Source organism: Myxine glutinosa, chromosome 8 (genome assembly GCF_964187855.1).
Source record: "Myxine glutinosa chromosome 8, kmMyxGlut1.1, whole genome shotgun sequence".
Lineage (NCBI taxonomy): Eukaryota > Metazoa > Chordata > Myxini > Myxiniformes > Myxinidae > Myxine > Myxine glutinosa.
In genome coordinates, this window is record NC_136268.1 from 39,793,125 (window position 1) to 39,937,303 (window position 144,179).

Here is a 144,179-nt window from a genome sequence, read left to right on the forward strand (position 1 = left end):
CCCCCCCCCCCAACTCATCAGTTCCCCCCGGGCACAGTCATCACTTAAAAATAAAGCAACAAAATTTCACACGATCCCCTAGATTAATTCCCTCTGGACCAAGCGTCAGCCACTTCTAGTTTCTCTTGAATGACGGTTAAAAGGTGGTGACCAAAGCCCCCAAATTTAAACCTCTCTATAGCACTTTTTCGGGAGGCCCAGCGGAATATTCCCTACATGGACGCCTTAAGGAATGTGGAGTTCACGGTTAGTCCGTGCAGGAAAGTTCACTACCTGGATGCCTTTAAGAACGTGGCGTTCATGGTTAGTCCGTGTAGGAGCCCCGGCTCGGCGGCTCCCCCGTATATAGTGCTTCAACTTCTCCAGACTCCTCACCGTTACGGTGGGACCCCTTGTCCCAGCCGTTACCTGACTGGCGGTCTCTTTCTCGGTCAGTGCTCTGACATTCATTCTTTCGGGAGGTGCCGTAACTCTGGGAGCCTCCATAGTAATATCGGCTGCTGCCAACCCCAAAACTACTGCCAAGTTGTCCTCTTCTGTAGACCTCTCGACGCCTATGAAAGGCCTTCCCTACTGTTATGGTCCGACCCTCCAAATCCTTACCATTCCAATTCTTCTCTGCCTCCCTGGCGTCTCTTGTGCTTGCAAACGTGACAAAGCCGAACGCTCTTGACCGTTGCGTTTCCCTGTCTTTTACCACCCGCACTTCCACCAGCGGCCCATATCTGTTGAAGACAGAGGTCAGAACTTCTTCCTCTGTGTTGAAGTTCAGTCCCCCTACAAATAACTTGGAACTTTTGTCGCCATCCCGAGCTGGTGGGGTGTTATTTCCCCTGCTGTGCTCTTTACCAACCCTCGGGTTACCATAAATTTGCCCCCCGGCCAAATCATTCCCGATAATCACAGATACTCCCTCTACAGGAAGCGTGGCTTGTAAACCGACGGTGACCGGTCCTGACACCAAATCGGATTCCAAATGGATGACATGAAGTGGGGCACTAACACAGCCACCGATCCCTTGTAACCGAACACTATCACCAGTTGCGGTACTCTTTGACAATGGCAAAATGCCTTCAAGCATTAAGGATTGATGGGCTCCTGTGTCCCTCAAAACCCTAACCGGTCTTGGGTTAGTCAAGTCTCCCTTGAGTGAGACCAACCCCTCATAAATAAATGGTTGGTAACTCTTCTGTGGGCGATTTCTTACGTTTGCCATCGCATTCGGAGTTGTACTAGTCGGACTCCGCTCTGGGTCTTCCCTTTTCATGAGGTAACAACTGGACATCAAGTGTCCAGGTTTCTTGCAAAAAGCACAAGTAGGCCCGGAGGAAAAACTCGTGGTCTGCCTCGGGCCCCCTGAAAAATAAGTTTGTCTTGGGCCCGCTGCCCTCTGAATTCGAACAGGTGGGGTATCCGCATTGTCCCCATAATCCTCTCGAGGCCGCCGCCATGTGTTGTCGTTCTCCGCACCTGCTGTTCCCCACCTCCCCTGCGGAGATCTAGGCAAGGAGTTAGGTTCGTGGACCCCTATCCGGTGTGTTAAGGCATAATCATCTGCCATGGTGGCTGCGTCCCACAACTTCGGTACTTTCTTTTCCTGCAGGTACACTTTGATGTCCTCGTGGACACACTGTTGAAATTCCTCCACCAGGATCAAGTCACGCAATGTTTCGAAGTCTTTCCCGACTCCTTTTGACTCACACCACCGATCAAACATGTTTTCTTTCACTCTGGCAAACTCCACATGGGTCTCACTCTCCCTCTTCCTGGCATTCCTGAATTTTTGCCGGTAAGCTTCCGGAACCAACTCATAGGCTTTGAGGATGTGCTTCTTCAATACCTCATAATCTGCACATTGGTCCATTGGTAGCGCCGAATAAATCTCTTGAGCTTTTCCCACAAGCACACTTTGCACTAGTATGGTCCAGGCCTCCTCCGGCCAGTTTAACTGTCGAGCCACTTTCTCAAAGTGTGGAAAAAATTTAGCGACTTCCTTTTCACTGAAGGGTGGAACCAGCCTCACATGTCTGCCCACATCCCAGGTGTTCTGGCGAGGTGTCGACCCCGTCAGCAAGGGTGGTACCTCTCCCCGTTCTCTCATTAACTCCAGCTCCTTGAATTTAATTTCTTGCTGAAGCTCCATGTCACGTTCCTTTAATTCCCTTTCCGCTTTTCTCTCCTCTGCTTCGAGGTCCCTTGCAGCTCTCCTCTCCTCTGCTTTTCTCCCTTCTAACCTTTCCTGGAGTTCTCGTTCCACTCTCCTTTCCTCTGCTTGTTTCTCTTCTCTCCTTTCCTCTGCTTGTTTCTCTTCTCTCCTCTCTTCTGCTTTCCTTTCTTCTTCTGCTCTTTCCTTTTCTGCTTTCCTTTCTTCTTCTGCTAACCTTTCCTGGAGTTCTCGTTCCACTCTCCTTTCCTCTGCTTGTTTCTCTTCTCTCCTCTCTTCTGCTTTCCTTTCTTCTTCTGCTCTTTCCTTTCTGCTTTCCTTTCTTCTTCTGCTCTTTCCTTTTCTGCTTTCCTTTCTTCTTCTGCTCTTTCCTTTTCTGCTTTCCTTTCTTCTTCTGCTCTTTCCTTTTCTGCTTTCCTTTCTTCTTCTGCTCTTTCCTTTTCTGCTTTCCTTTCTTCTTCTTCTTTGATCCGTTCCTGGCTCCGTAATTGCAACTCCAGTTTCCGGAGCTCAACGTCTTCTGGTTCTTCGGGTAGCCACTGCCAGGCTAACTCGTCCCATGTTCCTAATCCCACCATAGATTGTATCACCGTGGTCTGCAACTCTGCCTTCCTCACATTAGTTCGGACCTCCAAGTTAAAATGTTTGGCCAATTTCAAGAGGTCCGACTTTAGTAACGCTCGGAACTGTGCCTCACTCGGTGTTACCGCAAAGTTCTGTGCCACAAACGCCATGGTGACTATCGTTAACACCTGTTAACCTTCACCCCAGACTTTACCCCAATTTCCCCAAAAATTTACCAATTAATACTTAATTAATAAATTTTAATGAATAAAAATATTATTTTATTATTTTATACAATTTTAGATCCCGGACGTAGACCCAATTGCGAATCCGCAAATCGTAATTTGGACGAGCCCCCAATTCTGTTATGTGGTCCTCCCGGTGACTACCTGGTCTCGGTGACCCCCGGACCGTGAGAGGAACTCCGCCAGAAAGATTTATTATGTATGCGCTTTCGTAACGCAATCAATATGAATTCCAACCAAGAAAAAACCCCACACCAAGGATCCGGAATAATCAATGATATATTCCCCGAGCAATCAACCATCAACAATCAGCAATCAATAGTGCAAAGATGTAAACTCATCTACATTAACTCTAAGATGGCCATCTTATACATTCCTCACGTGAGCCCCACTCCCGACTCCCTCCGTGGTCAATGTCTCTCACAATGTCTCCGTACTCCTGTAGTTCGATCTCCGCACGTGGGCGGTTGAACGGACCCTTCCTGACGTGCTTTCACCGGGCACGTCCCGTACCGGGAACAACGGCTGCAACGCGCACCTCCTGGCCAAGCAAAGCGGGTAATGTAAAGCAGGCAAAGCAACACGCGGCTTGCCCAGCGCGCGCGGCCCCAGGTGCGACCCGTACGCGGCCTTGTAGACGGCGAGGCGAACTGTGCCAGCTGCTTGGTTCCGTGCACGAACCCACAGTGACTTGATGTGTCAAAGGGTAGTTACACGTCCCGGTAACTCCTCTCGCCAGACGGGCTTTGAAACGCCGATTCTCTTACGTTGCTCAATCGATCCCGCTCGCGTCCGAGCTTGGCGAGGAAGAAGAAGAATCGTCGCGTCTCCAGGACCTCGTGTCTTTTCTTCTTCCGTTTCCGGTCTCCTTTTTCTCAGAAGGGCTCCTGACCCTTTAATCACAACAACCTTTAATCGACTACACATTGATAAGCAAAGCCCGGAATAGTAATTCACATAAATATGTAACACCTTCATCTCCTCCCTTATCTCAAACGTCTACACAGCTGACACCGCACGTGACAAAGCCGAATGCCTCAACTCGGTGTTTCCCTGAAAATCTTTTGTCCCAAACCCATCGCTCTCTGTACCCACCTTACCTTGTCATACCCAGCTGTTCCTGGACTCTTGTATCCTTCTCTCCTGACAAGGTGGAGAAGTTTCTGTCAATCCTCGACTCTGATTCTGCAACTGAACCAGACGGCTTGAGTCCACGGGTCCTAAAATCCTTCTCCGCTGCTCTATCTCACCCTCTCTCTGTTCTCTTCACCCTCTCTTTTGCTCAAGGTCATCTGCCATCTGCTTGGAAATCAGCCAACATTACCGCTTTACACAAAAAGGTGCAAAAACAGATCCTTGCAACTATAGACCAATCATCGTGCTCCCAATATTCAGCAAAGTCATGGAATCCATCATTGCTTCAGATATGAAATCTTTCCTCTTCTCCAATGGCTTGATCTCTGATCATCAATTTGGTTTCAGACCTGGTCACTCTACTCTGAACATGCTGCTTCTGCTTTCTCAACAATGGATGGAGGTCCTCAATGCCAAACAGGAAATTAGAGCTGCCTCCCTTGACATATCACGTGCCTTCGATACGGTCTGGCACCCCGCTCTGCTCACCAAACTCTCTTCTTTTGGTATCCATGGAAATCTCCACGCATGGCTGGCGGACTTCCTCTCTAGTCGTAGTCAACGTGTGGCCCTGAATGGGTTTCTCTCATCTCCTCATCCTGTTCAGGCTGGAGTTCCCCAAGGCAGTGTTCTAGGCCCTGTGCTTTTTCTGGTCTTCATCAATGATCTCTCTGACTCTCTTGAAAATCCTCTCTATCTCTTTGCTGATGACTCTACTCTCTATCGCTCCATTCTTCATCCCTCAGATCGGCAGTCTGCAGCCTCCTCACTCTCTGCAGATCTGGACAAAATCACAGACTGGGCAAACAAGTGGAACATGTCTTTCAATCCTGACAAATCTCACACTCTTACGATGTCTCTCCGAAAAGACCGACTGGACAACCCTCCCATCCACTTTCTGAATAATCCTCTCCAAGAAGTTCTGTCACTCAAGCTTTTGGGTCTCACTATCTGCCATGATCTTTCCTGGGAAAACCACATTTCAAATCTGGCCTCCAAAGCCAGTCGCCGACTGGGCATCATCCCTCGTGCAAAGTCCTTCCTTGGCACATCTGAGCTCCTCACCACATACAAGGCTTTCATCTGCAGCTCAATGGAATACTGCCCTCCCCTCTGGGCTGGTGCTCCTGCCTCACACCTAGCTCGTCTTCACGCTGTTGAAACCAAAGCATTCAGAATCATTGGAATCTCCCATAATGAAGCTAACTCCAAGGGCCTCTCACACACTCACCGCAGGCAGGTTGGTGGTCTTTCCGTCTTTTATGGACTCCTCTTTGGCCTAGCCCCCCCACCCCCCCCCCAGCTCTCTCTGGGCTCTGTCCCACAAATATTCCTACAGGTCGCACAAGATCTGCCTGCAACCCTCTTATGGTTAAACTGCCAAAATCAAGACTCTCTGCTCACCTTCACTCCTTTATTCCTCTTTTCTCCTGCCTCTGGAACAAACTCCCTGACTCTCTTCAATCCCACTCCACCCTCCAGGTCTTTAAAACAGCTGTTCACCACCATCTCTTATCTTCCCCCATCCAAAACCTTGATCTTTTCTATCCCCGCTAATTTCACCCCAATTCCCCTTTTTTGAAATACCAACTTCTGTCCTGGAAGTCCTTGGTGTCCTTGTGTTTTATACTTCTCCCACCCCCCCCCCCCTTCCCACGCCTCCTCCCCCCAAGCTCTCTCCCTCCCACACATCTCCCTGCTCTTAAATGTTGTGTGCTCTCAAGTGTTTGTGTGCTTCCCCTTCTCTTGTCTTCCGCTCCCTCTTTTTATATATTTTGTTTGTCTGGTTGATTTGTTTGTGAAGTAAATGTCAGCTCTTTCACGAGCCTCGATTCCGTATACAAAAAAAAAGGGGAAAAAAGTTAATACCCGGTAAATAATTAAACACATGGCAAGTATGAAAGTTTTGGTCCGAAACCCGGCCCAGCTAGATTTGAAGGCAGCACACAAGTGTAAATCCTATTGAAAGTGTGTTGGTGTGGGTGATTCATCCCACATTTCCTAATGTCGGTATTACTCTTCTGAATGTACATTGATGTTCTTAATGATCAGTGTACTGTGTGCAAGCTTCCTTACAAGTCTCTATGGACTCAGAATTAATTGTGTTTGATTTTAGCACGCTTTTGGGAACCCCACGACTCGATTCCCATTCCACTTGCAAGCAATGAGCAATGCCACGCAGACATTCGACGTTTTTTATGGTAGGGCAGAATTAAAACAGAAAAGGAAACCCACTCAGGCATTTGGTCCACAAATTAAATTCTCATTCTGGTTTCCCATAAAAAACGTAGCCATCATATATAATAATACGAGCAAGGTACATAGATAGCATTGCCCGGAGTTCTCATCCTGTCGGCATTTTGAAGAAATCAAATTTTGTTTTTTTTGCTGTTGTACAGCTCCTTTCCTATTCCATCTCCGGTGCATGGGGGCCCGGCGATGATGCGCGCTGAAAGGGAGTACTCAGTTTTCACTCCCTTTGTTTGGCCGGGCGATATCTCAGCCATCCTTTGAGCGAGGAAGCTGAAATTTGGGCACAGTGGTAGGCACGTGCTTTGGCAAAAAGGTATTTTTTATATTTTTCTATTAATTACTTAATTATTATCGACTTATTAAGTACTTATTAATTTTATTTCTCCTCTGGGCAATATATCAGACACCTTTTGAGCTAGGAAGATATTTGGACACGACACGACCAAGTGATTTGGATATAAAGGATGTTTTTGAATTATTGATTAATCAAGTAATCAATTAGTTATTTAATTTTTTATTAATAATTATTTATTTACTTAATTTTTTTTAAGTTACACCTTCAGATTAAACACTGGTGGATGAGGTATTCTATTAGCCAATTTATTAAGAAATTAATTATTTTATGATTGTTATTTATTCATTTTAATTATGCAATTAATCAATCAATTATTGTGCACCTTTCCCTCCCAATACCGTCTCTATGTGCCACGCGCTGGAGGATATGTTATTTATATAATGCAACTTTGTACCAAGTTTGGTAATAATCCTTTTCGTGGTTCACACGTTATCGCTGCAACAAAATCACCCACCAACAGATGGACAACCTGAAAGCATAATGCCGCTGCATGACCGTTGACCTTTAACCCCAAAATCCAATTGGTTAATCTTATCCTCATAATACGCTCTTGTGCAAAGTTTGGTAAAATCCCTTCAGTGGTTCACAAGTTCTCTCGGTAACAAAATCATCACGCATGGACAGAGATGGACTACCCAAAAACATAATTCCTTCGGCAGCGTACGCATAAAAATGGTACATGCTGCTTTCTTGCTCAACATTTAAAAAGGATCGAGCACGGAGAACCATAGGTTAGCAACCGTTGCGCAGACTTGATGGGCTAAAAGCCCCTCCTCTTGCATTGAAGTTCTTTGTACAGGAACTCATCTCTACAATACTATAAGGGAGCTGTTTATGTCTGTTTGTTTGTCTGTCTGTGTGTCACAATTTTTCACAGAGATGGCCAAACGGATCTTCATCAAACTTTTAGCGTTTCATCAGTAACTGCCAGGGAATGTTCTAGCTTTTTATTACTCCCGCCAGGGAGTAATGCATTCGATCGTGTCCGTCCGTGTGTGTGTTCGTGTGTTTGTGAACAAGATATCTGGAAAAGTTCTGAACGGATTTGGATGAAAGTTGGTGGGATGATTGCCCTTGGGATAAGGAAGAATTGATTCGTTTTTGGTGAAGCTCAGGATATTATTCCGGATCCAGGAATTTTTTGGGGAATTTTTTTTTCTGTTTTACTGCATTAAAGCTTTTATTCTTATTCTTAAATGATGTTTTTCTCCTCTAAATCCGAGATATATCAAAATACATTCTCTGACAGTTCGGGCCTACTTTCTTTTTCATTTATTGTTTTTGGAGAGGGCATGTTAAACAAAACGTATTATTCCAACTTGACCCACGGCGGGAGTATGCGCTCTACTGAGTGGCGTACTAGTTTTAATTTTGAAAAAAAATTGGATTGTTTGGATTTTTTAAATTAAATAATCACTCTATATTTCCTAATCCTTTGTATCTCTATGTGAAAGGTAATATTAAATGATCCCTGATCCCATTTCTTCGTGGGTGTAGGGAAGTGTTTTAGGCCACCACAAAAAATATAAAACAAGTACAGATACATCCAAAGTACACCGCCCCCATGCCAAATAAATGATACCGACAATCAGAGGATCCACTCATGATCCACAAAAGGTATGATGTGTTACCATTGTGTCACGTGTCACGGTATACAGTGTTCATTGGTGGAGTTCAAACGTTGCAATTAAAAGGCAAGTGGAGAGGATAGATGTTCTTTCAAATGTGTATAGTTTATGGACAACATCCGAGCAATCTGTAGCTGAGCGACATGACCCAGAGTTACTGCACTTTATCGATTGCCAAACTTCCAATGAATAACATTTGTTTCCAAGACAAGCTTAGACTTATAATCTGAGTTCCCTTCCAAGAAACTTTAACATAGGAGGATTAGGGCCATAAACTGGCACAATGGCTGCCAACAAACAGAGATTTGTTTGTCCGTGCTCTATCTTTTCAAATACTGAGTGACAACCAAGGGAAGCAGCAGTACAATTTCTTAAGTCTTTGGTATCGTATGACTCTGTTGGGGTTTGAACCGTCGACCTCCCAGACTCAGAGTGTACGCTCTTAACGACTACTCCACCGAATCTGGAAAACCAAGGTGAGAGTTGGAATTTGGAATTTGCCCAGGGTATGTACCTCGCCTACTTTTCACGGACATCGTGGGATCTTTAATTTTCACCAACTAATGCTAGGAGATGCAACGCCCAGTTCGACGTCGATCCATGGGACGGCGCACACATTGATGCCTCACCCTCGGTCGAGATTCAAATCCAGGAGCTAGACAGCTATGTTGCGAGTGTGCTTACCTCTGACTGGTAGTGTAGTATGAGTTACTATCAAATATGTCTCCGCTATCCTACCAGCCCTTTGAATGACTGGTAGGTAGTGTGAGTTACTATCAAAATACAGCGCCAGATTTATGGTGGTGGAGGCCCCGGGGCACACGTGGGTGGTGGTGGTGTCCCTTTTTGCCACCAATGATGAAGTAAACCAGTGGTTTTCAACTTTTTTCACTGATGGCACCCTAAACTCTTATATCTTATCCTGTGGCACCCATATTCAATTTGTATATTTTGTAGTTGCCTTAAGAACATTGCAGGCTCCATGAATTAAATTATCGGATAAAATACACAATTTCAGGAGTGTTTTTGCGGCCTTCTATTACCACCAATGGATTCCAGACACAACTGAAGTTTGGCAAAGCGTGCAATTAGCCTGTTAAACAGATATTGTATTACTGTTACAACATCCAAGCTACATTTGATTTAATTTGAGTAATGAAACTGCAAGTAACGGAACGAGAAGCATTTCTCCATATGTTATTGGTATCGGATTCTGCCAAAACAGAAAGTACTAACAGGACCATGAACCTGTAGCTTATCTGGGCCCTGGCCTGATGTTGTAACCCAAATTTGTTAGCATTCTGACTGGTGGGTCTGGAGAAGAAGATTTTTGAAGGAATTTACTAAGTCCGCCATTTTGACACACTTCCGCTCAAGTGACTGGAACGAGCTTTGCAAGTCCTGTTACCAGTCAGGAGCGGAACCTTGCTTCCAAATTTCAGCCGGATCGGCCCAGAGGTTTGGCTGGAAAAGTCGAAATAGGCAACGGATGGACAGACGGACGGTGCACAATGACAATACCTTATCTGGAATTCAAATTCCAGATAAGCTACAAATTCCTCGAACAAATGAATGCAGACAATATTAGAGAAAGAATTTCACACTGGACTTGCCAAATACCCATTGAATGCCAAATATTTGTCGCAAATCTGCTGGATTAGTTAATATCGGTTCAAAATACTGTACATTTAAAACAGGAGTGTCCATATGTCCATCCTGAAACTACTCCCTCGGTTTTGGGGTTAGCCCCGCCAAACCTTCTGTGGAACGTTTTGGGTTCTAGCGGATGTTGTACTATAGGTAGGAGGTTTTCGAAATTCCTCAATAAAATTATGATTTTGAAATGAAGAAACCACAATTGACATGGTCCTTGCTCCCGAATCCCAAAGTAAACTGATGAGGATGGTTCTCTGGTTTGATAATATCTCAATACTGTTGCGGATCTCGGTTTATGGCGCTCCCCTTACCGAGCGGGGTTTAATCCCCTCGTCTATTAAGCTGGCCGTCCGAGTCCTAGAAGATACCGCGCTCCTTCCGGTCGGAAGCAGGGCGATACTTCTGCCCGAGCCACGGACAAGATGGAATGTTGCCGAGCGGTTTAGCAATCCGAAGCTCGAGCCGTTAGCGGCAGTTTAAACTCGATTATAGCGGTTCCTATATCGTGCTACCGATATTCAATTGGGGACAGGACGCAAGCGATCGGATGAGACGAACCAAAGTAAAGCTAGAACAAATATAATTTATTAATTATGTACAAGAAACCCGAAGAGGAAATGAAAGAAGGGAATATACAAGAAGAAGAAGAAGCAGTGACACAGGGCAGCCTTAAACAGTCTTATATTATCACATGCCCAGGACAGTACAAACACACTTACACGAATGGGGTGGTGGTGGTGGGAAGAGAAGGGTCCAAGCAGATGGTTCCAGGCTCCGGGGTCCGCCGCGAAGAATGGCAGGCAGCTTCGCATGTCATTGGCACGCGACCGGACCTTATAATTATGCGGGGGACTGGGATGCCACGTACGTAGTGTTCGTGCCAACTCTCTCTCTCGTCTGAGGGTACCCTCACGCAGGTCGCTCCAACAACGTGACAATCAATCGAGCGCTCCCAGCGCAGTTCGTTCACAGTCAGCATCCCCCGGCGCAGTCCTTAATCAATGGCCTCCCCTCGCGCATCTCCCTAGGTTTGACTCCTTCTCTCTCCCTGGCGCATCTCTTGAGAGGGCTTGGCGCTTGCGCTTTTATAACCCGCTTAGAAATCAAGCCGCGCTTCATCGAGCCACGCCTATTAACGATCTCACCTCAGCCCTGGTTGGCTGGTGGGGGCTTACCGGCCACGCCCTGGTGGTGAGTTGATGTGGCCACACATCGTTCTTGCCGCCACGCCCCCTTCTTCTCCAAGCCTGACCTCGTATTCAATGGCGGCTGAGCCAGGCAGTGAACGCTACTGACAAGCCCAGGAACACAATTTGGAGGAAGGCTATGCCACAATATGAATTGACAAGGGGGCCTACTCTTATTTAATTAATACAACGCAGATTCAACTATTGGGAACAGATCCTTACCTGAAACACATACTAATGAAATAACTAAAGGAGAAGCCGATGGTGTGCTACGTGTTGCTCGTGGCCTAACTAGGGTGCGACCTTTGACATTTTACCCCCAAAAATGGGAGTATTTACAGGGGATTATTTATAAGGGAATATTACAGATATTTACAAAGTGGAGGGTTCTAAAAACCGCAACAATACAATCGTGAATTAACATTATATTTTAATATATTGTTATGGTTTTGAGGTTTGTACAGTGAGTTCAATAAATGTTAAAGGTTTGCCCCCCATAGATAGTCACACAAGCAACATGTAGCCTCATTTGTAGTATAGTTATTTCTTTGTATGTGTGAGAATAGGCCCTTTCCAGTGTTAATTCTGCGTTGTGTAAAGCCAGGAAAATAGGCCCTACTGCCACCGATCATCCTTCGTCCGTAACCTCAATACAGTTTGTTAACGTTGGTTCATTTTGGGCGAGTTAACACGAGGAAGGCGGAGGAGGATCGGGGCGGAGTCGAGGCGGAGCGGCAGGAGCGATGACAGTAAGCATGACCTGCCAATCAGGGCTCGGAGGTGGTGGCGTCAGAGGGCGTGGTGAGAAGAGTCTCGTGAGTTCCAGAAGGTTTGCGGGGCGTGCCTATAAAACCCAATGCACAAAGCCCTCGAGAGGACTAGCGTTGGAGAACCCAAAGGACTTTCCGGGAGAGAGGAAGACATTAAAGAGAACTTGATCATTACAGCCAGAACGCGCGGTGCTTGATGAGCTTGATGCGCCTTGCCGCACTTGCATGAGAACGGCTGAGTAACCGCACTTTGCCGTAAAAGTCCGCCCTTTGCCGGAAAAGTCCGCCCCTTGCTGTTCCGCCCGATATATCGCCTTCGTTCGAGAGACGCGCTACGGGTCCCTGCCTTCGCCTGCCGCCATCTTCGCGGGACGCACGTGGATCACAGAGAGCCGGACGGGGCCGAGCCTGGACGACCACATCGGCGCGTTGGTGAACATCGACATCTGCAATCCCCTGTGCAAGTATGAGTGAGACGGGCCCGTTGTCCCAGAGATAAGTAAGACTGTATAAGGATTTATCTGTGTCTCTTCGTCCTGAACTGTAAATACATGTGGGAATCATTAAACCCATCTGTTCTTCCTTTCTTCTTGATTCGATCGTTCCCGTGATTTCTCCATTTGACGAAGCGTGGCACGAATAGAACCGCTTAAATTGGGGTCCATTAATTGAGATTGCGCGGATCACGTGTATGCAAACCGCTCGGCGTACTCCAGCCTCATGTGGTTTGTGCGAGGCTTGCTACCTCGTTTCCGTGGCGGCGCGAGTACTTAGGTACGAGCGAGAATTTGGTCCCGAAACCCTATTTTGCGCTCGCCCGGAAAGGAGGTAATAAATCTCGGTTCCGCCAGGCCAGTAAAGACAAGGGGATTAATCCCCCCTTGATAAGGGGAAGAAGGCCGGCGAGAGGACCGTAACAATATTAATACTACAGTAATCATTTGTGATTGGAATGATGAATGATGCTGTTTGGAACGAAAATATAGAGATGTGGAATTTAAAGCAGAATGAAGAAATGACGTGAGTTTCCATCCTTGACATTCGCAGATTCGTCATTTGCAGTTTTGACATTGACTGGGTATATAACCATTCAGACTGGGTACGTTTTTTTTGCCCAAACCCTTCACGAACCTGCTGTCCATGCCTGACGTTCGACTGAAGGTGGCACAGGAATGTGGAATTTATTGGTTCATTGTTTGGCATTCACAGTTTCCACATGTTTGGTTGCTTTCGGCCTCCCACCCATGCAATGAAGGTACCTCACTAGTTGGGTATAATTCACAACAACAATCAGATACTTGCATGTAACATTTCATGATATGATAGTGACACATGTAGGTAGACGGAGACTGATTAAACATGGATATGTAATGGGTGTAAGTGTTACGGATTTGTCACTTCCGTTGTTGTGGTTTTCATTCACTGTAAGCATTTTTGATTCCATGTACTATTATTGTTGTCGTTTGAGGGAAATAGAGATTACTATTTTCAAAAGGTAAAAAAGTTAATGTTTTAAATGAAACCGGAACCGGACGACGACGAAGAGGAAGAGGAGAAAAGAAGGCGGAGCGAGTGAGTCGGACAAGAAGCCGAGCTACTTCGAGGTCTGGAGCCAATGATTGGCGATCGAGGGTCACGTGTCAACTTTGGGTTTCCCAGGAAAGGGATTCCTGCGACAGAGTTGTTATCGCTGTGACAGATCAACCTGCGTGTCAGGTTTTGTGGTTGATTCCGAGGAGAATCATCGTAGTGCCGTTACGCCTCGAGAACGGGCCGTCGGCCATTTTCACTCGCATGCTTTGTGCATCGCTCAAGGTTTTTCACTTCGCTTCAACCATTTTCACCGCATTCAGACGTTAATCTGGTGTGCGTGTGTAACGTGGCTTTTGAGTGGGAAATCTGCAGTTTGCCGATTTGGAGCCGTGGAACGTCCATACCCGAGGGTGTGATTTTCCAGTCGGCTTGAGGGCATCTTTGCGCAGCTTTGGCAGCGGGACTGTGACTGTCATCCGAACGGGATTCTGGTCTCGATTGGACATCGTTCTGACGATCACTGGAGCGAATCGACTTTGGCTTGATGCCGGAATAGAGACATTGGGGAATTTCTTCTTTTCGCTCACTTGGAGCGCAGTGAGTTATATTGTACAAACCTGATGGTACCATCATAGGAAATATATATTGGTTGTACAATTGATTACTATTGTTGTTGTACTGTTATTCTTGTGTGATCTTAATACAATACTTGTTTGTTGGTAACAATTGGTGTGGTTTCACCATTGATCTTTGACATACAGAATAACACATCTTTCTGCCGTGACTCCTCTCGGGGCTCGGAGGTACACCGTGACCGGGGTTTGGGGAGGAGCACGTAACAGTAAGGCAGTCCTTCGATGGTCAGCCCACCGATTTACTAATACAAAGTCCGTCCGTCCATCCATCCAAACATCCAATCCAAAGCCACAGTTTGTTTATTGTCCCCCGTCGCACCGCGGAGCGAAAGGGGGACTATGGTTTTCCCCCGTCCGTGTGTGCATCCGTGCGGACGTGCGTGTGTGCGCGCGTAAGCGAAGGACCACATTCTAATTTGGTGTGTGGGTGCAACTAGGCATATGGAAGAACCCTATTGAAAATTAGGTCGCCACGTCGAAATCCAAGATGGCCACCGCCATGTATGTCTGAACCTTGTGAGCGGAATATCTTCAAAAATAAATGAACTACTAACTTCTAATCTGGTGTGTCGGAGTATCTAGGCATAAGGAAGGACGCTATTGAAAACTGGGTCGCCACATCAAAATCAAAGATGGCCGCCACCACATATATGTCCGTGCATGCGTGCATCCATGCATGCATGTGTGCGGACGTGCGTGCATAAGCGAAGGACCGAATTCTAATTTGGTGTGTGGGTGCAACTAGGCATATGGAAGAACCCTATTAAAAATTGTCGCCACGTCAAAATTCAAGATGGCCGCCACCATATACGCTATTGAAAATTGGGTCACCACGTCAAAATCCAAGATGGCCACCACCATATATATGTCTGAACCTTGTGAGCGAAATATCTTGAAAAATAAACGAACTACTAACTTCTAATCTGGTGTGTGCGTGTATCTACACATAAGGAAGAACGTTATTGAAAATTGGGTCGCCACGTCAAAATCCAAGATGGCCGCCTTGCGTCCTCCACTTTGTCAACTCACATCACTTCACCGACGGGGGACCTATGCATAACGATTGTTTCGTGTATAGACATCATGACAATAATCCTGTATGAGCCCTTGGGTGGTGGAGGCCCTTGGGGACGTGTTTGGTGGTGGAAGCCCTGAGGCGCTTGCCCCAGTTTCCCTTGCATAAATCTGGCCCTAAATGGTGATATACAGTGCCTTCAGAAAGTATTCACACTCCTTGACTTTTCACATTTTGTTGTGTTAAAGCCTGAATTAAAAATATATTAAATTGAGATATTTTTTGTCACCAATCTACACAAAATACCCCGTAGCATCAAAGTGCAATAATCTTTTGGAAATTTTCACAAAATAAATCAAAATGAAAAGCTGAAATGTCTTGAGTCAATAAGTATTCAACCCCTTTGCTATGACAATCCAAATTGAGCTCAGGTGCCTCCAATTTCCTTTGATCATCCTTGAGATGTCTCTACAACTTCATTGGAGTCCACCTGTGACCAATTCAATTGAATGAACATGATGTGGAAAGAAACATCTTCATATATAAGTTCCCACAGTTGACAGTGCATGTCAGAGCAGAAACACTACCAGGAAGTCCAAGGAACTGTCTGTAGAACTCCGAGAGAGAATTGTGAGGAGGCTTAGATCTTGGGAAGGGTAAAAAACCAGGCTCAGTTTGGTAAAAAACCAAACTGAGCGACTGGGTAAAAAGGTCCTTGGTCAGGGAGATAACCAAGAATCCAATGACCACTCTGACCAAACTACAGTGTTTCTTGGCTGAGATGGGAGATTCTGTAGTCAGATGAGACAAAAATTGAACGTTTTGGCCTGCATGCTAAGCGCTCTGTTTGGTGGAAACCAAGCACTACTCATCACCCATCTAACGTCATCCCTACCATGAAGCATGGTGGTGGCAACATCATGCTATGAGGATGCTTTTCAGTGGCAGGGACTGGGAGACTTGTATGGATAGAGGAAACAATGAAAGGAGTCAAATACAGTCAAATCCTTGAGGAGAACCTGCCACAGAGTGCAAAAGACCTCAGACTGCAGCAAATATTTATGTTCCAACAGGACCGAAGATTGTTGTTCACCGATTCTCCCCATCCAACATGATGGAGCTTAAGCAAATCTGCAAGGAAGAATGGGAGAAACCCCCCAAATCCAAATGTGAAAAGCTGATACAAACATAACCAAGAAGATTCAAAGCTGTAATCGCCGACAAAGGCACTGCTACGAAGTAGTGACTCAGGGGGTTGAATAATTCTTCATAACTTCTTCTGTGAATACTTCTGTGAATAATACTTGTGAATACTTCTGTGAAACTGTGAATACTTCTTCTTCATAACTAGAACAGCACTCAGCCAGAAAGCATACAGTGCATTCAGAAAGTATTCAGACCCCTTCACTTTTTTCACATTTTGTTATGTTGCAGCCTGATGCTGAAATCGTTTAAATTCATTTTTTCCCTCATCAATCTACACTCAATACCCCATAATGACAAAGAGAAAACAGGATTTTAGAAAGTTTTGCAAATTTATTAAAAAGAAAAAACTGAAATATCACATTGACATAAGTATTCAAACCCTTTGCTATGACACTTGAAATTTAGCTCAGGTGCCTCCCATTTCTCTCGATCATTTTTGAGATGTTTTTACCCCTTGATTGGAGTCCACCAGTGGTAAATTCAATTGATTGGACATGATTTGGAAAGGAACACACCTGTCTGTATAAGGTCTCACAGCTGACAATGCATATCAGAGCAAAAACCAAGCCACGAGGTCAAAGGAACTGCCTGCAGAGCTCAGAGACAGGATTGTGTCGAGGCACAGATCTGGGGAAGCCTACAAAAAAATCTCTGCTGCATTGAAGGTTCCCAAGAGCACAGTGGCCTCAATAATACTTAAATGGAAGAAGTTTGGAACAACCAGGACTCTTCCTAGAGCTGGCCGCCCGGCCAAACTGAGCAATTGGGGGAGAAGGGCCTTGGTAAGAGAGGTGACCAAGAACCCGATGGTCACTCTGGCTGACCTCCAGAGATCCTGTGTGGAGATGGGAGAAACTTCCAGAAGGACAACCATCACAACACTCAACCGATCTGGGCTTTATGGCAGAGTGGCCAGACGGAAGCCTCTCCTCAGTGATAGAATCATGAAAGCCCGCTGGGAGTTTGTAAAAAAAGCACCGAAAGGACTCTCAGACTGTGAGAAACAAGATTCTGTGAACAGCAGTTGATCGAGGTGATTCCACCATTTGAACATTTGAACCACAGCAGCTCCACCATTTGAACAATCCTTCGCTGCAATCTTCGATCAAGTCTTCTTTTTGGCCATGTCCAAGGAGGTTGGCTATGGTGCCATTGGCGTTAAACTTCTTGATAACATTGCGTACGGTGGACACAGCAACATCAATATCTCTGGAGATGGACCTGTAGCCTTGAGATTGTCCATGCTTGGCTACAATCCTGTATCTGACCTCCTCAGACAATTCTCTGGTTTTCCTTCTTTTCTCCATGCTCATTGCGGTACACACAGTGACACAAAACAGCAGAATGAAGCCTTTTCTCTATTCAAACTGGTTGAATGACTGATTTTTATATTGCAGCCACCTCCAACTCACCATAGGTGAGTTCAATTCCAAAGTAAATGAGAATCACCTGCTTGAAATCTAATGATTTCTAACAACTTCTAAAAGGTGCCAATAATATTATCCGGGCCATTTTACGATTTATTTGTGGAATCAGCTAAGACTTAATAATTTTTCAGCTTTTTAAAATTTTGTTTCACTGTAAACCAAAGAAATACATATGTGGACACCAAAATATTTTTTTATTTCAACAATCTCCTGGAATAAATGGTGCATTATTTGAAAAAAGTGCAAGGGTGCCAATATTTTTGGCCACGACTGTACCTGAGGGAAGTAGTGCAGGTTCTGGCCTATCTGAGAGCGGGCTCCGCCCTAACATATCCATTGCCTCTCCTTTAATCTCATGGGCCTATCCTCATCATTGCCCATGCCCCCCAGTTCCTATCTGTGCCTGCTCTAACCCTGGCTCCCTCTTTAAATTGCCCCTATGTCTCTTTACTATAATTTCCATCTCTTTGATTCCCCTCAATCAGTGCCAAATTCCTGATAAAACCCCATTGTGAGAAGTGGCTAATGTGATTTAAAAAATATCATTCATCAATTGTTGGGTGTAGTGTTGCCAGCAACCTGTGACACAACCTGTGGTCACTACCTGTAACAAATTCTGGTAACAGGCCGATTGGGAAACGTGCAGTTAGAGCACTCTTAAAAGATGAACATCGCAATTGGGAAACAGACATTTAATGTGCTATCAAAAGATTAACTTGACACTTCTCATCCATTTAATGTGCTATCAAAAGATTAACTTGACACTTCTCATCCATTTAATGTGCTATCAAAAGATTAACTTGACACTTCTCATCCATTTAATGTGCTATCAAAAGATTAACTTGACACTTCTCATCCATGTCACCCTCAGCCATAGTTATATCAGAGCGAGCTGATTCATCACATGGTCACGGATTGTTTAACTCCAATATGGGGCCATTCATAAATTGCATCACGCAATATTTTTAGGGAGGCGCGTCGGCCTACCGTGCATGCTGACGGACTTTAATAAACCTTACTAATAATTTTTATTCGACATTGACTAGATTTTTCGGGGTTCCTCATCGTAGGTCTCAGGCCTTAAGGCTTCGGCCCACCAGAAAACCAAGATGGCGGCCATATTATTTAGTCTGGGTGCCATGGTGGATGGAGTCAAGCGACAAATGTAGGTGGGGTCCAGCAGCTGTCCCACCAATGGGTGCACATTTCAAAAATGGATCCCCAACAAGAATCACAACAGCAGCAACAACAACCATGCTGAGCTCTTGTAGACCTGCGACACGTTGCAGGTAAAAAGGCAAGAGTGTCGTTAATTAGGCTCCACAACTACAAAAATATCACAAGGGAGCAGGCATAACTTCTACAATCATGTTCATTTTAATTGTGCCAAAACTCAGTTCTAAAACTTCCTTTCTGCCATCCCGATCATCCAGTTTGATCACAGTTCATTAGTGATGAACCAACGGGTCTTCGTGGAGAAAAATGTTTGGCAGCTGATATAGATGATATCGCTGTGAGGTCAAATACAGTCTTGGACTAAGAGAACTCCACACCAGACATATCGACTGTATGCAGAAGAGATGTCAAGGGTATTGTTGGCGATGACTTCCTCCTACATCCAAGAAGATATAATCCATATGACTCCTGTGCTTTGTTAATGTACAACTGAATTTGCAGTAAATAAACGTCCACATCTATTTGTATGCACGATTCATTCATCAAAATAATATCTTCCACATTGATATCAATATAACTGGCCAACAAAACTTAAAAAGTAAAAGTAATGGCACCACAAAGCATCATTTTGATCTGAACTCAGGCCAAAATATAAAGGTGTCCCTGAGTTTTTTTTACCTTGCTGCACACCAGAGGAAATGTTAGTTGACTTTCGGAATGTCGATGCATTGTCGATCTATTCCCATCGCAAGCTGTGTGGAGATTGGCTTTTTTGTGCCTCCAGTGGCTTGTTTTTATTCCACTTCTTCACGTGTACCTTATGTTCGCACAAAGGTCATATTGGAGCTGATAATGCCACAAATTGGGAGAGCGTGAAGATAATAGAAATCTTACATGTCTCCATGACACCGAGACCACTGGAGATTTCCACCATTGGCGCTGTGGAGCCACATCAATGTTTGCTATTTCTGCTGCAGTGGCCAATAGGGTGACAATAGGGAAATAACTATATGATAACTTCTAGAAGCCACTGTGGAAACAAAGTATATATTTTAATCAATCTTTGGGATGGCAGGTCAGCTCAGTTGGCACCCTTGGGATGTCTTGTCGTGCTCACCTTTTTGAGATGTCTCGTCTGGTTTCAATCCCAACCTTGGATTTATATTTTGCAGTAAAAGCTCAATCTCTCCCCCTCTCTCTCGCTCTCTTCCTAATGGCGTCACTAACCTTTATGAACTATGTGGAACTGGTGGAAAATTGCACAGAAAATGGCTATGCTGCGTTTTGCTGGAGCAGGACCATTCCTTTGTCGTTGGGCAATTTTTTTGACCTCCCCTTGTCGGTTGTTGCAACAACGATCCCAAAGTAGACCATTATGTTCCAGTACTCTGACCACATCGCCTGCCAGATATTGGCCATGTAATTAGCATTATGTGCAATGTGGGTACAGCACAGGCCTCCTCTAAGATTTTATTAATTGATTATTTTTTTTCCTCCCAATCACCTTCCCACTTTCATCCTTGTTATTTGGAGTAATGATTGCTGTCAGGACAATGTATAGTTTCTCTGATGAGGATATTAAAGGACATATTCGAGAAAGCACTAATGATCAGTTTCTCTCTTGCTATGTTGAGGCAGCAGTGATCAGACATATTGAGCTGGAGTGATTGGGTACATCCATTATGTAACCCCGAACTGGCAATAATGTCATTCCCATGCTTGACTTCCTCTTTTGATCCTGAACCTTTTCATTCCCTACTCATCTCTACTGATTATTATGAAGTTGAGAAAAATCCATGTGACCATTTCACATTCAACCTGATTTTGGTTGTTGGCCCACGGTAATACCTTGTGGCGATGTATTTTGCTTATAGTTGGCCTCTGCGTGATGACTGTATGCACGTCTTGAGAAACTCCATCTTAGCATTTACTGTTCAAGAGTTCTGCCTGTAAATCCTTTCAGTAAATGGGCAGCGCAGGAATATCTGTCCAGCAATGTCCTTACATTCTCCATGTCACGACCACTAAGTGTGAAATAACAGGCCATGGTGAGTTGCAGCCGCACCTTTTTGTCATCGTTGCTGCATTCTCACTAAGCGAGTTTGTTATGTGATAGGGAAGCCTCTCCTCAGTGAAAGACACATGAAAGCTCGCTTGGAGTTTGCAAAAAAGCACCTAAAGGACTCTCAGACTGTGAGAAACAAGATTCTGTGGTCTGATGAAACCAAGATTGAACTGTTTGGCTTCCTTTTGGCCACTCTGCCATAAATCCCAGATCGGTGGAGTGTTGCAGTGATGGTTGTCCTTCTGGAAGTTTCTCCCATCTCCACACAGGATCTCTGGAGCTCAGCCTGAGTGACCATCGGGTTGTTGGTCACCTCTCTTACCAAGGCCCTTCTCCCCCAATTGCTCAGTTTGGCCGGGCGGCCAGCTCTAGGAAGAGCCCTGGTTGTTCCAAACTTCTTCCTTTTAAGAATTATGGAGGTCACTGTGCTCTTGGGACCTTCAATGCAGCAGAATTTTTTTTGTCGGCTTCCCCAGATCTGTGCCTCGACACAATCCTGTCTCTGAGATCTGCAGGCAGTTCCTTCGACCTCATGGCTTGGTTTTTGCTCTGATATGCATTGTCAGCTGTGAGACCTTATATAGACAGGTGTGTGCCTTTCCAAATCATGTCCAATCAATTGAATTTACCACAGGTGGACTACAATCAAGGTGCAGAAACATCTCAAAGATTATCACGAGAAATGGGAGGCACCTGAGTTAAATTTCAAGTGTCATAGCAAAGGGTATAAATACTTATGTCAATGTGATATTTCAGTTTTTTTATTTTTAATAAATTTGCAAAACTTTCTAAAATCCTGTTTTCTCTTTGTCATTATGGGGTATTGAGTGTAGATTGATGAGGGAAAAAATGAATTTAAACGATTTCAGCATAAGGCTGCAACATAACAAAATGTGAAAAAAGTGAAGGGGTCTGAATACTTTCTGAATGCACTGTACACCTCAACAACACATTGCTTCCACATTTAAAACAAATGTAGACTATTTTTGCAATACTGGTGGTCTACCATTGATAATGTTTTAATGAACACACTGTACAACCGTTTCCATTATTTAAAACATTTAATTTTGTCAACTTCCTTCAGGAAAAAACTACGTTGTTGTAATTTTTGCATTCCTGGCGAACTGGCGTCAGTCTACTTGAAAACTACATAAACAAGTACAGATACATTAAAAGTACACCGCCCCCATGCTAAATAAATAAATAAATAACATATCTTCCAATGCAGGTCACTGCGATTGGTAATGCCACCGTGCAGCACATCGTGATGGTATTGGGAGGGAGAGGTGTACAATTAATTGCGTAATGAAAATAAATAAATAATAATCGTAAAATAATTAATTTCTTAAGCAATTGGCTGATAGCATATCAAAACCACCAGTGTTTCATCCGAAGCTGTAATTTTTTGAAAAATAATTAAATAATTAATTAATGGGGAAAAATAAATAATTAATCAATTAATTTTTCAATCAATAAATCATTAATCAATTAATTGATTAATCAAAAGAATTTAAAACATCCTTTATAGCCAAATCAATTGGTCAATGTCGTGTCCGAATATCCAGCTTCCTAGCTCAAAAGATGCCTGAAATATTGCCCATATTAGAAAGAAAATAAATAAGTTATTAATAATGAAAATAAATAAATAATCGTAAAATAATTAAATTAGGAATCAATTGGCTAATGGCATACCTAAACCACCACAGTTTAAACTGAATCTGTAACTATTAAAAAGTCAAGTAATTAATTGAATAATTAAATAATTAATTGATTAATCAATAATTCAGAAATACCCTTTACAGGCAAATCACTTGGTCATTGTCATATCCAAATATCAGCTTCCTAACTCAAAATGTGCCTAAGGTAATGCCCAAATGAGAAAGGAAATAAATAAGTACTTAATTTTAAATTTAAAAAAACCACCTTTAGAGGCCATTTTTCCCCGCAAAGCAGGGGTTGGCCTTTTTCGGGCACCGTGGTTGTTGTTGTTTTTGTTGGTCCCCTTTTTGAAGCAATGTTTTACGGCCGGATGCCCTTCCTGCCGCCAACCCTGTTTGTCGCCTTTTACGACACACAGGGAATTACCAGTGAACTTTTACTCAATTAGCCTACCTCGGAAGGATGCCAGGCTGAGTCAACCCCCCTGGTGTTAATTCAGCGATCGACCGGGATTCAAACCCAGGATCCTAGGATCCTAAGCTGGCACCCTAGCCGCTAAGCCAACACCAGGCTAAATAAGTAATATACTAAATAAGTACTTAATTAATCGATAATAATTAAGTAACTAATCAATTAATTGATTAATCAAAAAACAAAAAATACCGTTTTTGCCAAAACACATGCTCACTATCGTGCCCAAATTTCAGCTCAAAGGATGGCCTGGGATATCACCTGGACAAACAAACAAGGAAACAAACGAAACTCCCTTTCGGCGTGCGTCATCGCAGGGCCCCTTCAGTGCCCGGCGATGATGTCTTGCAGCGCCTGGAGGTGGAATAGAAAAGGAGCGGTGTACAATATTTTGATTTCAATATCACAAGGTTTTCATTGCGACTGTGGTGTATGGCATTAAGAAATGTGATGCGTCAGGAAACGTGCAATATACAGTGTATCACACAAGCAATGCTTCTACTAACACAAGCTAGCCTCTTTCAGCATTGTGTTTGGTGAAATCAAATTTCAAGGTCAACAGGATAATCAAATCTGCGATGCAGTTTCTCATGATTGCGTGTTATTTCATTTGGAACTACAATGGCACTCGGTGACTCGGTAGAGCGCTTACCTCTGCCTGGCTGAACAGTTTACGTTTTGTATCCCACCGATAGGCCCGATCTGGTTTCGGACCTGAACCAAAATCCAATCGGATTGTTCTTGTCGCCTAACTTACTAACTCATCCACCAAGTTTGCTTATAATTTGAAATATCGTGCTATATATCGTATTCGGCCCTATCACTTGATGGTGAAGAATCGCTTAAAAATTCTTGTATCTGGATTCGGATTCGGATCTTCACCAAAATTGAATCGATTCGTCCTTGTCACGTATCCAACGTGTCCGTCAAATTTCGCCCAAGTCCGTCCACAACTTTTTGAGATATCCTGTTCACAAACAACCAAACAGACAGACTGACAGACAGGGGTGAAAACATAACCTTCATTCACCTTCGGTGGCGGAAGTAAACATAGGTAATAGATGTAGCCATTTGGACACATGTAAAATCCAAGAAGCATAATCACTCCGAAAGTGATGTTTCTGGATTCACACTGGCCATGATCACTTCTTGCTACCCTCGCCCGAGGAGAGGGTATTGCATTTGAGTCCGTTTGTTTGTCTGCACAGAATAAATATGATTTTCTCTGCAACCGTTGGTGCGATTGACAGAAAATTTCCACCATCGGTGCAACTGCACCTGTATAATTTTTTTGGTGATAATTATGACCAGACATGACATGACAGAGATGGCCAGACAGAGGCACCCGGAGTACCGTCGGAAAGTGGATGCGGCGGCACGCTGCTCCGGTGCATGATCCCATACCTGACCTGAACTGATCAGTAGTATTAAGATTATTAGCAAGGATAAAAAAAGTACTCCTCAAAAAAGCATACTAAATATATGTGAAAAGATAACTGATACCCTGGCAGTAAATGCCAAAGCAAGGATAATGCTTGCAGGAGATATTCGTGCTGTTGAGGCCAAATATCATCAAGTGTGCATGCAGGCATTTATGTCTGATAGACGCATTTCATATTTTACATACTAGTGGGGTCATCCGTGGGAATCCCACGGGCATGGAGGTTTATCGTTGCGATCGGTGCAGCCGTTTTTGCGGTACCTGGGAACAGACGGACAGACAGACGGATGGACATTTGGTGAATTATAGTAAGATGATCCAAGAAGAAATATCCGAAACCTCAACACAGTCAATAATGAGGCATTCAGTAGTCTGTGTGTGGTTAAGTAAGCCAGAACAACAATATTTCACGCTACATAGGTCACATGGTTTGGCCGCCATCTTTGGAAAACCGAAAAACTTTGCACCTCCATATCTACAAAAGCGCTGAATAGAGAAAATTGAGGCAAGACTCATTGTAAAGAACTCTCTATGGGGAATAAAATATGTTAATGATGATGTTATAGGTGCCTCCATTATGACGTCATAATTCGACAAGTACAAAACTTCATCCGAACAAGATGAAATTTCTTGGGCATCATGTTGGCATAAATTGGTGGAGAAAATTAATAATGATGACATCATTGGTCATGTGGTTCGGCCGCCATATTGAAAAACCGAAAACATTTGCACCTCTATATCTCTGAAAGCGCTGCATAGAAAATATTGAGACATGGCTCATTGGAAAGAGCTCTCCATGGGGAATAAAATGTTAATGATGATGTCATAGGTGCCTCCATTATGACGTCATCATTCGACAAGTACAAAACTTCATCTGATCAAGATGAAATTTCTTGAGCATAATCTAGGAATAAATTAGTGAAAAAAATAATGATGCCATCGGTCACGTGGTTCGGTCGCCATATTTGTTTTAGCACAAAAGCCTTAAAAACCACTGAAAAGACATCCTGGTGAGGGTTTGAAATCTCTGATTGCTCTTTCTTGTTTGCAAGATGTCACTTGTTTTTGTGGACATTTTTTTTTTTTTTTTGTATACAAGATCGAGGCTCGTGAAAGAGCGAACATTAATCACACAGAAAGACAAACAGACACATAAAACAAATAACATCGGGAGCGTTAGAGAGAGGGGGAAGGACACAAACACAACATTTGAGAGCAGGGACCGAGAGACATGGAGACATCAAGAGAACTGTGGGAGGGAGAGGGCTTTGGGGGGAGGCATGGGAAGGGGGGGGGGGGGTGGGAGAGGTATAAAACATATGGACACTGCCAGGACTTCCAGGAAAGAAGTTGGAATTTCAAACAAGGTGGATCTGTGGTGAATTAGTGGGGGTAGAAAAGATCAAGGTTTTGGATGGGGGAAGATAAGAGATGGTGGTGAACAGCTGTTTTAAAGACCTGGAGGGAGGAGTGTGATTGAAGTGAGTGTGGGAGTTTGTTCCAGAGGCGGGAGAAAAGAGGAATGAAAGAGTGAAGGTGAGCAGAGAGCCGAGATTTCGGCAGTTTAACCATCAGAGGGTGGCTGGCAGATCTTGTGCGACCTGTAGGAATATTTGGGGGACAGAGCACAGAGAGAGCTGGGGGAGCAAGGCCGGAGAGGAGTCGGTAGAAGACAGAAAGACCACCGACCTGCCTGCGGTGAGTGAGTGAAAGGCCCTCAGAGATAGCTTCATCGCGGGAGATTCCAATGATTCTGAAAGCTTTGGATTCAACAGCGTGAAGCCGAGCCAGGTGTGAGGCAGGAGCACCAGCCCATAGGGGAGAACAGTATTCCATTGAGCTGCGGATGAAAGCCTTGTATGTGGTGAGGAGCTCAGGTGTGCCTAGGAAGGACTTCGCACGACGGAGGATGCCCAGTCGGCGACTGGCTTTGGAGGCCAGCTTGATGTGGTTTTCCCAAGAAAGATCATGGCAGATAGTGAGACCCAAAAGCTTGAGCGACAGAACTTCTTGGAGAGGATTGTTGAGAAAGTAGATGGGAGGGTTGTCCAGTCGATCTTTTCGGAGAGACATAGTAAGAGTGTGAGATTTGTCAGGATTGAAAGACATGTTCCACTTGTTTGACCAGTCTGTGATTTTGTCCAGGTCTTTAGAGAGTGAGGAGGCTGCAGACTGCCGATCTGCGGGAAGAGGAATGGAGCGGCAGAGAGTGGAGTCATCAGCAAAGAGATAGAGAGGATTTTCCAGAGAGTCGGAGAGATCATTGATAAAGACCAGAAAAAGCACAGGGCCCAGCACACTGCCTTGGGGAACTCCAGCCTGAACAGGAAGGGGAGATGAGAGAAATCCATTCAGGGCCACACGTTGACGACGACCAGAGGAAGTCCGCAAGCCATGCATGGAGATTTCCATGGATACCATAGGAGGAGAGTTTGGTGAGCAGAGCTGGGTGCCAGACCGTATCGAAGGCACGTGATATGTCAAGGGAGACAGCTCTGATTTCCTGTTTGGCATTGAGGACCTCCATCCATTGTTGAGACAGCAGAAGCAGCATGTCCAGAGTAGAGTGACCTGGTCTGAAACCAAATTGATGATCAGAGATCAAGCCATTGGAGAAGAGGAAAGATTTCATATCCGAAGCAATGATTGATTCCATGACTTTGCTGATAATTGGGAGCAGGCTGATTGGTCTGTAGTTGCAAGGATCTGTTTTTGCACCTTTTTTGTGTAAAGCGGTAATGTTTGCTGATTTCCAGGATGCTGGAAGATGACCTTGAGCAAAAGATAGGGTGAAAAGAACAGAGAGAGGGTGAGATAGAGCGACAGAGCAGGATTTTAGCACCCGTGGGCTGATGCCGTCTGGTCCAGTTGCAGAATCAGAGTCGAGGTTTGACGAAAACTCCTCCACCTTGTCAGGAGAGAAGGACACAGAGTCCAGGAGCAGTTGGGTTCGACTGGGAAAGGTGGGAACAGAGAGAGATGGGTTTGGGACTAAGGATTTTGAGGCAAACACAGAGTTGAGGCATTCGGCTTTGTCACGTGCGATGTCAACTGTGTGGCCATTTGAGGTAAGGGAGGGGATGGAGGGGGAACAAACACCAGAAACGGATTTGACCAGACGCCACCAGGATTTGGAGGAAGGAGAGAGGTTTGAGAGTTCGTTCTTGAGTGAGGAGAGATAGTGCTTCCTGGCACTCCTGAGGGTAGACACACACTTGTTCCGAGCTTGGTGGAAGGAACTGAGATTGCCTTCAGTTGGATTAGCCTTCCAAGAGGCAAAGGCAAGTTGTTTCAGGCCAACTGCCTCACCACAAGATTCAGTGTACCATGGGTGGGAGGAAGGGTAAGACAACTGAAGGCGAGATGGGATAAATCTGTGCATGAGAGAGATCAGTTTGCTTTGGAAGAATTCCCAGGAAGAATTGATGTCAGAGGCAGTGGAGATGGGAGACCAATCCAGACGATTGATGGCTGCTTGAAAACCGTCCCAGTCGGCCTGAGTGAAATGCCAGACTCGTCGACGCTGAGGAGGCTCTCTGAGAATGGCCAGAGAGATGTCCACTTTGACAAGCACATGATCAGAAGAACCGATTGGAGCAGAAGAAGAGCAGCAGACATTAGCAGGGAAGTTTGTCATAACCAAGTCTAGAAGAGAAGATACTCCATTGGCTGAGATCCGGGTCGGGAAATTGACAGATTGTGTCAATCCCAGTGAGTCACAGAAGTCCTTTGCTGAGGTGCCATGACTGGTGAGAGAGGAACCCACACCCAACCAGGTGGCATGATGACAGTTGAAGTCACCACATATGAGGAAGAGAGAGTTGGGATGAGTGGATAGAAGTTGGTCCATGTTGTCAGACAGTGAAATGTAGATGGAGTCATCACTGTTTGGGGGACTGTACAGAACACATATGAACAAAAGGTGGGAGCGGAGAGGAAGCCGCAGCCAGAGGTACTCCTGGGGGTGAGGAGGAGAGAGGGCAGTGCAAGGAGAGTGAGGAAGAGAGTTTTTGATAAAGATAGCCACCCCACCACCAGGTCGAGGCTCAGGTCTATCATACCGGAGGAGGGAGTAACCAGGAAGAGATATTAAGGAATCAGAGACATCTTGAAGGAGGAAAGTCTCTGTTAAGCAGATCAAGTCTGGATTGTCAGAAGCAACCTGTATGGAGAGATCAGTCAGGTTTGAGCGAAGGCCCCGGATGTTTGAGGTCCATACCGTTAATGAAGAGAGAGGGGGAGCATCGGGTACAGGACAGGGGAGGGGAGGAGTAGGGTAAGATGAAGGATGAGAGGGGGAGGTAGGGAGAGCAGTTGATAGTGTGTCAGAGATTGCAGAAGAGTTCCAAGAAAGGGAAGGATGAGGAGGATGAAAGGTTTGATGGTGAAGGGATGAGGCACAGTGAGATGTTGTTTGAGGGGGGGCAGAGGAAAGTAAAAGGTTGTGGGGGGTGGAGGTATGAGATAGAAGGGAGACGAAGTGGGGAGGAGGCAGCTTTGAGGAGGAGGGGGGAGGAGGCAGCTTTGAGGAGGAGGGGGGAGGAGGGAGAATTGGAAAGGAATGGTATGGGGGGAGATTTGAATGGGAGGGGTTGGGGGGGAGTTTTGAAGGGGAAGAGTGAGGGGGGAGTTTAGGAGGGGAGGGGCAAGGGGGGAGTTTAGGAGGGAAGGGGCAAGGGGGAAGTTTAGAAGGGGAGAGGCAAGGGGGGAGTTTAGGAGTGTAGGGGCGAGGGGGGGGATTTGGAGGGGAGGGGAAAGGGGGGAGTTTAGGAGGGGAAGGGCAAGGGGGGAGTTCAGGAGTGGAGGGGCAAGGGGGGGGATTTGGAGGGGAGGGGCAAGGGGGGAGTTTCGGAGGGGAAGGGCAAGGGGGGAGTTCAGGAGTGGAGGGGCAAGGGGGGAGTTTAGGAGTGTAGGTGCAAGGGGGGGGATTTGGATGGGAGGGGCAAGAGGGGAGTTTAGAAAGTGGATGATTAATGAAAGACGAACATTGAAAACAAATTGGGTTTGTTGTGATTTTCAAGTTAGCAATCCGATTCAGAACGATGGAGGAGGGATGGAATGAATGTGAATTTAGACCATGTAGTGAGGGAGACGTATAAGATATTGAATTTCTTTTTTTTGAAGTGGAATGAGTTGGAGAGGAAATTGAGAAAAGCCTTTTAAATAGGAAGAAAAACAGCGTGTTGTAAAATACCACTGAGTAAAACACTGAAGGGGAAAGGTTAAACATATTTAAATAATATTTAAACAGAACCGTGAACAATCTTATATGCACAAAATACCAACGGGGGGAGAGCCGAGAGAGACCACCACGAGTCACGTGAACAGGGCAAACTGTGGATGGCAAGGAGATAATGGGGGCGGGGCGAACAGCACACCTGGACAGAAAATACAGGATGAGACAACAGTACACGTGGAGAAAGGAAAAAAAAAAATTTTTTTTTTTTTTTTTTGGAGGGGGTGGGGGGTGGGGATTTAGAACGTGAGACAGAGTATTATGTTCGGGGTAGAAGGGAAAAAACTAAGAGCCAAGCAGAACACGCTTAAGTTAACAAACACCGACGCCCGACGGGGGTACAACTACAAGGCCGCACACGAGGAGCAGAACACGATTAATTAATTACGAGTTACAGGAAATTCAAACCAAAACTAAATATAATCAAACAATAACGCATGGACTATAAAATAACGAGTTGAAATTTGACAATCTATCTGGGGAAATGGGGGAGAAACACGTGGTCGAAGAACGAACGAACGAATAAGAATGAATAAATGAATGAGAACAGAGAAGGAAATGTTTTTTTTTTGTTTTTTTTTAGTTGAGATTTACATAAGGAAGTACGCTATGGGGTGAAAAGACTGGGAAAACAGAGAACGAAAGTTATTGGATCACAAACGACGGACTGCTGAGAGAAAAAACAAGGCCTCAAGGTTGTACAGTGTACACTGTACAAGGCCTCAAGACACGACACGAATTAACACGATTTTCAATACAGGTATGAAAGATTTGCACCGAAAATCTTCGTCGGGAGACAATATATACACCATAAAATAAATACAGTTATAACGAAAATACAAATAGGAACAATTACTTAACTTCGATTTCGATGGATAGCGTGGAGAGCTGAGAATAAACGAACCCTCGCCAGCAAGACCGGAAACGGAAGTCCTAATTTGTATAATATTCTTGCGTTTTCATTGCTCTCATGCTCTGATAGGGGTCGAAGAGTTAATACAATTCATTCATTCATTCTTCTGGGCAATCTTTCACCAGGCAGTGCCACCATTGACTTTGCCTGTGTCAATATTTCCCTCATATATTGCTTGCGTAAGGAGCCACATGATGGCAGCAAGGTGCGTTTATGTGTTCATCGAAAGTAGAGAGAATTAAACGAGACGGGATCATTTGGTTTCAGGAGGTGGAACCAAGTGCAACATTGCAGACCATTTGGAATGGGAATGAAATTCATGACTGAGTAATGGCGGTAGGTGTTTTATTTCGTTAGTCATTCACAAAATGGCACCTTTGATTGGTATCTAAATTTAAGGAAAATCTTTGGGGAAAAAATCCAAAAATCATTTAAGGAAAATAAAACAACAGCAAAATAATTGTAGGCCTCATGCATAAACATTCCTGATAATTCCTGATCTTTAATAGCAAATGTTCAGATTTTTCAGATTGTCTAATCTCTCCCCGATCTCATGCGATGACAAGTTCGCAGAAGTTGATGAAAATAATTACATTAATGATAGGAATTGAACAAAGGAATCCTCTAGGTTTTTCGATCGATCCGAATGATTTTTAGCTCACTTGGAACATATATCCGTGGAGTTTATTCAATAGCGCGTCGTCCGTCCTAAGTCCGTCAGTCCGTAAACACTTGCAACTTCTTCTCCGAAACCGCTAATGGGATTGTGACTAAACTTGGCACAAATGATATTTGGTAGTTGTGACTAAAGTTTGTTCACTACATGAAAAAAATCAGGGTCTACCGGGGGTCTACCATGGGTCAAATTGCAACATTGCACACACGATGCAATGTCCCCCGGTAGACCCTGATTTTTAAAATGTGGTTTATGGGGGAAGGGGGGGGGGAGGGATTATAAATACCCCTCCCCCCAAATAGGTATTTCTTTTGGTTGTTTGGCTGTTTAAAGTCTTATGATTGCGTTAGTATGATTCTAAATTGACCACAACCTTCTTCACCCGTGGTGTACCAAAGTTTGTTCACGACAATAAAAAATCTGGCTTTAAGGGGGTTTGTCAGGGGGTTAACCACGCCAAATATGTATTTGCTCTCTTCTCCGAAACTACACGCAGAATTTTGATGAAACTTGACCACAACCTTCATCACCCATGATGTACCAATGTTTGTTCATGGCATTAGGAAAATCGTGGTTAATGGGGTCTATGGGGGGGGGGGGGGGAGGGGGAGGGATTATAAACACACACACCCCCCCCAATAGTTTTTTTTTTGTTGTTTGGTTGTTTAAAGTCTTATGATTGCGTTAGTACGATTCTAAATACTGCCCTGTCTTTTAGCAACCATTGAAATTGGTTTAAAATACAGTGATACTGTTTAAAGTACCTTTAGTCAGTGTAGTATACTGATTTATTCCACCAGGTTAGCACCCAGGGGCATTGCCCTTGTTTTTGGATATTATTGTTTAAATATGCACAGAGACATGATTCAGGTATTCACCTCTTCCTATTTTAATCTACCTTGCTCATCCTTGTGTTATATGAAGGTTTTTTTTTTTTTTTTGTATACATAATCGAGGCTCGTGAAAGAGCTAACATTTATCACACAAACAAATCAAACAGACAAACAAACAAAGTATATAAAAAGGGGAGCAGCCCAAGTATAAAAGGTTATACAGTACATCCATCTTTTTATCTTCTATAACCCTATTTGTGAACGTCTGTTTGTTCGGTTGTGCCACATGGACAGCCGAAGGTAGTGACTTGGAGACGTAACTTTTCACGACAAAAAACATGGGCGCATCAGATTTAGACGAGGGGCGTGCCCAAGGGGCGTGGCAGCGGGCATGCCCAAGGGGCGTGGCTTCCACTGACTATAAAAAGCCCACTACACACATGTGACAGACTTTATTTTCCAGGCAACGCCGGGTAACTCTGCTCGTGTTTCAAAAAAGAAAAGGTTCACTGCTGATTATATTGAACATTGATTATATTGATTGAGCACATTGATTTGCATTGAGCGCATTGAGCACATTGATTATATTGAACACCTTGTTTAAAGCTCTTCCATGCATTTTGAAAGGAGAACATTTAAACTAACAACAGAGGAGAGGACAAGAACATACTTTATTTTTATTATGCTGGAGGCTCCAGGCTATATAGCCCTCATTGAGGCCAGGCCTTAAATAAAAGAGAAGGAAAGTGCATGATGTTTATTTACGAGAAAGAGAGATTGAAGCTAGGCCGGTAGCTCTAGTTTGAGTGAGACAGAGAGTAAGACCAGAAATCCTGACACGGAGAGTGGAAGATGGTTCCGGGCACCACTTTAACTCTCCTAAGTCAGGATGGTAGTACCACCTTGGGCGGTTGCTGTCTACAACTACAACCTACTACCTACATACTGCCATAGGTTCGGTGCGACAAAGAAAGCAGGACAGGGAAAACGAACATCTATCTGTACATATGCAGCATATATCTATTGTACGGATAGCACGTCAGCTTATCGAAACAAATACGAGGAAATAACTATTGTTGTACGAAACGTTTTTACTCCACTAAGTCATTTATATATATATATATATAAAGATTCATTATTTATATTTTATATATGTATATGTATATCCAAAGCATGAAATGACTGACTAAAAGAGGATCCTCAACGACTTGACTTGGATGTGTTGCAGAAACCTTTCTGTGGGTTTGGAAACCGGCTTTAGTTTCTTTGATTTTGTCAGAATTCGAGTGAACTGAAAAAAAAACAATTGCGGTAGTATCACATTTCTGCTGCCCCACAACCTGTCCAACTGGAGTGCAAGAGTATCCACTCAGCTATTTTTTGGTCCAACACATTTCCATATTCAGCTTTGAAGGAGTCAGCTTCCGACAAACTGCCTGGAAACATGATTTCATAAAAACAATGGAAATGCAAGACCATCATACATCATATCCTTGATTCTTTCTTGGACAATTATATGTTGGTTTCTCCAGAATTGGCTCATGAAATAATTTTTGCATTTACACACCAAATTGGAAGACATGTGTTGTGTACCCAGACATTTTACACTAAACCTTTTGTCAATAAACTTGTTCAAAATTAGACATTACTAATAGGGCACTCTCAACATTAGTCTGTATAATATTTTGATATGGAGGAGAGCATGCCTATTTGAGTAGAGTCCTGTACAGTTATTTGTGTGCATTACCTTTGTCTTACTGGTGTATGTGTTGTGGATTCCCTAATCCCTTCGCCCCCGGAAGAAGCATCTGCTCAACTCGGACCAAGTGTACAAGAGATTTATTGAACTAGATAACATTAACATGCATGGGATTGGGCATTGGGATTTGGCTCACACAATCAAGCCCCAATGTCCCCATCGTTCCAACTTGTATTCGGTAATATACTTCAGGGATCAAAGAAAAACTCAAAATATACATCTTCCCAGTTTCACAGACTGGGCCTTGAGAGAAAGGCAAGCAAGGAGCTCATATGAAGCAATGTTGACGCAAGGTCAACCAAGGATGTTTTTCCCCAGATTCTCAAAACCAGACAGTCAGATGCTAGTTAGCCAAAATGGGTCATATTGCCCCCCATTAGACTGAGATTCGAATGAAATCCCTTACATATGTTCCAATAAACTGTTTTCTTATTTGTTGCAGATTAGAAATTGACAATCATGGTTGCCCCAAGCAAAGATATTTGTGCAATCTGTTTGTGCAATTTGTGTGACGGTCCCAGTGGCAGCGGTGGAGTTATGGGTCAAAAGGGACTTTCAACGCTGATAAGGACTTCCCAAGACCGTGAAGGTGAGTTCCTTCTCAAGCTGTAATCTTCAGGCAAACATTATGTTCATGATAATTGTTACAAGAAATGCACCTTACCATGAGGTATTGCACAAGCTCTTAATACTAACATTTATCCTGTTTCTGTAGTGAGATCTATCAAACAAACTGCCTCATATATGTAAAGGAACTTAACTGTGTTGCTGTTCAGCGTCACCAAGAATGCTGCTCTCAGATCAGTAGACTTAACTCCTTTGGAACCATGTCTCTTCAGAGAATCCTTGGCTATTGCTGGTCGGACTTTGTGTTCAACGAGCGGTTGCTGAGAGAGACTCAGATGAGATTTGTTACCTGTATGGTCCGTTAGCATCAGCTGCGGCTGTATGGACATGTGGCTCGTTTTCCGGATGCTGATCCAGCTCACCAGATAATCTCAGCAAGGGAGCCTCATGAGTGGAGAAGTCAAACGGGCCGACCACATGCCTCGTGGTTACAGCAGGTTGATCGGCATCTCAAGGAGATAGGGATGGGCCAGGCATCAGCCTGGTGGATAGCCAGACGGAGGCCCCTGGAGTACCGTCGGAAAGTCGATGCGGCGATGCGCTGCTCTGGCGCATGCTCCCATACCTGACCTGACCTGATCAGATCAGTAGTATTAAGATTATTAGCAAGGATAAAAAGTACTCCTCAAGACAGCCTACTAAATATATGTGAAAAGAGAACCGATACCCTGGCAGTAAATGTCAAAGCAAGGATAATGTTTGCAGGAGATATTCGTGCTGTTGAGGCCAAATATCATCAAGTGTGCATGCAGGCATTTATGTCTGATAGACGCATTTCATATTTTACATACCAGTGGGGTCAACCGTGGGAATCCCACGGGCATGGAGGTTTATCGTTGCGATCGATGCAGCCGTTTTTCCGGTACCTGGGACAATAACGTTAGGCGGGAGTCCAAACCTGAAAATGCTGGAGACCAAACCTGAAATTGGAAAAACAATATAGGCTATTTTACTCCAGGGGGTCCCAGGATTACCCACCCAAAATTTCGTTGCGATCGGTTCAGCCGTTTTTGCGGTACCTGGGCACGGACGGTCAGACAGACGGATTTTTTTTTTTTTTTTTTTTTTTTTTTTTTTGTATACAAGGTCGAGGCTCGTGAAAGAGCGAACATTAATCACACAGAAAGACAAACCGACACATAAAACATTTAACATAGGGAGCGGTAGACGGTAGACAAGATGGGGAGAGAGGGGGAAGGACACAAACACAACATTTGAGAGCAGGGACCGAGAGACATGGAGACATCGAGAGATCTGAGAGAGGGCGAGGGCTTTGGGGGGGGGGGGGGGCGTGGGAAGGGGGCGGTGGGAGAGGTATAAAACATATGGACACTGCCAGGACTTCCAGGAAAGAAGTTGGAATTTCAAACAAGGTGGATCTGGGGTGAATTAGCGGGGGTAGAAAAGATCAAGGTTTTGGATGGGGGAAGATAAGAGATGGTGGTGAACAGCTGTTTTAAAGACCTGGAGGGAGGAGTGGGATTGAAGGGAGTGAGGGAGTTTGTTCCAGAGGCGGGAGAAAAGAGGAATGAAAGAGTGAAGGTGAGCAGAGAGCCGAGATTTCGGCAGTTTAACCATCAGAGGGTTGCTGGCAGATCTTGTGCGACCTGTAGGAATATTTGGGGGACAGAGCACAGAGAGAGCTGGGGGTGCAAGGCCGGAGAGGAGTCGGTAGAAGACAGAAAGACCACCTACCTGCCTGCGGTGAGTGAGTGAAAGGCCCTCAGAGATAGCTTCATCGCGGGAGATTCCAATAATTCTGAAAGCTTTGGTTTCAACAGCGTGAAGCCGAGCTAGGTGTGAGGCAGGAGCACCGGCCCATAGGGGAGAACAGTATTCCATTGAGCTGCGGATGAAAGCCTTGTATGTGGTGAGGAGCTCAGGTGTGCCGAGGAAGGACTTCGCACGACGGAGGATGCCCAGTCGGCGACTGGCTTTGGAGGCCAGCTTGGAAATGTGGTTTTCCCAAGAAAGATCATGGCAGATAGTGAGACCCAAAATCTTGAGCGACAGAACTTCTTGGAGAGGATTGTTGAGAAAGTAGATGGGAGGGTTGTCCAGTCGATCTTTTCGGAGAGACATAGTAAGAGTGTGAGATTTGTCAGGATTGAAAGACATGTTCCACTTGTTTGACCAGTCTGTGATTTTGTCCAGGTCTTCAGAGAGTGAGGAGGCAGCAGACTGCCGATCTGAGGGAAGAGGAATGGAGCGGCAGAGAGTGGAGTCATCAGCAAAGAGATAGAGAGGATTTTCGAGAGAGTCAGAGAGATCATTGATGAAGACCAGAAAAAGCACGGGGCCCAGAACACTGCCTTGGGGAACTCCAGCCTGAACAGGAAGAGGAGATGAGAGAAACCCATTCAGGGCCACACGTTGACGACGACTAGAGAGGAAGTCCGCCAGCCATGCGTGGAGATTTCCATGGATACCAAAGGAGGAGAGTTTGGTGAGCAGAGCGGGGTGCCAGACCGTGTCGAAGGCACGTGATATGTCGAGGGAGACAGCTCTAATTTCCTGTTTGGCATTGAGGACCTCCATCCATTGTTGAGACAGCAGAAGCAGCATGTCCAGAGTAGAGTAACCTGGTCTGAAACCAAATTGATGATCAGAGATCAAGCCATTGGAGAAGAGGAAAGATTTCATATCCGAAGCAATGATGGATTCCATGACTTTGCTGATAATTGGGAGAAGGCTGATTGGTCTGTAGTTGCTAGGATCTGTTTTTGCACCTTTTTTGTGCAAAGCGGTGATGTTGGCTGATTTCCAAGCAGATGGCAGTTGACCTTGAGCAAAAGAGAGGGTGAAGAGAACAGAGAGAGGGTGAGATAGAGCAGCAGAGCAGGATTTTAGGACCCGTGGGCTGATGCCGTCGGGTCCAGTTGCAGAATCAGAGTCGAGGGTTGACAGAAACTTTTCCACCTTGTCAGGAGGAAAGGACACGGAGTCCAGGAGCAGCAGGGTACGACTGGGTATGGTGGGTACAGAGAGGGATGGGTTTGGGACACAAGATTTAGAGGCAAACACAGAGTTGAGGCATTCAGCTTTTTCACGTGCGGAGTCAGCTGTGTAGCCGTTTGAGGTAAGGGAGGGGATGGAGGGGGAACAAACACCAGAAACGGATTTGACCAGACGCCACCAGGATTTGGAAGAGGGAGACAGATAAGAGAGTTCGGTCTTGAGAACGGAGAGATATTGTTTCCTGGCTCTCCTGAGGGTGGACACACACTTGTTTCGGGCTTTGTGAAAGGAAATGAGATTTCCTTCCGTTGGATTTGCTTTCCAGGAGACGAAGGCAAGTTGTTTCTGGGCAACAGCCTCACCACAAGATTCCGTGTACCATGGACGGGAGGAAGGGTAAGACAACTGAAGACGAGATGGGATAAATCTGTGCATGAGAGAGAGCAATTCACCTCGGAAGAACTCCCAGGATGAGTTGATGTCAGAGGCGGTAGAAATGGGAGACCAGTCCAGATGATTGATGGCTGCTTGAAGACCGTGCCAGTTGGCCTGAGTGAAATGCCAGACTCGTCGACGCTGAGCAGGCTCCCTGAGGATGGTCAGAGAGATGTCCACTTTAACAAGGACATGATCAGATGATCCGATCGGAGCAGAAGAAGAGCAGCAGACATTTTCAGGGAAGTTAGTCATAACCAAGTCCAGAAGAGAAGATGTTCCGTTGACTGAGATCCGGGTCGGGAAATTGACAGATTGTGTCAGTCCCAGTGAGTCACAGAAGTCCTTTGCTGAGGAGCCATGGCTGGTGAGAGAGGTACCCACACCCAGCTAACTGGCATGATGACAGTTGAAATCACCACATATGAGGAAGAGAGAGTTGGGATGAGTAGATAGAAGTTGGTCCATATCATCAGACAGCGAGATGTAGATGGAGTCATCACTGTTTGGTGGACGGTACAACACACATATGAACAAGAGGTGGGAGCGAAGGGGAATCCGTAGCCAGAGGTATTCCTGGGGGTGAGGTGGAGAGAGTGCAGTGCAGGGCGAGTGAGGAAGAGAGTTTTTGATAAAGATAGCAACCCCGCCTCCAGGACGAGGCTCAGGTCTATCATACCGGAGGAGGGAGTAGCCCGGGAGAGATACTATGGAATCAGAGACATCATAAAGGAGGAAAGTTTCTGTTAAGCAGATCACGTCTGGTTTGACAGAAGCAACCTGTATGGAGAGATCAGTTAAGTTTGAACGAAGGCCCCGGATGTTTGAGGTCCATACCGTTAATGAAGAGGAAGGGGGAGCATCAGATACAGAACAGGGGGGAGGAGGGGTAGGGTAAGATGTGGAAGAGGTGGAAGAGGTAGGGAGAGCTGTTGAAGGTGTGTCAGAGATTTCAGAATAGCTCGGAGAAAGGGAAGGATGGGGCGGACAAAAGGTTTGATGGTGATTGGGTGAGCCACAATGAGGTGTTATTTGAGGAGGGGGAAGAGCGAGGCAGAAGGTTGGGGGAGATGGAGGTGAGAGTTTGAAGGGGGAAGAAGCGGGGAGGACGCTTTGAGGAGGGGGAGTGAGAGGGGGGAAATTGAGAAGCAATGAGGGTGGGGAGATTTGAAGGGGAGGGGTGAGGGGGAAGTTTGGGAGGGAAGGGGCAAGGGGAGGGATTTGAAAGGGATGGGATATGGGGGAGATTTGGAGGGGAGGGGTGAGGCAGGAGTCTAGGAGGGGAGGGGCGAGGGGGCGTCTTGGCGGGGAGGGGTGAGGGGGTCGTTTAGGAGGGAGGGGGCAAGGGGGGAGATTTGAAAGGGATGGGTGATGGGGAAGATTTGGAGGGGAGGGGTGATGGGGAAGATTTGGAGGGGAGGGGTTATGGGGAAGATTTGGAGGGGAGGGGTGAGATTGGATTTTTGAAAGTGTACGATTTATGGGAAACGAACATTTATTGCAAAATGAGTTGCTTGTGACCTTCGAGTTAAAAATACGTTTAAGGACGCTGGATGGAGGATGGAGTGCAGGAGAGTTTAGGGAATGTAGAAAAAAGGCACTATAGGAGATGGATATTTTTTTTGGGATGAATTGATTTGGTGAGCAAGTCGAAAGCAGCCTTTTAAAGAAGAAGAAGAAAAAGGTGTTATAAAATATGACGGAATACATAACTTGAGGGGAAAGTGTAAACATTGAAGGTTAATGAGTGAAAACTATCTGGGGAAATGGGGGAGAAACACGTGGTCGAAGAACGAACGAACGAATAAGAATGAATAAACGAATGATAGAGAAGGGAAAAAAATTTTTTTTTTTTTTTTTTTTTTTTTTTTTGAGTTGAGATTTACACAAGGAAGTAGGCTATGGGTGAAAAGACTGGGAATACAGAGAACGAAAGTTATTGGATCACAAAAGACGGACCGCTGAGAGAAAAACAAAGCCTCAAGGTTGTACAGTGCACACTGTACAAGGCCTCAAGACATGACACGGCAAACAGACGATCAATTTATGAAAGATAAACACCGAGAAACAACCAAAGTTGCACACAATAACTTCACACACCGAAAGATAAATACAGTTTCGACAAAATACAATTGTGAACAGACTTAACTTCGAAAAACGTGGAGACCGTGTGGAGCTTCGAAAATCCCTGCCGCCGTCTCCAAGATCTCGCGAGATCTCGCGATGGACATTTGGATGGACATTTGGTGGACATCAGTCCACGGATGGACATTTGGTGAATTATAGTAAGATGATCCAAGAAGAAATATCCGAAACCTCAACACAGTCAATAATGAGGCATTCAGTAGTCTGTGTGTGGTTAAGTAAGCCAGAACAACAACATTTCACGCTGCATGATCTATGCGCCCAACTGACATCTTATTTGCCAAATTATGTTCCAGCATGCAGCATAAAACACTTAAAACACCACCTCTTGCAACACTTCGGAAAAGAGGTGGCAATAGCACAGGTTGAAGGCAGGGCAAATGTGGTTACACTGACTGATAGAGTTATATCTATTTACATGACTCCTATGCAGAGTCAGCTAGTGATGCAATTGATGAGGAAAACGTCAGGCTGGTAAAATTGCTTGCTTGGGTCCAACATAATGCAAAATCTACAGACCATAGATCAGCTGATAGATGTGTATCCAGCACCTTCAAGTACCAACCTGGAAAAACTAGACGCTAGTGTTCCAGAGAGACTGAAACATCTCATTGCATCTATGTTCACAGAGTCCCACACTGAATCAGCAATGATGAAGCATAAACTTTTGCAGGTCTCTATATACCATGTAATACTGCAAGGAGTTGGAAAACAATCCTTCATATCTCCTCTACTGTTATCCATTGGACTGTTCATCCACCAGTCTACAAGATCCAGAGTGCTTCTTGATGTGCTTTCTTCCTTGGGACTCAGTGTTTCCAATGACCAAGTCATGGCATTTCCCAATGAGTGAATTTGTGCAAAAAAATTTTTGGCCCATTTCAACTCCTAATAAGTTAAAACAAAAATATAGTTATTATCACAAAAATGCCAAGGTCATTGTTAATTTATACTGGACTATTGGAGGAATGCATCTTTGTTGTGTCCCTTGTGATCTTTTCTTCACATTTCTCTCCTTTTCACAAATGATCCCTATATTCGGCAGGACCAGTGTCACTGATGGTGGTAGTAGGATCTTTGACTGTAAGCATGTTGCGGGGGCATTACAGGATCCAGATTGTGATTTTGTTTGTCCTCAGCTCATTTCCAACAGTTGGATGACCACACCTTTTTCGACAAGCCTGCAGATGATTTTCGTCTTCACACGTTGGATTTCATCAAATTTCACACGGTGGCTGAAACCCTATTTTGTTGAGTTTATTTCGAGAATCGTCAAACTCGATGTCTAAATATTTCATTTGTTAATTTGAAACAGAGACCTCATTGCATTCTCCATCCAAATTCAACCATCTTCAGGCACATTCGACTATTGTCCTCCACCTCTGACGTGAACGGCAAAACTTCTCACAAATTGTGGTATTAAAGTGCAAAATCCACAGTAGATTTCCACCAGCATTGAGTTCTGTCATCATCACTGTGTGCTACCATGACAGTCAGCTGGTACCGATGCCCACATCCTGATTGGCTGTGATCAAAAATTGCTCTGCGCAGGTAGTTATCCACCACCGTCAGGCTGAGTGCACAAAAAATATTGCGTTGCCTTTCCACATCCAGCACATTCTTGCATCAATGCTCCATGGAGAACTTTTGAAATGATTGAAGACTTATGACTCGGCAAGTTTTCGCATGCTTAAACCTCAGTACCCCTTTGGCGGAACGAGCTTAAACATCCCATGGACTTGCTGCTGGACTGAGAGAGAGAAAGAGAGAAAGAGAGAAAGAGAGAGAGAGAATTAAATTTGCAACACGATTTATTTCACAAAAACAAACCAGGTCAAATCAAATTTTACAGGAGAGAAAAATAGAAAAAAACAACACAGTTCTTAATGTAATTAGTAGAAAAGAAACAACAACAACAACATGCATATTAAGGCCATTTTCCCTGCTAGAGCGGGGGTTAGCCTTGCGGTCCCCATGACAATCTTCTCCATTTTGCCCTATTTTCTGCATCTCTCCTTGTTAACCCCCTTGCCCGCATTTCTTCTTCGACCATCTTTAGCCAAGTCTTTCTCGGTCTTCCACGTCCTCTACTTCCTTCCACATTCATTTCCATCACTCTTCTCAACCAGTCAATTTCATCCTTCCTCAACACATGACCAAACCATCTCAACCTGTTTCTCTTCACAGCATCCATCACAGGCTCTATTCCCATCATCTTTCGCAATTCACCATTTGTCTTCCTCTCTCTCAACGATACTCCGCACATCCACCGAACCATTCGAATTTCCATCCTTTCAAGCCTTCGTTTCTGCTCTACATTCATGACCCATGTCTCGCTCCCATAAATCATAACACTTCTCACACATGCAGCATACACCTTTCCCTTCAGCTTTAACGACACTCCCCTCCTCATCAGCACGCCACTCAGTTCCCGAAACATCTTCCATGCACATCTCACTCTAGCAACCGTTGCCGAGTCTGATCCACCTTCTCCTTTCAGCATGTCTCCGAGGTAGCAAAATGTTTTCACACCTTCCAGCTTCACGCCGTCTCCAAGATCCAACTCAACATTTCCTACATCTGCAGCTCCCTCTGTGCACACCTTACATTTGAATGTAGCTGCCACAATAGTTAATGACCTTCTCAGACCACGACATTTTTGATGAACCCACTCAGCGCACATTGTACATTGAATGGAGTTCACTCCGACACCCTTCCTGCACACAGCACATGGCCACTTCCCAGTTCTTTCCACCTCACCACATGCTTTACCACTTGCCATCACCTTCGTCTTTCCTATATTCACCTTCAGACCTTTTGTCTCCAGACATTCCTTCCACTTGTTCATCTTTTCCTTCAGTCCATCCATATTTTCCGCAATCAACACCAGATCATCTGCATACAACAACTCCCACGGTAAACTCTCCTTTACGTTCTGAACTAGCACCTCCATCACAGCTACAAATAGTAGTGGACTTAGTACCGACCCCTGATGCACTCCCCCCTTCACCTCAAACTCACCACTGTTCCCGTCCTTCTTCCTTACAGCAGTGCGCGCTCTTTTGTACATTGCCATCACTATTCTGATCAACCATTCCTCCACTTCTAACTTCCTCAATGCCCATGTCAATACTTCGCGTGGAACCCTATCGAATGCTTTCTCCAGATCAACAAACCCAAGAAACAACTTCTTCCTCTTCTCCATGTACTTCTCCTGCAACTGCCTCACAATAAAGAGCGCGTCTGTCATGCCTCTTCCTGGAATAAATCCAAACTGCATTTCATCGATCTTCACCTTCTTCCTTATCCTCCTCTCCAACACCCTTTCCAATACCTTCATTCCATGCTCCAATAACTTTATCGCTCGGTACGAGCCACACTCCAGAGGGTCACCTTTCCCCTTGCATAGAGGGACGAGGGTACTCAGTTCCCAATCCACTGGAATGCGGCCTTCTTTCACCACCAGATTACAGATCTGTCATTCTCTTCACACCCCCAACTTCCTGCTGCCTTCAACATATCCCCCACAACTCCCGTCGGCCCTCCCGCTTTTCTACTCTTCATTGCTTTTACAAGCTGATCCCTAGTGTTGGGCTAGCGGCTAGGGTGCCGGCTTAGGATCCTAGGATCCTGGGTTCGAATCCCGGTCAATCGCTGAATTAACGCCAGGGGGGTTGACTCAGCCTGTCATCCTTCCGAGGTCGGCTAATTGAGTACCAGTTCACTGGTAATTCCCTGCTTGTCGTTAAAGGCGGCAAAAAGGGTTGGCGTCAGGAAGGGCATCCGGCCGTAAAACATTGCTTCAAACAGGGGACCGAAAAACAACAACAACCACGGTTCCCGAAAAAGGCCAACCCCCGCTTGCGGGGAAAAATGGCCTCTAAAGGTGGTTTTTTTTATTTATTGCTTTTACAAGCTTTTACATTGCTTTCCTCTTCATTGCAAATTATTAGAAAAGAAAGACCAAATTCAATTCATTCACAACACATAAGGCTTCATTAATACACCATTTGCACTCAAAGAGTTTGACATTTTCATTTGCCACATAATAATCAAACTCTAACCTTATTCTTGCAGACACCAGCCCTTTAAACACAGGAACATCATCAAACCCATGCCCATTATCAATTTTCATTTTCCTTGATTTATATATTGCATATTTTGCTATAGCAACTAAGAAGTTTAGGAGAACACCAGAGTCCTTGCAGGAGGGTCTGAAAGGTACACCAAAAATAAAAGAATGTGAAGTGAAAGGAAAAGACAACTGATCAAAAAGGTGTGTGAGAATCGAGAAAAGAGGTATTAATCTTTCACATTTCACATAGGCATGAAAGAGATCCTCCTTCTGTTCACAGAAGGGGCATGCTACCGGTACTGAGCTATCAAGGTGATGAACAAAGGTGTTCGTAGGGAGAGCCCAATGTGCTAATCTCCACTGGATATCTGCTAGGAACACATAAATAGGTAGTTTGTACATATTAGGCCACAGTGGCATGGCAGGAGACACTGGCCCTAACCTTTCTGACCACAAGGCCACACGTGTCACTCCGGAGAAGGGTGATGCTTGGTTTTCTCAAAGGAGCTTGTGAATACCCGCCTTTGTTACCAAATGAAAAGGAGATACAAGTTCACCATTTGACTGGAGAGCTGGGAGCACCTTAATTTCAGGGAAAGACAGCCGAAAATCCTCGACATTGTTTATACCTTCCCAGCCAATATTTAACTCCTTAAACTTCCTCTTGACGATGCGTATAATTTGGCTGACAATACGCACGGATCTTAAACCAAGAATGGCCGCCACCCTGCCAGCAGACATCCATTTTGTCCCAGATGTATCCCTCAGGTCACAAACTTTGCCAACTCCTCCTTGAGTAAATTTCCTAATCAAAGTCGGACGATGAGGAATGCATGGAAAAAACCGGTTATAGAAAATAGGTTCTTGAATAAACATCCAGCAATTATAAGCCTCAAGGCAACGATGAACCCCAAAGCCTTTCAAAACTTTCAGCAAACCCTGATAAAAAATTGGGATTGAAACCAAGCTGACACGGTCAAGGTTCACCAGGAACAGGTGCCTATCATAACACAGGCCTCCCGCTTGTTGCAGCAAAAAAAACCGCAAATGGGCACCAGGGCAGCTCTTCAGCATACAACAGACGTTGCAGAGACTGTAGGCAAAAAGCCATAAGCCGGATGGACACATCCACAATTCCATGTCCACCCTCCTTCCGAGGATGGTACAGTATTTGAGGCCGAAGCCAGTGGTATCCATTCCAAAAGAAATTAACCAAGACCCGCTGGATGGCTGGCATCAACTCCTTGGGTGGCTGCAAGGCAATTCGTTTATGCCATAATCTTGCTGCTATTAAGTTATTTATGACAAGAGTTCGGCCTTTATAAGAAAGAGATCGCAGCAGTCCTTCCCATCGTTTCAACCGGTGTGTAATTTTTTCAATCATTTCTTCCCAGTTCTTCATTTCTACTTCCTGGCTGCCGAAAGAGACACCAAGATATTTGACCCTATCTGTTTTCCCCTCTAAATTCTGTGGGAGTGACGGTGGCAGTGTTAAAGAAAGGTTATCTGAACCGCACCATAAGGCTACACTCTTGCTCCAATTTACTTTGGCAGAAGAGGCCGCAGAGTAATCTTTAAGGCAACGCTGCACCGCAGCAACACTACTTGGGCCTTTAATCAGAACACATACATCATCAGCATAAGCTGTGACCACAAATCTTGAACCAAAAACGGCTCCCACATCCTGAGTTATTCGCTGCCTGATGGATGCTAAGAGTGGTTCAAGGGCAATTATATACAGAAGTGCAGAAAGGGGACAACCTTGACCGATACCCTGTCGGAAAGGAAAGGGGGAACATAAACTGTTGTTTACTTTCATCATGCAGAAGGTATTAGTGTATAACAGCTTGACATAGGAAATGAAAGTTTCGCTAAAACCCATCTGCTCCAGAACAGAAAACAAACATGTGTGATCAACTCGATCAAAAGCCTTTGTTTGGTCAAGAAACAACAACCCAAAACTGGCACGCAAGTACTTATTACCAGAAATAATATCCCTCATCAAAAATATATTATCATAAATTGACCTTCCTGGTACACAGTAGGTCTGGTCAGGGTGCACAATAGAGCTGATCACAGTTCCCAAACGGTTTGCAAAAACCTTCGACAAAATCTTGTAATCCGCGCACAGGAATGAGACAGGCCGCCAGTTCTCGACTAGTTGAATGTCCCCAGCCTTTGGCAACAGGCACATGACTGCTCTTCTGCAGGACAGGGGAAGCTCTCCAACATGAAGGCATTCATCAAATACCTCAAGCAGGTCAGGTCCCACAAGGTTCCAAAAAGTCTTATAGAACTCTCTGGGCAAACCATCAATCCCAGAGGCTTTACCATCCTTCAAGCTCCGCATAGCAGTTTCAAGTTCAGCAGCCGAAACTGACATGTTCAGTGTGCGTTGCTGGTCCTCCTCAAGTCTCGGAAGACCAGTAGTCAGCTCCTGCAAGGTTTCATTACTTATGCTCTGGGGGGAGTACAAGTTTGTATAAAAACCCTTCAAAACAGACTTAATCTCCTGTTGGGAGGTCACTATTGACCCATTAGCAGCACGTAGCCTGTGAATCTGTTGTGATTTTTTGACAGAGTTCTCCAAACTAAAAAAGTCCTTATTTGGCATATCCAACGTTAAATAACTCATTCTCATGTGTACCAGGGTGCCCATTGCCCGCTGTCGTACCAATTCAGTCAAGATTGCCATTTTAGTCCATAACAGCCGGTCACCTGAAGTGTCTTTCCCAGCCGTATTAATGTTTTCCTCCAGGGCTGCAATTTCAGCCTTTAATGAATCAATCGAGAGATTTTGCAATTTAGTGGCATAAAGGCTATATTGTTGACAGAACGATTTGACCTGACCCTTTGCAAGGTCGCACCACAGTCGAAGGTTAGCATGCTCAAATTTGGAGGACCGAATTCTTTCCCACATGGCTCGAAATTGAATTTCATATCATTCAGCAGGTGGGTGTTAAGTGACCAATACGCACTACCACCTGAGGCCAGAAGCAAATTATAACCCATTAAAACCAGGTAATGGTCTGTGAAACCAGTTGGGAGTATCTGGGTTGTGGCCATCACATTTAGCATTGGCTTATTCACGTAGAATCTGTCTAGCCTTGCCATTGATATCCTCCCATCATGGCATCTGCACCAAGTATAGCACCTGAAGTTGGATGTTGCAACCTCCAAACATCTTTCAAATGATGAATCTTGATGATGTTCTCCAAAATCTTCATAGAAGCCGGATGCGGTTCATGACTGGTCCTGTCTACGGAAGGATTGATAGTGCAATTGAAATCACCAGCAATACAGATGAAAGCAGTTGTATCTAGTCATTTTACAAAGTCATGCAGAGTGGAAAAGAACACTCTTCTTTCCATGGGTTCACTCAGTACATATACATTCACAATGATGATCTTTTGTGTGTTGCAACAGAATTCCACCGATATCAGATGTCCCTTATAAATTTCCTTAAAGACAATCTTCCGAGCAGGAATTCTATCACTTAAGGCGATGGCAACACCAGCTTTGGGTGTGGTAAAACCACTCAACCACCACTGCCCTCGATAAAGTTTACCCCATTCAGCAACCAGGGTCTTTGTAGCATGGGTCTCTTGCATCAAGATGATGTCAGCTTTCACCCTCTCCATTGCCTGAATTTTTCGTAAGGGGGTAAAACTCCCATTGATATTCAGGGATGCAATACATACCTCTCACATTGCCATTTTACAAAGGTAACTCACCCTCCGCCTGCAATTCCTTATTCGCCTTTGTAACTGCTTTTTGAAGATGCTGAAATTGGGCCTCCGGGAATTCCATTGGGTCATTTATTTGCAGGAGGGGTCTTGCAGCCCTGATGAAAGTTTTCACATCGGAAAAATGATCTTTAATTACAACATAGCGTTGCCTAAACGTCTCGTTTAAGAAACTGATGACGTTTTCCTTTGTTACTTCCATTTGTTCTTCTTCCTGATGATCGTTCACAGAAACAAGGCTTTGAGCTTCCTTATCGAGCTCCCTAACCACATCAACATTGAAACTCCTTTGTTGTGTGTCAGGTGCTGGCACACCTTCTGTGTCATCAACACTGCAGTCTTCTTGTTGCATTACCAGGGACACATCTGTGCCACCACTGTTGCCGATTATCAGTCTGCTTAGACCATCATCCTTGATCGTTACAACCGGATGTGAGCAACAACCATCGTCACTGAGGACCTGAGACTGCTCGTTGTCACAAGGGACAATGGTCCCATAATCACAACCAATACTGGTGCTTTGGTTTTCTTCAACAAGAGCAAGGGGTGAAGTCCTACTCACCTCTGTTTCATCACCACCTTGCCAATCTTGCCAAGAATCATCAGGATAGTCTGAGATACTGTTTGCCTGTACGAGTATCACTTTGCTACCTTTATCTTCGATTTCGGTGCTCAAAAAGGTACGTTTTAAGTTCTTCTTAGCCTCGGTGCATTTAATCACTACTTCCTCATGGACCATATTATCTTGAGGTTGTAGCCTCTTGTCCACATCGACTGGATGCTCCGCTGCTGCACTAACCTCAGCAACACCGCCACCGTTTGCCACACGCTGATCTTCTGGTGTGGATCTCTACACCCCACCCGGCTCATTAACGGGGTGGTGGGTGGGGGGCACTGCATCAGTCACAGGGGGGGGAGGGGCGACCCAGCTGCTGTAGCGTAAGTCTTCTTGGCGTCTGGACAATACTACTTAGTGTAGTATTGTGGGTGGGGGGCACTGCATCAGTCACAGGGGGGGGGGGGGGAGGGGCGACCCAGCTGCTGTAGCGTAAGTCTTCTTGGCGTCTGGACAATACTACTTAGTGTGTCCGTGTGCTCCACATCCGTAGCAGATCAAGGTCTCGGTAGCCATGAAGATCCTATATTCATGCTCGTCTACTTTAAAAGTGTGGGAGGTGTTCAACTGCTTCGCTGCGTCTTTTAGTACAACAAAACAAAAACGTCTAAACGATTGTACATGCTTCAATCTCCCGTTTCTCATATGTAGAGGAACCCTAATGATTCGAGAGACGACAGTACCAAACTCACCTAGCTTGTGCAGGATTTCCTCATTACCTAGAAAAGGCGGAACGCTGCTCAGAATGACTTTAACTGCCGGCGTGTCCATCGACGACACAGGAACTAACAGATCGTTTCCCAAGGACAAACTGTTCTGCACAATAATGTCGGCAAGATTTACCTGCGAGACAAATACCACAATATTGTGATTCATACGGGACGCGGCACGAATGTTACTCACGTCAATCAAATCCCCAATCGCGAGCAAAATGTCATCCATTTCAACTCCCTCCGGCGGGACAAGGCACAGTCCGTGCTTACGCGATAAACCCTCATCGGTAACACGATCGGCAGACCTTTGGCTACTCCTATTAGCCATATCGTCAAAGGAGAAACGAAGCAAACAGTAAATAGATTTGTATAATCCTAAAGAAAAAGGAAAAAAATGAATAGAAAAAGTATATTAAATAAATAATAACTAAAGCACGGTTTAAACCACGTTAGGAAAAAACGTGGTTTAAACAAACCCTCACCGTGCTGGCTCTCCCTCTCTCTGTCTCGAAAGAGGGGAAAAGAGGGACAGGTGGTAACGAAGAAGGAAGGGAGGAAAGGTCAACAGACACGGTAAAGGTACAAATGGAAAAAAAAGGAAAAGGGAAAGTAAAAAAGGGGGAGGGGAGGCTACAACACAAGCCAGGAGCAACAACACATGAACACGAGCACACGCCATCTTGCCATGCCCAACAACAAATGGCCAGCAGGGGCGAGAGAGAGAGAGAGAGAGAGAGAGAGACTTTGACTTTTGTGTCCTTTTATTATAAAAGTATAAACCCAAAGTATTCCAACTCCACTTCACATACAAATCACAACCTCATTTCCAATGCATTTGCACAAAACACCCCCCATGCCCCATAACTCTTCAAACACAAGAAGGTTCCCCATGTTTACATGATAAGCATGTTCGAGCTTTATACGTGCTGACACCATCCCGATGAAACAAAAAAGTGCATTTTCATTTTTTCCACTACCTAATCTGGCTTTTCTGGTTTTATAAATTGCAAGCTTAGCAATTCCAAGCAAAAAATTCAAAAGAAAAATCACAGAGTTTTTCCTAGTATTACATGCAAGTCCATAAACAAAGATTGTAACAGAAAAAACAATTTTGAATTTACAAAAGATTCGGCTCAGATACAGAAACAGAGATGACAATCTCTTGCACTCAATAAACGCATGATACAAATGTTCAACATTACCACAAAAAGGACATAAATTAGACACAGCAGGGTTAAACTTCTGAACTAACACCTGTGTGGCCAGGGCGTGATGGACCAGTCTCCAATTTAGGTCTCCTGTACGTCCAACAGTAGGACTCCTGTACATTTCATCCCAATTTGGAGTGAGAAATGCTCCTGCAGGTAAAGACTCTTTCCACTTGTTCCTTAAAGGTGCTGCACAGCCCGGTAAGCACACCTCTAGACAAATTCTATACATTGCCCTTTTTCCCATGATGTGGAACACACTGGATTCTTCGCTGTGAGAGGAAAACACACCATGTTGTTCCTGGGCAGTGACTGAGAGTTCAGGGAAGGTTAAACGAAAGTCTACTTCTTCATTTACCCCATTCCACCCAATGTTTAAATCTAAAAAAGTCTGGGATACAATCTTTATGACCCTGCTCACTATTCTAATTGAACGCAAGCCAATTTTTCCAGAAACAGTGCTGGCAGACAACCATCGCTTTAAGGATAGCTCCATAAGATCTCGCACTTTATTAATCCCATTGTTCGTAAAATGTTCCATAAAAGCTCGGCTGGTAGATACTTCAGCGAATAGTGAGTTTTGGAACAATGGCTCATGCACAAACCTCCTGGGATCAGAAGAGATCTCCAACCGCTGCACTCCTAGAGCTTGCCAGGCGTTCAGGAGAGACCGATGAAATGCAGGGAGCCGAGCTCTGTCGACCTGTTTCAAGTCCATAAGGAAAAGTTCCCGGTCATAGTCCATTCCACCTACTTGCCTGAGCAACGTATTCATGAGAGGACGCCAGGGCACAACCTCGCTATACAGCAGACGTTTAATTGTCATTAGCCGAAAAGCCATTATTCGACTAGGGATGTGCACCAGGTTTTGACCACCTGAATTACGTGGTCTACACAGCACATCTGGCTTAAGCCAGTGGTGGCCTCCCCAGAAGAAGTCAACTAGACCCCTCTGAATGTTGGTGATCAGAGCTTGAGGAGGCTGGAGTGCTATGATCTTATGCCATACGATTGGAAGCACCAGGTTGTTTATTATCGTTACCCGTGCCTTAAGTGACAAGATATGGAGCATCCCTTTCCACTTTGATAGTTTCTGCTTAATGTTATCTAAGAAACCATCCCAGTTTTTCTTCATATAGCTTGCAGTTCCCAAATGGATGCCTAAGTATTTAAACCCATCCGTTTTCCATAACATTCCTCCTGGAAGAGTTGGGGGAACCATATGTGAAGCCTGTGACCCCAATAGGGTATCTGGGTACAGAGAAAGAGCTACACTTTTGTTCCAATTTACTCTTGCTGATGAAGCAAGTTCAAATTTGGCAAAACACCGGGATAGCTCAAAAACATCTTCCTGGTTTTTAACCACAACACACAGGTCATCTGCATATGCTGATGTAACAATTTTGGAATTGTTTGACAAGGACAAACCAGATAAAGTGGTACGAAGGAGAGCCAGTAAGGGTTCGATGGACAGTGTGTACAACATGCCTGACAGTGGACAGCCCTGACGGATGCCACGCTGAAAGGGGAAAGGACGACACAGACTATTATTTACTTTTAGCAGGCATGATACATTGTTGTATAAAAGTTTTATGCAAGAAATGAATTTTTCTCCAAATCCTGCTTTCGTAAGAACTGCAAACAGAAAAGAGTGATCCACACTGTCAAAAGCTTTCTCCTGGTCAAGGAGTAATAACCCAAAAGCATGCGACGCAGTTTGACCGATAGTAATCAAGTCTCGAACCAAGAAAATACTGTCATACATGGATCATTCAGGTATGCAATACGTTTGGTCATTCCCAACTAAGAACGAGATGACCTTTTTAAGACGCATTGCAAGCATTTTTGACACAATCTTGTAATCAGTATTTAACAATGACACAGGCCGCCAGTTTGTAATCTGCTGCAAATCCCCTTTCTTGGGAAGAAGACATAAGACAGCTCTTCTGCAGCTCAAGGGCAATTCCCCCTGATTTAGGCTCTCGTGAAAAATCTCAATTAAAGCAGGACCCAGAACATTCCAAAAAACTTTGTAAAATTCAGCAGGAAGTCCGTCAATTCCGGGGGCCTTGCCGTCTTCGAGTTGTTTCACTGCTGTTGTGAGCTCCTCCAGAGAAATGTCACATTCCAGTTGGAGTTGCTGCTCTTCAGAAAGAGATGGGAGAAGTTCAATTATCTCATTTGCCATCGTTTTATCCACCGTTCTTGGAGTAAACAAGTTTGAGTAAAACTCTTGCAGTGAATGTTTAATGTCACTTTGGCGGGTCAGAACACCGTCGGGAGAGCGTAGACTCTGAATCTGCCGAGAAGTGTTGGCAGCCTTCTGCATTTTGAAGAAATCTTTGTTTGGAGTCTCGAGGTGTATTATGCTCATCCGCAGGTGAATCATTGCTCCCGCCGCACGCTCTTTGACCAGTTCGGCCAGCAGGGTCTTTTTTTCTATCAGCTGCTGATATTGGTCACTTCCCAAAGATGTTCCAGCTTCTTGTTCATATTGAAGTACATCTGCTTTTAGAGCACTTATCAACCCAGACGTATTACTAGTGGCATACGAGCAATATTGTTGGCAGAAAATCCGAATTTGTGACTTGGTACAGTCCCACCACTGTCGCATATTGACATAGGAACACTTTTTCTTTTCTAATCCTTCCCATACCAGTCTGAAGGCATTTTTAAAATGTTCATCTTGTAACAATTTCACATTGAAATTCCAGTGTGCACTCTTACAGCAATGACCAGGTAACATACAATCCATTGCAATCATATGGTGATCAGAAAAGCCAGATGGAGTTATACATGTTCTCTTAACCAGATTCATCATTCCTTGGTTCACATACAATCTGTCCAGTCGACCCATGGTTAACTGGTTTTTTGCACAGCACACCCATGTATATTGACGGGTGTTTGGATTTTGTAATCGCCATACATCTCTAAGTTTGTATTTTTTCACAAGTTGTGCCAAGGACTTTGCACTGGGTGGATGTGGCTCAGGAGTGTTCCTGTCCAGTCGAGGGTTGAGTGTGCAATTATAGTCTCCCCCCATACAAATTAAACAAGTCAAATCAACAGTGCTTAAACAATCCGCTAATTTTGGAAGAAATAGAGCCCTTTCAGCGCTGTCACTGGGGCAATACACATTAATAATGCTAACCTTTTGAATGCTGCTAATAAAATCCACCACCATCAAGAAACCCTTACAAATCTCTCTATAGTGAATCTCGGATGGTTGAAGGCGAGGATGCAAGATTATTGCCACCCCCGCTTTAGCTTCTTCAACCGCACTGGAGAAAACATGGCACCCTTTAAACATTCTGCGCCACTCGTCTTCACAAGATTCGTTAATGTGTGTCTCTTGTAACATGAAAATATCAATCTTTTCTTTCTCAAATAGTTGTAACACCTCCAGACGCCGCATACAGCTGCGGCCTCCGTTTATGTTGAGAGACGTTACCTTCATTTATTCTTTATTAATTTTCCTCCTCTTGGAGTTCTTTTCCTGCCTTAGTGGCACACTTTCTCAACCGCTGAAATTGAGGTTCTGATATCCCAACTTGCTGGGGTTCACGAATCATGTTTCTAGTAATTTTTAGAAAAGCATGTAGGTTTGGGAAATAATCCTGAATTCTGACATTCCTTTTCCTGAAGGATTCATCGAGGAATTTTTTAACTTCATCTTCTGTAACTACAGTGTCCCCATCCCCATCCTCTTGGGCACAAAACCCACTACCTGACGAGGTAGAGTAGGGTTCATCAAAATCAAACGCATCATCTTTGTCATTCTCTTCCTGATGCAAACTTATTTCTGAGGCACAAATCTCCCCAGGATCAGAAACATGGATATCGTTTTCATTCATGTTTAGCTGCTCATCGTCATATGCAGCTTCCTTCTTATCATCCCTTTTATTTTGTTCGAAACGTGTAGGCTTACAGGTTTCCTCTGAGGGGCTGTCCAACTTATCTGTTTTATCATTACACCTGGCCATCCCTGCGCCCACCTCTGTGACCATTACATTAATGTCATGTAAGACATCAGGGTTATCAATATCCCCACTTGTGTCCTCCTGAGATGCGCGAGGATTCTCGATGTCTATATCACACTCAGAACCCTCAAACAGTTTGGCAAGTGGTGCAAACGAATTGCTTAGATTTAAACCCGGTGCCGGTTCAGTTTGCAATCCCACACAGGTATTCTCTACACAAGCTCCATCTTGCAAGCTCGGCGACACGTTTGACACAACAAGTACCTTACTTTGCACTGTGCTTGCATCCTTCACGACGGGACATGAACGTTTATGTCCTTTTTTACGAACCACTGTTACGAACCATTCCATATTGTCATCCGTACAGTCCTGTACAGTAGGAGAGGGATCAACCACGTTTGTCACACCAGCAGGTAGGGAGGAGTGGTCTACTGTTTCCTGTTCACCCATTGGTTGTGGGGAGGGGTCTACCATTCCACGTATCTCAGTAGGTGAGGGGGAGGAGTCAACTGTTTCCCGATCACCATTAGGTCGTGGGGAGGAGTCTACCATATCATCCGCCCCATTAGGTGGGGAGGGAGGAGAATCTGCAATCACCTGGTCTCGATTTTCTAATGGTCTCACCAAACCGGGACAGGAACTCTTTACGTGTCCGTAAGCTCCACACCCATAGCACGTCATGACGTCCGTGGAGGCATACATTCTATAAGTATGGCCATTAATCTTTGCATGCAAAACTACATTGAGCTTTTGCACATTTTCGGGCAATATCATGTAAACGACCCTTTTAAAAGTCATCACGTGTCGAAATTCACCCCTTGCCGAGTGTATCGGCACCATTGTCACTTTTGATACGATCGTACCGAACTTGCTCAATTGAGCACACAAGTCCTCACCTTTAACAAAGGGAGGGGCATTAGACACATTGACCCTCACCGCAGGTGTATCTAATGGGGAAACCACTAGAAACATGACGGGTTCTATGAGAAGGCCTTGCTCCACAACGGAGTTCACCATGTGCACCTCCGATACAAACACAACAACTTTCTTGTTCATTCGAGAGGCTGCACGGATATTATGTGAGCCGACGCTTTTTCCAATTGCTAGAAGCACTTGCTCCATCTTTACCTCACTCGGAGGGTCGCACACCAGCCCATGCTTGCGAGTGAGCGACTCGTACATGCTATTCCTCAAACAATCGTTTGCCATAGCGAACGTAAATTTAATAAATAAAGGGTGAGAAATCAAAAAAAAAGATACCAACCACAAGCAACACCGGCAAGTGGAGGTAAAACCAAAAACTAATGGACTAGGTCCAAGAACCGTTTAGAGCAGCGAAACACCGCTGCCTGGACTAGGAAAAACACGGCAAAATGGAGGCCAGGCCTCAAACCCGGAGGTTCGAAAAGAGGCAACCGAACACCACCTACCGTGTGCGCTCTCTCCCTCTCTCTTGTCTCAACAATGAAAGGACACACAGGGGAAACTTTACAAGTATAAACAAGGACACAAGGGAGCGAAATGGGGGATAGGAAAACCAACCAACACGACAGAGAACTCACAGCTCAACATGCACAGCCACCATGCTGCCACACCCACGCATGACTCACCAATGACCAGCAGGAGCGCACGAGAGAGAGAGAGAAAGAGAGAGAGAGAGAGAGAGAGAGAGAGAGAGAGAGAGAGAGAGAGAGAGAATTTGACTTTTGAAACTCTTTTATTATAAAAGTAAGAAAACCACACAAGTCATGAATAAAAAACACCAAAACACTAAAATAGAAAGTTTAACACACCATTGTCAAGTTTGCAAACCCCACCCTTTATACACCATTTTTCCGAAAAGGTTTGCAGATCATCTTTCATTTGGAAAAAATGAAATTCCAAACGCAACCTTGCCATGACCAAAGCCTTGAAAATAATTACCATATCACATAAAATATCAGCATTTGCCAGGAGCTTTGCTTTTCTTGTCTTATAGATTGCTAGTTTTCCAATAGAAATTAAGAAATTAACAAGAGCAGTCTCAGAGCGTTTTTTATAACCAAGTGGTGTTCCAAAGATAAAAACACGTGTAGAAAAAGAAAAGTTCATACGATTAAAAAAAGTTGATAAAAAAACAAAGAAGGGAGAGAGTCTTGCACAATCTACGTAGGCATGGGAAAGGTCTTCAGAAATCATACAAACAGGGCATTTCACTGAGTTATCCTCATTAAAACGATGTAATAAAACATTGGAGGGCAACACCATATGGGCAAGTCTCCAAGCAATATCACCAGTCCTTTTAGCAATCGGTGAAACATACATTGCAGACCATTGCGGATGGGAGGGAGACCCAGAAGGCAGTTTCTCTTTCCATCGAGCCCCAAAAGAAACTGGTTGTAACGAGGGAAACCGAACTGAGATACACAACCGATACAGTCTCTTTTTATCCATGCTGGAAAGTGGCGATGAGGATAGCAAGGTAGATGTTGTGGCGCTATCAGCCGGCAGGCTAGAGCTGGCACAGATCTGTGGTGGTGTATGGTGGTCACCAATGTTGGCGGTTGAGCTCAGGCCCAAGTGCCTAAAAACACACAGGATTTCCTGTAGGACCTTGGCTACGCTTCTCAAAGATCTGATGCCAGTTCTTTCTTGAAGATGTCCTGCGGAGAACCAACTGTTCTTGTTACAGTCACGAAGGTCCCGAGTCGTTTTCACGCCAGCACTCACAAAACGTTGCACAAAAGCACGTGAGCGAGGAATAGCAGGAAAGAGGGCATTGTAGAAAAGGGGTTCCCGGAGGAACCTTTCACTGTTGTATGTCCCCATTTGCCGAGTTGCTGAAATGGACCACCAGACGTTCAAGACATCTTGGTAAAAGTCAGGGAGCAGCGAAGCATCGACATGTTGCAGCTCCATGAAGAAGAGTTCACAATTGTACCCAAGCATGCCGGCTTGTTTTAGCATACAGTTTGCAGTCGATTTCCAGGGCAAGGCATCCAGAAATATAAAACGACGAGCTGTAGAGACTCGGAAGGCCATCACCCGACAAAGAATGTCCACAAGCCCATGACCTCCTTCTGCCAGTGGAAGGCAAATAGTCTCTGGCTTTAGCCAGTGTTTGCCATCCCAAAAGAAGTCAAGTAAACATTTTTGAATTGACGACACCAATGTTGCAGGTGGCTGCAAGGCAATCATTTTATGCCATAAGAGAGGGGCCACCAGGTTGTTAATGACCAGGGCACGACCTCGGAAAGACATGGTCGACAAAATTCCTCTCCATCTGTTTAATTTGTTGCTGATTTTGTGGAGCAAACCATCCCAATTCCTTTTGACAAAGCCTGGGGTTCCAAGATAAACACCGAGGTATTTCACACCTTCTTTTTCCCATGTCAAATTCATAGGGAGAATTGGAAAGGCAGAAGGTGGCGTACCGCCGACCCAAACTGCTTTGCATTTCGACCAATTAATTTGCGTTGTACATGCTTGAGAGTATACCCGTAGGCACTCAAATAGCAGAGCAATGTCATTACTGCTGCGAACAGCAACACATACATCATCAGCATAGGCCGAAATGATAACGGGATTTTCTGATGGAGTCACTGAAAATCCCATAAGAGAAGATCGTAAACGAATCAAAAGGGGCTCAATGCAAAGAGAGTACAAGATTCCAGATAAGGGGACAGCCTTGCCGAATTCCCCTCCCAATCCGCAAAGGTGAACAGAGACCATCATTGATTTTGATCAAGCTAAAAATGTGATTATACAATAAGGATACATAAGAAATAAAGGATGCCCCAAAACCAAATTGCTTTAAAATGTGAAACAAATACTCATGATTAACAGAGTCAAAAGCCTTGTCTTGGTCAATAAAAAAGAGACCGGTATGTTGTTGTTGAAATGCACACACATCCCACAGGTCTCGTACCAAAAAAATGTTATCGTGCATAGATCTGTGCATAACACAGTACGATTGATCCTGATGTATAACTGTGCTTAAAACAGTCTTTACACGGTTAGCTAGCATTTTGGCAAAAATCTTGTAATCTGTGCAGAGAAGAGAGATTGGACGCCAGTTCTGTATCAATTGCACGTCGTTTTTCTTAGAGATAAGACAAACAACTGCACGCCGACAACTAAGGGGTAACAATCCCTCACGCAGACTGTATAAAAACACTGAGTGCAAAGCAGGACCAAGCATGTCCCAAAAGGTTTTATAAAATTCAGCTGGTAGCCCATCAAAACCAGGAGCCTTATGATCAGCAAGGTCATCTAGCGCAGTTTTAAGTTCACCGAGAGTAATGTTCTCATCCAAGACATGCCGTTGATGCTCATCTATCTGCGGTAAATTGGTCGTAATATTCTGCATTGCAGGCACATCATTAGGCTTAAAGGAAAACACATTCTCAAAATAAGACCGAACAAAATGAACAATCTCCGTATTATCACTAAGAATATGCCAATCACTAGCCCGAAGACTAAGCATTTGCTGGCTCGCCTTCGTCATCTTCTCAAACTTAAAGGAATCTTTACAACATGTGTCTGACGACAGTAAACCATTCACTCTCAGCCTGACTAAGGCACCAATACCATTTTCTTGAATTAATTCCTTAAGCAGAGTTTGTTTTTCAAAGAGGAGTTGACACCGTCTTTCATCACTGAGGACCTCAGCACCTTCCTGCAATCGTAGAATTTCTAGTTTCAAGGCATCAATACATAATTGTTTACTTTGAGAGCAATTGTTTTTGTATTGCTGACAGAAAACACAGATCTGCGCTTTAGCATAGTCCCACCACTGACAGAGATTTAGGAAACGATGTTGGAGATACACAACCTTGTCCCAAAAAACCACAAAGGATGATTTAAAGAAAGGATCGCTCAGAAGTGAGGTGTTAAAGGACCAATACAGGGTGCGGCGTTTGAAACGAGGAAAAGAACAGCACAGTTTTACCAAAGAATGGTCAGAGAAGCCTGAAGGGACAATAGCCGTATATGTCACAAGATTGACAGCAGAGTTAGGAATATAAAATTTATCAAGACGAGCAAGTGAAAGATGATTTAGTAAGACCCGACACCAGCTAAATTGCTGCAGGTTTGGGTGTTGTTGCCGCCATACATCGTTGAGGTCATGCCGCGAAATTATACTGGAAAGAGGCCTACTTGAAGCTGGATGTGGCTCTGCATTGTTCCTATCTAAAGTTGGGTTTAAAGTACAGTTAAAGTCACCCCCTAAGCACAACAACGTATCAAAAGAGAGGTGTCTCAGGAAATTAAAGGACTGATTAAAAAAAGTTCCTCTATCTGTACTATCGCTTGGAGCATAGACGTTAACAAACATAAATCGTTGCTGATTGTATTCAAGCTCTACAGAGGCTAGATAGCCTGGTACGATTTCCTTAAAGATGGGGGGGGGGGGGGGGGGGGAGAGACAGACAAACGTGAACTGACAAAAAAAGCAATACCCGCACTCACAGAGTCTGTATTACTAAAAAACCAAGTGCCAATCAGCTGTTGCTGCCAATCAGCCATGCAGTCTGCAGTGGCACGAGTTTCTTGCAATAAAAGTACATCAATCTTTTCCCTCCTGGCTAATTGCACAGTTTGGGACCTACGCAGCTGACTGCGCCCACCATTAATGTTCAAGCTTGCTATGTTCATAGAAACATAGGCGACAACACAGCCATTACAGGTTTAATTCTTTCCTTGCTGTGACAAGGTACCTCTTCAGTCTTTTCAGTGATTGATCAGAAATATGAAGGGCCGCAGATTGTTGTACAACTTCCTGAGCCCCACTAATGAAGGCGTGAGTATCAACGAATAAATCGCAGATTTTCACACGCTTTTTACGGTAAGTTTTTTGTAGGAAATCCACGATTTCAGCAGGAGGGACAGAGCCTCCAGAGACATGCTCCGATGAGAAGTCGGCCTCACCATCACTCAGTGAGGCAACGGAAGAACCTCTATCAGAGTCACAATCGTTGTATTGAGAGTCCATTGCCGAAGCAATGGGCTCATCGACATGACAATCTGAGACTTCAGCACTATCACCATGCTGACCATGAGCTTGACAAGGCTCAGCTGCCTCAATGGAGGATTCCACAGACAGATCACTAGCTCCAACACACTCACCACTCCCCACAGAGGGAGGGGTGGCACAATCAACACAAGCTTCAGCAGGGGACACACATGGAGGCTCAACCTCACATGGAGGTTTACCCTAAGAACACTGGAGAGACTCAGGTGTTGTCTGGCCAACACATACATTTTCAGCATTTATCACATTACCCTCAGAGTATTCTGAAGGCGGGGGAGGTTGAGGAATTTCCTCAACTGGAGGAAACTGCTGAGGAGGAGGTCGCGCTCCACCATAACCTTCACTAACCACTTGAGCGAAGGTTGGAGGACCGGCCAAGACCTTATTATCAGGCTCGTTGAGGTCGCTAGAAGGTGGGAGGGTTCTTTTCTTGGTTCTCTGTTTGTCTACAATGGGGTTTGCATCAGCACCACCCATGTTGTTTACATCATCAACAACGATCTCAGTAGAGCCTTGCTGTTCATCACCATTCAGGCTAGTGACTCTGTGGACTTTTTCGGGCACGAGTCTTTTAAATGACCATATTGACCACACTCAAAACAAACTAGAGACTCTGTGGAGACAAAGACCCGATAAGTGTGACCTTCGACCTTGAAGGGCAATACCGCATTTAAAGAGGTTACACCACGCGGTAAGATCATATAAACAAAACGACGAAAGGACATGACGTGTTTTAAACGGTTATTTTTCCCTCGTACAGGAACCATTGTAACTGAAGAGACGACAGAACCAAGTTTGTTTAGTTCAGTAACCAGGTCTTTGTTCTTAAGGAACGGAGGAGCGTTAGAGAGAGAAACCCGAACTGCCGGCGTGTCGAGTGGACATACCTGAACAAACACGTCGGGAGCAAAGAAAAGCCCGTGCTCGACTATTTGAGCAACCATGGGCACTGTGGAAACAAAGATTACCACGCGTTTATTCATGCGAGAAGCCGCTTTTACATTATCCAAACCGATTAACTCTCCGACGGCAAGGATAATGGCCTCGACGTCGATTCCCAACGGAGGTGAGCAAATCAGCAAACTAACCCATGCTTCCGGGTTAGCGCTTCAAGAGACGTGTAACGAGAGCTATCCGCCAACGTTTAAACAAAGGATAAATATATAATAGGGTTAATGAAGCCAAAAGCTCCAGTAAACAAACGAAAAATAAGAATATTTATGAAAAAAGAAACGGTAAAGTATTATGATTTGTAACACGAGGCGAAAAAAAAACCGAAGAGGGAACCGCCCTAAGGGGGAACCTTTACCGTTCTCACCACGTGTGCGCTCTCACTTTCTCACTTTCAAAAGGGGGGGGGGGGTGATAACGTGGAAGGGTGATACACAAGAGACGGCACAAAGGTGAGAAGAGGTAAGGGGAGGGTAAAGATACAAACCACGAGCACGGAGCTACAATGCCAAAACACGAGCAGACGCCATGACACCGCACGCACCGACAGCCGATAGATAGAGAGAGATAGAGAGATAGATAGATAGAGAGAGATAGATAGAGAGATAGATAGATACAGAGAGAGAGATAGAGAGAGAGAGAGAGAGAGATAGAGAGATTATTACATATGCAGCAAAACAGAGACACCACCCTCGCCCTCCTCCTCTTACCCTCTCCCCCCTCAATTCACTGTAATCCCTCATATCATTTCCTTCCTCCATTTCATGTTATAAAAAGATGGCCATATAACAAAGCAAAGATGCCAATTTACAAATGTATACTTTACACTTGTACCACAACAACCAGAGGCAGCAGGTTTACACCCAGGATGAAGTAGTAAACTCACCAGCTGTTACACCACATACAGTCACAGTCTGCCTCCTTTTTGAAAAGAGAAAAAACAAATAATCGAATCGTATGGATTGGATGAGGAGAAATAATTGAATCAATATTTCAGCTGTTAGACAGCAGATTCACAAGGCCCTCCAAATAGCAACACTCGGCCATGTTTGTAGATTCTCCATCTCCACCTGAGAACAAGCTTTGTCAGTCGAAGGTCGAACACTGTGAAAGAATTGAACATCGAGTAAAATCAAAATGTCTGTTAAATCCAGGCAAACTCCACGAGACTCAAACAAATGTCATTCTTCAGCGAGGCAAACAAAATGCTCACAGATTGTCAGCACCATATGGTCACGGGATCAACTCAAAATGATTTGATGGAGTATTTAGCCAAGATGGCGGCAAACTCAGTCATCGAGTGGGATTATGTCAGGAACGGCGCCATGCGAGCTCTCAGGAGGGCCTGGAGCGTTAAAGCCATTGTTTTGCACAGTTTGGGAAAAGGCATGTGGAGATGCCAGGAGACTTCCGCTACTGCTGACAGATAGCGGTCCACAAGCACCGGTGGGAGAGTGGACGAGATGGTCCAACGAACCCGTGCCACCGGTCATGGAATCGCCCGCTGTAGTGGATCCCACATTCTGCGACGGGAGCTGATCCAGGTAAACCGTTGCAGAGGAATAAGGGAAAAAGCCATGGCTCAGCATGGACCGCGTCGGATCTTGTTCATCGGGAAGAGATGAGGACGGTAGGCCGGAGCCGCCATATGATTGCAAGGCAGACGGGCTCCCATGCGCCATATCGTACTTTGACCAATTCCAAATGCCACATGGTTCTGTGCACGAGGTCCGAGGTGGAGGCGCCATGTTCAACTGCTGGTTATCTGTTTGCAGCAAGGTATAAAGGTCCAAACTTCCTAATAAGGGTTGATGTTGGTGTTGGTGTTGTCTTACTTCATTCCAAGGCGATATCTCTTCGAGGGCGAGAGAGAAGGCGAGAGATAGAGAGAGAGAGATAGAGAGAGAGAGATAGAGAGAGAGATAGAGGGAGAGAGAGATAGAGAGAGATAGAGAGAGATAGTGAGAGATAGAGAGAGATAGAGAGAGAGATAGAGATAGAGATAGAGATAGAGATAGAGATAGAGATAGAGAGAGAGAGAGAGAGAGAGAGAGAGAGAGAGAAAGGGGGAAAATGGGGGAGATGATGAGAGGAGGAGAGGGAGGGAGAAGACAGAGACAAGTGGGGAAAGGGCCGATCCATGGGGACTGATTAGCAGTTGGACTGTGACCGTGCTAACCTGCCAATCGACACTGACCGTGACTGCTCTGCCCTTCCCGAGCAGTAGGGAAGAATGGAAAGAGTTTGTCCATGACTTGCAGCTGCATTGGGGATACAACCACCGCGAATATGCGTCCCCAATAGAGTTGCTCGAAAAGGTTGAAAAGGCATCAGAAATTCCATCGACATCGGATATAAAAATACAATTTTCTAAATAATACTGGTGGTTTTCTTCATTTCTCTAAACATTTCTTTTTATCATGAAATGCTGTATATTCTGACATTAATAGCAATTTTCAATGCAGTTTTCTCCAATTTTGTATAAATAAACTTGCTAGATTTAATCCCATGCTTATCCAAGTGCATGAATAAACATGTGAGATGTCAAGTGACGGGAATGCAGCTCCTGATTTTTTTCCAATTGAAGGCCACTTTTCCCCTGCCACTTTGTGCCAGATTGACAGCAGTTCCATCCCATTTCTTGTGTTTACCCATAAGCACTAGCTATATATACTCTTTTTTTAAGAGTGCATGCCAGTACTTTCGTGATGAAAACAACTCAGAGAAGTGGTCCAGTTTAAATTTTATACCAGGTCGAAACTGGTTTCAGTTGAGGTTGGAAAATTTCATGACACATTGAAAGATACAGACAACAAACAACAACAACATGCATTTTAAGGCCATTTTCCCTGCTAGAGCGGGGGTTAGCCTTGCGGTCCCCATGACAATCTTGAAATTTGGAATTTATTTAAATTTATTATGAAATTTGAAAATATTGAAAGATATAGACAATTGATTGTTTCAGCATTACATATATGAAGACTTAAATTTAGTAAATGTTACGAATATAAATGCAAACCAAAAACATATTTGACACAATAAGGAAAAGAATTAACTAATTACAGTTCCTTGATGCAACCAATGTTCTGAGAACATCTGAAAATTCAGGACTGATGACCTGTTAAGGATGTTTTGAGAAAATAAGACCACCATGCACAAGCGTTTAGTAGTGTGTTATAGACACGTTACTTATCATCAACTTAACATGACTTCACGGCTGTTGTCACTTTATCAGTCTTAATGAGGAGAATTGCTGCAACCTTGTTGCAATTACACAATTTAAATTCACTCTGTATAGCGGGGAAATGTAAGAAGTGGTTTAAATCCCGCATAGGTTATGGACTCATCAATTGGTTCGGGAATGAAACGAGCAAGGAAACTAAAGAAGGGCCAATTGTGCAAAATATAAACTTTAAATCCGTCGTGCCATTTAAATTCACTATGTAAAGCAGGACAATAGGATGGGAATGGGTGGTCCAGAAACCCTGGGCACATTTTGAAGAACGATACCTGCAACAAACAACTAAGTTTATTATTGTTCTTTGGTGCAAAACAAAACGTGATTACTTGTTAAACGGTCTAATCAGTCTAATGTACATGAAACAGATCAGTTCAAATGTTCAAACTGCTTTCCTTCATTGTCTATGCACAGCTGTAGCCGTGACGAAACACTCACACACAGTTCTGCATGTTTCAGTCGTTAAGGCAGCAGTCTCATTACAGATAAATTGTTTCAAGTCTCTAAGGGTCGTAGGATTCCTCCCCTACACTTTGTGTTTGAGGAAACCCCAAAGGAAGAAATCACAGGGTGTTAAATCACAAGACCGTGTCGGCCATTCAACCGGACCACCACAGCCAATCCAATTCAAGACAGTCTGTAAAGTTCAAATCCAGGGCGTGGCATACACTGGCAGCATAATGAGCTTGCACATCATCATGCATGAACCACATTTGGCCATCATTGAGTGGAAATACATGCTGCTCCAACATTAGAAGGAAATTTGGAGCATTCACATTTTCTTTGAAAAATATTGGTCCAACAATGCCTCAAGAAGAAATGCCTACCCAGACAGACAACAGACAGACAGAAATGCCTGCCCAGACAGAAATGCCTGCCCAGACAATGCACAATGAACTGAACTGATGCAAAGACAAACGCGTGCAGCACAGAGAGCGAAGCTCACCCCGATCCATATCACGTGATGCACTACACCCTGTTGCGTATCACGTGAGGCCTATGCGTGTTGAAGCAGTCACATTCATTTACGAGTAATCATGTTTTGTTTTGCACCAAAGAACAATAATAAACTTAGTTGTTTGTTGCAGGTATCGTTCTTCAAAATGTGCCCAGGATTTCTGGACCACCACACACACACACACATATATATATATATATATATATATATATATATAATATATATATATATATATATATTGTTGTGGATATGAGAATGTTTTTTTATTTTGTTGTTGTGGTAAAATGTTGTTGTAAAAGGTTGTTGTAAAATATCACCCCTCCTCCCTCCGTTTGTGGTTGTATAAAGGTCAAAGGGCGTTTCCGTAGTTAGTCCATAAAACATACATGCAGGACACGATATATCCTTTCTTTTGACAGTTATATCCTTATTATGTGTATTAGCGTAAGGCTGTGTCTTCCATTAATTGAAATACTCCATTGCACCAGTGAAAGAGATAGATTCCCTTCATTCCCATTCCCAAAACTTCCATTCCCCCTCTCGTCACTGCTGAGCCCTCGATTACCAATTACCTCCGATCCAATTGCCGCCATTAACCACGAGGCATTGAGTCGGAGAAGAAAGGCGTGTCGCACCTCGTCAGAGGGGAGGAGGGGCGCGCCCGCCCGTCGTCATCCAGGGCGGAGCCCGAGGGTCGCGCGACCAACCAGGGCCGAGGTGAGCACCCCCGATGGGCGTGTCCAAAGCGCCGGGGGCGTGATCGCTGGGGGCGCTATAAAAAGGCAACCGGAAGTGGTTGAGGAGGAGAAGAAGAAAGAGAGATGCACTCTGGGTTGGTCGGAGAAAGAGAGAGAGAGGAGGAGTTGGTCGCACCGAGAAAGAGAGAGAGAAGAGTTGGTCTGAGTCGGTTGCAAAAGGAGGGTCAGTGGTCACAGTTGGTTGCGGTGGTGAGGAGTCGGTGGTGAAAAGCGAGTGAGACAAGTCCTGGGAACGCAGCGGACGGAGGCCGCAGCCGCAAGACCACCCAACCGCCAAAGGGGGCCTGAACGGCGGTTTGGAGCAGGGCCAAAGAGGAACGGCGGCTGCTGAACGCGCCGGTTGTGCTGCGGGACCCCCCTTGGACCTCTCCCTCTCCCTCCAGCCATCCACCTTCTGCCATTCCTGGCATCCCCCGCGTGAGTCAGCGTTCTGTTTGTTCTGTCCTGGGATAAGTTAAGCCTGTAGGTAAGCTAAATTTGCACTGTGTCACCTGCGTCTTATGTGTTGTAAATAAACTTGATTGCTCCTTTTTGCTTGTGTGTGTAAATAATAAACCCCATTACTCGTCTGTACGTCTTCTCGTTTTAATTCCTTTTCCTCTTACATTGCGTCGCTTTTGTCTTTTCCCTCATTGAGCAGCTAGGGTGCGATACGGCCAAAGTTCTGGGTGAATCGGGTGAGTTTTGTTAGGTCGCGGTTTTACACCACCGCTCGGTCTATAACATCCAAACCGCGATCTACAACAATTGGTGTCTGGGAGTGGAATTCGGGGCCCGAACCAAATTTTTAAAACATCTAGAAAAAAAATTTTGGTCAAAATTACGAGCGGCCGAAATTGGTTTTTTTTTAAAGCAAAACCCGAATTTTGAAATCGCGCCATGGCTGTTCAAGGCGACGGGATGCCGGTGGGAGAGATAGACGGGGTAGAATCGACCCAGGACTTAGGAAAAAAAATGGTGGAGGAGAGTAAAGAAGGTGTGGTTGAGGGTGTATCAGGTGCACAAAATGGCAGCCTCGCGCACGTGGTTGAGGGGGCAGCTGCGGCCGCACCCTTTGTACTACCAACGATGGTCCAAATGCAAGCCTTCATGGCGCAATTCGCCGAGATGCTGAGAATAGACGGGGACCAATTGATGAAAAAAATGGATGCTCATAGTGAGCGGTTGAGTAACCAAATTGAAGCAACAACGAACGGAATGAGGGCCGATAGAGAGGCACGGGAGCAGAGGGACAGAGACCGCAAGTTGGGCGAAAGGGTCCCAGGGGTGCACAAGGAAGTAACGCGGGTCGAGAAGCGCTGGTTGAGCGAAGCGGAGGAAAGCACGGGTACAATGACGGGGGTAGAAATCGCGACACGGGGTTTTGAAAAGCCGGCGACCGATGAGGTAGAGGGAATTTTATTAAAGCCAACGGTCGCCGAGGAGAATAAAGAAAAAGCAGAAGTGGGCATTGAAATTGAAGAGATGACGGAGGTAGCCCGAGAATTGCAGGGAGAAATGGATTATGTACAAAGTCCCTGCTCACATCACGATGCTGTGCTTAACCCGAATGGAAGTTTGCAGGTTCGCGTGGAGAAAAGGATCCCCCAGGTGAGTCGTGCTGTATATTGTGCGGGTAGATTTTGCAGGAGGATGTTTAGCGACAAAAGAATTTTCGCGCGCTTGGGATCGAGGAAGCACCCGGGCGTTGGTGAAGGGTCCCGTGTGAGTGGAAATGGCACGCGTGTGAGGAAAAAGTGTGCGTCGGCGAGTGGGTGTGTTATAAAGTGTGGGAGTGAAACCGAGTGCGAGCGAGAATGCACGTCGGTGTGTACGGGGTGTGACACAGGGAGTGAGAGCAATGCGGAGTGCACGCCCATGGTGAGTGTTACGGAGGACGTAACGGAGGAGAGGTGTGGACCGAAGTGTGCGCAAGAGGTGTGGTGTGTAACAGAGAGAGCGTTGGTGGAATGTACGGACGGCGTTGGAACGCCAGGTTTTGTGAGGGTGAAAGGGGTAGCGTATGCTTGTAAGCATGCAAGTGAAGCATCGATGGTAACCGGTTTAGTGGTTAGAGCGACGGATAGCCGATGCGAGCACTCGGTGCGAGGGGTGCTTGGTTGGGTGCGAGGCCCGGCGTCGATCGAAGCTGCGTCGTTTCTCTTCGAAGCGTCGTTGCCGATTCGGGCTTGGCCCCGCCCCGCACGGTCGAGTCCGGGCTTTGTCGGGCGAGGCGACCGGTCCGGTTCGAGGGCGAGTGGGAGGAAGCGGAACGGTGCCCCCTCGTGGGGACGGGGTTCCGACCGGGGGAGATGGAGCCATCGGGCCCGGGACCGCAAGGTGCCGCGCCGAGATGGTGCGTGGAATCTCGGTCCAACCAAACCACCTCCCTTGAACCGAAAGCCGGACGGATTCAACCTGCAGGCAACCAAACCACCCGAATTCATTGCTCGGCTTTACGAAGCCGAGTTTAATGATGTCATGACGCACCGAGGCTAGGATATAGCGGACTGTGATGATGGTGATCGTGATAGTAATAGTGTTTTGGGCCCAAAATTAGAGAAAAACAAAATTTGATGATTGGCAAAGGATTGGCAGTAATGATTGGCAGATGATGAGTAGTGATTGGCAAATTTTTGATTGGTTGGAATTTAGGTGTACAAAATTGATAGTGAGAGACCCCCGATGTGGTGGGATGGCAAATCCACCATCCCTCACAGACGTGGGGCAAAGGAGCTATAGTTTATGGGGTGTATGGCAGTGAAAACTAGCCCGGGTGGGTTAGGTTATATTGTAGGGATCTAGAAGAGATTGACATTAGGTAACGTTAAGGTTAGTTAGTGACTGATACCTGTAGTGGGGACGCAGGTAGATTAGTGTGGATGATAATGACGTGGGAGCGCAATAGTTTAAAGGGACGACTGGGAAGCGCAAGTTTCAGAAGGGAGTAGTTAGCTGAGATGATGCCGTGTGTGTGAGGATTGAACAGGTGAGAATTGGACAGGTGTGATTGCACAGGTGTGCAACTGAACAGGTGTGTGGAGCAGTGTATGAGGGAGTAGTGGTGATTGTGTGTTGTGTTGACCAACTGGTCCAGGAAGAGGAGGAGGGTGCAGGTGGCACCAGGTAGGATTGCACAGGTGTGCAACAACAGGTGTATGTGGTTGTATGGAATAAATGGTAAGGAGTAGTGGAATGGATGGTAGTGGAGTGAGAATGGTGGAAATTGTGGAGTGGAGTGGATGGTGCAAAGGTGTGAATGGGGGAAGAGTGGACCCCCATCACGGATACCCGGGGCGGGTAGTGTAAGTGTTAGGTAGAGGGTACAGGTAAATTGTAGTTGGATATTGGCATCTGTGGTGCGGGTGACAGAATGGTATGTGGATGGGTGCGTTGGTGTTGTGGAAATGGCTGGGCGTGTAGCCTGTTAGTGTGTGTAGTTGGTTGGGCGCTCCACCACTGTGAGGATGTCGGCCAGGTGAGGCCGCAGGTGGGCTCTGGGAGCCGGTAGTAGTTGTTGTGGATGGGGCCCGAGGATCCGGAGGACGGACCCGGGTAGCCCAGTGCCAGAGGGCACCGAGTGGGGTGACAGAGCCAGGAGGGGCCTGCCCCAGTTAGATAGGTTAGGGTGAGGAGCTAGGTAAGCTCGGGTGGCAACTGCAGTGGTGGAGGTGTGCAGGTGGGTAGACCCACTGGGAGAGGTACACGTCGCAGCCCAGAAATTGTGCTAGAGCACCGGGAGATGAATCGGGGGAGTGAGACCCCAAATTGAGAAGCACCACAGTTTGGCCAATGGGAATTGGTTTTTAGAACCCATAGTGTAAGAGGGCCAATGGTTTGGCCGGAGAAAGAACCCGGGTAGTGTAAAGTGTGTTAAAATCATTTAGAGGATAGTTAGGATGAAGGATCTCCTCGCACCATCTGCATCCACTCACCTGAGGTGACAGGTACTCCACACCATGCCATGTTTAATTATTTTTACTGTGCAAATGTTTGGAATGTGAGACGCATCATGACGTGGGTGTGACATTGTGCGTAATTCCATCTCTTCCTCCTTATGAGGATTGATGATGAATTGATGATGGCAAATTTTTGAAGTAGAGGGATTGTGGTGACGAATTTGGTATAGGGGAAATATGGGGAAGACGTGACAGTAGTGACGAATTGGTAATGTGTAGATTTTGTACATATGGCGTAAGGGCAAGGGTAGGCTAGGTGACAGGGGGGTGACGTACGGTAGGGACGAGCTTTCTCACTTCGCCCTCCGTACGCATTTTGCCTTGCATTGCCTTTTTGACGTGTACCCTTGAGACCTTACCCCTCGCTCATCTGTCTTGTCCCCCCTTTTTGTCTCCCACATGAGGACCTGAGCGCCGTTGGGCGCCGAGGGGAGCGTGCGTGGGTCGGCCATTGTGCGCCCGAAATTCCCAGAACCAGCTGTCTGCATCGATGCACCACGTTATGGACCACATGTCAGTGGCCGAGCACCACTTATGGACCCCATGGGTTGGGGCAAGGCCCCTCTGCTGGAACCGGCCATGAGGGCCCGAAATCTTGCTGGCGGACCTTGGCCACAGGGCACCGATGCCCCACAGGTGAACCACACTAGTCGGCCCTGTGGGCCATAAATAAAATCAAATAAAAAAAGGACACATTGGGCACACTTTATTGAAAATAGGCCGCCAGTAAGCAAAGCAAAAGAATGACAACATCTGGAAGAACAAATAATAACCAGCAGAGGGAGCCGAAGAGCAAGAGATCACCTGCAGGGTTTGGGTTTGTTGGATTTATTTTATTGATGAACAGTGGTGACTGCACTGATTGGTGCTTGAGGGTGTGTTGGTGCGTTATAGGTGCTTTCATGGTGCATTGATGCAGAGCAGACTGTCCTCCCCCCAGAAAGAACAATTACAGGTCCTGGGTTAGTTTTGTAAATAAAAATAGCGTCAATTGTAAATAATGCTTCCCACCGTCAGTGTGTAGTTTGAAGACCATTCCGCAATTCGGTTAACTGTGGGCGTAAGTCTGTTAGGCAGGGTGCAATGGAGCAGCGGGACACATTTATTTATGTTTTAAAACTGTCGCACTCAGGGTCAGGCTAAAAGTAGAGGGAACTACACCTACATGCCACACTAAGGTAAAAGTAATAGGCCCGGGACGTGCCTAAGGGGAGGAGGGTGCAGTGTTGTGGATATGAGAATGTTTTTTTATTTTGTTGTTGTGGTAAAATGTTGTTGTAAAAGGTTGTTGTAAAATATCACCCCTCCTCCCTCCGTTTGTGGTTGTATAAAGGTCAAAGGGCGTTTCCGTAGTTAGTCCATAAAACATACATGCAGGACACGATATATCCTTTCTTTTGACAGTTATATCCTTATTATGTGTATTAGCGTAAGGCTGTGTCTTCCATTAATTGAAATACTCCATTGCACCAGTGAAAGAGATAGATTCCCTTCATTCCCATTCCCAAAACTTCCATTCCCCCTCTCGTCACTGCTGAGCCCTCGATTACCAATTACCTCCGATCCAATTGCCGCCATTAACCACGAGGCATTGAGTCGGAGAAGAAAGGCGTGTCGCACCTCGTCAGAGGGGAGGAGGGGCGCGCCCGCCCGTCGTCATCCAGGGCGGAGCCCGAGGGTCGCGCGACCAACCAGGGCCGAGGTGAGCACCCCCGATGGGCGTGTCCAAAGCGCCGGGGGCGTGATCGCTGGGGGCGCTATAAAAAGGCAACCGGAAGTGGTTGAGGAGGAGAAGAAGAAAGAGAGATGCACTCTGGGTTGGTCGGAGAAAGAGAGAGAGAGGAGGAGTTGGTCGCACCGAGAAAGAGAGAGAGAAGAGTTGGTCTGAGTCGGTTGCAAAAGGAGGGTCAGTGGTCACAGTTGGTTGCGGTGGTGAGGAGTCGGTGGTGAAAAGCGAGTGAGACAAGTCCTGGGAACGCAGCGGACGGAGGCCGCAGCCGCAAGACCACCCAACCGCCAAAGGGGGCCTGAACGGCGGTTTGGAGCAGGGCCAAAGAGGAACGGCGGCTGCTGAACGCGCCGGTTGTGCTGCGGGACCCCCCTTGGACCTCTCCCTCTCCCTCCAGCCATCCACCTTCTGCCATTCCTGGCATCCCCCGCGTGAGTCAGCGTTCTGTTTGTTCTGTCCTGGGATAAGTTAAGCCTGTAGGTAAGCTAAATTTGCACTGTGTCACCTGCGTCTTATGTGTTGTAAATAAACTTGATTGCTCCTTTTTGCTTGTGTGTGTAAATAATAAACCCCATTACTCGTCTGTACGTCTTCTCGTTTTAATTCCTTTTCCTCTTACATTGCGTCGCTTTTGTCTTTTCCCTCATTGAGCAGCTAGGGTGCGATACGGCCAAAGTTCTGGGTGAATCGGGTGAGTTTTGTTAGGTCGCGGTTTTACACCACCGCTCGGTCTATAACATCCAAACCGCGATCAGTAACAATATATATATATATATATATATAATATTATATATATATATAATATTATATATATATATATATATATATATATATATATATATATATATATATAATATATATATATATATAATATATATATATATATATATATATATATATATATATATAATATTATATATATATATATAATATTATATATATATATATATATATATATATATATATATATATAATATATATATATATAATATATATATATAATATATATATATATATATATATAATATATATATATATATATATATATATATATATATATTATATATATATATATATATATATATATATATATATATATATATATATATATATATATATATATATTATATATATATATATATTATATATATATATATATATATATATATATATATATACATTGTTGCGGTTTTAGAACCCACACTTGTATATAAACTCTTGTAAATATCTCATCATTAAAAGGTTAAAGGTAGCACCCCTAGTTAGGCCACAAGCAACACGTAGGCCACCATAGGAACTCAGTGATTTAATTAGTATGTGTTTTAGATAAGGCCGTGTTTCCAATAGTTGAATCTGCATTGCGTCGATCAAATAAGAGTAGGCCCATTCCGTCCATTTTTGCCGACCTCTCTCTCCAAGCAATGCCATTACGTGCCTCTGCCAGCAGCATTTGCTGCCTTGAGCTGAAGCTCACTCAAATGCCGCCATAAGCCATGCGGTTAGGCCCAAGAAAGGAGGCAGAGCGCCAAGAAGAAGGTGTGGCCACGTCATCCAGTCATCAAAGGCGTGGCCGGTAAGCCCCCACCAGCCAACCAGGGCTGAAGGAACATCACCAACGGGTGTGGCTTTGGGGAGCACGGAGTGATCGCGTGGCGCATTATATAAGCGTGAACGCAAAGCCCTTTCACGGACTTTTGTCGGGAGAGCGCGCTGATTGCATTGTAAATGTACTTTTGTCGGGAGAGTGCGCTGATTGCATTGTAAATGGACTTTTGTCGGGAGAGCGCGCTGATTGCATTGTAAAAGGACTCAGACTTACTGCAGGAGAGAGCTCGCCTTCACCATGGGACTTGCGTGCGCACGGCATTGATCACAGAACTAATTGGGAGAGCGCACCTTATCGAAGGAGGACTTGAGAGAGAGAGAGCGCTTGGCACAAGTGTGCACGAATTACGTATGCAGCGTCCCAGCCTCCCCCGTTATATAAACTGTCCGCTCGCGTCCAACTGCGCGCGGGGCTGCCTGCCAGGTTTTGCCCGCTGGACCGGAGTCGACTGGAGCCTGGACCCCATTGCCGGACCTTCCATCTACCAACTACAATCCCCGTGTGAGTGTGTATGTTTGTCTGGGGTATTAGAATAAGACTGTTTTAAGACTGCCCTGTGTGCTGCTTCTTCCTCTTCCTCTTGTGCACCCCTTTCGTTTCCTCTTCTTCTGTACATTTGTTAATAAACCCATCTTTGTTCTTTCTACCTTCTGGTTTCCTCTCCATCCAATCGCATCCGTCCTTTCCATCATTGTGTAAACGTGGCATGATTGAAACTGCTAGAATCGGGTTTAGTTCCTGTTAACGGCCTGAATAGCGGCTCGCTTCGCTCGGCGTGTCCATTAACGCTGTGGTTCGGGCGGGAGTTATCTCCTTGCTTTACGGCCGGTGGTAGTACTTAGGTAATTGCACTTAGACTCGACCAACAACCCTATTTACCACCGACGGGAAGGAACGTTATAACTTCTAAGGACTCAAGTCAGCCAGATAAAAAGACAAGGGGATTAACCCCCCCCCCCTCCCCCGCCCCCTGAATAAGGGAAGCGCCGACCCCCGAGATCCATAACAATATATATATATATATATATATATATATATATATATATATATATATATGTATATATATATATGTATGTATATATATATATATATATATATATATATATATATATATATATATATATATATATATGTATATATATATATATATATGTATATATATATATATATATGTATATACAGACTTGGCATTTAATATGGAATATTTTTTTTGTGGGGGTGAACTTACTTTTCAAGATGACTTAGAACCAAAAGTTCATTAGAATTATGTTGAAATTATTCTAGATTTTGTTAATGTGACCTTTAAAAGAAACAAAAACCACATTTGACATTTCGAAACAAATAAATTGATCCTTGAAAGTGATGTAAACTGATATCGAACTCAATTCATGGACAGTACTGTGTTAAACTTCTGTACGTTTTCCAGAAGTATCTCTTTATTTTGCACATTAGCCAAAAATTTTTTTAACAAAAACAAAAGTTAAATTACGACTGCGATAACGGACAGTAAAATTACAGTTCAGTACTTCGTGTAACCCCCACGAGCATTCAGGAGATCACGTGCACGTTGAGGCATGCTGTTCACGAGATTTGCCAAGGTTTGGACAGGAATAGCTTGCCATGCAGTGACAATAGCCTGCTGCAATTCACGCACAGAGGTCGGCTGCTGGTCCAAGTGGTCGATTTGATGCGTTAATTCTGCCCACAAGTTCTCTATCGAATTCATATCCGGGGACATGGCAGGCCACTCCATATGCTCTACATCACGGTCAGCAAGAAAGTGTTGGATCATGCGAGCACGATGAGGCCGTGCATTGTCATCTTGGAAGACAAAGTTTCCTCGAAAGATTGCACGAGCAAATGGAAGCAATGTTTCTTCCAGAATGGCCCTGGACTTGAACTGGTTCAGGTTTCAATTCAGAACAACCAGGTCAGTTTTGCCCCCTGCATGAAAAGCAGCCCAAAACGGTCACCCCACCACCTCCAGCTTGGACTCTTGGCACAATACAATCTTTGTTGTAGGCTTCATGCACTTGTCTGCGCACTCGGACGCGGCCATCTTGACGACAGACCAGAAATCTAGACTCGTGACTGAAGATCACGTGATTCCAGTGTCCTGGCTGCCATTGACGGTGCTCTCTGGCCCACTGCAATCGACGCTGGTGGTGTTGTCTGGTCAGGTGTGGCTTTCTCAGGGGACGCCTGGCACGATAGCCTGCTTGAACCAGTCGTTGGTTGAATAGCCTTCTGGATACAGGCACATTTGTCAGTTGCTGCCACTCAGCCCCAAGCCGATTAGCTGACTTGGTACGGCCATTGCGGACTAACCGGTGCAGCTGGCGATCATCCCTCCTTGTGGTTCTGTGGGGACGTCCTGGCCTCGGTATTGGAGTAGGGACAGTAGGGACTCTGAGCATTTCGTTTCAGGATCTTTGACACCTGACCTTGACTGATGCCATACTGCCGAGCAATAGCACGCTGTTTCATGCCGTAATTTCGTAAAGCTACCACTCCATGACAAACAGCATTGTCGAGTTGACGGACCATCTCCAGAGGAAGTGGCAATAACTTTTGGAGACGTGCAGCAGTTGTTTTCCACTAATACAGAACGAAACAACCCTTGTATACCCGACTGTGAAGCCAATCATCAAATGCACCTGTCCGTACATTTTGCCACGCCACCTGTGATATAATTCTGTTGTTGACTTCTTGCTGCGACAGACAATCAGTGACATGGTTCTTTTAACAAATAAATCACCAAAGTGTAAAAGAAACTCACCAGATTGATATATTGAGTTAAGAAAGTAAACCCAAGTCAAGAAAAAAAAAATATTCCATATTAAATGCCAAGTCTGTATATGCCCAATCGAATACCCAGTATGTTGAGCTACAAAAATATCGGATTGCCAAGGATGAGAAAGCTGTATCGGCAATAGTAAAAGTGATTGATGAACTCAAAAAACCTCAATAACTTCTCAATATGTCAAGTGGTACTGTTGTTGGTGTGGATATTGCAAAAGATTTAGTAATGGCAAAAATGCATGCATGGTGAATCATCGTACAAGTCCTTCAAGGAGCAGCGACTGGAAACTAATCCACCAGCGGTAAAATTTCATGATCGACTTCCAAAACTGCAGCTGAAAACCTTTTGAGATTCAAACAAAAAAGCACTAATAAAATTTAGTGGCCAGGAACTTTTATGAACAACCACTAGTCAATTTGGAAACATGCTTATGAAGGCACAGACGTGTCAACTTCATATGTGAGAGGTCCTTGAGCATCGACTTGGTCCAATACCATGGTATTTGGTATATGCTGATGGTTTACCAGGGAAAACATGCAAATCAGCCCTTGCAAAAGAACTTCAAAAAACAACAAGTCTGCAGAGGACATTCATATTCCTTCTGCATGTCTCATTGATGGAATGGCATTGGTACGTAAATTGAAAGGTGAACACACCCTTTGGCGATATTGCGTCCCTTGTTCTGACAAAGGCTGCCAATTAAGCTCCCCATTCGTCCCATCGATCTTGACATAGTCTTTGACATGCACAAGGACAAATCAATAAAATATGCTGAGAGAGAGTGATCCGAAGGTCTAATGCATGTTCTGTTCAGTTGAAAAGCATCACAGCAAAATGAACGGTTGTGCAACAGATAAACTTTCTTTCTGAAACACCTAACAAGACCAGTTTCATTCGCTTTCTTGCACAAGAATGGAAATGAGCAAAATGCACAAAGCCTTAGAGACAAGGTTCTGTATGTGACTTCGGGAAAAAAAACTGTTATAAAATATCTGCTGATGAAGGTCTTGTACCTGACCTCTGCTCAACTCAGGAAGAGGTAGATACCCACCTTATTTTACACTTTGGACATGTAGTCCCCAGGAGCCCAGAAGGTTTATTCAAGTGAAAAGCGCCAGAACGTTTGACCTCATGGGCTGATGGGGTCATCCACCGACATCACAAAAATGCATTGCTGCCGGGTCTGACCCGTGGCTATCCCCCCGAAATCACTCAATTAGTGACGCCATTACCGAAAAACCTATTTTGCTCAATATCTGGAGAACTATGCATGATAATATCATGAATAAGGTGTCTATACTTGTGTTTACATGGTCAATCTTTACACTGATACCCTCATTATTGCTAGAAAATGTATAGTTTTCCAGGTAAATGTGTAGCCCACCCGCTCATTAAGCGACGCCATTACCGAACAACGATATATGGAAAACTTGCAAATGTGCAGTTCATATAATTAACTTGATGTCCTCTTGGCATTACAGGTCTTCTCTATCACTTTCGTCACTCTTATCACTGTCCTCACTCTAAGCATTATCTGACTCTTCCTCATCTACTGAATTATCTTCCACGCCATCCCCGTCATCCTCATGTGGGCCTGTGAGTGACTCTGAAACTGAACTTCCTGGATACCAGTCTGGTTCAAAGCAGTTTTGAGACAACTTCCATCCATAGTCTGTCAGACTCGCCCCACCAGTTGGATCTGTCTGATCAGCTCTCTTCCAGATTCTTGCCATCTGGTGTCTCCGTGTTTACATCGTAGTTATCCCAGGCTAATGCTGAAAAATACAAAAAAGTAATAACACAACATTTTCACCACAAACGTGTATTTGTATTATTATTACTATTATTATTACTATTATTTTTTTTATTTTTTTTATTAATATTATTATTACCTGTTCCCAATCCATCGCGCAGATGGAGACCGGCAGGAGTTTCCTGTTCCAGGTGTAGGCCATTTCAGTCTCGAGCCGCTTCACTTCATCGTAGCTGATACAATGACCAAAGCGGTTCAGGGTGGTCAACACTGTTTTTGATCCTGTCAGTGTTCTGTCAGGGAATTTACTGGGGGACTCACAGGACTCCAAAGACCGGACACAGGTTACAAAAGGTCTCGTTTATTAAACTGTATTCACTTCATCCAATTACCAAAATGATACCGCATAATATAATGGATCAGGTTAGCTCTTTTCGCTGGTCCTTCTCTCCATCCGACACTCCCGTTCGGTCAGCGCTTCACGTAGCAAGTACTCGTTCATTCCATCGTTCCGTCGGGCAGGGCCTCTGAGGACAAGTGTACTTTACTCAACGTTTGCTCTCGTTATATCGCCAAACTGGACTTAATCTCCTCTCCGCTAATGTCCCGGGGTCATGCATCGCACCGAGTCCTGGCATCAGCTCGCTCCCCTCCTGCTGTGTAAATGGAAATCACAGCAGGGGGGGGTGCTCTAGCCTGGGGCCTTGACCAGGTGTTTCAAGAGATTACATTGTTCATACACATAAAATGTATCTGCTTTGTTACCAGGTTAATTAATAAGTTACCAGGGCCAATCAATATGTTACACTGAGTTACACTTCCACAATTCCCTCATCTTTTTGTTTTTGTTTATATTAACCATTAATCTAAACATCAATATAAGTAAACAATCAATCACTACTAGTAAACATCATTACAAGTATAAGTAAATAATCAATCACTACTAGTAAACATCATTACAAGTATAAGTAAATAATCAATCACTTTGGTTATCAAATTCCCTTAGGCATACACCGTCATCCTGCAAGAATCACAAAACATTTCGTTGGTCATTGACTTCTTCCATATCGTTCAATCTATTGCATTTGCATCACAAATATATTTTCAAAACAACACTTCACCATCACCAAGATACAACAATTTCACTTCATTTTCAAGTTTTGTAAAGCATCTGCACCATCTGGCACAAAAACGTTTGCCTCCACACAAATGTTGACTTTGTTTGAAAGGAAGGGCTGATCACTTGTGTTTGAATCCAGGTATGAAACATTTTCTCCTAATGTCTTCATAGCTCCTGCACTACTTCGTGTAGGATTTCGCTGTTGTGGTAACACTGCGGAGTCATAGACTGACCCTTCTCTCCATGTAGCATTCTTGCCACTTTTTGCTGTGAACCATAATGATTCCTTGAACAAGGCCTTCGCCCAGTTGTAGTCGACTTGCCTCTTCCCTCATTATGAGTGGGCAGCAAGTATTGGTGTGACGTTGATTGGCCAGCAAGATGTGGAACAGGGATGCCGGATGCATCCACAATGATGTTGGGACCATGGTGTTCAGGTCATTCATGGTCCTTACCAGGAGCAACCAGCAGAATCGTGCACAGCTGTTGTGACAAGGGCACAGCCGTTTTTTGCAGCTCCATGCTGGTTCCCCGGACGTTGGTGAAGTAATAACATATGTCCCCGCATTTCACAGAGGTTGCAGGTAAAATGTCGTTGTCCTGCAACTTCTGATGTGGTGAATGTTCGAAGTCTTCGAACAAGAGTAAGTGATCGCCTTTCTTTCATATGTTGCAGTGTGATCCAGGCAAATGGTCACATAAATTTCCTTGGTGAAGGTAAGCATTCATCTCCAAGTTACACGGGAGAATGTCTTCATCATTCTTTGAGAAAGAGGGTGTATGCCACGATTAACTTCATTTTTTAGCCACAAATTTTCTTTCTCGAACTTCTTCCCAATTCCGTTAGCACTCCCTTCAAAATGTGATCTCGTCTTATCCTTATGCTCAGTCACATCTGAATCTGCTTTCCACACACACTGAATCAGATAGGGTACATCTTACCATGAAATCAGCATAATCATGTATATCTTCCGACAGTTTCACATTCAACAATTTGTTGTTTTTCCTTAACACAAAAAGTTATATTCATTTATATGCGTCACACAAATAATATTCAATCAGGTATGTATTTTATTACTAAACTAAGAATAGCATTGTATATGATTACAATCACAAACGGGAATACCTAATTCCCAACAACAATTTTCCCAAACCAACAAATTAAGCATAATGTATTACCATAATTCCTCTCCACTTTTTCTTTTCCTTTTTTTTTTTTTTTTTTTTTTTTTTTTTTTCCTAACAGTGTGTCACTCGTGGTGATATGAGTTCATTGATATTGTAATTGACACAACTCATAACATTGTCGTTATGCCATTATCTTAATTCTACTGTTTATGTCGCCATAAAAGTCTTCCTTTTCTGGTTCCACATTTCTTTCCTCATTTGTCACTTCATGCGTTATCATCGTGTTGTTGGTTACCTTATTCAAACACACCGTCACTAAGGCTTTCAAGCAAGCCACCACTAAAATAATTGCCAATATAACTACTAAACCAACAAACAAGTCTGCTACTCCTTGTATATATTCATACCTATGACATAGTTATATGTCGATGACATTTAACATTATATACCAAACTAACAAGCTTCCTAAAAGGTAAATAAAGAAAATCCCTTAATATGTAACATAATCAGATTATTTGTCTTACCCTGATCCCCCTATCTCCCGGGGTTGAACTCAATCCCCTGATCATGAGTGTAGTTGTGATACATTTTTCACTCATGTTGTATTAATATTAGCAGGTAATTGTATGTCATGTAGGCAAATAAATGTCACTATCCCAAGTAGGAATATCACATGTTGAAAATGTAATGTTTATCAATGCAAGGGGTGTTAAAATGTAATTCAAATGACTGTAAATCACTACTATCATTTATCTACCACTGAATGTTCTGCTGGGCTGCTAGGTGCAGCCTCATTTTCTGTGGGATCGTCCACCTTAGCCCCATGTGCTTGTTTGCAATGAGGGGCATGAATCCAACTTTCTATTTTGGGTCCATCTTTTTTTTTCTATTCTTATCAATCTCCTATGGTTTGTCATTTCGTTCCAAGATACCGCAACCAAAGGTTTTAACCAAAGCTCTACCAAACTATTTCCAATTTGAACAAAAAATGCCAGTGAAACAATGATTCGAAGAATTAACTTCAAGGGGTCAATAAATTTATTCTATAGCCAGATCTAATTTTCCCATCCAATAGTTTGCCTTGCCACATGTCATATTATAACACCTTAATAAACCTTCGAAAAAATGTTTCCCATCTCAACAAATTTCCTTTTTTACAAATAGCCATGTGTAACTTACGTATTTAACTACAATTTCCTCTCAATTTGTTTGGCCTAACTGGCCGCAAAAGTGGCTGCCAGCATGCAGTACCGTTTTTATCTACCAAGGAAGTGTTCCACACAAGACCTCTACCAAAATGTTGTTTGTAAAAACAAATCTGGGATTTCTGATTACATGGATGCACACTCTCAGGACATTTTCAGGCTGCTGTTAACAATCCACTACGATGACTTAATTCCTTTACCCACAATCAAATAATTAGTACAAATTGAGGATATTATCCCTATCACATTCTTTTATAGATTCATTATGTTGGATCTAATTTTTTTCCCAATAATTTTCCACTGCTGTAAGGCGGAACAATAGCTCTCATAAGTCTTAGTAATATCGTACTTAATTTGCCCAGCAGAGAATAATTTATTTACTATCCTTTCTCATCTGTTAACCAGTGACTTTGTTTAAACTCCAGAACTGAAAACCCACAATAGTTCAAACCAGCAAAATTTTCTTTACTATTTTCCCATATCATCTATGCCTAAAACACATCCATACATACAGCACAATTTATATGCTGATAAAATTCAAAAATTCAAAAATTCAAAAAAATGGAATCCCAAAATTACTCACAATTTTACTATTAATTAATGGCTGCTCATAACCCAGCACATCAAATTTTTTATATTCCATTTCCCTTGACAAAAGAGATAATGTTCATAATCAAATTATATTTCTATTTTATTTTACGGATTCTCTGGATATTCAATCCCATCCACATATCCCAATCCCATCCACATAAAACTATCCATTTCCAGACAGGCACACTGTCGGTGTCAACAATCTTGTAAGATTGATACACAAAAACACACACACACATGCATTATGCATATTTGTTTGCGTTGGAACCATTATTTACAGATCAGATGGGTGTCAATTTTATTTCAATTTCATAAAATTTGTCAGTCAAATCCAAAATGCTTATAGACAAATAAACCAAAAGTCCATTCTTAGAAAACCCTTATGATGTCACATTGAAATTACCCTTTCAGCCTTCACAATAATCTATCCAAATTTTGACTACACACCCATTTGCATGTCAGTCGACCATTGACCTATCAATCGTGCGGAACAATAGTCCGAAATTCCCACCTGATCATCATGTGACTCTTGTCACTTGGTTTGCCAAAAAAATTGCAACGCAATTGTTCCAAACTTTGTAAATTTAAAATTGCTGTGCCCAAAATAGAAGATCCAATTTTGGCATTTGATCAATTAATTATTAATTTGTTTAACAAGCAAAAAGAAAAAATGAATCATTCTTGCTCTGAAAACTTTTCAGACACAAGAATCATCGACAGTTATTCATGTTTGTCCAGTAATCGAATCTGTTGAGGCCAATCATCATTTGGGATTTGCAGCAATGAAGGCCTAATCATTGTCTGAGGTACCGGTAAGCACTGGTACCCTTGATCTTGGTTTGCCCCATGACCTTGTCTTCCTGTTGACATACGGACATCTTCTTCTCCAATGTCCCATCTTTCCACACTCGAAACACCGGTTTCTGTCGTTGTCTGATCTGTGCACCTGTGCACTTGTATTGCTGGGCTGCATCTCTACATCCCTGAGTTGCCACTGCAATCTCTCGTTATCTCCTGAAACACGAAAAAATTCTCTGTACCGTCCTTTTTGGGGAGACAACTGGAAATCAGATGGGACAACTGTGACTTTCATTCCTAATTTCGAGGGCAGTTGTGCATTTGTCTCCTCCACTGTATCCTGTATCCTTTTTATTTTAAGTTCTAGTTCCGTTATCCGTTCTTGCTGTTCCCGTTGTCTGGATTCACCATCCCAAAGATGGAATGCAAGCCAGTCTACCGTTAGATTCTGTCTCTTCCTGGCTTTCAATCTTTGTTCCAATCTTTCCAATCGACTTCGCTCAAATGTACCATCTCTTGGAAACTCCTCATCATGTCCCTTTGTCCACAAATACCAATTCTCGACCTGCCTTATAGCTTCGGCACCATAACGGTCGTACATATGATGTGTACAAGTACCTTTTTGTGGAATCTCTGGTTGTCCTTGTGTGTTCTTGCAGGCTCCATTTCCCATTCTGCCTTTTATCAAAGTAGCGTTGGATGTGTTGTAGCTTGTTCCAGGTTCCTCTAAAGCTTCACTCGTACCTCCAGGAAGGATCTCTCCACCTGTTCGCACGGTGATTTCCAGAGAATCTCCCTCAGCTGTGGCTTTTGCACAATCCAATCTCACAGATCAGTATTTGCAGATGAGCCGGAGGGTCAGTATGAAGTGGGTGAATCCTCAGGTGTCCGCTCTGTTTGACGGGGAAATCACACAATGGTAACCGCACATATATATCTGTATATAAACTCACCACCTTGCTCAATTTTCCCAGGTTGTCTCCACATTGATAATATCTCGCAAAGATATCAAAGCTTCTTTCTTGAGACCGCATTTTCATCAATCAAACAATCAATATATTCAATTCAATTTATTCAGTTCAATTTATGCAATTAAATTCAATCAATTAGATTCAATCAATTAACAATTCAATCAATTATTCAATTTCAATTAATTCATCAATATTCATCAATAAATCAAATTAATCATTTTGAATGACTCCTTGCATAAGCCCTTTCCCCAATGATGTCAGGACAGGTCCATCCATTGACTGAGATCGAATTTCATCGGTCGTCACCTCGGATTCGTACCTCATGTCAATTGATGAATCGCCGTCCTGTCCTAGGGTCATATCTGACATATTTTCCCATTTTGCCTGGTCTCCACAAATTTTCTTTGCAACCACTAAAGGCAACTCATCCTTCATTCGTGAGACAGCCAAAATGGATGGCAGATATTAAAGTTCTTTGGGAAAAATATCTCATCATTTTCCTTTTAATAGTACCCAAAATCTCTTGGCAATATAAATTTCGTAAAACTCCTGAAATGGGACTGTCAAATTCCTTCAATCATGCTAAATTTTGAAACTCCATCGCTTGTAATACCCAATTTATCCCATAGGGCTTGAAAGTTCTTTCCCAAGTTCATGCAATCATTCTGCATTTGAACCCTATGATATCATTCATAATAATCATCATGATTTTATAGTCATGGTCCTATCATAATCATCTATTTAAACGAACATTTCCTTTATCACCACAGCTATGTGGTATAATCAACAATAGAATAAAACTGTACATAGCAACAGGCTACCTCATGGCCACTTAGTATACCTATTGACAATAAGTCATAACAATATCGAATAATCATTGAACAATTCAAAAATCGCTCCCACTGCTCTAGCCGCAGCATCCGTGATATTTGTTTGCTCATTCCCTATTCCTGATTCGTCATCAAGGATCTCCATCATCAGACAGCGTACTTAATTCCGCATTTTAATGAGAATTCAACAGGAATTTACGACTCAAAGGAAAAAGAACGAGCAGACCTTTTGCAGGATGATCGTTACAAAATCGTTACATATATTAAAGTATTTCTAATGTCGACAAATCATATCTTAATTCTTGCAAGATTTGGTTCTTTGAATAAATCACAGCACCGGGAGAACCAGCTCCAAAAATGGATCTTTGTGTTTATTCAGCACCCTAGTAATTGGTTCTTTGTGTACTAATTACACAGCACCCAGGCCCCGCTCATATGGATCTTTGTGCAGCGCTACACAGCACCTGAGCAAAAGGGGTTTCATCTACATTTTCCCTATCTGGTGTACCATCCGTGATATTTGTCTGCTCATTCACTATTCCTGATTCGTCATCAAGGATCTCCATCATCACACAGCGTACTTAATTCCGCTTTTTAATGAGAGTTCAACAGGAATTTACGACTCAAAGGAAAAGAACGAGCAGACCTTTTGCAGGACGATAACTGGAATTAGTCGTGAAAATATATCCAAAATACTCAAAATAGACACCCACAAAAATCGTTTCCATTTAAAAAACATCGCCTTTACTGCTCCAGTCGCAGCATTTGTCACTTTGTTTGCTCATCCGCATGACCAAAACGAAATAAAGGGAGCTCAACCATTACACTGCGCTTTTAATGGCGCATGCCATAGAAACTCAACGCAATTTCGACTCGGCCAGCAAACGAGCAAATTGTGCAGGATGTTAACTGGAATTAGTCGTGAAAAATATATCCAAATTCACAAAAATACACACCCACACAAATAAACAACATTTATTCCGTTTAACAGAACAAACATTTCCTCTATCATGACATGCATGTCTTCAAAATTATATGCCCAAGAGAAAAAGTAAAATTAATTAAAACTGCGGGCAGTGATGATCCGGGGACCATACCGCTCCATCCTGATTGGACGAGTGCGTGCTAGAGTCGTTAACAATGACAGTCCAGATCCGATTGTTCAAAATTTCAACTCAATCGATCGAAAAATGAACGCAGGGATGCATTTTAAAGGTGCAGTGGCACTAACTGAGTTGCCACGAATATGGCCACGAAATTGCCAATATGGCCATCACAAAATATTTTCCTTAATCAATTGGCTCACAGCATAACCAATCTGCAAGTATTTCATCCGAAGATGTATCTCTGAGGACTTTTAATTAAATAAGTCATTTATAAATCAACGAGTTAATTTATTAAATGACTAATCAATAAATCAATATTTTCCTTGACAGCCACCTCACCCGGTCAGTGTCATGTCCAAACATCAGCCTCCTCACTCAACAGGTGCCTGAGTTAATGTAATGCAATTACTGTAATAAGATTACTGCAATTACTGTAATGATTACTGTAATTACTGTAATTACCGGAACTGTAATTACTGTAATTACCTCAGGTAATTAGCATCAGCAAAACACAACATTTGAATGTTCCCAAAACGTTGGAGCAAAACGTTGCAACAACGAAAGTGAAACGTTGTGGCGACGTTGTGGAAACGTTTTACAACAACATTATTTCAATGTTGCAGGAAAGTAATGTGAAAAACGTTCCCAAAAATGTTCTCTCTTTTTCTGTCTCTCTTTCTGTCTGTCTGTGTCTCTCTCTCACTTTCTGTCTCTCTCTATGTGTCTGACTCTCATCTTTATCTCTGTTTGTCTCTATGTCTCTCTTTCTTTCTTTTTCTGTCTATCTCTCTCTGTCTGTCTCTCTTTCTCACTTTGTCTCACTCTGTCTATCTCTTTTTGTCTGTCTCTCTCTATGTGTCTGACTATCATCTTTATCTCTGTTTGTCTCTATGTCTCTCTTTCTTTCTTTTTCTGTCTATCTCTCTCTGTCTGTCTCTCTTTCTCACTTTGTCTCACTCTGTCTATCTCTTTTTGTCTGTCTCTCTCTATGTGTCTGACTATCATCTTTATCTCTGTTTGTCTCTATGTCTCTCTTTCTTTCTTTTTCTGTCTATTTCTCTCTGTCTGTCTCTCTCTATGTGTCTGACTATCATCTTTATCTCTGTTTGTCTCTATGTCTCTCTTTCTTTCTTTTTCTGTCTATCTCTCTCTGTCTGTCTCTCTTTCTCCCTTTGTCTCACTCTGTCTATCTCTTTTTGTCTGTCTCTCTCTATGTGTCTGACTATCATCTTTATCTCTGTTTGTCTCTATGTCTCTCTTTCTTTCTTTTTCTGTCTATCTCTCTCTGTCTGTCTCTCTTTCTCACTTTGTCTCACTCTGTCTATCTCTTTTTGTCTGTCTCTCTCTATGTGTCTGACTATCATCTTTATCTCTGTTTGTCTCTATGTCTCTCTTTCTTTCTTTTTCTGTCTATCTCTCTCTGTCTGTCTCTCTTTCTCCCTTTGTCTCACTCTGTCTATCTCTTTTTGTCTGTCTCTCTCTATGTGTCTGACTATCATCTTTATCTCTGTTTGTCTCTATGTCTCTCTTTCTTTCTTTTTCTGTCTATCTCTCTCTGTCTGTCTCTCTTTCTCACTTTGTCTCACTCTGTCTATCTCTTTTTGTCTGTCTCTCTCTATGTGTCTGACTATCATCTTTATCTCTGTTTGTCTCTATGTCTCTCTTTCTTTCTTTTTCTGTCTATCTCTCTCTGTCTGTCTCTCTTTCTCACTTTGTCTCACTCTGTCTATCTCTTTTTGTCTGTCTCTCTCTATGTGTCTGACTCTGACTATCATCTTTATCTCTGTTTGTCTCTATGTCTCTCTTTCTTTCTTTTTCTGTCTATCTCTCTCTGTCTGTCTCTCTTTCTCCCTTTGTCTCACTCTGTCTATCTCTTTTTGTCTGTCTCTCTCTATGTGTCTGACTATCATCTTTATCTCTGTTTGTCTCTATGTCTCTCTTTCTTTCTTTTTCTGTCTATCTCTCTCTGTCTGTCTCTCTTTCTCACTTTTTGTCTCACTCTGTCTATCTCTTTTTGTCTGTCTCTCTCTATGTGTCTGACTCTGACTATCATCTTTATCTCTGTTTGTCTCTATGTCTCTCTTTCTTTCTTTTTCTGTCTATCTCTCTCTGTCTGTCTCTCTTTCTCACTTTGTCTCACTCTGTCTATCTCTTTTTGTCTGTCTCTCTCTATGTGTCTGACTATCATCTTTATCTCTGTTTGTCTCTATGTCTCTCTTTCTTTCTTTTTCTGTCTATCTCTCTCTCTGTCTGTCTCTCTTTCTCCCTTTGTCTCACTCTGTCTATCTCTTTTTGTCTGTCTCTCTCTATGTGTCTGACTATCATCTTTATCTCTGTTTGTCTCTATGTCTCTCTTTCTTTCTTTTTCTGTCTATCTCTCTCTGTCTGTCTCTCTTTCTCACTTTGTCTCACTCTGTCTATCTCTTTTTGTCTGTCTCTCTCTATGTGTCTGACTATCATCTTTATCTCTGTTTGTCTCTATGTCTCTCTTTCTTTCTTTTTCTGTCTATCTCTCTCTGTCTGTCTCTCTTTCTCACTTTGTCTCACTCTGTCTATCTCTTTTTGTCTGTCTCTCTCTATGTGTCTGACTCTGACTATCATCTTTATCTCTGTTTGTCTCTATGTCTCTCTTTCTTTCTTTTTCTGTCTATCTCTCTCTGTGTGTCTCTCTTTCTCACTTTGTCTCACTCTGTCTATCTCTTTTTGTCTGTCTCTCTCTATGTGTCTGACTCTGACTATCATCTTTATCTCTGTTTGTCTCTATGTCTATCTTTCTTTCTTTTTCTGTCTATCTCTCTCTGTCTGTCTCTCTTTCTCCCTTTGTCTCACTCTGTCTATCTCTTTTTGTCTGTCTCTCTCTATGTGTCTGACTATCATCTTTATCTCTGTTTGTCTCTATGTCTCTCTTTCTTTCTTTTTCTGTCTATCTCTCTCTGTCTGTCTCTCTTTCTCACTTTTTGTCTCACTCTGTCTATCTCTTTTTGTCTGTCTCTCTCTATGTGTCTGACTCTGACTATCATCTTTATCTCTGTTTGTCTCTATGTCTCTCTTTCTTTCTTTTTCTGTCTATCTCTCTCTGTCTGTCTCTCTTTCTCACTTTGTCTCTTTGGTCCATTCGCAAAGCCAAAACGAACGACCACAGAACCCTCGCCATTAATATCTATTGTAAGCGTGCCAAATCAATAAGTATCAATTTTTTTCTATGAGCCTCGACCAGAGAGTGGTTGCTACCCACAAACACTCGTCGCGAGCTGTTCCATTGTCTGTTGATTCCCATTCTGCTGTTTTTGTCTCATAATCAAGATAAATTTGGAACAGCCCTTAAATTAACACCAAGCAGATCAATTTTTATATTTAAATATAAAATCATTTCCTCATTAATTCATAATCATAAAATCATTTAATCCGTGTCACCCATGCTATTTATCTAGCAAATTTCGTCAAAAAAATACAACAAGTTTTAGTTATGGCGGGAAAACTGAAAAAAAATTCTCTATTTAAAACGGGTGTACACGATTGTACACGTGTACGGACCTTACCGAACCGGCAAACAAGTCGCTTCATGCACATCAGTGGTGCGTTTCTTCGTGGCGCGTGTCAGAAGAATTACACAGCGCAGGAAAAATACGTATTTACAGAAATCGTTAAAAAAAAAAAACTCGGATAATCGCTAAAATCGTTGTGGCCGGTGTACCATATTGGAAATATATATATATATAAATATAATTCCGTTTCCCGGTTCCCTGTCGCTCGCTGAGCGCCGATCAAGTCAAGTGCTTCGAACAAGTGCAAAAAAAAAAGTAGTACTTTATCCGTGTGCGAGTGGGTAAACGAGTGTACCGGCCTTACACGTCCTGGAAACAAGCGGTCGCAAGGTGCACACTTGCTCCGCCCGCTTCCAGGTCACAGTAAGGCCCTTTAATAACCAGCGCAAAGAAGCCCCAGATCACCTGCTCCCCCATGTATGTACCCATAACTTCCAAGTTCATAAATCATATTGAACAAGACAAGACACACTCACCTTTTAAAGAAGACTTGCTTGTACAATTGATCGCAGCGGTGCCTCCAAGATTGTCAGGGAATTTACTGGGGGACTCACAGGACTCCAAAGACCGGACACAGGTTACAAAAGGTCTCGTTTATTAAACTGTATTCACTTCATCCAATTACCAAAATGATACCGCATAATATAATGGATCAGGTTAGCTCTTTTCGCTGGTCCTTCTCTCCATCCGACACTCCCGTTCGGTCAGCGCTTCACGTAGCAAGTACTCGTTCATTCCATCGTTCCGTCGGGCAGGGCCTCTGAGGACAAGTGTACTTTACTCAACGTTTGCTCTCGTTATATCGCCAAACTGGACTTAATCTCCTCTCCGCTAATGTCCCGGGGTCATGCATCGCACCGAGTCCTGGCATCAGCTCGCTCCCCTCCTGCTGTGTAAATGGAAATCACAGCAGGGGGGGGTGCTCTAGCCTGGGGCCTTGACCAGGTGTTTCAAGAGATTACATTGTTCATACACATAAAATGTATCTGCTTTGTTACCAGGTTAATTAATAAGTTACCAGGGCCAATCAATATGTTACACTGAGTTACACTTCCACAGTTCCCAACCTGAGCCCAAGTGCTTGATGCTTCCAAGGCCTAACTCTTCCTCTGGTACAGTTGAACACAGCATCCGATGCACCAGCAAATGCTTTTCTCTCGATCCCTATCTCTCGATCTCTCGATCCCTATTGGAGTTATTTACACCAATTTCTGATTGCAACCCACCGATGAGAGTATGGATGAACAGGAGAGTCAGATCGGGGATACTTGGGGAATTTTCCTTCAAGGTGTGAACTGAAGTGGGTGATGGGGTCTTTGATTGGGGGATTGCAAGAATTTCTGTCCGCAATGCCATGGCAGCACACCTGATTTCTTCAATCTTTTCATTGGAATCAGTCAGCATAGCAAATGCCTCAGCAGACGTCAGTGATGAGTGGAATACAAGGTTTCCAGATTTGTTTGCTCGTTTGTCAACGAGGATTTCCGGGAATCGTTCCTTTATCTTCGATATCAGACTTTGTGTAGTGTACCTATCAATGTCATCCTGTGTTCCTCCAAGAGCAAGAAACTCTTCTTTGTACAAATTGAAAATTACTGACGCCAACATGGGAGTTTTGTTTTTGATGACTTCATTTTCGAGGAACATCGACAAGTTTCCGAAGGCTTCAACGTGCATCTTCCGATTCGACGTTTGCTCTTCATCCGTCACATGCAGTCTTACATAGTCACGACGACAACTGTTATGGTATTTGGCTTCCTTTGCAATAAGATCTTCCCCTAGTCCAATGATCCTAGTATCACACTTTTTCGTGGCAGCAAGAAGGATTGCCTTGCTCCCGTCTGTGGTCAAACATTGGCTGAGGGGTTCATTTTTCTGCAACTTCCTCCTCCTCTTCTGTCCACAAAAAATACATTCCTGTCCAAGGACGCCTCTCGTGCTGGTAGAAGGATGATCGGAACTTGAACGAGTGGTCTTCTGAGGTGCTTCAGATGGTTCTGTGCTTGGAGGTGCTCCTCTCTTAACAGCACAGAATCGACTGAGGCAAACTGAGTGGTAATATTTGCCTTCTGGGCCCTCAGCTGTTCTGATCTCTTCCGAGGTGTTCGAAAACTTGTCACTTTGAAGTGCCTTTCGCCGTCTAGCAGCATTTTTGGCTGTTTCCCAGTTGCTGGAATTGAAACACATCAGGGCACGTTTCTTTTCACCTCTTTCTTTGCAAGTTATACAAACGGGGGTGTCATTTGCCATGATCTGTAAATAACAAAAAGGGACAGAGACCAATGCATTATTTGCCACATTGTAACAAAAGACAGAGATGGTACGACTCCAGTCGGCAACTATCAGGGTGAACTCCACATTTTCAAGCACTAGAGTTGGCATTGTAATATTTCACCATAAAAACATGGGTATAGACACCTTATTTGTGATATTATCATGCATTGTTTTTCAGATATTAATGAAAATGGGTTTTTCTGCAATGGCATTGCTGAGTGGGTGAACTAAACATTTACACGGTAAACTATACATTTTCTAGCAATAATGAGGGTGTCAGTGTAATGATTGACCATGTAAACATAGGTATAGACACCTTATTCGTGATATTATCATGCATTGTTTTTCAGATATTAATGAAAATGGGTTTTTCTGCAATGGCATTGCTGAGTGGGTGAACTAAACATTTACACGGTAAACTATACATTTTCTAGCAATAATGAGGGTGTCAGTGTAATGATTGACCATGTAAACATAGGTATAGACACCTTATTCGTGATATTATCATGCATAGTTCTCCAGATATTGAGCAAAATAGGTTTTTCGGTAATAGCGTCACTAATTGAGTGATTTCGGGGAGAAAGCCACGGGTCAGACCCGGCAGCAATGCGTTTTTGTGATGTCGGTGGATTACTCCATCAGCCCATGAGGTCAAACGTTCCGGCGCTTTTCACTTGAATAAACCTTCTGCGCCCCTGGGCTACTGCTGCAGATGCTGGATTTGAATCCATCATACTTGTTGCTGATGATACTGATGTTTTCCTGATAGCCATAGCTTTTATTGCTGATATTGAAGCATCGATGCATCTCAAATCTGGGACTCATCAACTACATAGACAGAAGTAAAGTTGCATCTGCGCTTGGCGAATCTGTTTGCAAATCTTTAATACTCATGCATGCATTTACTGGCTGTGACAGGGTGAGCACATTAGCTGATTGAGGAGAGATCACTTCATTGAAGGTGCTGAAGCAAAATGAAGAAGTTCAACGTACTTTTATGGAGTTGGGTAAAGAATGGGGGAAGGATGGGGTGTCGTCATCACTACCCAAAAGCCTCGAAGCCTTTACTTGCCAATTCTATGCTTCCAAGACCGCTGTTGTATGAGGAAATGAAATGCGGTATTATTTGTTTACCACAAAGAGCGGTCGTATTGAACCACATGAACTTCCTCCTTGTGCAGATGCCCTTCACCAAGCATGTACTTAGGGCCAACTATCAAACAGCTGTTTGGAGGAGAAGTCCAGAAAATAGTCCCACTGTACCATCACCCAAGGACCGAGGATGGAATCTTCAAAAGCTACAATATATGGCAGAAAATAACTGGTAGTGGAATTCCTAGCCTGCAACTGTTCAATATTTTGTCAACTTGTACATGTTTGATCAATAACCTGCAACGTTTAGAACTATGTAATCTGAAAAATTATAACTAACCACAAGATGACGATGAACCACAACTGAAGGAGGAAGACCCTGAAATTAAAGACCTTGATTTTGAATGACTTTTTGATAATAAATCATGACAGTGATGATGAAGTGATGACTATGGTTCCAAAGTTGATGACGATGATGATGACGATGACAACGACAACGACAACGATGATACGTGTATACATATACAATTTAAGGGAACATTAAAAAAATTATTCTTTGCATTCAAAAGTAAAAACTTCATAAATATGGTGTAAATATTGATGCAACAAATGTTTTTCTTTTAACATGCAACAGGAAAACGTTTGGCAAACAAAGTATAGCCAACCTGCATCCAAATATCCAGACTGGGTAGACATGTGCTTTCAACAATTTTGAACACATTGTCAAAGGTTTCTGCCAGATAGGCACTCTCTTTAAACGGTTCTGTAGAGCTTAAGCTACTATGTACAGAGTGCTACCAGGGCAAAATCAAATTCTGAATAGCTGGCCTTTCGAATGATGCCATTGAAGCTTGGCCACCTTGAGTGGTAACAATCAGCCAAATTTTAACCTTTACCTGATGGACTACAATGGGTTTAAAGGGTCAATGTGGTCTAAAGGGTGTAAAGGTCAAAAGGGTGTTCAAGTCTAAATTGGGTAAGGGGATATAAAGGGCCAAAGTTCAAAGTCAAAGTTCAACAACTCTGTGTATCCTTCAAGATATTGTGTCCCAAAACCGTCGTTCTCTGTACCCACCTTAAGGGTACCTCACACCAAAAAATGTTTTTTACGGACATCCACGGATGTTCTTTCTACGGCAGCATTGCGATTTTTTGAGCAAAATCGTTAACACCCGGGAGAGGATTTTGCTTGACCGTGACCGATTCACAGCGGTTTATTACGGTTTAGTACGGACTGCTACGGCTTCATTGCGGATATACACGGCGGAGATACGGTGCCTCTACGTTGCTTGCGATTCCTTACGGTTCCCGGCCCAGAATAAAAATCCCCCCCCCCCGCTCTCCCCTCATTCTGCTGCTGACTTCCAAGGGGCCAAGACCTATCCAGGAGAGCCATGGACGGAGCACCCACTGCCCAGAGAGTCCAAGGAGAGGGAGAATCCTTGCGGATGGTTAAGATGGCCTTACGGAGTCTTACGGTGGTGTTACGGCAGTTGTGGAAGCGTTGAGGAGGAGTTGAGGAAGCGTTGCGGTCTAGATTTCTGTAGCACTGCCGTAATTGTCTTACGAGAGTTTTGGTCTGGACCAAAACTCTCGTAAGAAATTACGACCCCTCCCGGACGCTTAAGGATCCATACGAATCCTCCAGGAAGCATTGAGGATGTCCCAGGTGCCACAAGGAATGCTCCCGGTTGCGCACGATTTTTTCGCCGCAACGCCGCCGTAAACGTTGTAACGACCCCATAAGGCCGGTGTGAGGGGGGTTTTACCCAGTTATACCCAGCTGCTCCTGGACTCTGTGTCCTTCTCTCCTGACAAGGTGGAGAAGTTTCTGTCGAACCTCAACACTGATTCTGCAACTGGACCAGACGGCATCAGCCCAAGGGTCCTACAATCCATCTCTGCCGCTCGATCACACCCTCTCTCTGTTCTCTTCACCCTCTCTTTTGCTCAAGGTCATCTGCCATCAGCTTGGAAATCAGCAAACATTACCGCAAAAGGTGCAAAAAGAGATCCTTGCAACTACAGACCAATCAGCCTGCTCCCAATCATCAGTAAGGTCATGGAATCCAGAATTGTTTCTGATGTCAAATCCTTCCTCTTCTCCAATGGCTTCATCTCGGATCATCAATTTAGATTCAAAACAGGTCACTCTACTTTGGACATGCTGCTTATGCTGTCTCAACAATGGATGGAGGTCCTCAACACCAGACAGGAAGTCAGAGCCGTTGAATCAAAATCAAAAAAGGCTCCCGGCTCTGCTCACCAAACTCTCCTTCATGGTATTCATGGAAATCTCTATTCATTGCTCGTGGACTTCCTGTCCTGTCATAGTCAAAGTGTGGCTCTCAATGGAATTCTCTCATCTCCTCTTCTTGTCTAGACTGGAGTTCCTCAAGGCAGTGTTCTGGGCCCTGTGCTTTTTCTAAATTTCATCAATGATCTCTCCAACTCTCTGGGAAATCCTCTTTGTCATTTGGCTGACGATTCCACCCTCTGCCACTCCATCTCTCATTCCTTCAATCGGCAGGCAGCAGCCTCTTCACTCTCTGCAGACCTGGATAAAATCACAAACTTGTCAAACAAGTGGAAAATGTCTTTCAATCCTGACAATTCTCACACTCTCACTATGTCACTCCAGAATGACAGACCCTCCCATCTACTTTCTAAACAATCCTCTCGAAGAGGTTCTGTCACTCAAGCTTTTTGCTCTCACTATCTGCCATTATATTTCCTGAGAAAGCCACAATTACAAGCTGGCCTACTGGACATTTTCCATTGTGTGAAGTCTTTCTTTGGCACTACTGAGCTCCTCAGCAATTACAAAGCTTTTATCTGCAATTTGGTGGAGTACTGCTCTCCCCTCTGGGCTGGTGCTCCTGCCTCACACTGAGCTGAGCTTCATCATTGTTATCTCCTACGATTAAGCTGATTCGTAGGGCAATTCACTCTCAACTCAGACACGTCTTTCTGTCTTCTACCAACCCTTCTCCTGCCTTGCACCCCCTGCTCTGTCTCCCAAATATTCCTGCAGGACGCACAAGGTCTGCCAGCAACACTTCTGGTGAAATTGCCAAAATCAAGATTCTGCCCACCTTCACTCCTTCATTCCTATTTTTCACTGCCTTTGGAACAAACTCCCATACTCTATTCAATCCCACTCCTCTCTCCAAGTTGTCAAAACAGCTGTTCACCTCCATCTCTGATCTTCCCCCATCCAAAACCTTGATATTTTCTACCCCCGTTAATACACTCCAAACTCACCCCCTTCAAATCCCCCCTTTCCTTTACTGAAAGTATTTGTAGTGTCCATCTTGTGTATCCCATGTACCCCTCCCCAGCTCTCTCCCTTCCACAGATCTCTCAATGTTTCTGTTCTCTACTGTTGTTGTGATTCCCGCTCTCTTTCCCCCTTTTGTCTCCCGCTCCCTTTATTATATGTTCTATGTGTTAGCTCTTATTCGAGCCTTGACCGAGTATACAAAATAGTGTCCAAAAGGTGAAAATGGATCTAAAGGAGTCTAAAAGGTCGAATGGGATATAAAGGTCTACATAACTAAAAGGTATGGTACAATAGTCCTTAATTAACAGACATAATTAATTAACAGACCTACTCACAGTCAAACTAATGTTCAAACAGTACTGAATTAATTGAAATACTCACATGGGTCGACCAAGACTTCACTTCGACTGGAGTTCACCATCCACCCATGTTTTTCTGTTTTTAATTCAACTGGACTAAAGTCCAGTTGAGTTCATCACATACTGAACCCTCCAGCGTCCGTCGTCTGTCGTCCGTTAACTTTTCGACGTTAACATTCCAGCGTCCACAAATATCAACCGATTCTGATCAAACTTGACGTGCAGCATCCTTACCCCAAGCACCAGGTTGGTATTACATTTCAGCCCGATCCGTTGAAAAATGGCGGACTTAGGCGACCATTTTGTTTTTGGTCATGAAAACGACGTTAACACTCTAGCGTCCACAAATATGAACAGATTTTGATCAAACTTAGAATGTCTAACCCTTACCACACAAGGTAGGTTGCGATTGCATTCCAACCCGATCCGCCACAAAATGGCCGCCATAGACCGCCATATTGTTTTCAGCTCCGAAACAACGTTAAGACTTTAACGTCCACAAATATTTATGGGTTTTGATCAAACTTGGTGTGTGAAGTTGTCCAGTCAGTTCAGTTGAGTTCTACTTCCCTGGAAGCTCTAGTTTATATACAGTATATATATATATATATATATATATATATATATATATATATATATATATATATATATATATATATATATGTAGTGTTGCGGTTTTGAGAACCCACACAGGTAACATCATTAAAGGTTAAAGGTTGCACCCCATAGTTAGTTAGGCCACATGCAACACGTAGGTCACCTTAGAACGTTAGTTATTTCTTAGTATATGTGAGATAAGGCCATTTCCAATAGTTATTGTCTGCGTTGTGTAAAACAAATAAGAGTAGGCCCCATTCATTCTGCAGCCCTCCCTCCAATCGACTCCATTGCACACCATCCAGTCTGCACCCCATTGCCCCTCGCATTAGGATGCTCGCAGTTTCTTGCACCTTGCTTGCCAGTAGCGTTCGCTGCCCTTGGGCTTTCGCTCGAACCAGCCCAAATGCCACGAGGTAAGGCCCGAAAAGGGGGCGGAGCGCGAGGCCAGGGGTGTGGCCACGTCAAGCAGCCAGCAAGGGCGGAGCCGGTAAGACCCCAACAACCAACCAGGGCTCGGGTGAGATGGCCTGATAGGGCGTGGTAAGGGCGTGACTAGAGGTTTGAGAGGGTTCGCAAAGCGGCGCTATATAACCGCGAGCGCAAAGCCCACTAAAGGACTGAACGGCACTCGATATATGAAAAGGACTTACGTGGTATTGAAGGACTGTCCAAGGACTGAACGGCACTCGATATATGAGAAGGACTTATGTGGTATTGAAGGACTGTCCAAGGACTGAACGGCACTCGATATATGAGAGGGACTCACGTGCATATGGCAATGGCAAAGGACTTTTGTGGCAGGCGCCAGTATTGAAGGACTTTTGTGGAAGGCGCCAGTATTGAAGGACTTTTGTGGAAGGTGCCAGTATTGAAGGACTTTTGTGGAAGGCGCCAGTATTGAAGGACTTTTGTGGAAGGCACCAGTATTGAGGGACTTTTGTGGAAGGCGCCAGTATTGAAGGACTGAACAGCACTTGAGTTATGAGGAGGACATGCGCTGAGTCAGATCCCCAAGGAAAGCGCTGAACCTGAGTTATGAGAAGGGAGAGGCGCTCGTCAAGTTCGTGTGAAGAGTATTGAGAAGAGAGCCCTCTGAAGGACTTGGTGGGAGCGCATTGCATTGCTGGTTTCAAGGACTCGATTGGGAAAGGCGTTTTGGTGACATCATTGGGAAAGCATTGTGGAGGTGGCGGATTGTACCGAGCTATACCGGGAGTGCGTATAAAGGCGCCGGTACAACTATTATGTACGCCAGTATAATCGCCAGCTTACCGATCCCCCCCAATATAATTGTCCGACCCGCGCCACCGACACGAGGCAATCTTGCCTGCCGTCTACCATCACCATCTGCTTCGTGGTACGAGTCGGGGACCGGAGAGAGCTGTGGACGCCATCGGTGGACCCTCAACCCGACCATCTACAACCCCGTGTGAGTGAGTCTGAGAGCGTGACTGAGTGTGAATGGGCCCGTGTCCAGGGGATAAGTATAAGACTGTATAAGGCTGCCCTGTGTATCTGCGTCTTCCTCTTGACTGTACAGTGTACATTGCTCTTCTTCTTCCTCTTCTTTGTACAAAGTGTATAATAAATTACATGTTCTTCCTGTTTTCCTCTTAATTCGACCGTCTTCGTGATTTCTCCATTGGGTAAGCGTGGCACGATCAGGAACCGCTCTAATCGGGTTAGTTCCCGTTAACGGCCCGAATCGCGGCTCGCTTTCGCTCGGCGTGTCCACTGAAACCGTGGTTCGGGTGGGGTTATTTCCTTGCTTCATGGCCAGTGTTAGTACTGAGGTAATAAGACTAATTCGGCTTACAACCCTATTTAACACCGACCGGAAGGAACGTGATAGCCCGGGATCGCGTCGGCTAGTAAAAAAGACAAGGGGATTCATCCCCCCTTGGTAAGGGGAAGGCCGACGTTCAGAGATCCGCAACAATATATATATATACATCCTGTTGACCCTGACCTTTGATGTTTTGACTTCAAAAACAATAGGCTTCCAGCTTTCACTACCTCTACCAGGTGATTAAGGTTCATGAAGATCGGAGTAAATATGTGATCTGTATGCGATTGACATAGAGACAGAAACAATAACAGACCAGACAAACCAATGTACTTGCGAATCTTCATTTAATTTCGCAAGTAAAAGACAAACAAACAAACAGGGATAAACACATAACCTCCATCCACCTTTGGTGGCAGATGTTATTATACATCGTAATATGTATCATAAAAACATTTTCCCACAATTCAATGACTATTTCCCAACGTCTTGTAACTTTTATTTAAGTAATTAAAACAAAACAATTTTAACAATGATCGCACAATAAGGTCGCTTTAAAAAACAATTTATCGAGCTTGTTCGTTCATGTATGAGGAATGAGCACCAAGTCTGTGGCCAGACATAAATTTAATGACTAACATTACCGAAACCTTTTTTGTTGACCCAAAAACGTGGCAATTTTTATCTTTTTAAACTGAACAATCAATCATATTTTCTCCACTTCTACATTAAGCAACAAATTCGTTGGTCCACCAACCATCATGTATGAGTTGCTCAAACATGAAGTAAACAAGTACACATACATTCAAAGTACACCGCCCCATGCCAAATAATTAAATATGCTGCAGCGCGGCATTGCCGGGGCGCCTTAGGCGCCCGGCAATACCGCAGTGCAGCTCATTGAGGCTGCATTGGGAGGGAGAGGTGTACACTAATTGATTGATTAATTGTATAATTAAAATCAATAAAAGATTATCACAAAATATTTTCATAATCAATTGGCTAATCGCATAACTAAACCACTAGTGCTTCTTCCAAAGATGTATCTTTTAGAAATTTAATTAAATAAGTCATTTATAAAAAATTAAATAATTAATTGATTACTCAATAAATAATTAATCGATTAATCAATAAATAATTAATAGATGAAATGATTAATCAATAAATCAAAAATATCCTTGATACCCACATCACTTGGTCACTCATGTCCAAATATTAGCTTCCCAGCTCAAAAGGTGCCTGAGATATTGGCCAAATGAGAAAGAAAATAAATAAATGATTAATAATGAAAATAACTAAATAATAATCATAAAAAATTAAATTATTAATCAATTTGGTCAGAGAACACATAAACTACCACTATTTCATCAGAATCTGTAACTTTAAAAAAAAAAAATTTTTTGTCATTAATCGAATAATTAAATAATTAATCGATTAATTGATTAATTCATAAATCAAAAATATCCTTTGCAGCCAAATCACCTGGTAATTGGCATGTCCAAATATCAGCTTCCTAACTCAAAAGGTGCCTGAGTTAATGGTCAGAAGAGAAAGGAAATTTGATTAATTAAATAATGTACTTAATTAATCGCTAATAATTAAATAACTCCTCAATTAATTGATTAATCAAAAAAAAAATACCGTTTTTGACAAAGCACTTTCTCACTATTGTGCCAAAATTTCAGCTTCCTAGCTCAAAGGATGGCTGAGATATCGCCTGGACAAACAAACAAGAAAGAAACCAGATAGTCAGGTTTGTTATGTAATTTCGTTCTTTTTTTGTGGAGATTAGCAAAACTATACATTTTTGGAAAGCTGATAGCACCAGGAATCCGAAAAACCATGTTTCCATTTGCGCAAATTTTTCTTTGGCGGCCATATTGGATTTTCAAAATGGCCACCATCGGAAACCTATTTTTCGCGATATCTCAACATCCGAACCACCTAGAGTGCTGATTCCAACACCTATACCCACATTTTTGGGGATGAGGAATCACATGAAGCCATCTAAAATAATCTACACCTACCCTGGGATACCAGGTGGCAGCCTACAGCGGATTTTCAAGATGGCCACTTTCAGGAAACATGTTTTTTTCTGAATATGTATACCACATTGAGTGATGTTTCGCTACATTGTGGCACACGGATCATAATTATGAAACCACATCCCTCATATATCCTAAACAGGTGATTTATGTATTCAAGAGGTAAGTATATAGAGATGAGGCTATACAATCCATAATTATACATGTAATAATTACTTTTATTTGAACATAGAATATTTCCCATAGATGAAATTTTATCTTTGTCAACATTCATCAACATTTTGTCCTCATAGGTTTTCAAATGTCCTCATCACTGTCGTCAGAGCAGAGAACAGGTTGACAGTCATCGTCGTTTTCACATTCGGAGCTGCACAAACACAAGTCTGTGCATGCCAAGTCATTGGCACGGCACGAACACCGTCTCGATGAGCAGTCTCCTTTGCACTGACATCTGACCATCTCAAGTATTGCTTTCGGTGCTGGTGGTACATCTGTCATTAGTGGTTTCAATTCCCCATCGTTGTCCTTGAAGTAGCCATGTTGCTGTGGATCCAGGAACACTTGATGTGCGATAGTAGCCTGAGCCCATACCCTTGCCTGAAGATGTACACGATCAACATGCTGATTTAGAGCCCCTAGCGTTGGAGGTAACTTGTGACTTTCAGTCATGTGTTTACAGAAGAGGTACCAGCGCAACTCCGGAATGCTGTTGATACATATTCCCTTTGGTACGTACACTGCACATACAAATCTTGCCAAGTTGGATATCTGATCTGCGGTCACATCTGCAGCATCACCGAGCATTCTCATGGCCTGTATCACGTCACTATCGGCTCTGACGAAAGCTTCAAACCATGTTGTTTTGCCTATTCGCGAAAACCGTCCAGTATTGTCTGCTCCTGTGAATGTGTGGAATGCTGGCAATGCCTTGGCCTTTTCGACGCCAAGAGTGTTCCAGATTGGTTGTACTTGCACAAGGCCCGACACAAGGGAGACAGCAGTGTTTTTGAGCAGAACATCATAGTTAGCTATGACCAAGACCAGGACATCCGTATCAGGAGAGAAGAAGGTAAGCTGTTCTGCGTTGGGATTGCGGCGAGTTGCCAGCACTGCTTGGTGAATCATCAGAGTGTCTGCCTCCTCATGATTATTGTCTTCAAAATGCACGCCTTTGTTACTCTTGGCCTTTCCTGCTGCACATATAATTATCAGCTTGGAGGCATCTCTGTTGTACTCCAACGTTTTCTCAGCCAGATATTCTGCCAAATCTGACTTTGTCTGATCGTGTGACAAGAACTGCTTCATGGTGATGTGTTGGATCTTGGTATTGTCCTTCACTTGGTACTGGACTGGATTGTGCCCCCCTCGTCTTTTTTGTCTTGTGCTTTGCTTCAACGAATCGGCCTTGTAAGTATCAAACACGAGGATAACTTCGTCAAAATGTCTTGTCAGTGACATCAATCTGGTATTAAAGCTGACACTGAGATCTTCAACGGTTACTGTTGCAGCTGGTTTTGTCGACAATTTCTGTACAAGAACCATGGCGTCGACTACTGCTATTTTCATAGCTGCAGAGTTATGGACTTGAGCTTGAGGACTTGAGGTCGGAGCTAAGTCACCCGGAGCTAAGTCTCCATGTTTCACAAGGAGATGGATTAACTTTGACTTGTCAAGGCAAGGAAGCAGGTCACCGTTTGGTGCGAACAAGGCGCGAGGTGTAAGGGTGAATTCGTAGTTGCCTATTGCGTCTTTCTGGTCAACATCACGGCTTGATTTTGTCAATATCATCAGCCTTCCATACAAGTCTTTTGTTTCCTTCAAGTCGACTGACTTGTCCCTGAGCATGATCTTGGTCTTCTTCACACCAGACAAGTACATCGTGTTGTTTTCTTTTTTCACGGGTGCAAATAAGCTGACTGTTCCGTTGATTCTTTCGTCAACATACTCTTCGTACAAGTGTTGACCAATGTTGTCGATATTCAGGATTTGTGACGTGTGCTCCTCTGGGACATAGGCATGTGTGATCAAGTTGTATATGCTATTTCCTTCTGTGGTAAATGGATTGCCATGACTCATGATAGCAGCCTTGATCTTTTCAACCGCTGTATTGTTCAGATTCACTGCCCTCGGACTAAGTTCGTGGTGTTCTGTCACTTTGTCTGTTTTGGTGTCGAACTGATCTTTGAATTCTCTGGTCAGCCGTGACAATTCTGGAGAGGCCATAAAGAATCTCTGCCTTGCATTGGCATTATTGGAGATGCCTGGAAGTCCAGAATGAACCTTCATTGCTCTGTTTTCCTGTTCACAAGCGTGGTCTGCACCGATTGATACAAAGGGGATGCTAGATTTCGTTACTGAGATACAGTGGAACCTCTAAATCCGAACGCCCCTCATCTCGAACTACTCTAATTCCGAACCGTAAATTCGAGAAAATTTTGTCCCTAATTCCGAATGTATTTCTATAACCGAACCGCCAACATAGCGTTAACGTCGTTCATATTTCCGCTGCGAGCGTCGTTAATATTTCCAGCCGTGAGCGTCGTTCATATTTCCCGCCGTTAGCGTCGTTCATATTCCCCGCGCATCTTCGCACAGCATCACCCACGCATGCTCACGCATGCACAACCCGGAAGTCGCTTTGTTCCTTCAATTCGTCGGTTGTACGTACTAGTTCTGGCAGCATCTCTCGTGTGTTCGTCGCTAGTTTACCTCGTGTTTTCACCTTGATTTGTGCTTTTTTTCTTTGAAGATGACCCTTACCCATTCACCATGGCATCTAAGAAGAGCAGTGAAGGCAATAAGAATAAGAGGAAGGCGGTGAGAGCGACAATTGAGGTGAGAGAAACAACTTATCGCTAAGCATGAGGGCGGTATGCGTGTGATGGATCTCGCTGCTATTTAGGGCATTTACTCATCTTTAGGGCATTTACTCATCTTATTTTACCTTGAATCATGTGTATTTGCAGTTAACAGTGTCTTGATAATGGGTTTTTGGGGTCCAGGAACGGATTAATTCACTTTCCATTATTTCTTATGAGGAAAATAGTTTCTAATTCCGAACTTTTCCCAATACGAACTGCCGCTGGAACGAATTAAATTCGGATTTAGAGGTTCCACTGTATTTCCATTCTCGAGTTCCCTGTATGTGGCCGGATGCGTCTTCCTCAGGTCATACATATCTGCTATGTATCGCGGCCAAAGACGTTTGTATTTGATACGATCCATGGAGAAAAATAGCTTGCTGAGTGCCTCACCAGATTCGAGGTGGAGTTTGAGATTTGCGTCCCGAGAAGCTTCCACAAAGAACAGAATTGTCTCCACTCGATGCAGGTAATTCATCAAGGACTTGAACATGGCTTTTTTGGATTGTTCTGTTTCCCAAGTCTTGAATATGTTCACAACATCAGCTGTAGTGATGACATTCAACAGTTTTGTGTTGGCTTCTTTCACACTTGTGGCTTTGGTGAACTTGTCCTTTTCTGAACATGCCTCGTCTATTTCTTCTGACATATCTGAGCAAACGGCTTTCAACTGTGGATAATCTTTGAAGAACAGGTCCAGCGCCATTTCATAAAGTGCTATATATGAATAAATATGAGCACGGAGAGTGCGTTTGTAATGCGAACATCTCAGGATCTGCCTTGTTGTTGAAGGTCCGTAGAGGTCGGCCTCTATCCACGCGTCATCAATACCTGAGTTCTCAATGGAAGTACCCAGGGCTCTCAAAGCAGCCATGACCACATGCAGCTCGCCAAGCCGAGGTACAACGGTACCTTTCAGGTCTGGCCTTGCATCCAGCAGCCTTATCACCTTTTCATAGAGGGCCATATCCCAGGAAATGACTGTAGGGTGGCTTGTACCAACAACTAAGTTCTTTAGCTGAGTTGTCTGAGAGATGACGGTCAGAAGAGTCGACCACTCGTGTGCTACTTCAGGTAGAAGGGGTAAGACTCCGACTTGTGTCAAACTGTGACTACCCGACAGCAATGAGTGGTATCCTGCCCAACCAGGTATATATGTGCTGTTTGATTTCTGCATTCTGGTGATCATAGAAGCAACCAACCATCCTAGATGTGTAAGGTGATACGCTGGTGATATACCATCCTTGCTGATGTGGAATGTGCCTGTTCTCTTTATGGTTTTCGGCACCGGCTTGTCACAATGAAGCATAGGAACCTGGTATGGGGTCACTGACAAACTGGTAGTGTCAGCTATGCTCAGTTGTGGCGCCAATGTTTCTCCTTGAGTGTCACGTTTTTGATAAACAGCAATGATTGTTCCATGGGTTGTCCCTTTGCCATCCACGCTGTCTTCAGCAAAGTCTGTGTTATCAGCTGCAAAAAACACAAAAGTTCCCTTCTTCAAAAATGGAGGAACATAAAGTCCTTGGAACTTCAGGGTGTTTTCCACAATGGCATTTGCTAGGGCTGTTTCGAGGTGCATAACACGACTGTACGAGACACAGTAACCTTGAGAGCAGAGACTTTCCAGGAGTTTCTTGTTTCTTGTGTCATGGTGAACTGCCAAGGCTAATCCTAGAGACTGTGGAGTTTCTTGTGATTTGGTTGATCGGAAGGTCGCAGAATCAGTTTTGGGCCTATAGTTCACTTGCTTGTCAGATTTGAATCCACCCAATAGCATCTGACTAACAGTGAGTACTTCTCTGTTAACGTGAGTGGTTCGTTTTTCAGTTTCTAGTGTTTCTGTTGGCCCCACCATAACCCATCTGATCATTGCGTGGAGTGCTGCTGGAACATCATCTGTGCTGCTAGTGACCTGTATAGCATCGGATGAGTTTCCTGTTGGTGGAAGTTCTTGATAATTCTGCGCAATGCCTTTGCTGCTTTATAGATAATATTCAGATCGTCTACTTCACTTTCTATCATGGCAGACTGAACCATATCGGATTCGCATGCATCTGGGGAGTAAAGAACAGAAGGTTTTCTCCTGTCCTTTTGCCTAACAGACGTTACGTGTGGTAGATCTAGAAGAATTCTCTCCTTGAGCCAGTGTCTACTATATGCAGGGAAGTGGTGCGCCAATGCATCTGTGCCACCAAGCAAGTTGATGTATGTTGTTTCAATATGTGCCATGGATAAGTATTGTTTATTCTGAGTTTGACAGTCGACAAGGCTAATCAACTCAATCAAACATGATGTTTGAAACGGATGACCTCTCTCTGTTGTTCCCTTGTTATCCTTGGTACGTAACACATGGAATACATTTGTTGTCCAACATGACTTGTGGTATTGAACATCGATTGCATGTGCATCAGTGGGTGAGATGGATGTGTTTAACCTAGTTTGCAGGGTGAGATTTCCAGACAGCTCCACAGCATCGTGTAATGCTTTCCCACCGTTTTCTGTTCTCAATGTGTACAATTTTTGCTCGTTATCTTCCTGGCAGAAAAAGCAATGTTCCTTAATGAATGGAGCTGTTGCAGAACGTGTAAACGGACTGGTGGTGGAAGTTGATGGTTCGTCCAGTTCTGTGCTTTTTCGCTTTTGTCCACGTTTTTTCTCTGTGTAGGAGCCGGCTGAAATGTGATATTGATGGCGGTCTTTGGCACGTTGTACCTTCTCTTTGTTGGTTGCATTTGAATAACAGATACGATGCCAAACTGCATTATTGAATTGCAGACTTTCACTTGTTTCATCCTTTAAGCGACTGTGAATTTTAACATATTTTCCATCATGGTAGGCTGCTCTATCATTAAGGGTTTGTAGCAAGTGTTCAAACGAGTCCGGTTTGGGCTGCTGGACAAGCGTTCCATATTTTGCTGAAGCGGTTTGACAAATTATGCAGTGCTGCCACTGTGTGGGCTGAGTCGTAACTTCACTCATCTTCTCTCAAGACCTGCAAATATATAAAACGACAACAGGTAAGTAATTGTGAGCTTCATGAGGTTTATTTTAAATGAACTATTAGGTCTGATATAATGACTTTCCATGTACATGAACTGAACATGTTGAAATGATCCCATTTATGACTATGACTGTACTGAGGCGAAACATCACTCAATGTGGTATACATATTCAGAAAAAAACATGTTTCCTGAAAGTGGCCATCTTGAAAATCCGCTGTAGGCTGCCACCTGGTATCCCAGGGTAGGTGTAGATTATTTTAGATGGCTTCATGTGATTCCTCATCCCCAAAAATGTGGGTATAGGTGTTGGAATCAGCACTCTAGGTGGTTCGGATGTTGAGATATCGCGAAAAATAGGTTTCCGATGGTGGCCATTTTGAAAATCCAATATGGCCGCCAAAGAAAAATTTGCGCAAATGGAAACATGGTTTTTCGGATTCCTGGTGCTATAAGCTTTCCAAAAATGTATAGGTTTGCTAATCTCCACAAAAAAAGAACGAAATTATAAATCTGAACATAATGAACCTGACTAAGAGTGAAAACTGAGTACTCTCTTTCAGCGTGCGTCACTGCCGAGCCCCCTTTGGTGCCCAGCAATGACGATTTGCAATGCCTGGAGATGGCATAGGAAAGGAGCGGTGTACAACAAGAAAACAAGAAAACAAGAAAACAAGGAAACAACCAGAGTGAAAACTGAGTTCTCTTTCAGCGTGCGTCACTGCCGAGCCCCCTTCGTTGCCCGGCAATGACGATTTGCAATGCCTGGAGATGGCATAGGAAAGGAGCGGTGTACAATTATGATGCTTTAAGTTGACATTTTAAATAATGTCAGGGGGGTTTTTTTCTTTCAGACGTTATATTTTCTCTCTCCAATTTTGCTTACCTTTGTGTGAAGTTTATTTTATCTCAAGTGAAGTGCCCCAAACACCCACCACAAGCAGCGTTTTTCCGATTTCAAAGCAGAAAATATTAAAGCTTATCAGTCTTCAAATTTCCGTCTTCTGGTGAAATTGCCAAAATCAAGACTCTCTGCTCACCTTCACTCCTTCATTCCACTTTTCTCCCACCTCTGGAACAAACTCCCTCACTCTCTTCAATCCCACTCCTCCCTCCAGGTCTTTAAAACAGCTGTTCACCATCTCTTATATTCCCCCATCCAAAACCTTGATCTCTTCTACCCCCGTTAATTCACCCCAGATCCACTTTTATTGAAATACCGACTTCTTTCCTGGAAGTTCTGGCAGTGTCCATGTGTTTTATACTTCTCCTACCCCTCCCCTCCTCCCCCAACTTCCCATGCCTCCTCCCCCCAAGCCTCCCACAACAGATCTTCCGATGTCCCTGTTCTCTGCTGTTGTATTTGTGCGCTTCCCTCTCTCTCCCCATCTTGTCTCCCGCTCTCTTTATTGTATGTTTTGTGTGTTAGTTTTTTTTAATTTTTTGGGTGATTGATGTTATTTCTTACACGACCCTCGATCTTGTACACAAAAAAAAAAATGTTTTTAGGGTAAAACTATTATTCATATAAAATTGAAATGAAGAATGAACAAAGATGCAAGTGCTTCGGACTAGTTTACAGCGTTGTAAATTTCTGCTTTGACATCAGAGACATTAAGTTACTTAAGTTATCTTAATTGTGTCCAACAATGTCAATCATAAGCATGATCCTTGAGAGAAATTGATGTATATCACTTGGCAGAAGGCCCAGGAAGCCAGGATGGTTCAAGTTTGAAAGCAGGAGCAGGATCCTTCAAGACAGGCATTATATATTAATTTGTTAAATCCATATGACCATTTCCGATTGCTCCTTTTGGATGGAGGTGAATGCTAATGCCATGCAGACCTCTTCTATTGCAGACAAATTGGTAGTCTATGTCTCGTCTGAGTCCCCTTGCTTCTTCAGACCTTCATCCCTTCCCAAGATATAGTTGGTTTTCCTCGATGTCCACGTGCCTGCTTGTCCAATTGTTCACCATCTGCTCTCTTGGCTTGTCTGAGCTTTTTGAATCCAGTGTTGCCCGTGTGTTCATTCCTTGCCTGTTTGTACATCTATCGGTTGCTTGGTCCCTTTTGCTCCATTAACTAAAGCATTATCTTGCCAGATTTTGTCGTCCAACACTTTTGCTAATCCCAAAGTCTACGTACAATATATAGTAAGCTTAAAGTGCTTAAAGTGCCTTAAAGTGCCGAGCTTAAAGTAAAGTAAAACACGTGGGGAGGAGGGATGGGGAGAGGATGCAAAGGATGTTGGGGGAAAAGATGAGATGAAGAGCGAAAAGAGGTGAAGGGAAGAGATGAAAATGGAGAGGTGAAGGTAGGGGTAAAAGGTGGGGTTGAGGAGGGGAACGAGAAGTGAATGGGAGAGGGGAGAGGAGAATTTGGCAGTGTTTAGCAGACATTGTGAGAGGGTGAACTGGTTGTAAGAAAAAGTGGAATGCTCACAGGGAAATTGAGACTAGTCGATGAAAAGAGAGAAATGAGAAAAATGAAATGTACAGAAATATAAAATTTACATAAGTATTCAAACCCCTGAGTCAATACTTTGTAGAAGCACTTTTGGCAGTGAATACAGATTTGAATCTTCTTGGGTATGTCTATGAGCTTTGCACATATGGATTTGGGGAGTTTCTCCCAATCTTCCTTGCCGATTTGCTCATGCTCTGTGAAGTTGGATGGGGAGCTTCGGTGAACAGCAATCTTCAAGTCTTTCCACAGATTCCCAATGGGATTCATTAACGTCTGGGCTTTGGCTGGGCTATTGATGGACTTTCACATTCTTGGTCTGAACCCATTTCAGTGTTGTTTTAACTTTATGCTTGAGGTAATTGTCCTGTTGGAACATACATTTTTACCGCAGTCTGAGGTCTTCTGCGCTCTGAAGCAGGGTCTCCTCAATAGTTTGCCTGCATTTCATTCCATTCATTGTTCCCTCTATCCTTACAAGTCCCCCAGTCCATGCCGCTGAAAAAGCATACCCATAGCATAATGTTGCCACCAAAATGGTTTCACGGTAGGGATGGTGTTAGATCGGTAATAAGTTGTGCTCAGTTACTGCCAGACATAGCCCTTTGCATTCAGGCCAAAGAGTTCAATTTTCATCTTACCACAGAATATTTTGCCTCATGCTTTGAGTTCCACGTGCCTTTTTGCAAACTCCAGGCATGCTATCATGTGCCTTTTTCTTAGGAGCGGCTTCTGTCTGGCCACTCTCCCATAAAACCTAGATTTGTGAAGTGCTGCAGAGACTGTTGTCCTTCCTGTAGGTTCTCCTATCTCAGCCAAGGAATGCTGTAGTTCTGTCAGAGTGGTCATTTGGGTTCTTGTCACCTCCCTGACCAAGGTTATTCTTGCCTGGTTGGTCAGTTTGATCAGACGGCCAGCTCTAGAAAGAATCTGCGTAGTTCCATATTCTTTCCATTTTCGAATGATGGAGCTCACTGTGCTCTTGGGAACTTTCAACACTCTAGAAATTGTTTTATACCCTTCCTCAGATCTATTCCTCTTCACAATTCTATCTCGGAGTTCTACGGACAGTTCCTTGGACTTCATGGTAGCGTTTCTGCTCTGACATACACTTATTTTTTTTTTTTTTCTTATTTTTTTTTTTTTTTTTTTTTTTTTTTTTTTGTATACAAGATCGAGGCTCGTGAAAGAGCGAACATTAATCACACAGAAAGACAAACCGACACATAAAACATATAACATCGGGAGCGGTAGACAAGATGGGGAGAGAGGGGGAAGGACACAAACACAACATTTGAGAGCAGGGACCGAGAGACATGGAGACATCGAGAGATCTGAGAGAGGGCGAGGGCTTTGGGGGGGGGGCATGGGAAGGGGGCAGTGGGAGAGGTATAAAACATATGGACACTGCCAGGACTTCCAGGAAAGAAGTTGGACTTCCAGGAAAGAAGTTGGAATTTCAAACAAGGTGGATCTGGGGTGAATTAGCGGGGGTAGAAAAGATCAAGGTTTTGGATGGGGGAAGATAAGAGATGGTGGTGAACAGATGTTTTAAAGACCTGGAGGGAGGAGTGGGATTGAAGGGAGTGAGGGAGTTTGTTCCAGAGGCGGGAGAAAAGAGGAATGAAAGAGTGAAGGTGAGCAGAGAGCCGAGATTTCGGCAGTTTAACCATCAGAGGGTTGCTGGCAGATCTTGTGCGACCTGTAGGAATATTTGGGGGACAGAGCACAGAGAGAGCTGGGGGTGCAAGGCCGGAGAGGAGTCGGTAGAAGACAGAAAGACCACCTACCTGCCTGCGGTGAGTGAGTGAAAGGCCCTCAGAGATAGCTTCATCGCGGGAGATTCCAATAATTCTGAAAGCTTTGGTTTCAACAGCGTGAAGCCGAGCTAGGTGTGAGGCAGGAGCACCGGCCCATAGGGGAGAACAGTATTCCATTGAGCTGCGGATGAAAGCCTTGTATGTGGTGAGGAGCTCAGGTGTGCCGAGGAAGGACTTCGCACGACGGAGGATGCCCAGTCGGCGACTGGCTTTGGAGGCCAGCTTGGAAATGTGGTTTTCCCAAGAAAGATCATGGCAGATAGTGAGACCCAAAATCTTGAGCGACAGAACTTCTTGGAGAGGATTGTTGAGAAAGTAGATGGGAGGGTTGTCCAGTCGATCTTTTCGGAGAGACATAGTAAGAGTGTGAGATTTGTCAGGATTGAAAGACATGTTCCACTTGTTTGACCAGTCTGTGATTTTGTCCAGTCTGTGATCTGATAAATATATATTCACCCCAGATCCACCTTGTTTGAAATTCCAACTTCTTTCCTGGAAGTCCTGGCAGTGTCCATATGTTTTATACCTCTCCCACCGCCCCCTTCCCATGCCCCCCCCCCCAAAGCCCTCGCCCTCTCTCAGATCTCTCGATGTCTCCATGTCTCTCGGTCCCTGCTCTCAAATGTTGCGTTTGTGTCCTTCCCCCTCTCTCCCCATCTTGTCTACCGCTCCCGATGTTATATGTTTTATGTGTCGGTTTGTCTTTCTGTGTGATTAATGTTCGCTCTTTCACGAGCCTCGATCTTGTATACAAAAAAAAAGAAGAAAAAAAAAAGGTCTTCAGAGAGTGAGGAGGCAGCAGACTGCCGATCTGAGGGAAGAGGAATGGAGCGGCAGAGAGTGGAGTCATCAGCAAAGAGATAGAGAGGATTTTCGAGAGAGTCAGAGAGATCATTGATGAAGACCAGAAAAGGCACGGGGCCCAGAACACTGCCTTGGGGAACTCCAGCCTGAACAGGAAGAGGAGATGAGAGAAACCCATTCAGGGCCACACGTTGACGACGACTAGAGAGGAAGTCCGCCAGCCATGCGTGGAGATTTCCATGGATACCAAAGGAGGAGAGTTTGGTGAGCAGAGCGGGGTGCCAGACCGTGTCGAAGGCACGTGATATGTCGAGGGAGACAGCTCTAATTTCCTGTTTGGCATTGAGGACCTCCATCCATTGTTGAGACAGCAGAAGCAGCATGTCCAGAGTAGAGTGACCTGGTCTGAAACCAAATTGATGATCAGAGATCAAGCCATTGGAGAAGAGGAAAGATTTCATATCCGACGCAATGATGGATTCCATGACTTTGCTGATAATTGGGAGAAGGCTGATTGGTCTGTAGTTGCTAGGATCTGTTTTTGCACCTTTTTTGTGCAAAGCGGTGATGTTGGCTGATTTCCAAGCAGATGGCAGTTGACCTTCAGCAAAAGAGAGGGTGAAGAGAACAGAGAGAGGGTGAGATAGAGCAGCAGAGCAGGATTTTAGGACCCGTGGGCTGATGCCGTCGGGTCCAGTTGCAGAATCAGAGTCGAGGGTTGACAGAAACTTTTCCACCTTGTCAGGAGGAAAGGACACGGAGTCCAGGAGCAGCAGGGTACGACTGGGTATGGTGGGTACAGAGAGGGATGGGTTTGGGACACAATATTTAGAGGCAAACACAGAGTTGAGGCATTCAGCTTTTTCACGTGCGGAGTCAGCTGTGTAGCCGTTTGAGGTAAGGGAGGGGATGGAGGGGGAACAAACACCAGAAACGGATTTGACCAGACGCCACCAGGATTTGGAAGAGGGAGACAGATAAGAGAGTTCGGTCTTGAGAATGGAGAGATATTGTTTCCTGGCTCTCCTGAGGGTGGACACACACTTGTTTCGGGCTTTGTGAAAGGAAATGAGATTTCCTTCCGTTGGATTTGCTTTCCAGGAGACGAAGGCAAGTTGTTTCTGGGCAACAGCCTCACCACAAGATTCCGTGTACCATGGACGGGAGGAAGGGTATGACAACTGAAGACGAGATGGGATAAATCTGTGCATGAGAGAGAGCAATTTACTTTGGAAGAATTCCCAGGATGAGTTGATGTCAGAGGTGGTAGAGATGGGAGACCAGTCCAGATGATTGATGGCTGCTTGAAGACCATGCCAGTTGGCCTGAGTGAAATGCCAGACTCGTCGACGCTGAGCAGGCTCCCTGAGGATGGTCAGAGAGATGTCCACTTTAACAAGGACATGATCAGATGATCCGATCGGAGCAGAAGAAGAGCAGCAGACATTTTCCGGGAAGTTAGTCATAACCAAGTCCAGAAGAGAAGATGTTCCGTTGACTGAGATCCGGGTCGGGAAATTGACAGATTGTGTCAGTCCCAGTGAGTCGCAGAAGTCCTTTGCTGAGGAGCCATGGCTGGTGAGAGAGGTACCCACACCCAGCCAACTGGCATGATGACAGTTGAAATCACCACATATGAGGAAGCGAGAGTTGGGATGAGTAGATAGAAGTTGGTCCATATCATCAGACAGCGAGATGTAGATGGAGTCATCACTGTTTGGTGGACGGTACAACACACATATGAACAAGAGGTGGGAGCGAAGGGGAAGCCGTAGCCAGAGGTATTCCTGGGGGTGAGGTGGAGAGGGTGCAGTGCAGGGCGAGTGAGGAAGAGAGTTTTTGATAAAGATAGCAACCCCGCCTCCAGGACGAGGCTCAGGTCTATCATACCGGAGGAGGGAGTAGCCCGGGAGAGATACTATGGAATCAGAGACATCATAAAGGAGGAAAGTTTCTGTTAAGCAGATCACATCTGGTTTGACAGAAGCAACCTGTATGGAGAGATCAGTTAAGTTTGAACGAAGGCCCCGAATGTTTGAGGTCCATACCGTTAATGAAGAGGAAGGGGGAGCATCAGATACAGAACAGGGGGGGGAGGAGGGGTAGGGTAAGATGTGGAAGAGGTGGAAGAGGTAGGGAGAGCTGTTGAAGGTGTGTCAGAGATTTCAGAATAGCTCGGAGAAAGGGAAGGATGGGGCGGACAAAAGGTTTGATGGTGATTGGGTGAGCCACAATGAGGTGTTATTTGAGGAGGGGGAAGAGCGAGGCAGAAGGTTGGGGGAGATGGAGGTGAGAGTTTGAAGGGGGAAGAAGCGGGGAGGACGCTTTGAGGAGGGGGGGTGAGAGGGGGGAAATTGAGAAGCAATGAGGGTGGGGAGATTTGAAGGGGAGGGGTGAGGGGGGAGTTTGGGAGGGAAGGGACAAGGGGAGGGATTTGAAAGGGATGGGATATGGGGGAGATTTGGAGGGGAGGGGTGAGGCAGGAGTCTAGGAGGGGAGGGGTTATGGGGAAGATTTGGAGGGGAGGGGTGAGATTGGATTTTTGAAAGTGTACGATTTATGGGAAACGAACATTTATTGCAAAATGAGTTTCTTGTGACCTTCGAGTTAAAAATACGTTTAAGGACGCTGGATGGAGGATGGAGTGCAGGAGAGTTTAGGGAATGTAGAAAAAAGGCACTATAGGAGATGGATATTTTTTTTGGGATGAATTGATTTGGTGAGCAAGTCGAAAGCAGCCTTTTAAAGAAGAAGAAGAAAAAGGTGTTATAAAATATGACGGAATACATAACTTGAGGGGAAAGTGTAAACATTGAAGGTTAATGAGTGAAAACTATCTGGGGAAATGGGGGAGAAACACGTGGTCGAAGAACGAACGAACGAATAAGAATGAATAAACGAATGAACAGAGAAGGAAATGGTTTTTTTTTTTTTTTTTGTTTTTTTTTGAGTTGAGATTTACACAAGGAAGTAGGCTATGGGTGAAAAGACTGGGAATACAGAGAACGAAAGTTATTGGATCACAAAAGACGGACCGCTGAGAAAAACAAAGCCTCAAGGTTGTACAGTGCACACTGTACAAGGCCTCAAGACACGACACGAATTAACACGATTTTCAATACAGGTATGAAAGATTTGCACCGAAAAATCTTCGTCGGGACACAATATACGTACAACACCATAAATAAATACAGTTTTAACGAAAATACAAATGGGAACAATCACTTAACTTGGATTTCAAATCGTTCACGACGCGGCAAAGGCCTTGCTCACGACACGGCAAACAGACGATCAATTTATGAAAGATAAACACCGAGAAACAACCAAAGTTGCACACAATAACTTCACACCCCGAAAGATAAATACAGTTTCGACAAAATACAATTGTGAACAGACTTAACTTCGAAAAACGTGGAGACCGTGTGAAGCTTCGAAAATCCCTCCCACCGTCTCCGAGATCTCGCGAGATCTTTCAACTGTGGGAACTTATATATGAAGGTGTTTCTTTCCACATCATGTCCATTCAATTGAATTGGCCACAGGTGGACTCTAATGAAGTTGTGGAGACATCACAAGGATGATCAAAGGAAATTGGATGCACCTGAGCTCAATTTGGAGTGTCATAGCAATTAGATTGAATACTTATTGACTCAAGACATTTCAGCTTTTTTTTTCAATGACTTTGTAAGAATTTCTAAAAAAGAAATTCCACTTTCACATAATGGGGTATTGTGTGTAGATCATTGACCAAAAAAAAATCTCAATTTATTCCATGTTAAATTCAGGCTTTAACACAACAAATTGTGAAAGAGTCAAGGGATGTGAAAACTGTCGTGGGACTGCTCGCAGTTAACACCGGGAGAGTCACGGAAGGCAATCGAGCGTTACTCCGAGGCATTCAGTTCAAATGCGGATTTTTATACACAGGGGAGGAAAGGGAAGGGAAAACCGAAGGGTCTTACCTGTCGCGATTGATGGCACTTCCCGAACCTGCGATAAATAAACTCAAACAAAGCAGGTTTAAATGTACATAAAGAAACAGGTTTATTAAAACGAATGCCGATACCAAAAAAAGGCGACGATAAACTAAGTTTCTAAACGGGACGTTACCCACACCAGACTTGAACACAGACAAAGGGAAGACTAACCTGGAAAATAATGGGGTGTGTGTGCACTTAGTTCTGATCACTGGTGGGATCTCGTCATGGTCGTCAAAAGTCATCCGGGACGCCGGCGACGTTGCGCGCCAAGCGTGCGTTGGCATGAACCAGGCCTCATTGCACCCTTTCGCGCTGCAGCGCTCGTACAATCGTCCACGCACTGCCTCTCCCGTCAACTGCAGCTCTCAATCCCAGATGCTAGATGAACAGGGGAACGAGGAGATGATGCCGGCACACAACCGCTTGTACCAACGTCCAGGACGTCAAGGCAGGAGAGTAGAATCGTCAGCGCACAGCCGTCCACCATCACCCAGAACGCGAGCAGGCCAAAAGGATCAGGAGAACAAGAAGGGCCAAGAGCAAGAGGGAGAAGAGCAAGAATCCTGACCAGACGTGGTTTTTACGTCCCACCTCTGACGTCATTGGCGCTTCTATTCCAATCAGCCAGTGCCAAAACCACAGGCTCAGCTCTCTACCACTCACACTCAGTCCCGGCTCTGATGTCGTCGATCGTACTTTGCCAATCACAGAGTCCCTTCTTACCCCGGCCTTCCTGTTGGTCAACTCCCACCCAATCACTGTCCTTCTGGGCGTGGCACTCGGCCTGCCTTTACTGATGTGTCCCTGCCATTCGGGATTGTCAGCCCTCGTGCTTGATGCCTGGCTTCCGGTTGGTTTTTATTCTTATTTAGTGCAATTTAATGGGCACTTCCTGCACTACGTGTCTAATGTGCTGCCATAAGGGACAAAGGATAGATCACAGGGGTTTGACGAACAAGGTATAATTTACCTAAGTTCGTTAACATGCCCCATTCCTCGTAATAGGGACAGATATACACTTATCCGACATCCGGCCTAAACAAGTACTCATTACATCAAGGTTCTTCTTTTTCATGACAATCGGAGCAGGCTACCTATACAAATCTACCTGGACTAAAGTCATCACTACCCCCATCGACATAACAATACTTTCTGAAGGCACTGTATAACCCATGGGTTATTTGCATGAAAATACAGAAGTAGAATATATCAGGGAAATTTAGACAAGTAGAATATATCAGGGAAATTTAGACAAGTAGAAAATATCAGGGAAATTAAGACTAGCAGAGAATATCGAAAATGACACTGGAAAGTGAATTTGCATATTTTACCATAACTTATGCAAAAATTGGGCTAACGTGTCACCCAAGGAATGCACAAATTGAATCTGGTTGCACATCCTACTGTATATGGTTAGCTTGGAAACACCAATGAATGGCATCTCCCCTTTTAACAAATTAAATATTCAAAACTAAGTTAATCAAAAATTCCACATTAGAATTGACATGTCCATGGTTATTTAAATTTTAATAGCTGCCATCATTTTGAAATTGCCCTCATTTGTGGCTTTTTTTTTGTCATGTTGCATCAAAGCGTCCATTTTATTGGCCACTTATTTCTCAACATAATCTCAGGTTCGTGGAGAAGTTCGTGCAGTTATTGTATGTAGGACAACAACATAAGGAAACATCAGCATACTTCAACACGAATTACGAGGACCATAGTAGACAATGAATAAATCAACATGGATTTGAACCTGGCATCATACAGAATGTAGTTCGGCGGCTAACACAACAAAAACATACACATTGTGATACAAGCATGAAACTTGGCAGTTTTGTTCTTTTGTCGTTCCTATTTAAATTCAGTTGATTAGCCAACTCGAAAATTCAAATTCGTGTCCATTGGTTTCAAAATGGCTGCCAAAATTGCTAAAAGGATTTTTTAATATTGAATTTAGGACGTACAAGTATCGATACAAAATCACTGAACCACATATTTATCTATAAGAGGTAGTTGAAATTTTCAATTAATCCCATTAGATAAATATAAATTTCCATATTTACGTTTTGGATAAAATTTAAAAATAAATCGGAAAAAAAAAACTTTCTTTCATTTCAACCCATAACGATTCTCATTTCGATTGATTCCACAAACCCCTCGTCTTCTGCTGCTGGTTCTACATTCCCCCACCTTTCTTCTCTCCAAACAGAATCTGCATCAAATATAAACACTTATTTAAAAACAAGATTTTAAGCTTTATTTCTCCTCCCCAAATGCTGCACATGTTCTGCGTTTCCACTACGATATATTACGTTTCGTCTTCTTCTTCAAAAGGATTATTTTTCTGAGGTTTTTGTCTGCTCTGTGCCTCCTCTACAAAGCCCCCCTCCCGCCACCTGTTAACCCTTCCCTCCTCACCCACGCTCACACAGCGCAGCGTTTCTCCATGCAACCCAAGCGTTCTCATCTCCCATCCCAAGATCTTTATCTCCATCCATCAAAATTGGGGATATGGATTCAGCAAAAGCAACCACCCACACCCTACCTCCTCAAAGCTCCATGTCCCTCCTTTCTGCCTCCATCCTGACCCCACACACTCAAACCTTCCTCCGCACCCCACATACTCAAGCCTCACCCTCACCACATGATTCACTGAACTGTCCCAACACACACTTTGTTGACAGAGTCATCAGTCGAAGACTACCTGTAGAATGACCTCACACTCACCTGATCCGGCACCACTTTTCCCTGTCAAATCAAAGTGTGCTTGCGGTGCCATGATAAAAATTTTGAGTACGCCATTTAAGCACAGTTAATCACAGTGCGTTCTCACCTATTCAAGGTAATCTCTTCCAATAATTGTGCCATTCGAGTGATAAATGAGGATTTTATATTAAACAGAATGGGTTCTGTTATTTTGGGTCACCCTGTACAATGATGCTGAGAAACTGCTTTGTATTCTGTCTTTGTAAAAAGCATACCAGCTTGGACCCATGACGTCAGCCACAGCCAGGTGAAGGGCTGAGCTGTCAGGTCCTGCACATTAACTCATTCCTGCCTCTCCGTGGGGAATCACCAGTGTGATCAATGGACCAATAGGATCACCAAAGCCTTGCATAAAAAGCATTCCCCATCATTCAAGTATGAACCGAAGAACAAAATCGGCCTGAAGCACTGAAGAATGCTTGGGCCCTGTAGCCCACAAAACAGCCTAAGCCCAAAGGGAAATTGTTCCCAAGTCAGAAAGCGAAGTTATCTAACCAGCGTCTGCCCGTAACACCTCTCTTAACCACACTCTTAGCAGTCACATGGTCTTCACACACTCACATAATCGACCTCTCTTTCCTTGCTCTGATTTTCCAGTCACTAATCTCCTTCAGCACATTCTCACACTCATGTCCTGTGATCCAGGTGCACCCTTGCTTATCAAGGGCCCTGCATGCAGCTACTGCATAGCCTCCAAAATCCAAGGATTGCAATTCTAAGGATTTTGGGGCATGCTTTCACATGCCTGAGCACATCTTCGCTTTGATACCCAGCCGTACCATTTTCCAATACAGGATGACTGCTTCTGACCTTCATGGCGAGATGCAAGTCAAGTGATAGCTCTACTTGTTGTACACCGCTCCTTTCCTATTCCATCTCCAGGCAGCATGACATCATCGCCAGGCACCGATGTGGGCCTGGCGATGACCCGTGATGAAAAGGAGTACTCGGCTTTTACTCCGTTTGTTTTCTTGTTTGTTTGTTTGTTTGTCCGGGCGATATCTCAGCCATCCTTTCGGCTAGGAAGCTGAAATTTGGGCGCAATAAGTGAGCACGTGCTTTGGCAAGAACGGTATTTTTATTTTTTGATTCATCAATTGATCGATTGATTAATTTATTGATTAATCAATTAATTATTATTATTTTTGATTAATGACTTATTTAATTAATTTCAAAAAGTTACCGCTTCGGATGAAGCACTGGTGGTTTAGGCACTATTAGCCAATTCATTAATACATTAATTATTTTACGATTATTGGTTATTAATTTCATTATTAATCACTTAATTATTTTCTTTCTCATCTGGGCAATATCCCAGGCACCTTTTAAGCCTGGAAGCTGATATTTGGACATGACAGTGACCAAGTGATTTGGCTATGAAGGATATTTTTGATTTATTGATTAATCAATTAATTATTTATTTATTTTGACTAATTAATTATTTAATAAATTTTCAAAACATTATAGCTTCTGATGAAACACTGGTGGTTTAGGTATGCTATTAGCCAATTCAATTATAAATTAATTATTTTATGATTATTCTCTATTTATTTTCATTACGCGATTAATCAATTGATGTACATCTCTCTCTCCCAATACCGTCTCTATGTGCCGTGCACTGGCGATGCTGTGCGCTGGAGGATGTGTTTTATTTATTTGCCATGGAGGCACGGTGTACTTTGAATGCATCTGTACTTGTATTTGTTTTTGCTTCGATTTATCATCCTAGCTCATACTTCACTACTCTTTAAATTACAAACTTTACAAATAATTTGATAATTTCTGTGAAAACAGTAATATTAAATCGTGCATGCTTTAAAAATTCAACATCCCATAGGAACAATAATTACATCATCAACTATTCTACTCAGTCAAAGCAAAACATCACGACAAAATACAAATAGTCCAAAATTCTGTAACAACATGCAAATACTTATTTGTTAAGAAATAAAAAATAGTTTGGTGTTTCTTCAACCAATAGTGATTAACTAGTTCATAGAACATTTTTGAACACCTCCGTAAAAGTAGAATGATGTCTTGTACTTGTCTTGTACTTGTCTCATAATGTACTTGGCGAATAAACGGTAATAAATCACTATTTAAAAAGAATTTCACGATACTGTAAGTATGCAAAGTTGAAATTTTATCAAATAAACTCCGGTACCATAAGCATTAAAAGCACGGGTCCTGAAGCTCATTTGGATCACGAGCAACAGTCAATGACATAAAATATCGAATAAAATAAAGGGAACGGGAGACAAGATGGGGAGAGAGAGATGGAAGCACACAAATACAACAGCAGAGAACAGGGACATCGGAAGATCTGTGGGAGGGAGAGGGCTTGGGGGGAGGAGGCACGGGAAAGGGGTGGGGTGGGGGTGGGAGAAGTATAAAACACCTGGACACTGCTAGGACTTCCAGGAAAGAAGTTGGTATTTCAAAAAAGTGGATCTGGGGTGAAATTAATTGGGGTAGAAATGATTAAGGTTTTGGATGGGGGAAGATAAGAGATGGTGTTGAACAGCTGTTTTATAGACCTGGAGGGAGGAGTGGGATTGAAGAGAGTGAGGGTGAGGGAGTTTGTTCCAGAGGTGGGAGAAAAGAGGAATGAAGGAGTGAAGGTGAGCAGAGAGTCTTGATTTTGGCAATTTCACCAGAAGAGGGTTGCTGGCAGATCTTGTGCGACCTGTAGGAATATTTGGGGGACAGAGCCCAGAGAGAGCTGGGGGGGCAAGGCCAGAGAGGAGTCGGTAGAAGACGGAAAGACCAGCAACCTGCCTGTGGTGAGTGAGTGAGAGGCCCTTGGAGTTAGCTTCACCGCGGGAGATTCCAATAATTCTGAAAGCTTTGGTTTCAACCGTGAAGATGAGATAGGTGTGAGGCAGGAGCACCAGCCCAGAGGGGAGAGCAGTATTCCATTGAGCTGCGGATGAAAGCCTTGTATGTGGTGAGGATCTTGTAAATTTTGATCATATACAGAAATCTGGGTACGTGATTGGTTGAACGGAAGCCGTCTTGATGCTGATTTCAGCGATACATATTTACAGGTCATGTTTTCGGCTGAGGGCATGGCTGGGCCACTTATGCAACACCCCCTCCCCTGTAGGTTAGTGCAAGATTTTTTTTTTGGGACATCGGGAGATCTCAATCTAACATTTCACGCCTAATTTAAAACCGTTGGAGAGTGCAGATTTTTATGCGGCAATACACCTTTGTTATGCATCAGATATGATCATGTTTGTGGCCAAGTTTCATCAAAATCGTTTGTTTGGTTCAAGTGATAATGACTGAATTGTATTTACAGACTCACTCACTCATTGACTGACTTACCTTTGGAACTTATCTTTACAAACCCTAACTAACCTTTGGGACTTACCTTTACACACTGCTTAATCATATAAGCTCACCGGACTAAAGTCCAGGTGAGCTAAAAGCAAATATTGAATAGAATATTTGCAAATTCCACAAATACAACAGTAATTATTATTTTATTCCTGGTTTTTTTGCACTCGATTTGTAAGTACCTGTAGTTAATCTAACATGTGACTTTTGTGGCCAACTAGCTGATTGATCACTTCATGATGCTGAACTGCATGTTTGCCCTGTCGAAGAAATACAGATTAAAATCAACACAGTTCAAAAACGAGCTTATATCCATGTATAGTTGTCAGGTGTGGATCCATGCTAGAGCTGGCCGTCCGACCAAACTCAGCAACCGGGCAAGAAGGACCCTGATCAGGGAGGTGACCAAGAACCCATTGACCACTCAGACAAAACTACAGGGTTCCTTGGCTGAGATGGAAGACCCTGCCGGAAGGACAACATTCTCCACAGCACTTCGTAAATCTAGGCATTATGTAATGTCGTATTACACTGCCACTCAGACTCATATACAAACTAGGGGAAAGATCAAAGAAAATAATATGATTTGGTAATCGGCTGGCACTCAGCTCTGCATCCCCAATTGGCTGGTAAGGCTTGCTGGTCGCTCGTTGCCTCCAAACCACTGCACTGGGAAGTTCACAAAATGGCGCGGAGTCGTGCTCCCTGACTTCCCAATGTGAGGTACTTCTCGCGATGCCGACCGTCCCGAACCTCTCTTGCTCAGCCTTTCTCCACAAGCGCACATGAGCCAAATATGTGCCACCGCCTGCAACCAAGCCAGAACAAAGAGGAAATGCAACTGCCTCCAACGAACGCCAGGACAAAGACCATGATGGCGAGAGGCCTTTTTTTCTTCTTTTTGTATACAAGATTGAGGATTCTGTAAGATCTAACATTAATCACAAAAAAAAAACTGACACATAAAGGGAACAGGAGACAGATGGGGAGGGAGAGGGAAGCACACAAGTACAACATTTGAGAGCAGGGACATCGGGAGATCTGTTCTTGCTCCAGCTCTCGAATGTTCCACGCTGACGTCACCCTCTGTCCAATCATCGAGCGCTCCTCAAGCATCCCATCGTGCCTCCACCAATCACGAAGGCTAGGGCGTGGCCTCCTCGTTACAAGTCGTGGGGTGGGGGGGGGGGGGGGGTCGGAGTCTAGTCGTCGTTCGGGAATGTTCAGAAGAGGTCGGTTAATCATTAATCATTTCATGAATAAACACTGGGCAACAAAAAAAACTTTTCGTCTGCTACTAAGGGAAATGCAGGTGTTCTTGGCTAAATCTGGGCTGCTGGTTTCAAATCTGTAGTCGGAATTTAGCCAGCACGTCAGGTTTTCAAAATATGTATATGTATTAATGATACCCGGCATGCTATATTAGATACTTTATTATTGTAGATCGCCACATTGTACATCTAATATCAGTACTTAGTAATTACTTTCACGTGGTATTTAGATAACAATGATTGATCTCCATGTATAATGTGTAGTATACAAACCAAGAACATAAACAAGTTGCAGAGCAAGAAGTTAATAAAACATTAGAACATGGTAATCTTAGGAAGGGTGTTCACTTGATATAGGCCTCAAGCTGACACCGTGTATCGTTCAATCCCGTTCCGAGGTCAGAGAGACTAAAAAATAATCACTGGTAATCTGAGTACGTGCCGAGTTGTAGCACATACAAAAAGTTTAACTAACAGATCCTGCCAGTTTGAAAGTTTTCCACGCGTTGATGTCGCACTATTTTGTCTTGCATCGAAGGCACTAATTTTGAATCTAGGCCTATCAGAACACTTGCTTGGGTCACATGACATACAAAATGGCGGCGCCCATGTCGCGCTGAATGTTTAGTCATGGCCTCGGGAAAATCGTGTTTAAAGCGCTTCATGCACTTTGAACACGTCGTGAATGACATAACTTCGCCGTTTACGCCTCTTAGATGGAGTAAATATCGCGAATGCCTGCAGACGTGGCTGCAATTGGACGGTGAGTGTCACAATCTTGCCAACAGACACCAGCATCTGGTCAACGTCGAGTTCACCAACACCTCCACGAGTCTATGATACACCTCCACGAGTCTAGGATCTACCTCCACGAGTCTACGATACACCTCCACGAGTCTACGATACACCTCCACGAGTCTAGGATACACCTCCACGAGTCTACGATTCACCTACACGAGTCTACGATACACCTCCACGAGTCTACGATACACCTCCACGAGTCTACGATACACCTCCACGAGTCTACAATCTACCTCCACGAGTCTAGGATCTACCTCCACGAGTCTAGGATCTACCTCCACGGGTCTAGGATCTACTTCCACGAGTCTATGATCTACCTCCACGAGTCTAGGATACACCTCCATGAGTCTAGGATCTACCTCCACGAGTCTAGGATCTACCTACACTGCTAATTATACCCCTGTGGTGCTATGCACACACAGCTCGTTTGCCAAGAAGGTAGGCCACCACACATTGAACGAAATCAAACCCTTTTTTCAAGGCTCGCACGTAAGCACTGGGCGGGCTCGACTTTCGAGCCCGCATATATGTCCCGAGGCCACGCCTTGCCCTCGGGCGGGCCGGTCGGCCGAAAGGCAGGGCATCTATTTCAGTTCCACCCTGCGCCTCGTGACGCCTTTGCTCCGGGCGTGGCCCGAGCCGCGCTTCCACGCCCGGTCACTCGCGCCACCCACTGGTGCGCGGAATTATTGCCCGCTGGCATTGTTTCTGCCACACCCTGCGTTATTGTGCAGGTTGGGACGAAACGAGCTCTGTTGTACAATGTCTGCATCGGTGGGTGATATTGGATATGCGTCCGCCTGCGTTCGATGTCAACCCACTGTTTACGTTTGATCTCGATTAAAGGTCACATGACAGAGGTAAAACCTCAGATGTTTCAAACTCGAGTTATGATCTGAAAAAATATTTTCAAAGGGCACAAGTCCTGTTACACCCAAAAATTTAATCTGTCCATCTTTGCACAGCAGGCGATTGTGGTGTCAAATTTGGTTGTTGTTGTATCACTTCGGACAGTTCTCTCGAACAAGCCCTTGACACAAAGACAGCGGATCGATCTCCCAGAAACGACCCAGAGATCCCCCACATCGAGGATGGTGTGACCCACCTTCACGAAGTCAGGGCCACGTCAGAGTTGGAGAAAGAGAGAAACAGGGACAAGAGGGAGAGGGACGGTCCATGGGGACCAATCGGCACTCTGACCCTAATAAGCGCTGACCTGACGAATCCGGGCAGCAGGACAGAATGGGGAAGATTTTGCCCCAGAATTGCATTGGGGGAAGGAGGGGGAAGGGTTCGACCACCATGAAGAAGCATCCGCGATATTTACTGTCAAGTTTGACTGAAATCCCTTCTCTCGTCCACAAGTTGTGGCAACCAAGATTTTAAATTAAAGGTCACATGACCATGGTCCCTTTGACCTTTTCAACCCAAAATCGAACCAGTTTATCTTTGCATTACAGTTCATACCAATTTTGTTATCATACCAATTATTACAGTTCATACCAATAAGCCAATCCCATAAGCGGTTATTCTGGAAGCGAAAGTCTGGTACGGACCGACAACCGGACTGACAACCGTCCTGCGGAGGCATAAAAACGTGCACTGTATACTAATTTTAATAATAAAATGCTCACGATCACCTTGCTGTTCTACCTGAGCTAAATAATTGCTGATGAATTCTACCTGAGATTTTTCAAGTATATTACTTGATCTTGTGCGTTATTCTGTTTGTCTGTCTGTCTGTTTGTTTGTCTGTCTGTTTGTCTGTCTGTCTGTTTGTCTGTCTGTCTGTCTGTCAGGCACCTACAGGTCACAATTTTCAACCGATCTTCACGAAACTTCACCAAATGGTAGAGTTGATCATAAGCAAGAAGCTTATTGTTTTTGGGATCAAAAGGTCAATAGGTCAACATAGGCCAAAGTTCACCAACTTTGTCGAATTTCTAAAATCCTCAATTTTCATCCGATCACCTTGAAATTTTAAGAAGATTTGTGCTACTTGAGCCGGTGGACATTCAGAATTTTCGCATACATCGAAGTCTGCATCTTTGCGTATTGACACGACGGTGAATAAACTATCATGGGATTTACTTCAGGTGTGTGCCTTATTATTATCTATGGATTGATACTTATTGTATCAATGGATTATCATGTATTCATCGGATTCATACCGCCGACCATAATACCAAGCTTCCCTACTCTACATTCACGATGCTATCCCTGGTCATCATGCAGTCCCCATATGCATCTGGAGGCATTTTTAGTGTCGCCCCCTTCATCCGTTGTTTTCCAGACAACCACGAAACGTCGTCAATAAGCAGTATCCCTTCCATATGCCAAGCTTACCCATTTTCGAGAGGATATCTCTGATAGTTTCGAAAATATTTTGGGTTAATTTCGGAGAAATTCATTGAATTTTACAGTAGGTACGTACGACAAAAGTACATTTTTTACATTTCCGCTGTATGATGCGCGCGTTAGTAAGAGCCTTCAAAACTGACAGGGCCACAGAACCATGGGAGGTCTGTGCCGAGCATAAATTCCTAGGCTGAATTATATGTACTGACGGAGATACCAGGCCGCAAAGTCGGCACCGGAGCTAAAAATCCTCCTTTTTGACTCCACATGACCCAGTTTGACGTGGTCGTTCATGGAAACTGGCAGGATTTCAGAGTTAAACTTTTAACACAAGGTCAGGCATGTTGTATACAATAAAAAAAATGCATAGAAATCGTAGTCCCACGAGTTCGGAACGAAACTCATTTTTTTGGCACTATTTCAGGCCTCAGCTTGAGGCCTAATAGGGAAATCTGCCCCATTCAGAAACAACACTTCAAGTTTACACTCTTCCTTGCAATATAGTCAGCGTAGGCCCCACTGTTCAGACTTGTTCAGAGGTGTGTGAGACACCTGCTCTTGCGCTTGTGTGTGGAATTGGTCTCCCGTTGCAGGAACCAGCAGTAATCACCCATCTTGTTTGGGTTGAAGCGGCCTTGATACCTAGTTTCCATGACTGAAATGTCTTGGCGTAACCTTTCGCCATGCTCATCGCTTACCTGACCCAGATTAGGTGGGAAGAAACAAAGATGAGAAGGCAAGAAGTGCATTTTAAGAGCCATCCTGCAGCCCATTCGCTGATAGGCCTTGAGCATGTTGTTCACTAATTCAGCATAATGTTCAGCTCTATGGCTCCCAAGAGAGTTCTGCACAACCAACACAAATGCTTCCCATGCTGCAAACTCAAGTGGGTTGAGTTTATTTTTTAACTCAACTGGACTATGTCCAGCTGAGTTTTTGTCGACACCCAGTGTCCGTCGTCCGTCTGTCATCTGTCTGTCTGTCTGTCTGTCTGTCGTCTGTAAACAATTCGATGTCTACGCTCTAAAAGTCACAAATATTGATTCAATTTGATGAAACTTGTTATGCAGCATCTTCAAGACATAAACTAGTTTGGGATTGCATTTGGGCGTTGCACGCCCAAAAATGGGCGCGGCAGGGCGGCCATATTGAAAAATCAATTTTTGTCAATCTGGTACTTCCTAATGTAGCTAGAAGGCTGAAACCTGGTGTGTAGACAGTACGTAACAAACCTCAACACATAATAAATTCAAGTCTGAAATCTGAGAAAAGTAATTGGAGTTTTACTTTTCATGCCTCACTTAAAACTCGAAATTTTTCTAGTTTCCTGTTTAAACATGAGATACCTTCAACGTTACTGTACCTCTTTAGCACATATAAACTATATAGTTTGTGGTTCTATTATGCATATTCTAACCATATTGATATAGACCAGTTGAGTTCAGGTTCCCTGGAACCTCTTGTTGAACTCGGGATCACGCATCAGTTCTCGGATCTGCGGCCCAATGAAAATGCCTGCTTTGAGTTTAGCATCAGTTTTCTCTGCACCAAACTTCTCTCTGAGATATTGGAAGCCATTACCATCGTGATCCAATGCCTTTACAAAGTTTTTCACAAGGCCAGGTTTGATGTGAAGCGGTGGAAGGTCGACATTTTGTGGGTCTACGAATGGCTTATGATGCACATGGTACCTGCCAACTATGTGTTCCTACCTTTCAGGTCAGTCTTTTACAACATAATGATTTCTGTCATCACGGCTGTTCCATAGGCACAAGAAGCACATGTATTTTGTATACCCCAGCTGCAGTCCTAGGAGGAGAGAAATCACTTTTAGATCACCACAAATGTTCCACTTATGTTCTGAGTAATCACTTTGAGAAGGATTTCCATGGACTCGTACGTCTCCTTCATGCCGACAGCATGAGCTACAAGAACAGAAGGTTTTTTGTTATCATTGTGCAACAAAACAGCTTTGAGGCTCACTTTGCTGGAGTCTATGAAGAGTCTCCATTCATCAGGCACATGTTTGTTCCCTAGCTCATGCATTAGGCCATTACCATCAGCCCAGAAACAAACATCATTTTCTATCTTAAAAAGGCAGCTAAGTTTGTGTGGCGATCACAGAAGTTGGAAATTTTGGTTCCTTCCTCGAGGCGACTCCATTGCTCTAGTCTGGAGTCCAACACTTCAGCCTTCTCCTTTGACAATGACAGGTCTCTCAGTGGGAAATTTGGGTTCCTTCCTCTAGGTAGGAGATTCCATTGCTGTAGTCTGGAGCCCAACACTTCAGCCTTCTCCTTTGACAATGACAGGTCTCTCACCAGATCGTTGAATTCTTCTTGATTTAGCAAGTGTGGCTTATTTTCTTCAGACTCAGGTTCGTACAGTTCATCCATATCACCCATGGCATCAGAGTTGTCATCCCATTCATCTGCAGCAGCTTCTGGTGGAACTGGCACAGGAGAATCCAAGGCATGGGGGACCGTCTTCAGTGTAGACTTACAATCTGGATATACGATTTTTGACTTGTTTTTGGTTGAGAAACAGCAATATTTGTCATACAAAAGTAGCAGTCAGTGATGATTCGTTGGGTCACCCCATATCGTTGGCACAACAAAAGGACTTCCCTTCCTTTTGCCACTCAACCTCTGCGTAAGCCCCGAGTTACATACGGTGCAGAAAACATGAGGTGCCCAGCTCTTGTCTTGGTCTCCAACTTTACATTCAAAATAATACTTGTAAGTAGCTTTTACCCTCTTAGTAAGGTTCTTGCGCTGGCTACGTGGAGTATATTTCCCACAGATATAACAAAAATTATCAGGGTGATTCACACAGCCTCGCCTATTAATGATGCCTGTACGTAGTAACATTTGCCTAACCTGAAAATATACAGAAAAATATATTATGTTATAACATTAAAACATATAGATACTTTTAGCATGATATGAATTCCAAACTTGATACATTCCTAAACTAGATGGTATTCATAGAATACTTACCCGGCGCAGTCAACTTGTTGCGAGACAACTCTTCTGTTTTTGAACATTTTTTTCTTTGATCCAATATGGCTGCCAGACCACGTGAGCGATGACATCATAAATTTATATTCTCTAATACAATTGTTGCAGAGATCACGCTCAATACATTTCAAACTGATCAGTCTAAGTGTTGTCCCTGTTGAATTATGACGTCATAGTTATGGCACCAATGACGTCATAGTTATGGCACCAATGACGTCATCGTTAACAACACCTATTCCCCATATATGGAGTTCTTCACATTGAGCCATGTTTAAATTTTTTCCATGCAGCGGTTTTGGAGATATAGAGGTGCAACATTTTTCGGTTTTTCCAAGATGGCACCTGTACCGTGACCATGACCGGACCAATCCGTGACCAATCACGGTCCACATTGTGGACATTGTGTATGTGCCAACCTTCACGCACGCTCGAAGTTAAGTAATTGTTCACAATTGTATTTTTGTCGAAACTGTATTTATCTTACGTGTGTGTACCTACCTTTAGTTAGCCTGGTGTTGGCTTAGTGGTTAGTGTGCCGGCTTGGGATCCTAGGATCCTGGGTTCGAATCCCGGTCTGATCCGCTGAATTAACACCAGGGGGGTTGACTCAGCCTGTCATCCTTCCGAGGTCGGCAAATTGAGTACCAGCTTGCTGGGATGAATGATCCCGGTGTGAACCCCGGTTTAGAATAGGTACACCGTATCCCTGCGCATCGTAAGAGGCGACCAAGGGTTGGCGTCAGGAAGGGCACCCAGCCATAAAAACATTGTCTCAAACAGGGAACCATGATTGTCATGTGGCCCGCAAGGCCAACCCCTGCTCTAGTGGGGAAAATGGCCTTAAAACGATCATTCATTCATATTCATTTTTGTGTACCTATAGTGTGTCCCTTGGAAGATTATTGGTGTTAATCTTTCATACCTGTATAGAGTAGTCGAGTATTTCGTGCTGCGATATATTGCGGCCTTGTTGTTGTTCTTTAAGCTTCCTACCTGGAGGCTTTGTTTTCTCTCAGTGGTCGATTGTGGTCCAGCTACTCTCGTTCTCTCAGTTTTTTCCCAGTCTTTTCACCCCATACTTCCTTGTTTAAAATCTTAACTAAAAACAAACAAACAAAAAAAAAACATTTCCTTCTTTGTTCTTTTCGTTCGTTCGTTCGTTCTTCAACCATGTGTTTCACCCCCACTTCACCCCCATTTTCGCACCATTCCCCAGATCTGTTTTGCCCTGTTCTTTTTGCTGACATATTTTGCCCTGTTCACGTGACTCGTGGTTGTCCCTCTAGGCTCCCTCTCCCTGTTGGTATTTTTGTGAATATAAGATTGTTCTTCACGGTTATATTTAAATATGTTTAAACTTTCCGCTGCAGTGTTTTATTCAGTGGTATATTACAACACGCTGTTTTTCTTCCTATTTTAAAAGGCTCTTTTCAATTTCCTCTCCAACTCATTCCACTTCAAACAAAAATTCAATCTCTTATAATTCTAAATCACTACATGCTCTAAATTCACATTCATTCCACCCTTCCTCTATCGTTCTTAAACGGATCGCTAACTTGAAAAGCACAATAAACCCAATTTGTTATAAATGTTCGTCTTTCATTAATCATCCACTTTCTAAACTCCCCCCTTGCCCCTACCCTCCAAATCTCCCCCTTGCCCCTCCCCTCCTAAACTCCCCCCTTGCCCCTCCCCTCCTAAACTCCCCCCTCACCCCTCCCCTTCAAAACTCCCCCCCCCAACCCCTTCCCTTCAAATCTCCTCCCCTACCATCCTTCTCCAATTCTCCCCCCTTCCACCCCCTTCTCAAAGCTTCCTCCTCCCCACTTCGTCTCCGTTCTATCTCATACCTCCACCTCCCCCCAACCTTCTACTTTCCTCTGCCATCCTTCAAAGAACCCCTCACTATTCCTCAACCCATCACCATCAAACCTTTCGTCCTCATCCTTCCCTTTCTTGTAACTCTTCTGTAATCTCTGACACACTATTAACTGCTCTTCCTACCTCCCCCGCCCATCCTTAATCTTCCTACCTCCCCCGCCCATCCTTAATCCCCACCCCACCCCTCTCCTGCACCCGATGCTCCCCCTCTCTCCTCATTGACGATATGGACCTCAAACATCCGGGGCCTTCGCTCAAACCTGATTGATCTCTCCATTCAGGTTGCTTCTGACAATCCAGACTTGATCTGTTTCACAGAAACTTTCCTCCTTCAAGATGTCTCTGATTCCTTAATATCTCTTCCTGGTAACTCCCTCCTCCGGTATGATAGACCTGAGCCTCATCCTGGTGGTGAGGTTGCTATCTTTATCAAAAACTCTCTCCCTCACTCTCCTTGCACTGTCCTCTCTCCACCCCACCCCCAGGAGTACCTCTGGCTATGGCTTCCTCTACGCTCCCACCTTTTGTTCATATGTGTTCTGTACCGTCCTCCAAACAGTGATGACTCCATTTAAATGTCGCTGTCTGACAACATGGACAAACTTCTATCAACTCATCCCAACTCTCTCTTCCTCATATGTAGCGACTTCAACTGTCATCATGTCAGCTGGCTGGGTGTGGGTTCCTCTCTCACCAGCCATGGCACCTCAGCAAAGGACTTCTGTGACTCATTGGGACTGACACAATCTGTCAATTTCCCGACCCGGATCTCAGTCAATGGAGTATCTTCTCTTCTAGACTTGGTTATAACAAACTTCCCTGCAAATGTGTGCTGCTCTTCTGCTCCAATCGGTTCTTCTGATCATGGGGTTGTTGAAGTGGACATCTCTCTGGCCATTTTTTTTTTCGCTGAGCCTCCTCAGCGTCGACGAGTATGGCATTTCACTCAGGCCGACTGGCACGGTCTGCAAGCAGCCATCAATCATCTGGACTGGTCTCCCATCTCTACTGCCTCTGACATCAATTCTTCCTGGGGATTCTTCCAAAGCAAACTGTTCTCTCTCATGCACAGATTTATCCCATCTCGTCTTCATTTGCCTTACCCTTCCTCCCGTCCATGGTACACTGAATCTTGTGGTGAGGCAGTTGCCCTGAAACAACTTGCCATTGCCTCTTGGAAGGCAAATCCAACTGAGGTAATCTCAGTTCCTTCCACCAAGCTCGGAACAAGTGTGTGTCTACCCTCAGGAGTGCCAGGAAGCACTATTTCTCCACACTCAATAATGAACTCTCAAACCTGTCTCCTTCTTCCAAATCCTGTTGGCATCTGGTCAAATCCGTTTCTGGTGTTTGTTCCCCACCCATCCCCTCCCTCACCTCAAATGGCTACACAGTTGACACCGCACGTGACAAAGCCGAATGCCTCAACTCTGTGTTTGCCTCAAAATCTTGTGTCCCAAACCCATCTCTCTCTGTTCCCACCTTACCCAGTCGAACCCAACTGCTCCTGGACTCTGTGTCCTTCTCTCCTGACAAGGTGGAGAAGTTTTTGTCAAACCTCGACTCTGATTCTGCAACTGGACCAGACGGCATCAGCCCACGGGTCCTAAAATCCTGCCCTGCTGCTCTATCTCACCCTCTTTCTGTTCTTTTCATCCTCTCTTTTGCTCAAGGTCATCTGCCAGCATCTTGGAAATCAGCAAACATTACCGCTTTACACAAAAAAGGTGCAAAAACAGATCCTTGCAACTACAGACCAACCAGCCTGCTCCCAATTGTCAGCAAAGTCGTGGAATCCATCATTGCTTCGGATATCAAATCCTTCCTCTTCTCCAATGGCTTGATCTCCGATCATCAATTTGGATTCAGACAAGGTCATTCTACTCTGGACATGTTGCTTCTGCTGTCTCAACAATGGATAGAGGTCCTCAATGCCAAACAGGAAATCAGAGCTGTCTCCCTCGACATATCACGTGCCTTCGATACGGTCTGGCACCCAGCTCTGCTCACCAAACTCTCCTCCTGTGGTATCCATGGAAATCTCCATGCTTGGCTTGCGGACTTCCTCTCTGGTCATAGTCAACGTGTGACCCTGAATGGATTTCTTGCATCGCCCCTTCCTGTTCTGGCTGGAGTTCCCCAAGGTAGTGTTCTGGGCCCTGTGCTTTTTCTGGTCTTCATCAATGATCTCTCTGACTCTCTGGAAAATCCTCTCTATCTCTTTGCTGATGACTCCACTCTCTGCCGCTCCATTTCTCATCCCTCAGATCGGCAGCCTGCAGCCTCCTCACTCTCTGCAGACCTGGACAAAATCACAGACTGGTAAAACAAGTGGAACATGTCTTTCAATCCTGACAAATCTCACACTCTTACTATGTCTCTCCGAAAAGACCGACTTGGAAACCCTCCCATCGACTTTCTCAACAATCCTCTCCAAGAAGTTCTTTCGCTCAAGCTTTTGGGTCTCACTATCTGCCATGATTTTTCTTGGGAAAACCACATTTCCAAGCTGGCCTCCAAAGCCAGTCGCCGACTGGGCATCCTCCGTCATGCGAAGTCCTTCCTTGGCACACCTGAGCTCCTCACCACATACAAGGCTTTCATCCACAGCTCAATGGAATACTGTTCCCCCCTCTGGGCCGGTGCTCTTGCCTCACACCTAGCTCGTCTTCACGCTGTTGAAGCCAAAGCTTTCAGAATCATTGGAATCTCCTGCGATGAAGCTGACTCCGAGGGCCTTTCACTCACTCACCGCAGGCAGGTTGGTGGTCTTTCTGTCTTCTACCGAAACCTCTCCGGCCTTGCTCCCCCAGCTCTCTCTGTGCTCTGTCCCCCAAATGTTCCTACAGGTCGCACAAGATCTGCCAGCAACCCTCTTATGGTTAAACTGCCAAAATCTAGGCTCTCTTCTCACCTTCACTCTTTCATTGCCCTTTTCTCCCGCCTCTGGAACAAACTCCCCCACTCCCTTAAATCCCACTCTCCCTCCAGGTCTTTAAAACAGCTGTTCACCACCATCTCTTATCTTCCCCCATCCAAAACCTTGATCTTTTCTACCCCCGATAATTCACCCCAGATACACTTTTTCGAAATTCCATCTTCTTTCCTGGAAGTCTTTGCAGTGTCCATATGTTTTATACCTCTCCCACCTCGCCCCGTGCCCTCTCCCTCCCACAGTTCTCTCAATGTCCCTGCTCTCAAATGTTGTGTTTGTGTCCTTCCCCCTCTCTCCCCATCTTGTCTACCGCTCCCCTTATTTTGTGTTTTATGTGTCGGTTTGTGTCGGTTTGACTTTTTGTGTGATTAATGTTCGCTCTTTCACGAGCCTCGATCTTGTACACCAAAAAAAAAAAAAAAAAAAAAAAGGAAATGGACAATTTCATGTATCAATGGCACCTTTTTATTTTTTGGGTGGGATGGATTTTGCAAGTGTCACGCCTTGCATGAAATCTTTCTTGTTTGTTTGTCTGTGAGCAGGATATTTGAAAAAGTTACGGACGGATTCGGCCGAAACTTGGTGGACAGGTTGGGTGAGTGACAAGGACGAACTGATTCGATGTTGGTGAATATCTGAGTCCTGATCCGATAATTCGGATACGAGTGGGATATAACTTGTGCTTTTTTCTGGGCCCTGTGCTTTTTCTGGTCTTCATCAATGATCTCTCTGACTCTCTTGAAAATCCTCTCTATCTCTTTGCTGATGACTCTACTCTCTGTCGCTCCATTCTTCATCCCTCAGATCGGCAGTCTGCAGCCTTCTCACTCTCTGCAGACCTGGACAAAATCACAGACTGGGCAAACAAGTGGAACATGTCTTTCAATCCTGACAAATCTCACACTCATACTATGTCTCTCCGAAAAGACCGACTGGACAACCCTCCCATCCACTTTCTGAATAATCCTCTCCAAGAAGTTCTGTCACTCAAGCTTTTGGGTCTCACTATCTGCCATGGTCTTTCCTGGGAAAACCACATTTCAAATCTGGCCTCCAAAGCCAGTCGCCGACTGGGCATCCTCCGTCGTGCGAAGTCTTTCCTTGGCACACCTGAGCTCCTCACCACATACAAGGCTTTCATCCACAGCTCAATGGAATACTGCTCTCCCCTCTGGGCTGGTGCTCCTGCCTCACACCTAGCTTGTCTTCACGCTGTTGAAACCAAAGCATTCAGAATCATTGGAATCTCCCGCGATGAAGCTAACTCCAAGGGCCTCTCACTCACTCACCGCAGGCAGGTTGGTGGTCTTTCCGTCTTCTACCGACTCCTCTCTGGCCTTGCCCCCCAAGCTCTCTCTGGGTTCTGTCCCGCAAATATTCCTGCAGGTCGCACAAGATCTGCCTGCAACCCTCTTATGATTAAACTGCCAAAATCAAGACTCTCTGCTCACCTTCACTCCTTCATTCCTCTTTTCTCCCGCCTCTGGAACAAACTCCCTCACTCTCTGCAATCCCACTCCACCCTCCAGGTCTTTAAAACAGCTGTTCACCACCATCTCTTATCTTCCCCCATCCAAAACCTTGATCTTTTCTATCCCCGCTAATTTCACCTCAATTCCACTTTTTTGAAATACCAACTTCTGTCCTGGAAGTCCTTGGTGTCCTTGTGTTTTATACTTCTCCCCCCCCCCCCCCTTCCCACGCCTCCTCCCCCCAAGCCCTCTCCCTCCCACACATCTCCCTGCTCTTAAATGTTGTGTGCTCTCAAGTGTTTGTGTGCTTCCCCTTCTCTTGTCTTCCGCTCCATCTTTTTATATATTTTGTTTGTCTGGTTGATTTGTTTGTGAAGTGAATGTCAGCTCTTTCACGAGCTTCGATTCAGTCTACAAAAAAAAACAAAAAAAACTTTGTAAACTGGTCAGCCTGGTGGAGGTATGCTCTCTACCGAGTGCCGTCCCAGTATAATCTGTGTTGTAATCGTTTTCTTCTTTATTGCGATCAGTTGCATTGAGTGCAGAAAGGATCCGAGGTGTAACAAATAGACAAATTGACTTAACGTTTTGCGTGTTGGAACATAAACACTCCCACGCTTTGCTTCATGGATGCAATTGATAACGCAGTGCGTGCCTTTCCACTACTATTTCTTCAATACCCCGAATTAATCCCACCTTATTTTGGGGTCACGTGCTGGAGGTAAGTTGGCTCAAGTCTTTCACGAACCAGCTGGTCAGGATGGGTGTTTGACTGCATCGAGTGGAAATTTTGAATTCATTCAGGGTGCTGGTGATAACTGGCTTATTCTTTTCTCGAAAGACACCAAAGGATCTTTAACGTGTATTAATAATGATGGCAGACAAATCACTCGGCTTCACGATAATACAAAGAAGGACGGCGTATTCTGGGATGAAATTTATCCTTCTTGCGAATCACTAATCTGACAGTATTGTGGTCGAGTCGGGAATCAAACCCAAACCAGACAGCGTGCTATCCGTTGCTGGCAACGCGAATGGCTCGATGATATCGAACCAGGTCCATCGGCGGCTGAGCTGCGCGAAATAGCAAACCCGCTGATAAATTGCGCAGCCACACCACGTACGCACCCACATCACATTCGACGAATTATTTCAAAACCGCCTGTGCGAGTAAATCTCCGCTAGGTCTTCGAGGAGTTAAGTCGCTGAAGGCATGCAAGCTCATGTGGATCCACAAGATGAGTGAACCTTGATGGATATGAGGACCGATTCACGGTGAGAGGTCACATTCTTTATGTTCTGAGCTCTTCGAGGAGGGGGGGTGGGGGGCGAAGGGGTTCTCTGGTGAGAGGTCCATTTAGGTAAATCTACTTTCCACAGGTCGACTATGTGAAAGTTGTATTTTATTTTCGCTACAAAACGCAATCTCAGTACTTTGTGTCTCAATCGTGAAATCTTCTAACTTGGAAGAGCGTCAATTTTCTACAGATAATGTGGATTTAGTGGATTAATGCAGTGGGTGAAACTGATTATAGATGTGTTGAGGCTTCAGAACAGCGATATATAAATATATATATATATATATATATATATATATATATATATAAATATAATATATATTGTTATGGAACCGGAGTACGGCACTCCTCTTAACAAGGGGGGGGGGGGGGGGTTAATCCCCCTTGTCTTGTTAAGCTGGCCGTCTCCGTTCCTGGACCCACCCCACTCCTTTGTGGGATAGGATTGGCCAAGGTGATTGGTCAAGGGATTCCCGGACACCTCCGCCAATCCCTCCACAAAGCAGGTGGATGGCCCTGCTCGAATCCCGGACAAGATGGTATTTGCCGAGCGGTTTAGCAATCCGGAATCCAAGCCGTTAGCAATGGACTAAACCCGATTATAAAGTGGTTCGGCCAAAATCGTGCCACAGGTACTCAATTGAAAGAAATCACGAAAGCGATCGGACGAGAATGAAACCAAAGTAAGGAGGAACAGGTATTTATTATTAACTATACAAAACCCAAAGGAAGAGGAGAAATAAAAGTAATATACAGGAAAAGAAGACACAGTGCAATGCTTAAACAGGCTTACTTATACCTACAGGACAATACAAACAGACTCACACGAACAGGGAATTGCAGGCAGGAATGACTGGAGGGATGAGAAGGGTAGTCGGTCCACACAGCTGGCGGCAGGGAGGTCCGGGGATCGCGGCACGACGTCGGGGTCCCGCTTGAGCGTCCACGCTCCGGTTCCGTGGCGAAAAGCCGGTTGTCAGTGCTGGTTGGGATCGCCCACCAGCGTGCCGACTCTCACTCGCCGCTGGATGTTTGCGCCAAGCAAATGACGAAGATGAATGATGGACGATCCTCTCAACTGGTACCTTCTCACCGTCTCTCTCCCTCTCTCTCTCCACCCTCTCGCGCCAAGGGTTTTTATTATCATTACCACGCCCTTGGAACCTTCTCGATTTTACCAGACGTTTCTTTGCCACGCCCTTGGAACCTTCTCGATTTTACCAGACGTTTCTTTGCCACGCCCTTGGAGCCTGGTTGGTCGTCAGGGGCTCTCTGGCTCCACCTTTGATGACGAGGGCTCTCTGGCTCCACCTTTGATGACGAGGTGGGGCCACGCCCTTCTTCTCCGATCCTGGCCTCGTGGGCAATGGAGTTTTGGCGCAATGTGGAGCCAGTAAACACAGCCCCATGCAACTTACTGGCACTTTTAGGAGGCCATTGGGGATATTGAAAGGGATCTATCTCATTTGATTGATGCAACGTGGAGTCGACTATTGGAAACACAGCCTTACCTGAAACACATAATAATGATATAACTATGAAAAGGGCCTATGATTCGCTACGTGTTGCAATGTGGACTAACGAGGGTGCAATTATTTCAATTAACAGCCAATCAAGGGGAAATGTACACAGGGGTTATTTATAAGGGAATTTACTACTAAATTTACATGTGAAGGTTCTAAAAACCGTAACAATATATATATGAGCGGAAGTACCTGGCGTTGCCGGGTGGGGAATGGAGGGAGCGGAGGTGGAAGGGGAGTGGAGGGGGGAAGGGGAGGGGAGGAGTCAGGGAAGGGGGGAGGGGGGAAGGGGAGGGGAAAGGGGGGAAGGTGAGGGGAAGGGAGGCAGGAGAGGAAGGCGGTTCATATATGCTGGTGGGTGAATGTGGCATTCATCATGTTTCTGAGTTGAGTGTGTTGCCATAAGCCATACTATAAGAAGAAGCCATACTAACAACTTTGTACACTTCCGGAATTGTTTGATTTATTTGTATTCAAATGTCTGGTGATTGTTTTGTATTTATTTATGCGAATGTGTACTTGTATATAACTGTCATTAATGTTAAAAGGCTTTGGTACTATCGAGCGATTTTTTTATATTTTTATTTTTTTTTATTTTTGTTAATAGCGTACAACCCCCTCCGAGGCACTTACTGATGAACCTCTGAAAGTTTGATGAAGATCCGTTCAGCCATCTCTGAATAAAACGTGGACACACAAAAACTGGACACACACACACACACAAACACACACACACACACACAAACACACATAAACACACACACACACACACACACACACACAGAAAACTCACGTTTATATAAATACTAGCTGAGGTACCCGGCTTCGCCCGGGTTGAATAAGAATAAGACAAATATATGATGAAAAGAACATGTATATTTTAGAGCAATATCACATAACAGTACATATCCTACATGACGTTTTGTCAATTTTCAATTTCTCAAAACCTCTGGGTATACAACATTTCTGGTTTTCTTACTTGGTGCCAAGACATAAAGATTGCTTGGTTTTCCAACCCTCGAGCAGCCCACGCACAGCTGGCCATGGGCAAACACTGGTTCTGTGAAGTTCAGGCCTACCACCTTCATTGATTGCCCCTGCGCCTTGTTGATGGACAAAGCAAAACATAGCCTGATGGGGAACCGAATCCTCTTGAAGGAGAATGGAAGGTCAGGTGGAATAAGTGGTATCCTTGGAATGAATACTTTCTCTCCTCTGTATTGTCCTGAGAGGATGGTTGCCTCTAGGACATGCGGCATCATTTGCTGGATTGTCAATCGTGTTCCATTACACAGCTTTGGTGGATCAAGATTCCTGAGAAACATGATTGGTACTCCCACCTTGAGAATCAACCTGTGTGTTGGGAGTCCTTGAGGCTGACGACTGTTGAGAAACTCAGTTGGGAAGTTTACTGCCTGATCTTCATCTGTCACTTTGTCAAGAGAATTCATAATTTCTTTCATGACCCGGCAGCGAACGTCATTATGTGCGACTTTACGTCACTCCTATGGACGTGATGATAGTGCATAGACCTTATCACGAATCGGAACCGCAATGTGTCATGGGATCAGAAAGGGGCAATAGCGCCGCCACAAACTACAACATGGAAGAGCTGACCACATTAGTAGAGCAGAATGTCCCAAGAATGGTTGAGGACCAACAACAAGCCTTTAATTCTATCCTGAAGAGTGTTGATGATGATGCTGGCAAGATATTCTTCCTCGATGCTCCTGGCGGGACACGAAAAACATTCCTATTTAATATCATCCTGGCCAAGGTTCGTCAAAAGTCGGAAATTGCTCTGGCTGTGGCCTCAAGTGGAATTGCAGCTGGCCAGGTTTTTTAAACCATTGATATTGAAATAAAAAGTAGCCTATAACCACCGGGATTTTATGCTGATTCCGAATCTTTGTCTAAAACTTTTCTCCGATGTGTAGTTCTTGGGTTATAAGCGGACAGACAGACAGACACACACACAGACACTCCTCCTTTATTTATTTATATATATATATATATATATATATATATATATATATATATATATATGTATATACAGACTTGGCATTTAATATGGAATATTTTTTTTTTCTTGACTTGGGTTTACTTTCTGAACTCGGTATATCAATCTGGTGAGTTTCTTTTATGCTTCGGTGATTTCTTTGTTAAAAGAACCATGTCACTGATTGTCGCAGCAAGAAGTCAATAACAGGATTATATCACAGGTGGTGTGACAAAATGTACGGACAGGTACATTTGACGATTGGCTTCACAATCGGGTATATAAGGGTTGTTGCGTTCTGTATTAGTGGAAAACAACTGCTGCACGTCTACAAAAGTTATTGCCGCTTCCCCTGGAGATGGTCCGTCAACTCGACAATGCTGTATGTCATTTAGTGGTGGCTTTACGAAATTCTGGCATGAAACAGCGTGCTGTTGCTTGGCAGTATGGCATCACTCAAGGTCAGGTGTCAAAGATCCTGAAACGAAATGCTCAGAGGGGTGTCCCTACTCCAATACCGAGGCCAGGACGTCCCCGCAGAACCACAAGAAGGGATGATCGCCAGCTGCACCGGTTAGTCCGCAATGGCCGTACCAAGTCAGCTAATCGGCTTAGGGCTGAGTGGCAGCAACTGACAAATGTGCCTGTATCCAGAAGGCTCGTCAACCAACGACTGGTTCAAGCAGGCTATCGTGCCAGGCGTCCCCTGAGAAAGCCAGGTCTGACCAGACAACACCGCCAGCGCCGATTGCAGTGGGCCAGAGAGCACCGTCAATGGCAGCCAGGACACTGGAATCACGTGATCTTCAGTGACGAGTCGAGATTTCTGGTCTATCTTCAAGATGGCCACGCCCGAGTGCGCAGACAAGTGCATGAAGCCTACAACAAAGATTGTGTAGTGCCAAGAGTCCAAGCTGGAGGTGGTGGGGTGACCGTTTGGGCTGCTTTTCATGCAGGGGGCAAAACTGACCTGGTTGTTCTGAATGGAAACCTGAACCAGTTCAAGCACAGGGCCATTCTGGAAGAAACATTGCTTCCATTTGTTCATGCAGCCTTTCGAGGAAACTTTGTCTTCCAAGATGACAATGCACGGCCTCATCGTGCTCGCATGATCCAACACTTTCTTGCTGATCATGGTGTAGAGCATATGGAGTGGCCTGCCATGTCCCCGGATATGAATCCGATAGAGAACTTGTGGGCAGAATGAACGCATCAAATCGACAACTTGGACCAGCAGCCTGCCTCTGTGCGTGAATTGCAGCAGGCTATTTATTGTAACTGCATGGCAAGCGATTCCTGTCCAAATCTTGGCAAATCTCGTGAACAGCATGCCTCAACGTGTACGTGCTCTCCTGAATGCTCGTGGGGGTTACGCGAAGTACTGAACTGTAAGTTTACTGTCCGTAATCTCAGTCGTAATTTAACTTTTGTTATTTGTTAAAAAATTTTTTGTCTAATGTGCAAAATAAGGAGATACTTCTGGAAAACGCACAGAAGTTTAACACAGTATTGTCCGTGAATTGAGTTCGATATCAGTTTACATCACTTTCAAGGATCAATTTATTTGCTTCGAAATGTCAAATGTGGTTTTTGTTTCTTTTAAAGGTCACATTAACAAAATCTAGATTTCAACTCGATAATTTCTCGATAATTCTAGATAATTTCTAGATATCTAGATAATTCTAGATAATTTAGATAATTCTAGATAATTTCAACATAATTCCAATGAACTTTTGGTTGTAAGTCATCTTGAAATGCAAGTTCACCCCCACAAAAAAAATATTCCATATTAAATGCCAGGTCTGTATATGGAAATGATGCATGTATAAATAAATTGTATACATATAACCTTTGTACATTTAATATATGCATATAATGTGTTGTGTGTATATATATACACATGCATGTGTGAGGCCAAAATAAAATGGATCACTGGGATCATCCCAGTGGTCGATTTTATTTTGCCAAGTATGGTTCCTGGGATACAAGCCTTTTCACATGCAGTGCAACAACAACAACAACACAACATGCATTTCAAGGCCATTTTCCCTGCTAGAGCGGGGGTTAGCCTTGCGGTCCCCATGACAATCTTCTCCATTTTGCCCTATTTTCTGCATCTCTCCTTGTTAACCCCCTTGCCCGCATTTCTTCTTCCACCATCTTTAGCCAAGTCTTTCCCGGTCTTCCCCATCCTCTACTTCCTTCTACATTCATTTCCATCACTCTTCTCAACCAGTCACTTTCATCCTTCCTCAACACATGACCAAACCATCTCAACCTGTTCCTCTTCACAGCATCAATCACAGGCTCTATTCCCATCATCTTTCGCAATTCATCATTTGTCTTCCTCTCTCTCAACGACACTCCACACATCCACCGAACCATTCGCATTTCCACCCTTTCCAGCCTTCGTTGCTGCTCTACATTCATGACCCATGTCTCACTCCCATAAATCATAACACTTCTCACACATGCAGCATACACCTTTCCCTTCAGCTTCAACGACACTCCCCTCCTCATCAGCACACCACTTAGTTCCCGAAACTTCTTCCATGCACATCTCACTCTAGCAACCGTTGCCGAGTCTAATCCACCTTCTCCATTCAGCATTCATTTCACATGCAGTGCGTATCAACAAAAAGGTAATCCGAATTCAAGGGGTTAATATGCAAAGGTTATTTATTTTGACAATTTACATGTGGTTTACTAATTAAGAGGAGATGCTCAGCTTTCCATTGATACCTTCCATGCATCATTGCTGTCACACATGACCGAGTACATGTTCATTGAAAATGACAATTTCAAATCGCATTTCTACAAGTTTGGCTTATCGATGCAAGTCAGGATAATTTGTGCAAAATGAATGTCAGATGTGAACTTTTCTCAGGAATGATTGACCTTTATGCACCCACACCTTCAATATGTCCACCTCCCCTTTCAACACAAAGATCACAGCGGCGGAGCATGCCCTGAACTGCTTGTCTCACCATAGCCGGGTCATTGCGCAAAGCATCCACTTCATGTCGAATACGGCCCTGCAATTCGTCAAGATCACGGGGAGGAGTTACGAACACCTTGTTCTTTAAATGTCCCCAAAGGAAATGATCACATGGTGTGAGGACAGGTGATCTTGGCGGCCATTTCACTGCATGGTTGAGGGCGATGACTCGGTCTCCAAAGAGTTCCCTCAGTCGATCTCGGACAGCAATAAGAAGATGTGCTGGGGTGCCGTCTTGGGCCCACCAGAGATATCTGAAGACACCACGAACCTGTCGCTCAAATTTCTCCTCCAGCTGCGGTAAAACTTCATCATTGATCATTTGCAGATACCTGTTACCATTGACATTCCTTTGAAAGAAAAATGGTCCGATCACCTGACCACTTCCACAAAGTCCCAACCAAACAGCCCACTTTTGTCGATTCATGTTGGTGTCAAAATTAAATTCCGGGGGTTGTCCTGTCGGTGCATATTCAAGAACATTATGGGTATTGACCTTGCCGTCCATGGCGAAAGCAGCTTCGTCGCCGATAACGAGATACCGCAGGAAATTGACATCTGCTTCGCAACGTGCTATCAACCATCCAGCAAGCAC